At 47.4% G+C, this 104,430-nt stretch overlaps 2 protein-coding genes, 2 long non-coding RNA genes and 2 pseudogenes across 13 annotated transcripts; 5 read left to right on the top strand and 1 right to left on the bottom strand.

Annotated features, from left to right (window-relative positions):
* The first annotated feature begins 44,984 nt into the window (after window positions 1-44,984).
* Window positions 44,985-59,220, top strand: LOC120650845 (ABC transporter G family member 51-like). 2 transcript variants are annotated; one of them, XM_039928131.1, is made up of 24 exons: window positions 44,985-45,544; window positions 45,647-45,767; window positions 46,403-46,491; window positions 47,072-47,156; window positions 47,314-47,476; window positions 48,742-48,818; window positions 48,894-49,038; window positions 49,466-49,767; window positions 49,846-50,124; window positions 51,167-51,483; window positions 51,562-51,722; window positions 51,903-52,006; window positions 52,285-52,444; window positions 52,541-52,633; window positions 53,589-53,716; window positions 53,798-54,130; window positions 54,215-54,505; window positions 54,593-54,676; window positions 56,016-56,149; window positions 56,295-56,522; window positions 57,751-57,922; window positions 58,002-58,089; window positions 58,187-58,353; window positions 58,777-59,220. In XM_039928131.1, exons 1-24 carry the CDS (start codon window positions 45,072-45,074, stop codon window positions 59,041-59,043), a joined length of 4,461 nt encoding a protein of 1,486 aa, XP_039784065.1. In that variant the 5' UTR covers window positions 44,985-45,071; the 3' UTR covers window positions 59,044-59,220. The 2 variants fall into 2 exon arrangements, with proteins under 2 accessions (XP_039784065.1, XP_039784066.1); XM_039928132.1 differs by lacking the exon at window positions 58,777-59,220 and having other exon boundaries at window positions 58,012-58,089; window positions 58,187-58,320.
* A 5,723-nt stretch (window positions 59,221-64,943) lies between these two features.
* On the top strand, window positions 64,944-65,581 carry LOC120648595. The gene is made up of 2 exons (XM_039925324.1): window positions 64,944-65,293; window positions 65,374-65,581. The coding sequence occupies exons 1-2, from the start codon at window positions 64,990-64,992 to the stop codon at window positions 65,532-65,534; spliced, it is 465 nt and encodes a 154-aa protein (XP_039781258.1). The 5' UTR covers window positions 64,944-64,989; the 3' UTR covers window positions 65,535-65,581.
* A 2,056-nt stretch (window positions 65,582-67,637) lies between these two features.
* LOC120647842 lies at window positions 67,638-69,631 on the top strand (annotated as a pseudogene).
* Window positions 69,632-71,376: 1,745 nt separating this feature from the next.
* On the top strand, window positions 71,377-76,732 carry LOC120650844. Of its 9 annotated transcripts, none has more exons than XR_005665824.1 (7): window positions 71,386-72,042; window positions 73,396-73,500; window positions 73,876-73,926; window positions 74,661-74,971; window positions 75,233-75,600; window positions 75,716-76,078; window positions 76,249-76,732. It is a non-coding gene; the product is annotated as an uncharacterized LOC120650844 (long non-coding RNA). The 9 variants fall into 9 exon arrangements; XR_005665825.1 differs by having other exon boundaries at window positions 71,389-72,042; window positions 74,812-74,971; XR_005665822.1 differs by having other exon boundaries at window positions 71,384-72,042; window positions 73,396-73,926.
* A 1,008-nt stretch (window positions 76,733-77,740) lies between these two features.
* On the bottom strand, window positions 77,741-78,815 carry LOC120650843 (annotated as a pseudogene).
* Window positions 78,816-80,242: 1,427 nt separating this feature from the next.
* Window positions 80,243-81,189, top strand: LOC120648594. Its single transcript, XR_005665011.1, has 3 exons — window positions 80,243-80,446; window positions 80,512-80,655; window positions 80,728-81,189. It is a non-coding gene; the product is annotated as an uncharacterized LOC120648594 (long non-coding RNA).
* Window positions 81,190-104,430: the final 23,241 nt, after the last annotated feature.

Raw genomic sequence — 104,430 nt, 5'->3', positions numbered from 1 at the left:
CGCCCGCACTCCCACCAGGGGGTCCGGGACCACCACGCAGCCTGCGGGACACTGCAGGACGACCGGCGCGATCTTCACAGGACCAAGGACAATGTCCAGGACGACTGCGACGCGCGCCGCCTTCCCACAGTGTACCTCCTACAGTGTTCGACCAATGTACCCGCGATTCAGGGGAAAACGACGTCTTCCGCGCCCCTACACTCGTGTACGCCGCCCCCTCCTTGCGACTATAAAAGGAGGAGGCGGACCCCCTTTAAGCCTCTCTGTCTCTAACTGGACTCTAGGCTGCTGGCTAGTTAGTCTCTCTCTCTCTCTGGTTTCTATCTCCCAAGAGAACTCTCAGCACTACTGAGCACTCATCTCAACCGACTCCACTCCTAGCAGAGACTTGGGAGCTTCCCTCCCTCTCTCGCCTCGCTTGTATCCCCTACTACAAGCACTCCGGGTGCAAGATAATACAGGCCCTCGCACACCCCCTTTGCTGGACGTACGGCCCCGCGGCCGGAACCAGGATAAACCGTGCGTTACTGTGATTGCCTCTTGCATCATCATCTGGGACGAGGAAACACGCAGTATTTACTAGTTGGGATCCAGGCCCCCAGGTCGGGACACCGACAGTTGGCGCGCCAGGTAGGGGCCCGCTGCGTGACTTTTTTCTCTCTTTTTCCCATTTGATCTTCAGGGATGGCGAGCAGATCCAACCCATACCCTATGGGTGTTTCGGATCTGTTCCCGGCGAGACGCGTGATCTCGTTCGGGAGTCTCGAGTTCAGGGCAACCGGCAATGGTTACCTCATGCAGCTCCTCTCTCCCGGACGCAACCCCATCGCTCCGACTTCGCCAGTCCGGCGCAACAGGCGCTTGGGTCAGCGTTCGCGACAAGCACGCGCGGAGCGGCGTCGTGCGGCACGCCACAGCTCCCCCACGTGGGTTGAGGCTGGCATGTCACAACTCAGCATCACGGCCAACGGGGCCGCCGTTTCGTCATCGCGTGCCTCGGCGTCATCTGCGTCGGCACCATCGCCTGCGGCAGCACTAGTGCCACCCGGGGGGGACTCGACTTCGGCGTCGCCCTTCCCCTTCGGGATAGGCAACGCTGCCGCCCACGCCTCGTCAACCAGCGCTAACTTCATCAAGCATGAGGATCTGCGAGGTCATCATCTTCGGTCGATTCGCAGCCTCATCGCGTCGTCCCCTGACGAATCCTACCCCGAGATGGCGAGCTCGATCGCCGACGACATCGACTTCTTCATGAACAACTTCGCGGCCGAGGAGGCCGAGGACTACTCCGGGGTCCGCGACCCCGACGCTCTCCGCACGTTCCAGCTGGCGACGGCTTACTGCCTCACCTGCTTCGAAGACTCCAGCGATGGGGATTTCGATCCTTCCAGGGAATGCTTCATGGCGGACCTCGCGGACGAGCAGGACGACAATGCTCCAGCCAACGACGGGGACGGCGGGGCGGACGTGCGGGCAAAGCAACCGGTGGTCCCGCCTGCAGCCCCTTCCTTGTCAAGTTCAGCGGCGCGACAAGCTCAACTGGCGCAGCTCAATGAGCTTCAAGCCAAGCTCGACGAGCGGCGTCAACAAACCCAGGAGCTACGCGCCGCACTCGAGCAGCAACGTGCCGTGCATGGTGCACACGCCCAGGCGGCGGGACGTGTTGCCTGGGAGCGCATCCTGGCCGACGACAACGTCGACAAACCTGCGGAACTGCAAACGGCCGGCGAAAAACTCGTCGCTGCGGCCTATCTACTTCAAGCCATGCCCGAGCCATCAACGCCTTCGGGCCACAACCTGCGCCGCGAGGCACAGGAGCTCATCGAGCAGGCTGCCGTGCAGCAGGCCGAGAGTTCTGCGTCTCGAATGCGCTCGAAGGCCCCGGAGCAGCCTGGTGGGACTGCGCACCAGGACCGCGAAGTTTCTGTGCACACACCACCAGCACGGAAGGGCAAGGCAGCCGTAGCGCCCAACGCGAGGGCACCCTCGGTGCACGAGCGCATCGGAAGAGTTCCCGTAAGGGAGTGAATCCGTGATACTCGCGGGCATGCTGGCGACGGCGACGCCCGCAACGTCATCAATGGCAGGAGGTACACCCCTCGACGGGGTGGACGCTTCGACCCTGAGCACGACAGGGGTGAGTCACCGGAGCCTCCGGGCACCCGGGTGTTCAGCCGGGAGATTCGAACTGCATCTTTTCCCCCGCGCTTTCGACAACCCAACACCCTCGTCAAATACTCGGGCGAGACTGATCCTGCAGTCTGGCTCAACGACTACTGCCTAGCGTGCCAGCTAGGCAGTGCGATGGAGGACGCGGTCATCATCCGCAACCTTCCTCTTCATCTTGCTGACGCCACACGAACTTGGCTCGAGCACCTGCCTGCGGATCAGATCCACAACTGGGCCGACTTGGTCCATATCTTCGTGGGCAATTTCCAGGGCACGTACGTGCGCCCTGGGAACTCCTGGGACCTCAAAGGGTGTCGCCAGAAGCCCCGCGAGTCCCTACGCGACTACATGCGACGCTTCTCCAAGCAGTGCACCGAGCTCCCCAGCGTCACCCATGTCGAGGTCATCAACACTTTCCTCGAGGGTACGACGTGCAGGAACCTGGTGCACGAGCTTGCGAGAAGCCGACCCGACAGCACCAATGAGTTGTTCGACGCTGCCACCAACTACGCCGCCGGCGAGGAGACTGTTGGTGCCATCTTCGATGACAAATCGAGTAAGCGCAAGGACGATGCGCCCGCGGAGGGCGGCAGCGTCAAGCCCAACGCCCCCGCCAAGAAACTGAAGCGGGGAAGGAAGGGAAAGAAGCCAGTCCCACCAAACCAGCATGAGTCGGGGCAGGCAGAGGACTCCGAGGAGGCCTTCGCTGCCGCCCCAGACCGCAAAGGGCCTCGAGGCCCTCCTCGAGGTGGTGGTGGCCAATTCGACGACATGCTCAAGAAGCCGTGCCCTTACCACAAGGGCCCGATCAACCATACCCTCGAGCAGTGCGAAATGCTCAAGAAGTATTACAACCGCGTCGCCCATCGCGAGGAAGACAAGAAGAAGGACGCGGGCGACAAAGGTGGAGATGACGAGTTCCCCCCAGTGGAGAACGCCTTCTTCATCTTTGGAGGAGCAACGACGAATATGACTTCTCGGCAGCGCAAGCGTGAGCGCCGCGAAGTCTTTTCCATCACCAAAGCCACGCCATCCTACCTCGATTGGTCGAAGGACACCATCGCCTTTGGCCGCGAGGACCACCCCGACTACGTCCCGCATCCGGGACGGTATCCACTCGTTGTCGACCCCATCATCGGTAACACCCGCTTCTCCAAGGTGCTCATGGACGGAGGCAGCAGCCTCAACATCATGTACGCCCCCACCTTGGAGCTCATGGGGATCGGACTGGACAAGCTTCGCCCTAGCAAGACACCATTCCACGGCGTCGCGCCAGGGAAGCGGGTCCAACCCCTCGGCCAGATCGATCTGCCTGTGTGCTTCGGCACAGCAGCCAACTTCCGCAAGGAGGTACTCACTTTCGAGGTGGTGGGATTTCGAGGGTCCTATCATGCCATCCTTGGTCGTCCTTGCTACGCCAAGTTTATGGCCGTCCCCAACTACACCTACCTCAAGCTCAAAATGTCGGGTCCGAAGGGCGTCATTACCATCGGCTCTTCGTTCGAGCACGCCTACGAGTGTGACGTCGAGTGCGTTGAGCGCGCGGAAGCTCAAGCGGAGGACGAGGCCCTCGCAGCCACCCTCGACAAAATGGCGAGCGAGGCCTTGGACTCCACGCACCGACACGCCGGGAGCTTCGAACCCGCCGAGGGTATCAAGAAGGTGCCCCTCGACCCGAGCCACTCCGACGACAAGGCGTTGCAGATCAGCGCCACCCTCGACGACAAATAGGAAGTGGTGCTCGTCGATTTCCTCTGCGCCAACGCAGATATCTTTGCGTGGAGCCCCTCGGACATGCCTGGCATACCGAGGGAGGTCGCCGAGCACTCTCTTGATGTCCGACCCAATTCCAAGCCGGTGAAGCAGCGCCTAAGATGCTTCGACGAGCTCAAGCGCCGGGCGATCGGCGAGGAGTTGCAGAAACTTCTGGCGGCTGGATTCATCAAAGAGGTATTCCATCCCGAGTGGCTAGCTAATCCAGTATTAGTGAAGAAAAAGAGTGGAAACTGGAGGATGTGTGTAGACTACACTAGTTTAAATAAGACATGTCCGAAGGTTCCCTTTCCTTTGCCACGAATCGATCAGATTGTAGACACTACCGCGGGATGCGAACTCTTATCCTTTCTTGATGCTTATTCCGGTTACCACCAAATCAAGATGAAAGAGTCCGACCAGCTTGCAACTTCTTTTATCACACCCTTCGGCATGTACTGCTACGTCACGATGCCCTTTGGCCTCAGAAACGCCGGAGCCACATACCAGAGGTGTATGCTCCACGTTTTCGGAGACCATCTAGGGCGCAGCGTAGAGGCATACGTCGATGACATCGTTGTGAAATCCAGGAAGGCGGACGACCTGGTTGCTGATCTCAGGATCGCATTCGATTGCCTACGAGTCAAAGGGGTAAAACTTAACCCCGAGAAGTGCGTGTTCGGGGTGCCTCGAGGCATGCTCTTGGGCTTCATCGTCTCCCAGCGGGGCATCGAACCCAACCCTGACAAAGTCTCGGCCATCACTCGGATGGGACCGATCCAAGACCTAAAGGGGGTACAGAGGGTCATGGGATGCCTGGCGTCCCTTAGTCGGTTCATCTCGCATCTCGGCGAGAAAGGCTTACCCCTGTATCGACTCTTGAGGAAAACCGAGCACTTCGCGTGGACCCCCGAAGCTCAAGGAGCCCTCGAAAGGCTGAAGGCATCGTTCACTCGCGCCCCCATTCTCACACCACCCACGGACAGCGAGCCCCTCTACCTGTACGTAGCCGCGACGACCCAAGTGGTCAGCGCGGTGATCGTAGTCGAGAGACAAGAGGAGGGCCATGCATTGCCCGTCCAGCGGCCAGTGTACTACATTAGCGAGGTGTTGTCTGAAACTAAGACACGCTATCCGCAGATTCAGAAGCTGCTCTACGCAGTGGTTTTGGCTCGGCGCAAGCTGCGCCACTACTTCGAGGCTCACCCCGTCACCGTGGTCTCATCTTTCCCCTTGGGAGAGATAGCCCGCAACCGGAAAGCCGAGGGTAGAATTGCCAAATGGTCTGTGGAGCTGATGGGAGAAACACTCACCTACGCCCCCCGCAAGGCGATCAAGTCCCAAATCTTGGCCGACTTCGTGGCTGAGTGGACGGACACTCAGCTACCTCCACCGCAAATCCAGGGCGAATGCTGGACAGTGTACTTTGACGGGTCGGTGATGAAAACCGGCGCTGGAGCCGGCCTACTCTTCATCTCACCCCTCGGAGAACACATACGGTACGTGATACGTTTGCATTTCCCCGCCTCCAACAACATGGCGGAGTACGAGGCCCTTCTCAGTGGCCTTCGCATCGCCATCGAGCTCGGCGTCAAACGCCTCGACGTACGCGGTGACTCTCAGCTTGTCGTGGACCAAGTAATGAAGGAGTCTAGCTGTCGCGACCCGAAGATGGAGGGGTACTGCAATGCAGTGTGCCGCCTCGAAGATAAATTCGATGGCCTAGAGCTCAATCATGTCCCACGTAAGTACAACGAGGACACCGACGAACTAGCAAAGATCGCGTCGGGACGGACTACTGTCCGCCCGAACATCTTCGCTCGAGACATCATGAAGCCCTCCGTCGAGTTCATGGACCCGATGGAGTCAGGCCCCTCGCCCGCTGGGCCCTCCGGCGGGAACTCCCCGGCGGACGAGGTCGAGCCCATGGACATTGACTTCGAGACCACCTCCGCGGACGAGGCCGAAGCAATGGAAGTCGACGAGGCCCCCGCTTCGCGAGACTGGCGTGTCCAGTATCTAGACTGGATGATTCGAGGGGACCTACCCTCGAACCGCGCTCAGGCGCGGTGCCTCGCCAGGCGGGCCAAGTCCTTCGTTCTGATCGACAACGAGCTACACAAGCGCAGCCCCTCGGGCGTCCTGCAGCGATGCATCCCCATCCCCGAGGGCAAGGAGCTGATCCGCGACATCCATGCTGGCATCTGCGGCCATCACGCCGCGCCACGTACCCTCGTGGGTAACGCGTTTCGGCAAGGATTTTACTGGCCCACCGCGGTCGCCGACGCCACCGACGTCGTGCGGACCTGCGAGGGTTGCCAGTTCTATGCTCGAAAAACACACCTCCCGGCCCATGCTCTGCAGTCCATCCCCATCACGTGGCTGTTTGCCATGTGGGGACTGGACCTCGTCGGTCCACTGAAGAAGGCGCCCGGGAGCTTCACCCACTTGCTGGTGGCGGTCGACAAGTTTTCCAAGTGGATCGAGGCTCGACCCATCGGCAAGATCAAATCCGAGCAAGCAGTTCTGTTCTTCACCGACATCAGTCTTCAGGTTTGGGGTCCCAAACTCGATCATCACTGACAACGGCACCCAGTTCACAGGCAAGAAATTCTTGGCGTTCTGCGACAGCTTCCACATACGTGTGGACTGGTCGGCTGTGGCTCACCCACAGACGAACGGGCAAGTAGAGCGTGCCAATGACATGATCCTCCAAGGACTAAAGCCAAGAATCTTCAACAAGCTGAACAGGTTCGGCCGGAGGTGGCTCACAGAGCTACCCTCGGTCATTTGGAGCCTAAGGACAACCCCGAGCAGAGCCACAGGCTTTTCTCCGTTCTTCCTCGTCTACGGCGCCGAGGCTATACTCCCCACTGACTTGGAGTACGGATCGCCGAGGCTCAAGACATACCAAGAGCAACGAAACCAGCGAACTCGCGAAGACTCGCTGGACCAAGTGGACGAGGCTCGAGACATGGCGCTCCTCCACTCTGCGCGCTACCAACAGTCCTTGCGAAGGTACCAAGCACAGAGGGTCCGGCGCCGAGACCTCAACGAAGGGGACTTGGTGCTGAGGCTTCGACAGGACAATAGAGGCCGCCACAAGCTCTCACCTCCATGGGAAGGACCGTACATAATCGCCGAGGTGCTCAAGCCCGGCACCTACAAGCTGGCAAACGAAAAAGGCGAAGTCCTCACCAACGCTTGGAATATACAACAGCTACGTCGCTTCTATCCCTAGAACTTCAAGTTTTTTGTACATTTGCTCGTACTCACATTTTCAATTTCCCGAAGTAATAAAGTATGCTTTACTGGTTTATTTTTGGGAACCGTCCGGGCCCTCGAAGGCTAGGATGCGCGCTAACTCTGAGGTATGCTCGGCTTTACCCTCGGCAAAGCCGAGCCTCCCTCGGGGGCTGCTACGGGGGGAACCCCCGAACGTCCCCAAAAAGTCGCCAATGTTTTTCGAAATATTTCCGTCTCGACCCTAAGTTTCTCGTATCCTTGGAAAAAACGAACGCGAGGCGTAAGCAACTACGGTACGGGGCCGGCCGAGTCGTGGGGCTGCCTACGCCTCCGGGATATGTCACCCCCTCACCACCCTACGCCTACGTTGCTTATGAACGCGAACCCCCTCGCAGACGTTCGTCCAAGTCACATACAAGAACACGGGAATAAAGTAAAGCAGGCTCGAACACGCAAGGCCTCGAAGGACCACACATTCAAATTATGAGACAAAATCTTTTATAATCATAGGATGCGATTACAAAGCGCGACTATGATAAACACTGATCTATTTACAATGGGCTTCGAGGCCCAACTTTCCTACAGGCTATCATCCCCCCTTGCGGGCCCTCAGGGGCGTCGAATTCGGCGATGGGAGGGATGTCCGCTTCTAGCTTCTCGGCAAGGACGGTGGCGAACTCCTCCGCGGCTGCGTCAGCTTCATCCATGATGACCGACGCGGCGTCCGCATCCGCATCATCAGGAACGACGTACCCCGACGACACCCTCTAGAGATCCATGAGGTAGTGCGTCGAGGCCACCGCGAGAGCCCGCAGGACACCAAGGCGGAAGGTGCTCTTGGCATGTTCGGCAATCCGACCGCCTAGCGCGCGCAGGCGGCTGATCACCGAACTGCCCGAGACGGCACCCTCCCCCTCGAGTTCTTGACACACGCTCACGGCGGTCTGCTCCAGCTCAGCAAACTCCATCTGTGCCGCCGTGAGCGCGGTGTGGACCGCTTCCTTCGCCGCGGTCTCGTCCGCCACCTTTTGCCTCAGCTCTGAGCAAAGGAAATTTACATTAGCCACGAAAGAAAGCAAATCGACGAAAAATCAAAGGTACTCACCCGTCATGTTCTTTTGCGCTTCCTCCCTCTGGGTACGGGCGGCCTCTTCGAGCGTGGACAAGGAGGCTTCCTTCTCTCTAAGGGCGGCCCCCATATTCTGGAGGGCCACCTCCTTCCCCTCGAGGGCCTCGCCCTTTTCTCGGAGGGTCCCGGTGAGCGCGACCACGGCCACCTCTTTATGGAGGAGCTCGGCCTTCTGCTGCTCGAGCGTCGTGCTGAGGCGCTGCAGCTCAGCGCTCTGCACCTCCGCCTCGCGAGCCCTCTCCTCGAGCGCCGTCCGAAGGCGCTGCAGCTCAGCAGCTTGTGCCTCGGCCTCCTGGGCCTTCTCCTCCGCTGCCGCCCTCTGGACGTCTCGCTCACCAGCTACCCGCACCAGCTCCTCCTCCAGCGCCTGCTGACGCGCTCCCAGATCCGCCATCTTCGCGTTGGCGTCAATGTTCTTGAGTACCAGCTCGGCGTTGTGCTGCCCGAGCTGGCTCAGCTGGGAGTACAGCTGGTTCATCTCGACGCTCTTCTCGCGCGAGATTTCCCTCAGCTGCTGCAAAGGGGGAGGGCGTGGGTGAAGACGCGTAAAAGCTAAAACCGAATCCGAACAATTCCCGGGGGTAAATACTTACCTGGCTGACCTGGTAATCCGCATTCTGATGGAGCTGATAGGCGCAGTCGAGGGCCTGCAAGATCTCCCGACCAACGCCCATCTGCTTGTTCCAGGCCTCCTCCTCCTGCTCCTTGCGGAGGAACTCCGAGGGGACCCTGGACGGGACGATCGCCCCGAGGTGGCTCCCCTTGGACGCCCCCGCTTCGAGCACGCCCGCGCTGGCCGACGCGAACTCGGTGATGTGTGCGGCAGCGCTCGCCGCAGCAGCGGGGTCGATGTCCATCGAATCCCCGTACTCCTCGCTGCTGTCCGGCAGCTCCACCACCGCTGTGACACCCCCTTGCGCCGTTGGCTGAGGCACTACCGCAACGGTACCCTCGTCTAGGGCCTCCGCGGGCCCCGGCGCAGGGGCTCCTTCCACCGCCGGCGCCTCTTGCGCCGTACCCTCCTCCTCGACGCCCCCGCCCTCGGCCCTCGAGGGCTCGAAGACGAGGGTCTCCTCCACACGGTCGGCAGGGCGCTCTTGCGCGCCCCCACCGATCTCTCCCTCCGTATCCGGTCGGGCGGCGCTAGCCGCGTCGCCCTGACCGGCCTCAACTTCGATGGCCGCCTGGGCAGCGCCGCCGACACGGCCCTGGCCAGCCTCTTCACCGGCATCAGCCGCCTGAGCAGCCGCTTCGGCACCACGCTGGCCGTTGTCGCTCTGACCGGCGTCACCCTCCTCCTGTGCCCGAGCTTGCTGCGCTGCCTGGGCCCCTCGCGCCATGGCCTCCCGTAGCCTAGCTGCCGCCGCCTCGAGATCCACGGCGGGCTGGGGCTACGGCGCCGTGTGCGGAGTGCTTCGTGCCCCGGTCTTGAGAGCCTTGGCCGGGGCAAGCCGCACTGCATCCTTGGGAACGGCCCTGGGGCTGGAAATCAAGAGACGCGAGTTGAGCAGGATCGAGAAATCCACCAAATACATAACAAAAAACGAAATCCAAAATACTTACCCAGATCGAGCACTCATGCTCCGCTTCCTCGTGGCGCTCCTTCGGGCCCGGGGCATCGAGCTGTCCCTCGAAGACTGCCCCGAAGGCGCCCCCCTCGTGTCGGCCCGGTGGCTCGAGGCTGCCAGCACGGACGACTCCTCTCCCGCCGTAGCCTCGTCGCCACAGATCAGCACCTGGGGCGCGGGCGTCTCCTCGACGGCCACCGGCGGGATGACTCCCGCGCCGCACCCTCGAGTGAGGGATTCGCCGATGACCCCGCTGCGGCCCCAGGCTCCTCTGGCGCCACGGTCGCTCGCTCTTCTTCGTCCCACAGGTAGAACGGTGGGGGGCTCGCGCCCTCCCCGTCCCTCCTCGGAGCGTGGTCCTCGGCGTCCGAGGCCTCCTCCTCGTCCTCCTCTGAGGACTCGGGTGTGGCGGGTTGCGGCTTCCCCTCCACGCGAGCGAGCTTGCACGCCTTATCATGCCTCGCCTTCCTCGTCCTTTTCCTCTCGTCCTTTGTCTCTGCCGCGTCCTTCCGCCTCTTCATCTTCTCCGCGTGGAGGTGATTGATCAGGCACTGTTCTGGGACCGGGGGCCTCGAGGTGCCGCACCTCAACCCCTGTAAAACACACCGGAGATAGGGTCAGGAAAGGTGAACCACACAACGAGTTCGAAGCCAAAACTTACCAGGGAAATATACCCCGGCTCGGGGCGCATCTTGATCCTCCAAAGATCTGCAGGATTTTGGGGGAACTCTGCCACCGCGTACTTCGCCCTCTGGGCGGCATTGGTGTGGGAGAGAAGCTTGCTCGACGTCCTCGAGCCTTCAACCTTGCTCCCGGGGGTGAGCTCGAAAATCGGCAGGGGCCCCGGACCACCCCGAGGCGGGGTGACGATTCCTTTCCTTGGAGAGGGGTCCGGTTACTATACAGGGGGCCCCGGACCCTATGGGGTCCGGACTCCATGGGAGGTCCGGGATTCCCTGGGGATCCGGTCCTCTTCGGGAGGTCCGGAGCTTCCGGGCCGTTCGGGCTGACCGCCAGCTTTTCTCGGGACACGTGGCGCTCCCAGGCCTTTCCCAACCAGGGACGGGTCCGGGACCGCTGGGTGAGCAGGCTCCGGACCGCAGGGGTCCGGCTGCTGGACGTAGTTAAGGATAACTACAGGGCTCTTGCCTAGACGCAGCAAGAGGGGGTACCCCAGTCCTGGGGTACCAACAGTGGCCCCGGGCCCACCTCGGGAGAGGCACGAACCCGCAGGTGGGGCCACTAACGAGATGTGTTCCACACAAACTTGATTGCGTCGGTGTGCTCATACAAAGAGCGGGTGCTCCGGACCCCTGAGGCCGGTACACCGGTTGCCAGGTTCAGGCTCTAGAGTGCTCTCCACAGGGCGACGAAGGTGTAGGCTTAGGGTGCGGAACCAAGCTAAGCGCTACACAGACCTCGGACCGCTCAGGGAGCAATCACCACCTCCCGGACCTGGCTCTAGGCGACCGTGGCGAGCAGTCTCCGCCGGAGCGGGCCACCGGGGTGGACTTGAGGCGACCGTGGCGAGCGGTCTCCGTCGGAGCGAGCCACCGGGGTGGACTTGAGGCGACCGTGGCGAGCGGTCTCCGCCGAAGCGGGCCACCGGAGTGGACTTGGCGACCGTGGCGAGCGGTCTCCGCCGGGCGGGCCACCGGGGTGGACTTGTGTCTTCAATCCGAAGGGGAATGTGGGAGCGAAAGCTCTGGACGGCTAAGGTGCTTTTTTCTCCCTTCCCTTCTCTCTCTCTCTTTCTCCTTTCTCTTCTTCCTTCCGCTCTTGGCTGCGGGCTCAGGATGCAGGGAGGCGGAGAAGGCGAAGCAGAATGAAGGCAAATGGCCAGGTGAACCGGAACCTCCCCTTTCTGTTCACATTTATTCACCATGACGGGCGCATCCGCAGCCATGGCCCAAATCTACCGCATTGAATGCGGTAGATTTTGCTATCGCTGACGGATGGGCCCCACGACCGTGGAGTCTCCCACGCGCGCATGCAACAATAAATACAGCACGGTAACCGGCGGGCGCGGCGCGACTGTTGCGCTATCCCATCCGTCAGCCGCCGCCCACGCCGCTTCGTCTGCCCGAGGCGGACGCCTGAAAAGGCGCGCCCACGTCGCCCGCTACCGGCAGAAGACCCGCACGTGCGTGGCTCACGGCTCTGCGACGTTTTCAGATCACGACGGAATATTCCTTCATAGGGTCTCTTCACCCTCGAAGGAATCGCATTTCGTGGCCTTACTGATCAGGGGGTCGAAGCCTGGCCCTTCAGGGGGTTCGACAGGCGCCCCAGATCACCAGAGTCAGGGACTGCAGGGATGTGCCGTACAAGCTACCCTCGAACGCGGAGTTCGAGACATCCTACGCAGTGTTCAAGGCCAGTCGAGGGTGCCTAGAAGGGGGATCCCATCGAGGGAGAGCATCGAGCCCTCGGACCCTATCGAATGGGTCTGAGCCCCGCCTAACGAACCCTCGCGAGCGCTTTATAGGACATGTCTATGGACCACGAGCCGACCCCTATCTAACGGGGCACGGACGTCCGCTTGAACAACCCGCTAATAGCTCACTGAAGCAGCCATAGCTCGCGGCCCGGGCATGGGTAGCATGGTGCGCTTCACCCCTCCTCCATGCGGAAGGGCGACGAGGGTCGTAATCGAAGTTGAGGGTTCCCCTGAACGCCTTCACACGGCCCTGGGCTCGGGGGCTCCCCGCACACCATGGTTCAAAACCACACCCTCGAATAAATCGACAACCGTCACTTATGAAGCTCCACGTGTAAACCGAACCCCCCGCTATTAGCGTACGTTCCCCTAACGGCTAAGCTGAACGCCGGGTCGCTGTACCAGCACTGAGAGTGCCGAGGCCGGCTGAAAAAGTGCCGATGCCGGCTGAAAAAGACGCTGGACGGCCATCCCAGTAAAGCTACCCAGCGGGACAACGTTTATAGCCCTTGGACGAGCACAAACTCTCCTCCAAGGCCTCGGGGGCTACACCCGCGGGTGTGCTGACGCGCCCCCGCGAAGGTGACTTCACACATATTCGAGGGTCATGACTCTATGTACACCCATATACCCTCAGTGATCCTCCCCGCAGAGGGGGAAGGGAACTTTATTGCTCAATGCAAATAAAGATTACAAAGAGTCACTGGTGCGAAGCCATCGAAAGATACAAACACGTTGCCACCTACGTGTCAATTTTCCCTGTCTTGGAGAGGAGCGAGTGACGAAGAAAGACACCGAGCCCCTAGCTGACACAACAGCGAGGCTGCTAGGGATGCGAGAAGTGGCCCCCAGTCCTCACGGGTCCAGCGGGACGCTCTCCTCGCAAGCCTTCTTCTAGCGTCTCCTCCACCGAAGACCACGCGGGGGGTCGAGCTGGCGAACAGCGCCCTCCACACCATCTCCCCGAGAGCAACCTTGTCGCCGGGGGGGGACGATGCGAAAAACAGCCGCCGGACCTGGCGCCAGCGCCCCGGTCAGGCGTCTCCATCCCCCTTCAGGCTAGGGGACATCACAGAAGCATGACCCCACGGGCCCAATGCTCTTCTGCTGATCCCACTGAGCCTGGGGGATGGAGCGCACGCCCTCTACGGTCTTCCCCTACCGCTCGCAAGCATTCTTCTAGCGCCAAAAGCCTAAAAAAGCCGGGCCACCCCATCCGGGGGCCGGTCACAAAAAGGCAAAGGAAACATTACAAGATTTAAGCAATGCTGGAAGAAAGAGTTGGGAGGTTGGAGAGGAAAGGGAACCCCACGACCCCTATTTATAGCTGCGCCGGGCACAAAGCTTCAAGCTTGTCAAAGAGCGGAGGCTTGTATCACCCGTGACGAAGCGGCGCTCCACGAGCAAAGGATGTCCTCGGTCCCCGCGCCGAGACATGACCAAGCAAAATAAAGCGGAGCTGATCCCCTGGACGCTAAGCGGTGCAGCATCGGCTCTGGCCGGATGCCCTCGAACGACGCATCGTAAAGCGACCAGGAACGCCGGGGCTAAGGCCCTACGTGCGGGACAGCGCGATGGCAGCACCAGCTGCCAAGCAGCGGGCGCTACCATCACCCTGGCCCCCCCTCAGTGCGCGGACACGTCTTGTCCTTCAAAACAAACAAACAAACAAAGAGGCGCGCGCCTCGAAGCACTCCTCCCACGGGCGTACTACCCCGACCGGTGAGTTGTCACATCCGCCGGGCTGGCGCTCTGGCGCGTCTGGCGGGTGCACGACATTGACTGATCACGTCAAAAGGGAAATCCCCGAATTACCCTTTGGCCGAACCCACTGATTCAACCAAAGCCTCGGGGGCTACTGTCGGGTATCACAATTAGGGACACCCTAATCGGGGTACTAAGATCGCTCCAAAAACACAAAACACCTGTTAAAATAACTGGGCCCACAAAGGCCCACGACCTGCCTCCCATTCGTAAGAACGGAAGGGACTCAAAGAAGTCGAGCGTGCGGCCCATTCACATCCCCCTCGAACCCGCGGAACGATCTCCGCCTCGCTCGAGGGTCCCTCTCGGGCCCGCCGGACAACCTCCGCCTCACTCGAGGGTAGCGGATCTGCCCTCGAGCAGGTGACTCACCTCCGCCTCGCTCGAGGGTAGCGGATCTACCCTCGAGCAGGTAACTTATCTCCGCTTCGCTCGAGGCCGTCTCTCGGCACAAGGGACAAACGGCCCCGCCGCCCAACCGACCGCCGTACGAAGGCATTAAAGGCCAGCCACTCCGCCACGGCTCAAAGGACGGGCGACGTCAGACTGCCACTCCCATAGTGGATGTGACCGGGGTCCCCATCCGCTGACTCCGGTCACCATTCCGCCATCCCGGATGCTGTAGCAGTGCCTGGGGACCTGCACGCGGAACAAGATGTTCGGCACTGCTCCCATCACTGTTCTGCCGACGCCGACCATCCGGACTCGCCTCCCACTGGGGAAGGGGACCGGGACTTCCACGTGTCCCCCGGACCTTCTAGTGTGCACGCCCGCACTCCCACCAGGGGGTCCGGGACCACCACGCCGCCTGCGGGACGCTGCAGGACGACCAGCGCGATCTTCACACGACCAAGGACAATGTCCAGGACGACTGCGACGCGCGCCGCCTTCCCACAGTGTACCTCCTACAGTGTTCGACCACTGTACCCGCGATTTAGGGGAAAATGACGACTTCCGCGCCCCTACACTCGTGTACGCCGCCCCCTCCTTGCGACTATAAAAGGAGGAGGCGGACCCCCTTTAAGCCTCTCTGGCTCTAACTGGACTCTAGGCTGCTGGCTAGTTAGTCTCTCTCTCTGGTTTCTATCTCCCAAGAGAACTCTCAGCACTACTGAGCACTCATCTCAACCGACTCCACTCCTAGCAGAGACTTGGGAGCTTCCCTCCCTCTCTCGCCTCGCTTGTATCCCCTACTACAAGCACTCTGGGTGCAAGATAGTACAGGCCCTCGCACACCCCCTTTGCTGGACGTACGGCCCCGCGGCCGGAACCAGGATAAACCGTGCGTTATTGTGATTGCCTCTTGCATCATCATCTGGGACGAGGAAACACGCAGTATTTACTAGTTGGGATCCAGGCTCCCAGGTCGGGACACCGACAAATTCACAAAGCCACTCAGCCGTCAACTGTGGCATTATCTAATGTTGTGAGTTCTGCTTCTATTGTTGACCTCGTTAAGATGGTCTGCTTGCAAGACTTCCATGAAATAGCGCCACCTCCAAGTGAGAATACATATCCACTTGTGGCGTAAATCTCATCAGCATCAGATATCCAATTCGCATCACAGTAACCCTCCAGTACCCTCGAATACCCGGTATAGTGAATGCCATAGCTCATAGTTCCTTTCAGATAGCGCAATACCCTCTCAAGATCATGCCAATGATCATCTCCAAGATTTAAAACAAACCAACCGAGTTTGCTCACAACAAATGATATGTCAAGCCTTATTGCACTAGCCAAATACATAAGAGAGCCAATGATATGTGAATATCTCAATTGATCTCGTGCTATTTTTCAATTTTTGCTCAATAGCACGCTCGGATCATAAGAAATTGGAGCAGATGTGCAATCATTGTATCCAAAGCGATTCGACATCTTTTTCACTAGTGGGATTGCACCAGAGTAACCCCACCATTTCCCTCTCTCAATAGCTTTGTCACGGGATTTCTAGGGTACCCACAGCCGGGTGGCGGAACGCACCCGCCTATTCCCAGAGAGGGAGTGCTCGGGAAGGTACTAGGCGATTGGGCAGATCTAGCTCTGAGATAAGCACACAAGAACACGCGATCTAGAGTGGTTCGGGCCGCCGTAGCGTAATACCCTACATCCACTGGGAGAAGTTTTGATCTCTGTTGTGTATGAATCTATCCTCTGCCGGGCCTTGGCTCTCCCCCAGCCTGAGTTTTCCTTCTAGCGGGCGCCCCCTTTTATAGACCAAGGGGGCGGATACATAGGACGTTGGGGCCCCGACAAGTGGGCCCAACGTGACTGCGCAGCATACTGCGCAGAGTATTTAAATGGCTACAGTGGTTACAAATCTTTCCTCCGATACGCTCCCACGTCCTGCTAGCGCTATGACGAAAGGTGGTCTTCTCTTGTCCCGTCAGCAAGGTGTCCGTTGGGGGAGCGTAGCTTGCGGCGTGGCCTGTGGAGGCTATTATGTAGGTGTCATAATGGGTGAAGCCGAGCCGTCATATCCATCTGTTATGGCAGACTGGCAGGCGCGGCGTGGGCGGCGCTAGCAGCTCCACTATCTTAGTAATACGCGATCAATAGTGTCCCCTGGTCAAAGTATCGCCTTGGCTTCCGCTACATCAATGCGGACGTCCTCCTGTCGTAATGAATGCAGCGGTAGGTGAGCCTTGATAAGGAGACCAAGCGGCCTTATATACGTGTCTGGGCCTATTGACACGTGGTGGCCCCGGACCACCCCGAGGCGGGGTGACGATTCCTTTCCTTGGAGAGGTGTCCGGTTACTATACAGGGGGCCCCGGACCCTATGGGGGGTCCCGGACTCCATGGGAGGTCCGGGATTCCCTAGGGATCCGGTCCTCTTCGGGAGGTCCGGAGCTTCCGGCCGTTCGGGCTGACCGCCAGCTTTTCCCGGGACACGTGGCGCTCCCAGGCCTTTCCCAACCAGGGGACGGGTCCGGGACCGCTGTTGGGTGAGCAGGGCTCCGGACCACAGGGGTCCGGCTGCTGGACGTAGTTAAGGATAACTACAGGGCTCTTGCCTAGACGCAGCAAGAGGGGGTACCCCAGTCCTGGGGTACCAACAGTGGCCCCCGGGCCCACCTCGGGAGAGGCACGAACCCGCAGGTGGGGCCACTAACGAGATGTGTTTCCACACAAACTTGATTGCGTCGGTGTGCTCATACAAAGAGCGGGTGCTCCGGACCCCTGAGGCCGGTACACCGGTTGCCAGGTTCAGGCTCTAGAGTACTCTCCATAGGGCGACGAAGGTGTAGGCTTAGGGTGCGGAACCAAGCTAAGCGGCTACACAGACCTCGGATCGCTCAGGGAGCAATCACCACCTCCCGGACCTGGCTCTAGGCGACCGTGGCGAGCGGTCTCCGCTGGAGCGGGCCACCGGGGTGGACTTGAGGCGACCGTGGCGAGCGGTCTCCGCCGGAGCGGGCCACCGGGGTGGACTTGAGTCGACCGTGGTGAGCGATCTCCGCCGGAGCGGGCCACCGGGGTGGACTTGAGTCGACCGTGGCGAGCGGTCTCCGCCGGAGCGGGCCACCGGGGTGGACTTGAGGCGACCGTGGCGAGCGGTCTCCGCCGGAGCGGGCCACCGGGGTGGACTTGAGTCGACCGTGGCGAGCGGTCTCCGCCGGAGCGGGCCACCGGGGTGGACTTGAGGCGACCGTGGCGAGCGGTCTCCGCCGGAGCGGGCCACCGGAGTGGACTTGAGGCGACCGTGGCGAGCGGTCTCCGCCGGAGCGGGCCACCGGAGTGGACTTGAGTCGTTGCTGATGATCCGATGAAATATATCACCGGATCTAAGAGTAAGGTGCGAGAAACCAAGCCTTATACTAGAAGAGAGCTCGGGACCTCTAAAGACAGCAGTTCTCGGATACTAAAGTACTTATAACAGGGTAGTGAAGTACGTAAACTTAGGGTACATTACCAGGCTAAGCCACGCGGAGCTTCTCTACCCCAGGATACGAGTACTACTTCTCCAGACCAGGTCCTTAGGGGTCCGAACTGCCTTCCAGCTTGAAGGGGTGTCCCCACCTGGCCACAAGCCAGCAACTTATCTTGGATTGTTAGCAATAATAGGAAGATTCCGTTTTAGAGGAAAGAATAGCTAAACCAAGGCGAACAAATGTATTCAAGGTGGAGCCTAGATAAAACTGAGAAAGATCTCCTTTATTATTGTGGTTGTTACGGTATACATCAGAGGTCGGGATTACGAGGTCGGACCTCTACCGCTCCGGACCGTAGCTTGCCTGTTTGTGCGATAGGGCCAGAGGTCGGGTTACAAGGTCGGACCTTGACCACTCTGGGCTCACACGTAGGCACCACGTTATTACAAAGGAGGAATTTCCCCAGCCTTATTTTAGGAGTAACCTTCGGCTGCATTCTATACAGCATGTTCTTCTCTTGATTGGGAGTGGTATCACTACTCCGGGGTTCTTCATGGTCGTCGGAGGTGAAGGCGCCCTGGATGTGCCTGAACTGCATCATCCAGTATCACCTCGGGAGCTCGGGGGGCCACTCCTTGCCTAAGAGCTGTCATATGCTTAGGTAGCATGAGACAAATTCTTTGGCTTTGAATGGGAGAGGCCCCCTGCCGCCGCCGTCGTCTGCCGATGGAAGCCTGACGCCCTTGCACAGCAGAAGGACCGGTGCGAAGCGCGGAGAATGCAGCGGCCTTATATACGTGTCTGGGCCTGTTGACACGTGGTGGCCCCGGACCACCCCGAGGCGGGGTGACGATTCCTTTCCTTGGAGAGGGGTCCGGTTACTATACAGGGGGTCCCGGACCCTATGGGGGGACCGGACTCCATGGGAGGTCCGGAGCTTCCGGCCGTTCGGGCTGACCGCTAGCTTTTCCCGGGACACGTGGCGCTCCCAGGCCTTTCCCTACCAGGGGACGGGTCCGGGACCGCTGTTGGGTGAGCAGGGCTCCGGACCGCAGGGGTCCGGCTACTGGACGTAGTTAAGGATAACTATAGGGCTCTTGCCTAGACGCAGCAAGAGGGGGTACCCCAGTCCTGGGGTACCGACAAGCTTTATGTTAAGAATAACACAAGCCTCTCCCATATCTTTAGTTACTTGACAACAAGACTTTTCACCTCCTTGATCACATTAATATTATTTCCAAATATTAATATGTCATTTACATATAAACACATGATCACACCTTCTCCCCCACCATATCGATAGTAAACACATTTATCAGCTTCATTCACAACAAAGCCAGCTGATGTCAAAGTCTTATCAAACTTTTCATGCTACTGCTTTGGCGCTTGCTTGAGATCATACAAAGATTTCAATAACTTACACACCTTTTCTTCTTGACCATTTGCTACAAAACCATCAGGCTGATCCATATAGATCTCTTCCTCAAGCTCTCCATTTAGTAAAGTTATCTTAACATCCATATGATGAACGAGAAGATCATGTGAGGCAGCCAAGAAAATTAACACTCGTATGGTTGTCATGCGGGCAACTGGTGAATAAGTATCAAAATAATCTTCGCCTTCTTTCTGGGTGTAACTCTTGGCCACAAGCCTCGCCTTGTACTTCTTAATAGTACCATCAGGCCTAAGCTTTTTCTTAAATACCCATTTACATCCAACAGGTTTGCACCCGAAAGGACGATCAACAACTTCCCAAGTTCCATTAGACATAATTGAATCAATCTCACTTTGCACCGCTTCCTTCCAATAGTCAGCGTCAAGAGAGGAGTATGCCTCTTCAATAATTCTTGGTGTGTCATCTACAAGGTACACAATGAAATCATCACCAAAAGACTTTGCAGTCTTTTGCCTCTTGCTCCTCCTAGGAGCTTCATTGTCATCCGCCTCTGGATTTTCCACATGGGTTTTAATATCAGCATGTGTTACCAGTTCATGTGTCTCAGAGAATAAAATAGATTCATGACTGGAAGTGCTAGGTGTATTTTTCATTGAAAACTCAGTCTCAAATAATGTAGCATCTCTGGACTCCATAGTTGTACCAACATGCATGTTAGGTACTCCAGATTTTATTATTAAGTATCTATACCCAACGCTATGAGAAGTGTAGCCTAGACAGATGCAATCAACTATTTTCGGTCCAAGTTTGCATTTCTTGGCACTTAGTATGTTTACCTTTGCTAAACAGCCCCATGTACGCAAATATGAGAGTGTCAAAATTTTATTCTCCCATTTCTCGAATGGTGTCTTCTCTTTGTTTTTCATAGGAACTCTATTAAGAGTATGGCAAGCTGACAGAATAGCCTCACCCCACCATTCCCGAGACATTTTCGTTGTACATGGCGTTAACCATCTCAGTTAGAGTACGGTTCTTCCTTTTAGCCACTTTATTTGACTCAGGAGAATAGGATGGTGTCCTCTCATCAAAAAAGCCATGTTCCTCACCAAACAAATTGAATGCATTTGAGAAATACTCTCCACCTCGATCTAATCTAATATGTTTTATCTTTCTCTCAAGTTGATTGTCAACCTCAGCTTTATAGACCTTAAAATAATGTAAGGCTTCATCTTTTGATTTTAACAAGTGTGGATAGCGAAATCTAGTGCAATCATCTATAAGCGTCATAAAATATCTTTTGCCACCTTTGGTCAACTCGCCATTCATTTCGCACAAATCGAAATGAATTAGTTCTAATGGTGCCAAGTTTCTCACTGCAGCAGCCTTGTGAAGCTTGCGAGGTTGCTTTGATTGCACACATACATGACATTTAGAACCTTTGACCAAATCAAATTTCGGAATTAAATTCATACCAGCTAAGCGTGTCATAGAACCAAAATTTATATGACATAAGCGCGAATGCCAAATATTTGTGTCAATGTCATGGCTCACATGATTCACATAATTAAAACAAAGCATTCGATAAAGACAAACAGAACAAGCCTCCGCTCTCATAGTCTTTACGTATAAAAGTTTCTTACTTAGATAGAATACACTTATTGGACTCAAACACAAGTTTATAGCCATCTCGACACAGCAAGGAACCACTAATTAAATTCTTCCTTATTGAGGGGACATGCTGCACATTTTTCAGCTACACGGTCTTTCCCGAAGTAAGTTTCAGATCGACCATACCAACACCATGAACAGACGCACGCGCCCCATTCGCCATTAACAAGAGGAAGTCCTCCCGACCTGATAAGAAGAAAACAAAAAAATATCAGCACACATAAATATTGGCGCCTGTATCAATTCACCAATCAGGTTCCATTTGGGTACCACGAAAGGGAGGTGCTCTTTATGATACTACGGGCGGCTGTCCAAAGTGCATGCAATGACGGGCTCAGATAGGATAGGATTGTGCGCGCCAAACCCTTCGGGTGTCCATATTTTGGCTGATCTTAGCGTAGGCCCCTATGTTATGCGGCCTGTATGACAAACTGAAAGAACTGTAAGCAATAAATTACCATTCCCCGATGTTCGTCCATCAGCCTCAATCATGTTTGCAGATTTCATGGGTCTATACATGCTCTTCTCGCATTCTGCGGCATAGTGTTCCTCGACACCACAAGTATAGCACTTGCCCTTTCTTTTCTTCTTCTTCTCCTTTATCATCATCATCATCATCATCATCATCATCATCTTAAAAGGATATGTTCTTTTGTTTGAGCTCTTGCTTGAATTTCATTTTGTGAGAATTTTGAGGACCTTTGCTGTACCACATGGGCACTAGAATTTGCCTCAACAGTTTTCTTGCCGCAGACATCTTTAGCTCTCGCTTTCTCTTCAACATCTAAAGAGTTAATGAGATCGGTAATGCCAAACTCTTGTCTCTTATGTTTCATAGAAGTAGCAAAATCAGTCCAAGTTTGTGGCAACTTGGCAATGATGCAGCCCACCACAAACTTTTCCGGCATCACACAACCAAAATTCTCAAGTTCTTTCACTAGTGTTTGTATATCTGAAAGAGCATCTAAGCCCCTAGTGGGTTTTGGTGAATTGATTGACAACACGATTAAAGGACTAACTTGTTTTGCATGAGATTATGAGCAGGCATTTGATTCATGTACTGATGTAAATTGAGATAGCTCATATATTGCAAACAAATATATATGTCCCATTGACAATCATTATATAAGACAAGCTAGAATGAGAAAGAAATGTAGACCAAGGTATTCATGGTTGATATGAAAGGCTCTAATATTTTGTTGAAGCTTGTTAATTTATGTGGGATTCAAAATGACAAGCAAAGATTATGAGAATGAGACATGATATGTTGTTGTATAGTCTCAAATTGGGAAGACTTGTCATATGAGATGAATATTGTTGTACAAGGGAAGCAAATAAGAGAAAAGTGAATGAGGCATAAGTTGATGTGCATATGATTGTCTCAAATTGGAAAGCTTGCATGAGAAATTGAATTGAGAATTTAAATTGATAAGGAAGATTTCATGCATGACGCAAATCAATGTGAAGTTCAAAATGGACGGCTAGAATGAAGGTAGAGAGGACCGAGAGGCGTATTTCAAGAGGCTACGCAAGCGTCGGCTTGGGGGGAGCAAGGAAACCGATACGGGTCAAAAACACGAGATCCTAGTCATGGAGAGCTCTATGTTGAAGAGTGTTATTATTTGAAAAATGGAAGTGACTTGTGAATCAAAGATGGATTTCATTATTATATGAAGGAAGATTCAAAGTCACTAGCTCAAGCAGGCATGCTCACTGAATTAAGGATGTTGACAACCTCAAAGATATTGATTGAAGAAAGTCCGGCTTGATCAAGATACAAAACTCAAGTGTTGTGTATGTGTCATTTTATGTGAACTTGAGTAAGGATGCCATACTATCAAGGGGGATGCAACATCAGTGGTTTGACATTACCAAGAGTGCTCATAGCGATTCCATGTGAGAAAAATTAGAGAGAGACACTTGGGAGCAGAAAACCATCTGGGACCGGTTTGCCCGGTCCAGCCGATCGGTCTGACCGGTCAGGGTCCAACGGCTAGTTTATTTGAACCGACCGGTCTGGGGGACCGGTCTGACTCTGATAGAGCAACGGCTAGTTTTTGAAAGAGGGGTATTTATACCCCACATCTCACCATTTCGGGGGTGCTGATGCCATTACATTCCATAGCCATATCTGAGCCGTGACAGCACTTGAGAAGTCCTCCCCAACCTCTCTTTGTGAGATTTGAGTGATTAGAGTTGAATCCTTGTGTTGGGTTGAGTGAAACCTTCATTGGAGAGCATTTGAGCAGTGAGAGCATAACCCCTAGCTTGAGCACTTGCAGTTGCGTCGGCCAAATCGATTGAAGCATTTGTTACTCTTGGAGGTGAAGCCTCCTAGATGGCTAGGCGTCGCCGGCTAGCTCCCAAGCTTGTGGTGAGCAGCGGCAAGTTTGTTGCATTAGTGATTGTATGCCACGAGGGCACATGGTCATATAGTGGAAAGGAGATAGCTTGACTTTGTGGTCGTGATAAGCTTCCTCAACGGAGTGTAGGATTCATACGTGGTGAATCCGAACTTCGGTGAAACAAATCTCTGAGTCTCTTTTGCATAATCTTTATTTGGTTTGCCTCACACTTTGTGCTCTAACTTTACTTGTGCTTCCGCTTCGATCTACTTGGTTTTGTTGTTTCTTTGTGTGCAAGATTAAGAAATATATTTGTGAGCACCTACAGAAGCACCACACCAAGTTGCATTTGTGCTAGAGCTCATAAAGGGGAGAAATAATCTTTTTGTGCAGGTTCTGTGTATGACCAGTCTAACCGGTCTGCTCAACCGGTCTGACCGGTTGGTGTGTTGGTTTCCTATTTATAAGTCTAAGACCGGTCTGACCGGTCTGCCTGACCGGTCAGTGACTGATAATTGTGTTAAGTGTTTTAATCTGCAGGATTTGTTTTAAACGACTATTCACCCCTCTCTAAGCGACATCACGCGATTAAGGTCCTTACAATATCATGAGCTTGTTCTACTACAGAACAGTCCCCAACCATTCTGTAGTCATGAAACTACTCCATGACATACAACTCACTACCGGCATCCGAAGCTCCATTTTATGGAATGCAATTACACATGCTTAATTAATGCTAATGATCCATTTTATACAGATGATTAACACACAAGTGGTGTTAGGCCAGTCTCAATGAGAATTTTATGAAAAATTTCATGACATTAAATTCTATGCCACATCATCAATTTTGCTGATATGACAAGGAGAGAGAAAAAGAGAGTTTCATCATTATGAAACTCATCTGGCACTGTCAACGTAGTGGGATCGGGGGGTCCCACTCGCTAGGAAAAAGCGCACGATGGGAAGGTGAATATCCTGTCCACACCCCCACGACCGCAATTAGGCCAGACAGGTCTTCCAGGCGGACCCCACGTCCGTTCGGGCTGGATCGGGCCCGAGCCCCTCGTGGCAGCCCGGGAAGATCCCTTTCCTTCTCGACAAAGACACCCACCCGATAGAAAGTCTTTTACCGTGCGCCCTCCTCCCCCCGGATTACTGCACCGCACTGCCGTAGCCTACATGAGGCCCGGAGGAGGGCGCGACTTCTCCGTAAAAACATCATGATTACGGAGGAGCCGTGCAGTGGTGAGCTGGGTGGATAAGCTTATCTCTGAGCTATGTCACATCAGGGGTAAGTGGATGGTGGCTGGGGCCCGCCCCCATTTACTGCGCGTCTCGTCGTGGTAACTCCTCGCCCGACCCCGGCCGCCTGCCCAGGGTTGACTCAGGTCACCCCGGGCGAAAGGCGGGCCCAGCAGGTCAGAAGAAGGCCACCCCGAGATGCCCCATGGCTCCTCGGGCCGCACCTCGGGGCTCCCGGGGTGTCGCGTCCCTCCGGGGTACACCCCGGACGGCTCCGGGTGGGCCCAACAGGCTGGCCTCCCAGCTGACAAGAAGCAGAACAAGTTGGTGGGCGGCGCCCGTTCCAGGCATGGAGCGTTCACACCCAAGGGAGAATATTCCCAGTACCGGTTGTATTCTATAAATAAGAAGGTCCCAGGACATGTAAAGGGATCGGCTCTTGATCCCAGATAATGAACACATAGGAGCAAGAATAGTAATCCCAAGAACTCAAGAACACAGGACGTAGGGTATTACGCCTTGAACGGCGGCCTGAACCTGTCTAAACCACCGTCTCACAGACCTTCCCACTGGAAGATCTCGCTGTGTGTTACACCCCTGGCCGAATCTCTAAACGGGGGTTCCTGGGAATCCCTGCAGGCGGTACTCACCCACCGTCAGGCACGGTTACCTAATTTATAGTTTTGGTAACTGCATCATGAAACTGTGCATTGAGACTTACACGGGTGGAGTTGCATGCAGGCCGGCTTAGAAGAGGGGGAGGGGGGCATCCAAGGCGACGGCCCGGGGCCCACGGATTTAGGGGGCCCAAGATCTAGTAAGATAGTAATACTTGGCCCAGCTCAGAGCATACAAGCAGGCAATCAGACATGCAACCAGTCACTCAGGTCTTCCAAACTTCAGCATGAATTACAAATATTTTTATTAGAATTTCTATCTTCATTTTAATTACAGCCTTAAATAGTCCATGATCTAGTATGTAGTAAGCTAGTAATACTTGGCCCAACTTGGAGTATACGAGCAGGCAGTAAGGCACACATGTCTTCTAGACTTCCACATAAATTACATATATTATTAGAATTTTTATCTTTCTTTTAATTATAGTCCTAAATTTAAAAAATAGTTGGCTTAAGACTCTCTACAATGTGAAGCTTGAGTAATGCTAAAGAGGAGAGAGGAACGGGGCATTACTCTAGACACTGTGAAAGGCGATACTTATTTTAAGCTATGCCAAGAAAATATGGAGCGGGGCAAGAACTTGCGCCGGTGCCAATTCCATTATAAATTGTTTCATTGTCCTTGTTAGCTCTCCTCGCTAACTGTCGCTCACAGCTTGTCTCAGGTCTAGGAAGAGAGAAACTAAAAGCAATGCTATATTATTTGATGTGGGTTGCAAGCATATTTGATAGCTTCGATTCTCATTCATCTGTACACTGCATCTCTGGAAGGTCGATGCCTGTTCACTCACTTCGAGACTTTTTTTCAAGCATCATTACTGAAAGGACCTTAAGATGCCTAGAGGGGGGTGAATAGGCAATCTGCAACTCAAAAACACTTTAAAAATATGTCAGTCACAGACGAGCCCGGAAACTCCGGGTTTTGTGATCCGGAGTCTCCGGAGTTTCTACCCAGAAACTCCGGGGATGAAATTGTTGTAAGTAAACTGCTATGAACTGTGCGACAAAAGTAGATCGAGCAAATTTACAAGTACCAGGGGTTCCTAGAGAAGAAGTTCCAAGAGTTGGTTGACACTAGAAACTTTTAAATGAGTAGATCAAGCTCAAACCCTAGAAATGAAGTCCCATAAGCAAATAGCTATGAAATCAAGTAAAACAAGACAAGAGAGACAACAATTTGTTTCCCGAAGTTCACACCCGAAAGTGCTACATCTCCGTTGAGGAAGGATTCAGGAGACGGAGCTCAAGAACCCCTATGTTCCTCCCCAAGGGCGAGATCACCTCTCAAGCCCAAGGTTACTTACTATGGATTCCTCGGTGAGGAATAAAGCTTACAAACTTCTTGTGCAGCTCACAATCGAGGTCGAGCAATCACAAGCATGCCTAGCCGTCTAGGAGCACAAGGCTCCAAGAGTAACAAATTTGAATCCGCAGGCTTGACCAAAACCAAGTGCTCAAGAGGTGGGAATGAGGCTCACTAACACGAATCTTTGCTCTTGCTTGCTTCCAACTCAAATCCCTCAAAGAAATCACTCAAGAATGAAGGAAAGGGAGTGATGGAGCTCTTTCTTGGCTTAGGTTTGAGTTCAGCTCGTCAAAGTGGCAAGAGAGAGTGGCTGAAGGGGTATGGAGGGGTATTTATACCCCTCAACCAAAAACTAGCTGTTGGACCAAAGGTTACCCGGAGACTCCGGGTATATGCCCGGAAACTCCGGGCCAGGAGCATTCGGAGAATCCGGCCTCACACCCGGAGTATCCGGATTTGGCAGCATTTCTCACATGGGTAAAGTCTTGGAGTTGTTTTCAAGGCTCACAAAGTTTTGTCTAGGTTCTCTTGAGCACTAGCTTCAAAACAAAACCCTTGAAACAAGTCCCTCTTGATAGTACGACGTTCCTATACTCAAATTTCAAATATAAAATCTAATATCTTGAGTATACTTGAACTCCACTTTTTCATTTCCTTTTTGAGGAGTCATACGGCGTCACTTGATTCACCTGTATAAACTCATCACCTGCACACATGCTCAATTACACAATTAAATATACATGTATTTTGTCATTATTCACCAAAACCCACTTAGGGGTCTAGATCACTTTCAATTACACACATAATCGAGGGCCAAAAGGGCCCATAGTATCTGCCTCGCCCTGGGGCCCTTAAAAAACCATGACCCGGTCTTGGTTGCATGCAACTTCATTTATTCAAATATATAAATACATGCAAGTTCATTTGTTCAAAATAATGCAAAATCGTTCTTGTATGGTTATGACAATATGAATCAAGTAGCTAGTGCATGCTTCAATACATCAAGTTCAAAATAATATACTGAGTAAATTGCACTCCAGGTCCCCAAACTTGTCCCGAAGTTCCGCATAGGTCCCTAAACTCTCAAATCATGTATCTGGGTCCCTAAACTCTATTAAGTGGTTCATCGGAGGTCCCAAACGTGCCACGTGAGCTTCCCACATTGATCTGGCATGCCACGTGTCACCACGCTAGACAATATTTACAAAAAGAACCTCTCTATTAATTATCTTCTACTATTTGATCATTTCCCTCTCTCCCCTTCACTAATCTCTCTCTCCATCTCCAAGATCTCGCGGTGGCTGAGTTGCCACTGCCGGCCTCTCTCTCTCTGGCCTATGTGGTGGCTGCCGTCGGGGAGGTACAATGGCGGTGGCCTGCATGAGATGTGGACAAGGCGTAGCGGCGGCCTTGCGGCGGAGATCCGCGCGGCAGCTATGGAGGCCATGGCGCGGAGACAGCCATGGCGTGGCGGCGATGGAGGCTATGGTGTGGCGCCGAAGGCCACCGGCGTCCTCGTCCTTCCTCCTCCCTCACGCTCCGGCGGCCGGATCCGGTCGAGCTCGGCTCGGCGCCCCTCCTTCCTTCCTCTCCAGCGCCCCTCCTCCATCCTCCCTCATGCTCTGGCGGCCAGATCCGGTCGAGCTTGGCTCGACGCCCCTCCTTCATCCCTCTCCAGCGCCCCTCCATCCTCCCTCGCGGCTATGGCGACAGCCGGACCAGCGCCGCCCTTGCACCCTCCGTCGCGCCTCCCTCCCGTCTCGTGCATACCAGCGATCATGAAGGATCCATGGCAGCCCTTGTAGGCGAGGGCGAGCGTCTCTCCTCCCTCGCGGCGGCTTCACTTCGCCCCGCTGGGCCATGGCCGCGAGGGCCTGCGTGGGCGGCGGCAGCGAGGGCCTCCTCCTCCCTCGCGGCGTCGAGGGACTGTGCGCGATGCGGCCACCGCTAGGGAGGCCCGGCGGTGGCCCAAGGGAGATGCGGGTGAGGCGCGGCGGGGCCGGCGGGCGATGCAGGCGAGGGGCTGCGGCGACGGCATACACAAGCTACATCAGGAGCAGAACCAGGGGAGAGAGAGATTAGTGAAAGAGGGCAGAGAAAAAGGATCAAATAGCATAAGATAATAAATGTAGGAGTTCTTTTTGTAAATATTGTCCAGCGTGGTGCCACATGGCATGCCATGTCAACGTGGGAAGCTCATGTGGCGAGTTTGTGACCTCCGATGAACTATTTAACAGAGTTTAGGGACCCAGATGCACGATTTGAGAGTTTAGGGACCTATGCGGAACTTTGGAACAAGTTTGAGGACCTGGAGTGCAATTTACTCTAATGTACCTGGAGGGTCGGGATAGGTCAATTGTAAACATTGGTGCGCAATCTATCTTTGAACTCACTATGACACAATTGTACGTGCATTGCTGTGCACACGAGAAAAGAAGTTGTGTCTGTGTGCCCCAGGATCGGAGATCGGTGCCAACTGCGTACGTAGCAGCTCGATCAGCTGATCACAGCACTGGAAGGTTCCAATCTCAAAAGGCGCTCGTAGCTCGCTCCTCTATCCACGCCACCCAGCCACTCCGGCCCCTCCGGCACGGCAGCCGTAACAAAGCAAGTCCGGCTCCGAGCCAGCAGCAGCGCTGCCGCCGCCCATGCCTCCACTGGCAATGACTGACCACCAGGCACCAGCTCACGCAGAGCGCATCCCAGCCGGGGACGACAGACGCCCGCGCACACGCGATGTTCGAGGGAATGCGCCATAGAACGGCCTTCCTTTAGAGCATGGCTTATAATTCAGCCCGTTGCCGGCTAAATGGGTACGCCATGTCATATAAAGTCATCACATAGCCATCACAAGTATTATAAACTGGCTATTAAAATGGTTGCATGAAAACATCAAATATTTAATGCTGCCATGTATCCACGATCTACTGTGAAGTATATCTCTGTAAACATGAAACATGGATGCCAGAAACAAGATGAGGTGACACAAAAGATCCCAAGATTGAATAAAACGCTAGCTTTCTCGCCGGCAGCAGGCTGGGAGCAGGCTTCTTTTTCTCGTGTCCCGTGTTTCAGCCCGGCGGTGTGCAAAACGCCCGTTCCCTCTTCTCTCTCCTTTTCTCTCTCTGCTAGCAAGGAAATTTATGACGTGTACATGTATTCAGCCTGCTGAGGTGGCGTTATAATACTTGCTCTTATACTGATGCGGGAGTCTCGGAAACGGGGCGCATCTCCGAGCTGCCAGCTGGAGTTTCTAGAAGGGAGGGACACGTGTTAAAGGAGATACAACCGCCTCCGCTGGTGCGTGGTATGGTGCCTGCCTGTCTGGCCGTCTCTCTCCTCCATTTCTTCCCCAGCCTCCTTTATATATACTCTTGGCGCAGGATCTGGTTCGCGGCGGCCGGACCTAGGCTTGCGCGACCAGATCTGGTGCCGGGAGAAGCGGCGGCGCCCCGGGGTGACGATCCAGCGGAAGCTGGCGGGCTCTGCACCCTGGCGAGGCGGTGGAGACGGTCCCAGCAGACCCAGCAGACCCCACACGGAAGCGAGGCGCTGCCTGTAGGGCGCAAAGGCAGGGAGAGCGCCGAATCCACGTCTCGCGTCGGTTTTCTTCTGCCAGGGCACGTGTCGATCGGGGAAAACTCGGTCACTGTGAGGGCACCCTCTCCACGGTGTATAGTATCTAGAGTACTAGAACATAACGCGCACCTTCGCGCGCCCTATCTACAGTTTTCTTTTATTATCTATAAAAAGTAAGTACGGTGCAATTGAAAAATACTAAAATAGATATTATAAATGATAAATTTATAACAACTTTTTATGCAAATATCTCAACAACATTTCCACTGCTGACTTCATGATATGTGGAGACAATAGATTTTGTCAAATCATATATTACGTTTAATGATCAGTATAGGTAGCTACTAAGTATTTTAGTAGATAGTTTAGAATACCTGCTCAAATAAGAGTGGAGTACCAAGATACTAAAGAGGAAGTAGGAGATAACATAGATTGCAGTCATGAGGTATCCAAAAGAGAGTTAATTGATGGAGAGAACATTAGGTTACAAAAAGGGCTGAATAGATAGCATAAAGCAGCAAGTCTTCACATGTAACTCGAGGTGTGGCTGCAACTATTTAAACACAAAATGAGCTAGAGCGAAGAAAATATTTAAACGCACTTCTACAACAAGGAAGCATGTCAAGTTTAAAGCAAAGTAGTTTATTTCGAACATGCCAAATTCTAGGAACATAATATTCCATACTGCTTAATGTCAAGTTTCTTTTCATGAGAAAACAACACAATTTCAAGCTATACTTCATAAAATAGAGAGAAAATACTTTGTTGTAGTTATTATAAGATCCCCCAACACTCTTACTCGTAATTATCTTGTTGAACTACATCAATCTAGTTATGCGTGTTTAGAAGTTGCTTACTCGTCTTTGGTTTCCATATGTATAGGCAACTGATCCGGAATGAATGCCTGATATATGGGCAAAGTATGCGCTATGAGTAAGCTGCCTACCGGATAAGTATGCCATACACCAAAGGCAGGATGAAAAATAGGCGCAGAAATGAATTGTGCTGTGCCTAATGATGAAGCTAGAATAAATAGGAGGGGGTGCACTTGCTTTATGGGTGCATAGAGTTGGGTCATGGGAGGGTGCAAATATGGTGAAAACTAGGTGACTTGAGACATAGAAGAAATATTATTTTAGCTAAATAAAAGATTGATGACAAAATAGCACTCGTAAGTATGAGACAATTTTTTTCTTTTTATTTGTTTATATTTTTTCTTTGTCTCTCTCATTTTATTTTTTCCTGATTATTTTCTCTGCCTTTTCCTTTTCTCCTTTCTTTTTTTCTTCTTTTTCTTTTTATCCCTTTTAATCCTTATCCTTTTATTCTTATTATTACATTATTCTTTGCCCACCTCTTTTGCTTCCCATCATAAAACCATAAAAAAGGATATTGAAAACCAAACACCTTGAAGATGAGCGTAAACACCACCAAAGACCTTTCATCTCTTTTTTTCTAGATGCTGCTATGGTTGGGGAGCGGACGGCGGGCATGGAGGTTGTAGCCCTACAGCATGACAGCGGCATTACCGAAGATGAAGTTGACAGTGCCCTTAGCTACAGCCGTGCCGAGTAGGGCACGACATGCCGGAGGTGGAGTGAAGTTATTTAAACTCGATTGCAAGGACGATCTTTGGGTTTCTTCGTATTGCAGTGACGGCTTTTGGTTTTCTTTAGCTCCTTTCAGGTGTGTTTTGTTGTGGTGGAGGAATCATTTGCGCTAGAATTGATGGCTTGCAATAGTGACTTGCGGTTGTGCACAGAAAATCGGTAGAAGACATAAATAGAAGGTCCTAATGGATGATGACGTGGATAGTTTGCATGTTGAGAGAAATAGAGTTAATGACTCTTAGTGGGGACTAACTTTATAGGTTTTATAGATTTGGACATAATTATTTTTTTCCCATTTTAGGGGTTGCATTAGCACCCCTAATCACCCTCCATCCAACTATCCAAGCCCCTTTTGTTGAGGACTAAAAAACCAAGGAGAAATTAACAAAGCAAATCGGCATTTTGTCTTTCCTTGTTAATCACCATACGTCGTTAAGTCCTCATTAATTGGTTAGTCTCCACAGATCTGCTGTGCACACGCCATCGCTAAAAAAAAGTGTGGTAACCATCTGAAAATCGCGCGCCATCATCATCGCCAAAAAAACGACCGCCATGGCCATCGCCCAAAAAACGCCCGTTTCCACCCCGAAAGTCAGACGGATTGTTCCATCCCCGCCATGGCCATCGCCTATTGCTGAAACTGGTGGGCAGTTTCTCTGTGCTAACAAGGCAAGAGATTGAACCGAGTTTAATGCATGCTATGACCAGCTGCTCCACGCGCCGCTCCTCGTCACCGGCACGTTGCTCCTCGTTGCCGGCACATTGCTTCTCGTTGATGTCACGCGGAACCTCGAGAGCGGACTGCTCCTCGGCACGCTGCTTGCCGTCGCCGTCACGCGGAACCTCGAGAGCGGGCTGCTCCACGGCTTGCCGCTCGCCATCGCCGTCGCGCGGCACATCGATGGAGCGCTCATCGACGATCATTGTCAAATGAACAAGGATGGGTGGGAACTAAGGATGTGCACGAGCGATAGATGCACATGGGAATATGAGGCGAGGGTCGGGAGCATCGGATCAACAAGAAAGAAAGTCCAAGGCACGCGTGGGTGGGAGTAACTGCACCATCAATCACCGAAGCGTCGCCCCGCATGCCGTTTGGAGCAGTATATAGCTTCGCTCCTGGTTGTGCCGCACCACCAGCGCTTGTTCCGTGAGATGGAATGCTCTGGTGCAGTAGAGGAGAGTCTAGTGACGGGCCCTGCCTATTGAGAGACTCCATGACCCTATAGCCTGTCCATAGGAGGTGTCTACACGTAGCGCATGCATCTGTAGCCATCGTCCAATTCACTACTACAGAATAGGTCTTTGTTCCAGGCCATTTATCCCAACAGTCTTTGGGCCCGGGACAATAGGTGACTTTTGTCCCGGGTCCAACAGCTAGCCGGGCCAGGGGGGCAGGGGCCTTTTGTCCCGGTTGGAGGCACCAACCGGGACAAAAGGGTGGCCTTTTATCCCGGTTGGTGGCTCCAACCGGGACAAAACTCGTTGGCCCCGTTATCCCCTTCCCTCTCCCCCCGCCCGAGCCATTCAGCTCACTTGTTTCTTGCTGTTATTGGCTCGGGAGAGAGGAGTTCTTGCTCATTTCTTCATCACATTTGTGAAGATCTTTGATTTCCCGTCCATCCATCGGCGCTAAAGGTTTGTGGCTTGTTTTTCTCTTCTTCCTTGACTTGTATAGCTCATTTCATGCTTTAGAAATAGAGAAAATGTGTAGCTAGCTCATTTCTTGGACATTTAGCTAGATTGCATATGTAGGTGTGATTTTCTTTTAGATTTAGATGAGTATGTGGATAGTAGAAATTTTTAGAATAAGTGTAGACACTTCATGTGATGTACTTGTATATATGACCATATTGTGGATAGTTGATTTTTGTATTCATGAATGAATTAATGAAATGAGTATATTAGAATTTTTTGTATTATGAATGGATTATTTTGACACTCTAGTGATGTATTTATTCAGGCTCACACTGAAACCATCTAGAAGCTAAAAAATATTTATTTCGAAACAAGTATACGTTGTTAATCTCCATCCAACGGTGATGGCACTACCTTTCAGGGATACACGATGCGCTATAAGGACGTCGCGAATCGGTTAGTCGCATCACCAGCACTTCCGATTGATAAGAAGACAATATTTGACACAGTCAGCATGGCCGTTGTTGTACTGAGAGCATATCAATGAGCACACTGTCTGTGCCAAGTGCTGTGCCTATTAATCGTAAATGTTGGTGCTGCGACTGGCCGATTGGTGACATCCTTGTACCGCACTGTGTCCCCCGAAAGACAGTGTCATCACCGCAGGGTTGAGGTTACTGACATATACATTTTCAAAAATAAAGGTTTATTTTTCTTCTAGAGGGTTTCTGGATATTGAAAAGAGTGTACTCCTGGAACTGAAGGGTGTCAAAGTAATTAGAAGTTATAGAGATTTCTTTCAATTAATTAGAGATTTCTTTCCATTAATGATACATTTCGTCTTTTTTTATATGAATTCATTGTTATTTGCAAGAGTTATTAATCTGATCATTGTAATTGTAATAGTAAATAATATTTGCATTGTAATGGTAAGAATTTATAATTTTGTGGAAAATAAAGGTATTTTTCAGTAAAATATGGCTTCAGCAGCTGGAGGGAGTGGCGCCGGTGGGGGTGATTGTTGTTCTTCTGGAGAGAAGGGCACAACTCGAGTAGGTCGTCGGTCCAAAAAAAACCTAATGCTTTTCATAGGGCAGTGCTCCGTTATTTGGAAAAAGAATATAGAGAATGCATGGCAAGGGGCGAGGAACCTCCGTTTGATCTTGAGGATTTATTGCGGCCTTACGGTTCGTCACCACCAAACTCGGAGGTTTCAGCTCCGCCATCTTCTTCTGCGCCAGCAAGAAATTCGTTAGAGCATTCTGCGTTCCAACGCAAGGACGGTTGAAAACATATGTGTTGTTGTCCGAATTTTTAAGTTTCATGTATAATACTCCTTTATTAAGTTCTATAATGGATTAAGTATTCCTTTTAATTAATCAAGATATATGATGGATATTGCAGATCTTTTAATTATTCATGTTATGTTACATTTTGTTTAATTTAGGTTTGATATATTTTATTTATTCGATACATGTAAAGAATTCAAATCGATTTATTTAAAATGCAGATGGACCGGCAATGGATGTACAATGCTGACCGACGTTCGAAAGAATTCATTGATGGTCTGCATTATTTTTTGTCTGTGGCTGAGGCAAACAAGCAGAATGGTTTTATGTGCTGCCCGTGTGTTCATTGCAACAATAATAAGGATTACTCATCTTCAAGAATCATATACAGCCACATTTTCGCAAATGATTTCATGGAGAAGTATGTTTGTTGGACGAAGCACGGAGAACAGGGGGTTACCATGAAAGACAATGAAGAAGAAGATTTTGACGACCACTTTCCCGAGAATGTTGGAATCGGTGCATTCGATGACGATATTCCCATGGAAGAGCCCGAAGTAGATGTAGCAGAAAATGATCCCAGCGACGATCTGGGGCAAGCATTGCACAATGTGCAGGCAGACTGCGAGAGTGAAACGGAGAGGTTGAAGTTCCAGAAGTTGTTAGAGGACCACCGTAAGTTGTTGTACCCAGATTATCAAAATGGATTGAAGAAACTTGGCACCACCTTGGAGTTGCTGCAATGGAAGGCGACAAATGCTGTATCCGATAAGGGATTTGGTGAATTACTCAAACTTGTTAAAAAATGCTTCCTAAGGACAACAAATTGCCTGCCACAACGTATGAAGCCAAACAACTTGTTTGTCCTTTAGGATTGGAAGTGCAAAAGATACATGCATGCCCCAATGACTGCATCCTCTACCGAGGCGAGTACGAGAATTTGGATGCATGTCCCGTATGCAGCGCATTGCATTATAAGATTAGAAAAGATGATCCTGGAGATGTCGAGGGGGAGCCTCCCTGGAAGAGAGTTCCTGCGAAGGTCATGTGGTATTCACCTATAATACCACGTTTGAAGCGTCTGTTTAGAAATAAAGATAATGCTAAGTTGATGCGATGGCACAAAGAGGAACGCAAGAAATACTCGATGTTGAGACACCCCGCTGATAGGTCGCAGTGGAGAAAAATAGATAGAACGTACCCTGAATTTGATTTGGATGCGAGAAACATAAGATTCGGTTTGAGTACGGATGGCATGAATCTTTTTGGTGAGATGAGCAGTGGTCATAGCACTTGGCCTGTGACTCTTTGTATGTACAATCTTCCACCATGGCTCTGCATGAAACGAAAGTTCATCATGATGCCAGTGCTTATCCCGGGTCTAAAGCAGCCCGGAAATGACATTGATGTGTACCTAAGACCATTGGTCGAAGAACTCTTATTGCTTTGGGGCGATGAAGGTGTACGGATGTGGGATGAATACAAACAGGAAAACTTCAACCTACGAGCATTGCTGTTCGTAACGATCAATGACTGGCCTGCTCTTAGTAACTTGTCAGGACATTCGAACAAGGGATACAAAGCATGCACACATTGTTTAGATGATACCGATAATATATGGTTGACTCACTGTAAGAAGGTTGTATACATGGGTCATCGTCGGTTTCTTCCCATCAGGCATGCGGTACGAAAGAAGGGCAAGCATTTTAAACGCCAAGCGGACCACCGAACAAAACCGATGCACCGTAGTGGCAAAGACGTCTTCAATATGGTAAAAGATCTAGAAGTTATTTTTGGAAAGGGATCTGGTAGCCAACCTGTTCCGAACGAAAACGGAATGACACCCATGTGGAAGAAGAAATCTATATTTTGGGAGCTACCATATTGGGAAGTCTTAGATGTTCGCCATGCAATTGATGTGATGCACCTCACGAAGAATTTTTGCGTCAACCTGATAGCATTCTTGGGAGTGTACGGAAAGACAAAAGATACAGTAGAAGCACATCAATAATTGCAACGTATGGAAGAACGAGATGCCTTACATCCACAACAGCGAGATAATGGACGACAATACATAAATCCCGCCAGCTATACTCTTAGCAAGGAAGAGAAAGAAATCATGTTTGACTGCTTGAGCAGTATAAAGGTTCCATCTGGATACTCATCCAATATAAAAGGAATCTTAAATTTGGCAGAGAAGAAATTTACAAATCTCAAGTCCCATGACTGTCATGTGCTTATGACCGAACTTCTTCCGGTTGTGCTGCGGGGGATTCTGCCTGATAACGTTCGGTTAACCATCGTGAAGCTATGTGCCTTCCTCAACGCAGTTTCTCAGAAGATAATTGACCCGGAGAATTTGATAAAGCTGCAAAATGATGTGGTGCAATGTCTTGTTGGCTTTGAGCTGATATTTCCACCATCTTTCTTCAACATCATGACACATCTTCTAGTGCACCTTGTGAAAGAGATTGATATCCTTGGACCAGTATTTCTACACAACATGTTCCCATTCGAAAGGTTCATGGGGGTACTCAAGAAATGTGTTCGTAATCGAACTCGTCCAGAAGGAAGCATCGCTAGTGCCTACGGAACTGAGGAGGTCATTGACTTTTGTGTTGACTTTATTGATCACCTTAAACCGATTGGAGTCCCTGAATCGCGATATGAGGGGAGACTAACTGGAAAGGGTACATTAGGAAAGAAATCTTATGTCTGCACAGATGATTTCTCATTCAAGAAAGCGCATTATACGGTTCTTCAATAATCATCCTTGGTTGACCCATATATCGAGGAACACAAGAAAATTCTGCTCTCCAATTTCCCAGAAAAGTCTGAGGCATGGATTACACGTGAGCACATGAACACTTTTTGCAGCTGGTTGCGGAAGCATCTAATACATAACATGGATATAAGTGAACAACTGTTCTTATTGGCTAGGGGACCATCTTGGAATATCTTAACATACCAAGGGTACGAGATAAATGGAAACACATTTTATACGATAGCCCAAGATAAAAAGAGTACCAACCAAAACAGCGGTATTCGTATGGATGCCACGGACAATAATGGAAAAAAGGACACATATTACGGCTACATTGAAGAGATATAGGAGCTGGATTACGGTCCCAATTTCAAGGTGCCTCTATTTCGTTGCCAATGGGTTAAGCTATCTGGAGGAGGGGTAACAAAAGATGAGTATGGGATGATAATAGTTGATCTCAACAATCTTGGGTATAGAGACGAGCCATTTGTCCTAGCCTAGGATGTCGCTCAGGTTTTCTACATTAAGGACATGTCCAGCAAGCCAAAGAACAGGATAAACAAGCAAAAGGATGAGCCTAAGCGACACATAGTTCTATCAGGAAAGAGAAACATCATTGGAGTGGAGGACAAGACAGACTTGTCAGAAGAATATAATAATTTTGTTGCCATTCCACCTTTGGAAGTGGACATTTGTGCTCCATACTTGCATCCTGCTAGCCAATAATGATGCTCCATACTTGCGCCGTGATCATAATCAAGGGATATTTGTGAAGAGAAAGTCTGTTACCGCTAATCCTTCATGTACTTGAATCATTTTATATTATTGTATAAAAACGTAATCGCAATTCGAATACTTTTATTATATATGTACTGTACAATTATACTTTATGTGTTATATATATCATTTTTTATATTTTTCACTTAATTACCCGACTCAATTATAATTTTCATTCAATAATGGATTACTCAACTAATTTTATTTATTTCATGAAATTACATTCACACTAACACACTATACTCTATCACTAACACACACAATCTCACTAACACACACTATCTCTCAAACTCACACACTACTTATTAATATCATGAAATTTCTTAATTTTATCTAAAATTCACTTTTTAAACGTTAATATCGTGATAGAATCCACTTTCTGTCGAAAAGCAACAGTTTGAAAAAAATTGTTCACCTAATATATTTTTGCATGATCAAAATAACAAATATGATTTCAAAAAAGTTAGATATTTCGTTGACCCAATCACTTGAATGAAAATTAATTATTTTTATTGCGTGTATCAAGTTTATATAGAGATAAGAAATTTTGTTCCATAATTTTTGGAATCATAATTTTATTAACTGAATTAACAAATGAAAGCCAATTTTAAAAGGGAAGTAAAAAGAAACAAAAACAAATATAAGATTTGGCGGAAATAAGGGAAAACGGGCCCCTTTTGTCCCGGGTGGTAGATCCACCCGGGACTAAAGGTGGGCCGCGGGCTGGGAATTTTCCCGGCCTGCCCAAAAACACCTTTTGTCTCGGGTGGAGCCACGACCCGGGACAAAAGGGTCTTTTGTCCCGGGTGGTGGCTCCACCCGGGACAAAAGGCCCCCATCCTATATATGTGTGCGCCTTGTTCCTCTTCTCCCAACACTTGGTTTCTTGATCTTCGCTGCTTCTCCGCCGCCGCGTCCGCCATCTCCGCTGCTCCTCCGTCGCCGCGTCCGCCATCGCCGGCCGCCCAGATCACTGGAACGGTCGTCGCACGCCCTCGCGTCGTCGCTCGCCCTCACTCGCGCCGCGCTGTCGCTCACCCTCGCGCTCGCGCCGCGCCGTCGCTCCCCCTCGCGCTCGCGCCGCGCCGTCGCTCCCATCTCACTCTCCTCCTTCCACCGCAGGTCCACAGCCGGAGTCCGCCGCCGCAACTCACCGGAGCGCCGTCGCCGCAGGACGCCATTGCCACCGCCACTCGAGCCACAGCGAGGACCCCCTTCCCGGCCATCCCCGCCCCAACCGAAGGCACCCTCGACCCCGCCATCGCCGCTCCCCCTCGACGGAGCATGAACGCCGCCGACCTAGCTAGGGTTTGGCTCTACGTACCTCTGTTTCTGGCCAAGGGCCGAAATGCAATATCAAAATTGTTTCTAGGGGCTTTGCTGCAAATACCAAGGACCCTTACGCAATATCTAGATTTGTTTTTAAATTTTTGCAGTGAACTTGTAAATTCATTTAAAAATCGTAGAAAAATTATAAAAATGCAAATAAGGACTTTTTGGAATCCTTGTGAGTAGATCTATTCTGTCAAGTCATAATATGGGCTAGGCCAGTAGAAAGTTCATATTATTTAGAGTGAATGTGCATCCATGTGTGTAAATTTGTAAATTAGGGTTTTAATTTAATATGTATGCATGTGTGTATGTATATGTGTGTGTGTATGCATGTGTGTATGTATATATATGTATGTGTACATTTTACAAACTTACGCCAATCCATGTAAATGTAGTTCGATCAAATCCTCGTCCATCTATATGTCCATGTAAACATAGTCCGATCCAAACGTAGTCCCCTTCTCGACCTCGTATGTCCATCTAAACGAAGTCCGATCCAATCCTCCTCGCAAATATGTCAAAAGTTTATAATATTTCTTGAATATTTCATGTATATTACTTAGCGACTACAAAATATTGTAGAAAATTGCATTTTGACTTTGTGAAATACTTAGAGAATGACTTAGTGAATTACTTGGAGAATGACTTAGTAAATTACTTGGAGAATGACTTAGTGAATTACTTAGTGAAATACTGTGTGAATTAATAAGTGAATATTTCATTAAATTACTTAGTGACATACTTGGAGAATTACTTACTCAATATTGATGTGAATTATTTAGAGAATTTTTTTAAGGGTTTTATTTGTATTCATATTTTAGTTACGATGGACCCGCGACACACAGACGCGGAAGACGAACAGTTCCTGTTGAATATGATTGGCGAAGGTCAAGGAGATGTCGCTGAACAAGCTGATGATGGCAGCAATACCGACATATATTTGAATATGTCCGGTGATGGAATTAAGCCACCATCTATTCAGGATGACGCTGCTGCTGAACAAAGTGCTAATGTACATATCACAACTATACTTATTTGTAGTGACAATCATATTTTCATCTGAATCTATATGAATACTATGAATATTTTTTATAGCCGTCTGGATCATCGTCGCAGCAGAAAAAGACGAAGCGAGGCCCAACAAAAAAACTAGAAGGGCGGTTCATTATAACGAAAGTTGGTCCAGATGGCGAACAGATCGCTCCAGAAGCTGCCGCCAAAAAAATTCATAAGACAATCCGGATGTATTGTCAGGGACCACATCCCGATCAGCTTCAGGCTCTGGAAAGCTTCCAATCCAAGCGAGGAACGGGATGCGGTACCCGAAAGAGAAAAAGAATGGTGCTGGCGGGAGCTTAAGAAAAACTTCACGGTTCCAGCTGAATCCGAAGAGATATGCAAGCGCTGGACCCTGAGTAAGATGGCCGAACAGCTGCAATCATTCAAGAAAATTTTGACGAAGAAATATATCAAGACTGGGACCACACCCGTATTTACTGGCGAGCTCGAAAAACTCAGGGGTCACTGGGATGCATTTGTGGAATACAAGTCTTCAGAGCTTGGGCTTCAGAAGGTGCAAAAGGTCAAAGACAATGCCTCGAAGAAAGTGTACCATCACACTCTAGGCCAAGGAGGCTACAAGCTTGCAATACCCAAATGGGAGAAGATGGAGCAGGATCTGCTTGACAGAGGCATCCAACCTGCGACCATGAACTGGCCTGAAAGGTCAAGGACCTGGTTTTATGGTCACGGGGGAAGCTTGGACCCATTGACTGGTGACTGCATCTATGGGCCAAACATCCAGCGAGCAGCCCAGAGACTACAGGAGGCCGTACAAGCAGCGGCCGAGGGAACATTCCAGCCAGATAGAGAGAGGGACGAGCTGACTTACGCCCTTGGGAATCCAGAGCATCCGGGCCGCACAAGAGGCAAAGGCGTGGTTCCGTGGAAGTATGGGTTCAGAGATTACATTGAATCATATAGAAGCCAGCAAAGAAGAAAGAATGATGAGCGGGAGCACTTGCGAAGGCTAGAGGAACGACTCATGTCACACGATCAAAGACTGGAGGAAGAGGTTCAATGCCAAATGGCTATAGCAATGAGCCAGCAACAGCAAGCGCAAACGGTGCCTCCAGAGCCTAATGTCGCAGCCGATCATCTGTCTCAGCGAAAAAGCAGCTGCGCTTCCACAGACGTCGCCGTCGCCGAGCCAACGGGGATCCATGCCGCAGTTGAAGCGACGGCCCCGCAGCGATTTCCAGTGGATGAGATCACCCAGCGGACACCTTGTGACCTCCAGACGGCCATTAAGAACTTAATGTTCACCATTGCGTACGGTACTGCCATGCCAACCCAACCAGGCGACGTGTACCACGGGCAGCAAATTCTGTCAGGATACACAAGAGTTGGCGTGGAGCAGGTGTGCCAGGGTTGGGAGACGCTCGAGCTTGATATTCTTGGAGGCGATGGGGAGAGGACACTAGCAGAAGCCATTCATGGCTACATCCTATGGGATAAGCGCTATATTGTCCTAAAGTCGGATGATCAAACACCAAGACCGGCATCTCAGCATGCCTCTCCAAGGCCGGCATCTCCACAAAACTCCCCAAGGGCAGCACTGTCTCGGCAAGGTTCACCGGCACATTCTCCATCACCATCATCTCATGTGCCGATGAACACTCAAGCGTCACCGTCGCCTCCATGGTCACCCCCTCCGCCGCCGGTAAAGAAGCAGAAACAGCCGCCGACAAAGATGGTAGCTGCACTGGCTAAGGAGCCTCCAAAGAAGAAGGAAAAGGAGAAGAAAACCAAGGAGGCTCCTATTAAACCCTGGGACATGAGCCTTGAAGAATGCGATCGGATAACTCAAGAAAGAGTTAAAGAGCACTTCAAGCCGAAGCCGAAGCCCGAGAAAGTGATAAATCCGATAGATTTGAAATTTTTTAAGGGAATACGCGAAGCAAATAAGAGAAAATTCATTCCGAGAGATCCTCATTCAGACTACGAACGCATAATTATCAAAACTACTGAGAAAAAGAAGAGACAATCAAAGTCATCGTCGTCCGACGTTCCACAGCTCGGAGCGCAAAAGAAACAATCAATAGAGCCTCTCGTAGTGGGACAGACGACGCAACAACAAGACTTTGTTATATTTTTGAAAGAATCAAACCTGACGGCAACTCAGATTGCAGGGGGAGAAGATATTCCAAAAGCCATCTGGTCGTCAAATAGACGTATGAGCTGGGCAAAACTCTTGTACCCCCCGAAGTAGTGTCCGTGCTTCCAACGCAAATGTATAAGCTGCACCAGCACTACATGCGTGCGATGGCCAATTGCATCTTCATGCAGGGCGCAAAGATTAAAGATGACGATTTCTTACGGGGGGAGGCCATTATATGGATAAACTAGGAAGAAATTTACCAACTATTCCATCACGAGGACCTCGACATCTCTATGGTCGGCTTGTGGGTTCTGTAAGTATTTTGCTCTCCTTACATATTGTTTTGCATGATCTCAACATACTGATCCCTTGATTTATTCGGTATCATGTAGAATGGAGATACAAACTTGCAGGAGAAAGGGATACTCTCACCTCGGCTTCATCGACCCAATTACTTGTAATTGGAGGATTCTACGCGACACTGCCGATGAGCTATACCAAAACTTGTTCAAGTACATAAGTGTTCATCACAACAAGCAAATGATATTGTTCTCTTACAACTTTGTGTGAGTGATTCCTTCCGTCTAACTCTTTATATTCTGTAATCGGATTGTTTAAATCTTAACTACCAAGAACTGCCTCAGTATAATCTTGCAGTGAACACTGAGTCCTAATTGCCATAATTCCCGAGAAGAGCCTACTCGTGGTTATGGACTCATTGAGGAGAAATCCAGAATAATACGAAAATCTTCTTAACATGATGAAAAAGTAATTCTACCACTACTCCGTCGATGACCGATAATTTGAATCACTTTGTTACTTGACTATAATTGTTCTAATCATGCACAGGATTTGGAAACAATTCGCTAAAAATCATCCAGGCAAATTTGACAAGGAATTGAAGATCAAGACAGATTTTGTGGTACACACTTGGATGATTCGTTGCACGATTCATTAGTTTTATTATATATTCATGTAAATACCTGATAATTTCTTCTCTCTTAAAGTGTATGAGGCAGAAACAAGGCACTAATTTATGCGCATACTATGTATGCGAGAACATCCATGGTCTGGTAGGTCCTCCAAGGGCTTGGACAGATTGGGAGGAGGAAGTAAGTAAAAAACTTATTAATATTTGAACTCGTATTATAATTAGTCGAAATTAATTATCCCATTTTTCCATAGGTCGAGGAGATGCGCGATAAACTCATACCGGAGGAAAGGATTATGGCATTTCAAGAATAATTGTCCGGATTTATTGTTGAGCAAGTACTCGATCCAAAAGGCGAATTCTACTATGATGGACTATTTAATATTGACAATCGCAGCAAATATGATAATATACGCGTATATATGTAATTAAGAACGAATATACCTATGTAAATATATATGTGTGTGTATGTATTAAATTTCTATTTATGAGTATGTATGTATTATATATATAAGCACTCCAATAATATGTGTGTGTGTCTATATATATATAATATTGGTCCTAGACATTTTCATATGTAAAGGAATTCACATGTATAGATATGTGTATACATATATATAAGTGAATTAATTTATATATGAAAACTATCTAGGATAAATATTATATAAGTAAATATATATATGTATATATTAGTGGAGATCATACACACTAAATTCCAATATATAAGTTTAATTGAAATGCAAAAGTATAATTGAAATAGAAAAAGAATTGAGAAAAAGAAAACAGAAAAAATGGACCTTTTGTCCCGATTGGGCACATTTTGTCCCAGTTGCCAGACCTGGGACAAAAGGACCCCTTCTTTTGTCCCGGCCTGGCATTCTCGTTTGGGTAATCGGGACAATAAGAATTTCCTAACCGGGACAAATTAGCCTTTCTGTAGTAGTGATTGCTCGACTGTGTGCATACGCCGCCATGAAAGTACACGAGAGAGATTGTTACGAATATAAAACAAAAATATTACAAAAAAATAAATGTTCTAAGAATAAAGAAAAGTGTTCTATAAAAATATTTAAATATTTTTAATGTAGACAAGTGTGATCTAGTTTCGAAGATCTCAATGCAAGTATCCTTATGGTGTAATCAAAATTTAATTTGGATAAATGATTTGTAAATTATAGATTTTTTAAATTGAATACATACATTACACGAAACCCGAGACATGTCTGGTTGATCACCCACCCACGCGAATAAAAATTTCCTATCCATCACCGACCTCTCCTTTTTTTTTTTTTTTTTTTGCTCTCTGAAGCAACAGCTGCATGACCAGGCCGGCGAACTGCCCTGCCACCATGAGCGGAGAGTCTCTTCGGTGACGTGGCATGCTGCCCATGACCTGCAGTACGCGTGAAATACTCTCATGCGTCGGGATGGAACCGGTCGAAACCCGATATACCCCGCTCGCACAGTCGCACGACCCTTCCGTATTCCTCTCCACCGAAACCAAAACCCCACACACTTCTCTAGATCGCGGCGGCGACGGCGGCGGGCGATGTCATTTGCGGCGAGAGGCGTCCAGCACCACGTGGCGGTGGATGTGGAGGCCGGGGACGAGGAGAGGAGGAGAGCGCGGGAGGAGGACGAGGCCAACCTGCTCTGGGCGGCCATCGAGGAGCGTCCCTTCGCCAAGCGGCGCAACCTCGCCATCGTCCTCCCCGACCCTGACAGCGCCGGCGCCCGCACCAGCGGAGGAGGCGGTGCGGGAGAGGGCAAGGTGGTGGACGTTCGGAGGCTCGACCGGCCTGGGGTCCAACGCGTGCTCCGCAGGGCTCTTGCCACCGCCGATCTCGACAACGCCAACCTCCTCCACGGCATCAAGGCCCGCTTCGACGCGTACGAAAATTCTGCGCTCAATTTGTTTACATACTAGATCGATTCGTTCGTATCCTATAGACTCGCCTACTAACTACGAAGCCCAACTGCTTGGTCGTGCAGGGTGGGCTTGGAGGTGCCGCAGGTGGAGGTGAGGTTCCGCAACCTCACTGTATCCACGGAGGTCCACGTCGGCAGACGGGCGTTGCCAACGCTCGTCAACTACGTCCACGATGTTGCCGAGGTACTACATACACTTACCCACCATGTAAGGTTTTTGTGGTTCATGTGGTGCCTGGTTGGTCGAAGAGGGGAGGGTATTGGGTAAAGTTAGCAGATCTCATTGATCGGACGTGCTTCATGTGAATGAACGTCCATGTCTGGACTTTAAGCTGGGCACTAGTTTTCAGATGTTTCCACTTTGCTTTGCTATGGGATTCTTAAATCTTGTCACGTGTACTTACTGCTGCCAGACGCAACCAAATTGGAAAACTCATTGTTAGCTCCGCATTATTTACAGTAGGCATCAGGATGTTATTGATTTTGAACAAGTATGACCAGGACCCTTAATAGATGAGGCTGTGTTTAATTTTCAACAATTCAAATTGGTCATTTCGTGCTGATACAGTCATTCTATTAAATAGATGATGGTTACTTGATGACATCAGTACATCACACAATTGTTAGCAGCACTGAACCCTATACATTGGTAAAATATGCTCTTTCTTGTATCATTTTCAATTATGACTATATTATTATACATAGGGTTTTTTAATACCTTTAGTTTACTTGACTGTTATGTACCCATGTTTTTGGTCATTAATTGTTATAGCTTTAGCCCTTGTTGATACGTATGTTGTACCTTGTGCGTGCATTCAGAGACTTCTAATCTCCTGCCACCTTTTACGTCCTAAAAAGCGCAAGCTCACTATTTTGGATGATGTTAGCGGCATTGTCAGACCTGGGAGGTAAGAAAGAATACTTCTTACTGCATGATTCTATATGAATGTAAACACATTCCATGCTGGGACTTCGATTTTGGTACATATGTTTAGGCACACAAAGATAGCAATTGTATTTGATGCCTAATGTGTTTAGACTTGTTTTCTATGGAACGTAGAAATGTAATCTCATTTAATGATAGTTGATAGGTAATCATTCATTATTTATTCGTTCTCAATATCCATATATATGAATATCAGAAGGATGGAGTTCAAATCTTCCACATTCACAACAGTGCTTCACACAACTCATATTGATTATGTGGTCTCCACCATCGGTAATGCCACCGCTTTCGATTTTTGTTGTTGCGAAATAGCCTTAATCTCTTGCATTAGAAACTTGTAACCCATTTCGTGTGCCTGAATAATTGTATTCCATGATATGTTTAGTTTTTTCTCGAATGCGCAGGAGAACTGCGCATCAATATATTAAGAAGAATCCATGATATGTTTAGTGACACAGATTGCATGCGCAATACTCTTATTATGAAGTTTGTAATATCAAATTGTTGATTCTGTACTCTTGTTTTAATTTTTGTGGTGGAAGAATGACATTATTGCTGGGACCACCTTCATCTGGGAAATCAACGCTCTTGTTGGCTCTAGCCGGTAAACTGGATCCTCAGCTAAAGGTGACCTTGCCATCTTTCTATCATTGTGTTTGCGACTACGTTGTTTTTGGGGGATTGTAGGAGGCGTTGCTCTTTCGCCAAGCACACCAGTTGCCTAATCAATCTAATTATTCCCTGTATGTTTTGTTGTTCCATTATCCCTCTCATATTCTGACAGAAAAATGGAGAAGTGATCTACAATGGAATTTCTCTCATGGAATTTTGTGTACAACGAACTTCTGCTTATATTAGTCAGACAGACAATCATATTGGAGAGTTGACAGTGAGAGAAACTTTAGACTTTGCTGCAAGATGCCAGGGTGCAAGTGAAAACTGGCAAGGTTAAGTTCCCTTTTCTTATATTTTGGAATACCTTGTTTAGTTCTATTGTGAATAGCTAAGGTTATGAACAAAATTTCATTTAGACTTTTCATGCCACAGGTAGTGTTTGGTTCAAGATTTGCAATAAGACGCAAATGGAATCAGATACTGCCGGTAACGCAAAAGAAGTAACCGTTAACAGAGTTTGTTTGGTTCAACCACGTAAACCAATCCTCAAACTACTGCCCGCGCTTCCAAGTCAACAAGAGCAAAGCCATTCAGTGCTGCTGCTGCTGCGCATAAGCAAAGCTGCTGCATGCATGCATTCATATATACTATGCACAGAGTACAGACTTGCTAGTGCAAAGATGCTGCACGCATGCATCAGATAACGCTTGGGTGGTGGCGGTATCAATTTTATGAAGGCCCGTATCTGATAATAGTGTGACCCGATTACTAGAAAATAAACCAAACCAAATAGTAGGTAACGAGATCTATTACCCTCTGTAAACAAATCATGTTACAATCTGCCTAACCAAACAGGCAAACACTACCTTAGTTTAGTTAGTAATTCACATTCGAATGACTTGTCTCTCTCCATAAATGCATTCTACTTTAGTTATAAAGTGTTAATTGTAATTAGCATACTACAGGTCAGGTTCTTATAGTCGACCCAAACTAGCATGAGTGCATGTTCTTTTTGATAGGATGAACCTTTCCAGAAATTAAGCAACTTAAGGGGAAATCAACAAGATAAGCCAGCTTCCTGGTTGTTATTTCAAGACCAGCTGAAGCTTGCAGATTCTGTAGGATACAGGCATCTACATGATGAAGTCCAACAATACACACATGTTTTAAGCTTTTGCCTATCACAATTCTCACAGATGGTGGCCAAGGAGCTCATGGTGCAGTGGCAAAGGCCACTGGCTGGGAGGCTCCCGCCCAGGGTTCGAACCCTGGGTGTGGCACCTTAAACTTCAGGGGTCTCCCTTGGGGTATCTCTTTCAAAAAAAAAAGTCTCACAGATGGTGAACTGTCCTTAACAATGCAGAATCTAGTACTGTCTGCTTGCAGATATATGTTTGTCATGAATGTTCACTGATAAAAAAGCTTTAAGCTCACTTGAAGTTAGTTTGCAATCTTTTATGTTATTAGGCTCCTGTAACAGTTTGTTGCTAAAATCTGTCTTGATGCTTCTTATAGAAGCACATATTTTGTTAACATGTAGCAGCTTTGATGCCACTTTAAGAGTTCTTTGTCTTATGCACATTTTTGACATGTGTAGAGTGCTTGAAGGATCTACTAGATCTTGAAAACAAGAGAGGCATAAGACCGTCTCCAGAAATAGATGCCTTTATGAAGGTTCTGATCTAATTCACGTGTCAACTTCTCATATTTCATTTTTTATTTGCGTAATGTTTTCTTCTGCATGGTCAGACAGCATCTGTTGGAGGACAAAAACACAATCTTGTTACAGACTATGTGCTGAGAGTGCTTGGATTGGATGTGTGTGCTGGTACTCCTGTTGGTACTGACATGGCAAGAGGTGTCTCTGGTGGTCAGAAAAAACGAGTCACTACGGGTTTGTATTATTTCAGCCTGTTGTGTCTCCTTCGACGTTTCCCACTGATTTTCTTCCAAATAATTCCTCTTAGTTCATGGGTAAAAGAGAACTGGCTCATCTTAGAGAGGATAAAATGTCTAATTATTCCATTTACATTATTAATCCAATGACTCACTGAGGCCCATAAACAAATGCAGCCCTGACTAAAAACACACTTATTAGCACCCTCCATGATGTTAGTTAACCCGGAGGTATATGCCTGCCCCAAGCTATCTCGATCCTCCCATTACAACACTGCATAAGGCGATAAGGGTCATATGTAGTGCCATAATTGAAGTGATAACTCTGCAACTTAAACAGCTTCTGCAGGAAACTGATCAGAATATGATATCATATTCTAGAAATTATATGGTACATTTGTAATAAAAATTTTGTACTTTTGCAGGTGAAATGGTTGTTGGACCTAGAAAAACCCTTCTCATGGATGAAATATCAACAGGTCTTGACAGCTCAACAACTTTTCAAATAGTTAAGTGCATGAGGAACTTTGTTCATGAGATGGAGGCTACTGTGCTTATGTCACTTCTTCAGCCTGCACCAGAGACATTTGATCTATTCGATGATCTAATTCTTCTCTCAGAAGGGCAGATCATTTATCAAGGCCCCATTGTGCATGTTGTGGACTATTTCAAATCATTAGGATTTTCTCTGCCTCCTCGTAAGGGAATTGCAGATTTCCTCCAAGAGGTATTGCATAGTGCCTGTTAATTCTAACATAAAGCCTAGAACATGCAAGGATTTACATTCAATTAATTTTATTATTAGGTGACATCAAGGAAAGACCAAGCTCAGTACTGGTCTGACAAGTCAAAACAGTATACTTTTATTTCTGCGTCGACAATGGCTTCTGCATTTAAGCAATCCCAGTATGGCAGATCTCTGGTTTCGACTTTAAGCGATCCATATGTTGGCACAAATTCTCCTCAGGCGCTTGCCAGATCAAAGTTTGCAGTATCAAAGCTTAGCCTTGTTAAAGCATGCTTTGCCAGGGAGCTTATTTTAATAAGTCGCAACCGTTTTCTCTACACTTTCAGGACATGCCAAGTATGTTCATGTGCCTGTTTACTAAACTTTTGATAATTTCTTAGAAATGTAACTCAGAGGAATCCAAGCCATATCCAGTATCACTGTATATAAAGTTACATAATTTTCTGTTGGCTGTGTTATTGATCTAAACAATATTATCATCCATCAAACATAATATGGGAATTTTTTTCATGTAAACTGTCCATTTTCATTGGGTCCAAGCCTTGCAATGTTCAAGCAGATTATATAGCTCCATGATCCATCTCATTCTTGCAATGGTAAATGGATCAAAGATACATTATAAGCAGTTGATAATATAGAGCTGATGTGTGAATGATAATTTTTGTGACCTAGTCAAAATGAAAATTATTGATAGCTCAAGCAAGAATTTTTCTTTATCTTTTCTTTTACATTGGTTAGCCACATATTTCTTATCCAGCTGTAACATTTTAAAATGCTCCCTCCATCCCAAATTATTAGTCGTTTTGGTTTTCTTGATTCATAGGCTTTGTTCTGCACCTAGAAAAAGTATATATGTAGATGCATAGCAAAATCTACGATTCTAGAAAAGCCAAAATGTCTAATAATTTGGGACAGAGGGAGTAAGTACTATCTGTTTATTACATATTCTACTTCTTTTAACTGTGGAAGAAATGTGCCCTAGTTTGAAGTACGCTTTCATACCTCCATTCCAAATTATAAGTCGCTTTGGTTTTTTTCCTAAATTCATAGTTTTTATTATGTATTTAGACATAGTGTATGTCTAGGTGCATAACAAAAGCTATTTATCTAAAAAAGCTAACATGACCTATAACTTGGAACGGAGCAGTAGCAGATAATGGCAAAGATGCAATAATATTGTCTGTGCATCATTTCAATGCAAAATTATCCAACATTCTTTGGATCGAACTTGAGGAAATCATCTATTTTGCAAACAAGAGAACAAAAGGATTTACTTTTTCATTAATTATGTTGGATTGGATATTTTGTCAGGTTGCTTTTGTGCAGCTCATTACTCTCCTCACTTGAATGTGACAAATGATGGCATAATCTTGTGCAGGTTGCTTTTGTCGGTGTAATCACATGCACAATATTTCTTCGTACAAGATTACACCCTGTTGATGAGCAAAATGGGAATCTTTATCTGTCTTGTCTGTTTTATGGACTTGTTCATATGATGTTCAATGGTTTTACTGAGCTGCCCATTACTATTTCACGGCTTCCAGTGTTCTATAAGCACAGAGACAATTACTTTCATCCTGCATGGGCTTTCTCAATCCCCAATTGGATACTAAGAATTCCGTATTCTCTTATTGAAGCGGTAGTTTGGTCATGTGTTGTTTACTACACAGTAGGCTTTGCGCCTACTGCTGATAGGTACCGACTACCACTCACCTGTAGGCTGAATTCTACTTTGGCAATTGGACATGTCAGAATAATACAAATTTTCTGCAGATTCTTTCGCTTTATGCTATTGTTGTTCTCTGTACATCAAATGGCTCTGGGCCTTTTCCGGATGATGGGAGCTGTAGCACGAGACATGACTATTGCTAATACTTTTGGATCGGCTGCCTTATTGGCAATTTTTCTCTTAGGAGGGTTTATTGTTCCTAAAGGTCAGTGTTTATATGTTTATTTCCTGTGATATGCTTAATTCTGCTGGAAACCTTACCTGTCCGTGACATGATAGTTAGTACTGAGAAGAGCTCGCAGGTTTATCTCCCTAATGATCAAGAATGATTTTTTATTTTGAATGTGACATATTATAATTTTGTTACTACTATTATGCATAACAGAGGCTATAAAACCATGGTGGCAGTGGGCTTATTGGGTTTCCCCCTTAATGTATGGACAACGTGCTATTTCAGTTAATGAATTCTCAGCATCCAGATGGTCAAAGGTCTGTTTGAATGAATCACCTTTTCTTTCTCCTGGTTTTGACTTTTGCAAGTATGTTGAAGAAAGGTCCTAATAGCAATTTTTTATATATTTTCTGCATGGTGGAACTATGTATTATTCAATTTACTCATTTTGAGTGTCAAACATAATATGGTCCAACTGCATGCATATTCTATTGAGTCTTTCTCTTTTATATTACCAGAAGGATCATTTTACATTCTTTATATTATATTTATAGATTTTGGTTTCCATATTTTGTTCTGTCATGTTTCATTACAGGTATCAGTTGCTGGCAGCAATAGTACAGTTGGAACGAATGTTCTTATTTCACACAATCTCCCTACACAAGATTATTGGTACTGGATTGGAGTTGGTGCTTTATTGGCTTATGCCGTCTTGTTCAATGGTCTATTTACTCTTGCTTTGGCATTCCTTAATCGTAAGTGTAGAAATGAAATTTGAATCCTAATTTCTAAAAATTTTCTTCAGCACAAGCTGATTGGATTTTCAACAAAAAAATTGTAATTTTTTTAAGCTCTACGGAAGGCCCAAGCGACGATGCCATCTGATTCTGAGGAAATAGATGATGCAGGAATTGATAATCTATCCAATGGACAAGTTATTATAGGTAATTTCTCATTTTTACAAGAATGTTGTATATTCTCATTTTAAACACTTGTGAAGTTAAATATTACTCCCTCTGATCAATGGTGCAAGGCATATATTATATTTTATATAAGCCAGAATTTGTACATTTTGACCAACTATTAAACAATATTCAAGAATGTGTTAGCACAGTAAAATTGTACAATAGATTATTTCAAAATTCTTTCACATGATATAGTATTGGTAGCTATAGATTCAAGTTATGTGAGAAAAAAATGGTTAAAAGTTTAACTTTGATGAACCTGTTGAAATAAAATATTTTTTTTGAATGTGGGGAGTAATTGTTTAGAGTTAATGGATGGTACTGTTTATGATTGAGTGGTCTATTGATTTTTCAAACCTTCATTGTACCTTTGTACTCCCCTCTGTTCCATAATGTAAGAAATTTTAGTTTTGTCAAAATTCAAACTTCTCTAACTTATTATGAAAAAAAGCTTCGCTAACTTTGACCAAGTTTACTGAAACAGATGCAATGATATCAACAATATCAAATTAGTTTCTATTAAATACACCATGTAACGTCTTGACAGTGCATTTATTTTGCATTGTACATGTCAATGTATTTTCTATAAAATTGCTCAGTGTTAGAGAACTTTGGCTTTGGACAAAACTAAAATCTCTTACATTTTTTAATGGAGAGTGTACATGGAGCGAAGGAGTTCAGGAATCTAATTTTAGGAATAGGCTAGGTGTGTTTTGCTTAGTCTTTCTCTTGGTCAGATTGATTCTTAAGACTCTGGCGTGAAAGATGCAAATGTTTTGCAAGGCTCTGGCCTTGTACAATTTTCTCTTCTGCTTTTATGAAATGTTAAGCAACTCTCTTCTGTGTTTGAGAAGTTCAATTATTCACACCGTATGTATGATTTCTGTACTTTGGTAGTAACAATGAACAACCTCTACCCTGAAATGAATTGCAGAAAATAATGGCAGAAATTATGAGTTTAAAGGACAGACTGAAGGAGAACTTAACAAGGGAATGATACTACCATTTCTACCTCTAACAATGACATTTCACAATGTGAACTATTTTGTTGATATGCCCAAGGTTATTCTTCTTATACTTTTTATTCGTTTATATATATTTATTATAGATGTTCCTCTGCTAAGACAATATTTAAATAAATAGGAAATACAAGCAAGGGGTGTAGCCGAGAAAAGACTACAGTTGCTGTCTCAAGTAAGCGGGGTATTTAGGCCCAGTGTCCTAACAGCACTGGTCGGCTCAAGTGGTGCTGGAAAGACAACCCTTCTTGATGTTTTAGCTGGCAGAAAAACAGGCGGATATATCGAAGGTGATATCAGGATCTCTGGACATAAGAAAGAACAAAGAACCTTTGCCAGGGTAGCAGGATATGTTGAGCAAAATGATATCCACTCACCACAAGTGACAGTTGAAGAGTCCTTGTGGTTTTCGTCAATCTTACGGCTTCCAAAAGATATAAGTAGAGAAACAAGACATGTATGTTTTAATACTTGCGCAAACTCATTTTACTCTGGAACGCATAGTTATTTGAGTTGATGCACACTTCCAATTTTCCTGCAGGAATTTGTCGAGGAAGTTATGGCTTTGGTAGAGCTTGATCAACTGAGACATGCATTAGTAGGGAGACAGGGTTCTACTGGATTGTCAACAGAGCAAAGGAAACGCCTTACAATAGCTGTTGAACTAGTTGCAAATCCATCAATTATTTTCATGGATGAACCTACTTCTGGTTTGGATGCAAGAGCAGCTGCCATTGTGATGCGTACTGTCCGAAATACTGTTGATACTGGGAGAACTGTAGTTTGCACTATACACCAGCCCAGTATTGATATCTTTGAAGCCTTTGATGAGGTAGGCATACATTTTTTGTGTTTTTGTATCTGTTGGCAGTTGCTTACCATTTTGGTACCCCTTTGTTGACTACTCATCTGATTCCAGCTCCTCCTCCTGAAACGTGGAGGCCGTGTTATATATGGTGGTTCTCTGGGTGTCAACTCAATTGACATGATTGGTTATTTTCAGGTTGCTCTTTTTGTCTCCATTTACTTCACTAAGGATTTTAAACAACAATTTTTCTAATAAAGGTTTAAGTTATCTAGATAATGTTAAATAGCAGTGTTTCTTGTATTAATAATAATAATATACTTTGCAGGTACCGTAGTTTAAAATTATACCACTTAAATCAGGGTACAAATATTTCTTACATACTGATGACATACATGGACTAAAATCTAGATCTAGGTCTTGGAATTATTTGCTGCTGTACTGGCATATTTATGGTCAGGAAATAAGACACCATTGCAACTGAGCGTACACAGAAGCCACACTAACTGTTTGTATCAGTACATCTTAGAGGTGTAGATTATCTGAAGTAGCCTAGGAATAAAGGACTGTTTGTTGCCCTCGAGATTATATTATCTTGTATAATCTAGCATGTGTAAGCACATGGACAACAAACACCCAGATTATTCTTCAGATTTAAATAATCTATCTATATATCCAGATTATCATAATCCCATAAGCTGTCCGAGGTATGCTTATTTCAAATTATATAATCTAGCATGTGTAAGCTGGATTATATAATCTGAGCAGGAAACAAACAGGGCCTATGACTATATCGTAGATAATCAGATAACCAGATCAGAATACTTGCTTACATTGCACTGCAAGACTTTTTAAAAAGGATTGATAGCCTTTTGTTAGGAGCTGAACTCTTTGAAGAGAAAAAAAAAAACTAGGTGCACCTAGGACATATAAGCAAAAAACAGGCACCCATATTCACCTCAATAAGGGCTCGAACACCCAATTAAGCTAGGCTCAGTTCATATCTATAGAAAGATAAGGATTAGCTTTTTCGATCTTGAAAATAAGATGAATTAATTGTTCTCATATCTTTCAAGTTCATCTCTCTATAGACGAATTCCTCCCCACGTACATCCCATCGTAGATCATCTCTCTGTAGAGTTTTGATCACATTACAAAGAAAGATTAGTTGCAGCATTGACTTCAAGATCTTTAGCACTAATATACGGCCCCTTTGAATCAGTTAACACCAATTGTTGAGGCAAGCATCTCACATATATGATAACTAGTGTATGTGAATATGCATAGCTTTTTATATTGCCTCATGCAAATTAATGTTTTTGGTTAAATACTTTGCCTCATAGAAAGGTATGCAGAAAACTTCAGGTAATAGAAGTTAGTGCCCTTCTACATAATCAATTTTTTTGAGAAAAAATCCACAAACATGGATTGTAAGGAAATAAAATCTTGATCTTTGAACTTGTTTGCATCTGTTTTTTCTTCACATTTATAATTATATAATCATAAGTTCACAATGTGTTAAATATTGTCAACACAGTCTATTCCCGGGGTTCGTCGTATCCCTGAAGGCTACAATCCAGCAACCTGGATGCTTGAGGTCAGCACACAGGCATGTGAAGAGAGCCTTGGGTTAGATTTTACAACATTGTACAAGAACTCAGATCAGTTCAGGTGATTCCTATTAGACTTCAAATAATGCTCTTGTTGTGGTTTTTCTGACCTAACTCGTTTTCTTTCAAATAATTTTTTGTAAAGGCATACAGTATTTATGCAACTTTTGAGAACTAGTTTAACAAACTTGACCACTATAATTTAGGAATGTGGAAGGGATAATTGAAGCATTAAGTGCTCCAGCTGATGGCATGAAGCCTTTGGAATTCTCATCGGAGTTTTCACAGAACTTTCTAATGCAGTTCAAAGCATGCTTGCGTAAGCAAAGCCTTATTTACTGGAGAAGTCCAGAGTACAATGTTGTGCGATTATTTTTCACAACCATTGCTGCTGTCATATTCGGATCAATATTTTGGAACGTTGGAATGAAAAGGTATATCTTTCTCTTAGGCCTATTCCATTTTTCTGTTCATTCTTCAAATTCACATTTTTTACTTAAATCATAATGTTTACAATGCAATGGCCCAAAAAGACTAGTGTAATCAGAAAACTGAACAAACTGTTTCATTGTTATGACAAGTATCAGGTATACAACAAGCATTGCAACTTCGCCTTATTTCATGGTCAGTGTTATTGATGGCCCCATACCAAATGATTTTCCCTTCCATATCTTTGTCTCAGACCGTATAACATCCTAGCAGTCATATATAATAGTGTTTGCTGAGGCCATAAGGATGCCATAGCTAATATATTTCTAATGGCTGTCCTACAATGTAGGACTTATGTAAGATGGGATGTGTATTGTATCTACTACGTCTGATATCAATATACTTCCATGCCTAGCTTATCACTTGAATAAAAATTAAAAACCATAAAATTTTCTTTCTTGGGCCTCTGTTATTTGTATCCTGTGCTAAAGTTCTACTTATTAACTTAGTTTTTCTCCAATCATCCATGTTGAATAAACAATTTAAGCCTTGAAAATTTAGCAAACAACAAATGCGGTAGAATCTCACTCCTCGATATAATGACATTAAGATGACACTTTTCATACCATAAGCTAAAAAACAATGAAGAAAGATCAGTGATAATTTTGTTAATTAGGATCATGTAAATAAAAATGTTCGGTTAGCTACGTGATAAGACATACCTACTTTTTTTTGGTTTATTCTATTTGATCCAAAATGTAAGTTGTTTAAAAGTTGTCAAAAAATTTCAGTTTAACCATAATCAGTGTATAAAGAATCAATCAATAAATGGACAGCATAAGGTCAGCGTTACTATATCCATCATGACAACTATTTTTGTAATATATATAACTCTTTTTATTTAAAAATTCATTAATTTACTGAAATCACTAGTGGATGTGTGTCACTTTGAGGCCACGCCAAGGCCCTAAATAGCTTATATTTGGGTGAAGTATTTCTTAACTGTTTCAAGTTTGATTAATGAAGAGTTGAGAGGATGTTCGAATAGGTTAGTCATTGGAAATGTGAACTCAAGAACTTTTTGTTGAGAAATGCGGTGAGCTTAGACATGGCATTGTTGACTGTTAAGAATGTCAGCTCCATGTCCTGTTTGAAATGTATGCTAGTATATTTTACAAATAAAGACAGCGTTCAGAGAACATGGTTCATATGCTAATGCCAATAATTATGCAGAGGAACAACAGAAGATTTGATGCTTGTAATGGGAGCTCTTTATGCGGCATGCCTTTTTCTTGGTGTAAATAATGCATCATCTGTGCAGCCTGTGGTGTCCACTGAGATGATAGTCTACTACAGGGAACGGGCTGCTAGAATGTACTCATCGTTCCCATACGCAGCTGCACAGGTTCGTTGGCTTTTGCTCACGTCAATTTTGGTTGTTGTCCCTATAGATCCCAGTGTCTAACAATGCTTGAAATCAAAAGGGTCTTGTAGAGATTCCTTACATTGCAGTTCAGACACTTATATTTGGCCTCATCACTTACTTCATGATCAATTATGAGAGGAACATAGGCAAGTTACTTGTCATCCAGGAAACCATTCTTCATTGAAGGACCTGTTGTGTGTTTTGTACTGTTTGTAACCTAATATACTCAATCTTTAATTGCAGGAAAATTGCTTTTATATCTTGTTTTCATGTTCCTTACTTTCACCTACTTTACATTCTACGGAATGGTGGCAGTAGGGTTGACCCCAACCCAACAAATGGCAGCAGTAGTATCGTCAGCATTTTACTCCTTGTGGAATCTTCTTTCTGGGTTCCTCATCCCCCAATCTGTAAGTTACTGAAGTATTAACATCATTATGCTTTGAATTATTACCTAGTACTCTCCAAGATTGTTGGAATGTCTTATAATTTGGAACGGAGAGAGTATTTAAACTTTTTTTTTCTCGAACACGCAGGAGAGCTGCGCATCTTTATATTAAGAGAGGGAAAGTAAACTATTAAAATCTGACTCAATAAATTTCTGCATTCCTAAGAGACTTTGAACAAACTAAGAATTTGTTTGTAGAACAAAATCTAAGATTTCTGACCCCGCAAACACTGCTTGTATTGAAAGTTACTAGGTAGCCTGTTTTTTCAATGTTAGTTTGTTTGGTGCATCCATCTCCATTGGTCAATGCAATAAATTGATGGTTTAACATAAGAGAACCCTTCACTTCAATGTTTATCGGTTCCTCTTTTCTCTTGACATGCAGAGAATCCCAGGTTGGTGGATCTGGTTCTATTACATCTGCCCAGTTGCATGGACCCTGCGAGGTATTATTACATCGCAGTTGGGCGATGTGCAAACAAGGATAGTTGGCCCTGGTTTCGATGGGACCGTGCAGGAATTCTTGGAGGAAAGCTTGGGATTCAAACAGGGGACGGCTGGTGTCACAGTTGCAGTGCTTGCTTGCTTCTCCCTTTTCTTCTTTGCCATATATGCGACTTCCATCAAGGTTATAAACTTCCAGAGAAGATAATCTTCATATATATTGCGGCATTTGCAACTCAGTTATGCGCCCTGCATCACGTGATGGTGCCAACACTAAAGATGGGTGAAGCACCCACGTGTTGACTGAAGGACAAGTTTTTGCAACGGTCTGAGAGGATTGTAAACAGCCAACATTGAAATCGTATTGTTTGGTATATTCTTGTCATAAGCTGCACTATTTGTATATACTGCACTAAATCCTATATCAGTGTGCACTAAAAGGCCCACAATGACCAAGGTGTGGCAAAAAAACAACAACTAAGCGTCTCCATGAGACCATGACAGCGACTCTCTGGCTGGACTAAGTCGCAACTCGCACCACACGTGCTAATTTGTAACACGTACTAATTTGCAGGGATGTATGTGATCGAGTCGTGGATAGAGGAAATTGATCTGACTCGCATACGAGATGGACTAAGATCCACCTGTTAATAACACAAGCAGACCAAATCAACATATCAAATAAAAAATTTAAATAAAAATCTTACTCGCTTTAGAGCATCTCCAAAAGTTTCTAATATTTTCTCTCCAAAATTTGTTGTTTGCCAACTCCCCAATTAGGTATGGGAAGGCAAAATAGAATCTATCTCCAACAGTTCCCTATTTTTTCTCCCAAAAAGGAGTTGTGGCCCCACAAGGATAATTTCACGAGAAACTTTCATGGCTGGCGGACATGGCTAGAAGCTTTCTGGCAAGTCAGATTGCCGGTGATTTATGACACGACAGGGCTTGAAATTTGGGGAAAAAAGAAAGAGAACGACGAGAGGGTTCTGTTTTATCTCTTACTTGTGCCGGTGACGCACTGTGGCGGCTGAAATCGGTGCGGGAAGAAGTGGCGGCGGGCGAAATCCATAGCGGGTAGGCCAATGACGGCGGCGACAGCCGCATAAACTAAACCCTAAATCCTAGAATGTGGGGAAACCAAAAAAATAGACTAGATGCATGGCACGAAGGAAGGATGGCGGGAGGAAGAAGACGGTGCCAAAAAAAAAAGTCACAAGGGAGGGGCAATGGGGAGAGACGGAGACGTGTGTATTTCTACGCACAAGAGAATCCAATTTGCCAATTGTTAGGAGATAGTGAATTAGAATGGAAAATTATTGGAGAGTATTTTTTTTGTATTTTTCTAAAACTAAGGGGTACGATGGGCCTAATTTTGGTGAGAAAGAATTTCAATTATTTTAACTTTTTATAGATAGAAAAAATAAGAATGAGAAAAAAAATAAGGTACTCTTGAAAATGCTATTAGTAATAGGTATCTCTTCTCTACTCCTAAAAAGTGTGAATGCCGGTCTGTCTCGCGCCTCCCCGTGGAGGCAATTCCATTAAAGCAATTATAAAAATTCTCAATTTACTATGTACCACTGAAAAAATTATAATTCCTACCCAGCCATCAACTCAACTTTAGCCCTGTTTAGTTCCCACCCCGTAAACGCAAAAACGCAAAAATTTTGCGATGGAATCTTGCTAATTTGAAGTACTAAATGAAGTCTATTTACAAAACTTTTTGCATAGATGGGCTGTAAATCACGAGACGGATCTAATGAGCCTACTTAATTCATGATTTGCAACAGTGATGCTACAGTAACCATCCGTTAATTATTGATTAATCATGGATTAATTAGCATCGTTAGATTCGTCTCGCGATTTACAACCCATCTGTGTAAAAAGTTTTGTAAATAGACTTCATTTAGTACTTCAAATTAACAAGATTCCATCGCAAAATAATTTTGTGTTTATAGGGCGACGAACTAAACACAGCCTTTACTTGGACTCCGGTGCCCTTGCCGTTACAATCTGTCACGTTGACTCCTTGTTGGACTGAATGTTAACATTAAGGGTTAGTTGGATCCATGCCACTACAACTTCTTGAAGTTGGATTTCATGTTGAAATCCATGCCATTGAGTGGCATGATTTTCAACGTGAAACCCAAATTCACGGAGTTGTGGTGGCATGAATCGTATTTTCCCTAACATTAAAAGGATGAGAAATTGTCCATTTTACCCCTTTGTGTTCCGTGGAGCCTTTGAACAGACCTTTTGACCAAATCCAACTCCATTCCCCAACTCTTCCTCTTCTCTCCTCCGGCCAGGCCTCTTCTACCGCACGCCAGCTGCCCTCCCCCATGCTCCTCCTCTTCTTCAACAGCAAACCGCCCCCTCTATCCTCTCTTCCCCGTGCTCCTCTGTTCTTCGTGCTGCTTCCATCGCAAAACAAGCACCAGCGAGCCCCCTCCATTCTCAAATCATCCAGCCGCACCAGCCATTTCCTCTGCCTTTTCTCCCTTCTGCTATTCACGCTAGAAGCTAGCACCATCGCTTCCTCTTTTTTCCACTCCAAGCCAACAGCGAGAGCACCAACTATTCCCCCTCTCTGCTCCTCTTGCTCGAGCAGAGCAACATGATTCTGGCGGCCATGAGCCGGACGAGAAGAAGCACGGCGTCAACGCCGGAGCTGTACTGTCTATACAGGACCTGCTTGGCACGCACACACGTCCACGTGGCAGCCGAGGAAGCACATCTTGCTATCCCTCCGTGTCGGGCGGCGATGCGCGGCTGTGCCGCGGCAGACGAGGCCCAGACGCATATGCGCCGGCACGCGCACGGCATCACGGCGGTGCGGGACCGGCCGGTCGTCGCGTCTCCCGTGTGGAAGGCTGTGGACCAGCTGCGGCCGTGCATGGCGCCGCTGCCGAGGCTGCGCGACGGCGGACCTCCCCCTTCCCGCACCACCACGGAGCGCAGCGCGGCGCGGCGCGGCTCCAAGCCGGGGTGGGGGAAGGCTGGGTGACGGGGTCAGGGACGACGCGAGGCGGGAAAGGCATAGGCCAGCAGACGACGTCGCGGTAGGAGGGAGAGGGGGCCGCCGTAGGTCCGGCCGGGGTCGGGGATGGCGAAGGAGAGGTTGCCGCCAAGCTAGCCGGGACGGGAAGGGAGAGCCTGTCGCCGTAGGACAAGCCGAGAGGGATTCCGAGACCGACTAGATCTGGAACAAGAAGTCGTCCTCATCGGGGTTATTCACATATTTAAGAAAGGTCACTCGCTGCATTAGCATTCTTAAACGAGTTTCTACAGATTTAATACAACTGTAGTTATAAATCTTACGTTTTTACCACTTTTGCCTACGTGGCAGGACACGGCGGCAGGCCACATTGGCGCCCGGTCCGCAAGGCGAGGCGAAATGTCCTTTGTGCCCCGCCCCTTTGTTCATGTGCCCGTGACCCCGGTCTAGCCCGTTGACCGCTCCCACTCTCCTCACCCCCCCTCTCGCTATCCCGCCGCCGCCGACGCGCCTTTCTTCCCCACTGCGCCGCCGCCGCCGCCGCCTCTCCCGTCCCGCCTCCCCAGCGCAACGGCGGCCAGGGCTATGGCGCAGAGGGCCGACTAAGGGCAAGGTACGTGGGCTTGTTTCCTCATGGCCACCCACAGCGATTAGGGTTAGGTTTTGCGGGATCTCAGGTTTTGAGGCTTTTGATTTTTTGTTTCTCGGTTCAGGCGTGTGATGTAATAGGTCGCCATCTCCCGTGGCCGCAATGGATCCTGGTGATTGTCCTCCCTGGTGAGTTCTTAAGCTCCACCCGATGAATGTTTGTACTATGCATAGCAAGAGCGTGTGTGGGTCCTCATTTGTTGTCATTATTTATGATGATGCCAGGATCGATCCTGGCAGTGCGTTTAGGCTAGTTGTTAAGGTTTCTCCATATGTTGCTGATGGTGAATATGAGCTAGTGGAAATGGCAGAGCAGCAGCATAACATATGGTTTCATAGGAACAGTCAGTACTCTCTGGCTCAATTCAGTGAGGATTTGGCCTCAAAGATTATATGGGGGCCTAGTCAAACACTGGCAGTTTGGGTTCTTGACCAAGATACTGGGTCTGAGTGGAAGCTAAGGAGGGATGAACATATGCAGCAGATGATTAAGGACAGATGGGATGAGAGGCAGGCTATTCTTGTAGTAGATGTTGTGAGCAATGACTCTATGAAGGGAAAATATTCATCAGATGCTTCAAAAGGTAGATGTGTCTCTGGTGTGACTAATGGAACCAATGCAGAGGCTACTGATGTTGAAGGATGTGGTGATACCCACAGTTCCCCGCAAGCAGCACCTGCTCAACAGCCACCAGCAATTGATTGGAGCACTCTGACCATTTTAGAGAACCCAGATGATGATGGTATAGCTGCACAGCTTGTTGATGAGGACCTTGTATTTGAGTCAATGGGATTCAAGGTTGCTGTGGAACCAGAAGAAGCTGGTCATGGACAAGATGTGCCATTTCCAGCTATGTCAGCAGAGATGCAGGAAGAAATCAATGAAGCAGCTGTAAATGTTGATGACACAGCTGATGAGGAGCCACTGTATGAATGGGACAGGGACCATCCTGATCTGAGTGTAGGCATCTGCTACCCCAGCATGCCAGAGTTGAGGCTTGCAGCTAAGCAGCATGCTATTGTTCACGAGTTTGAGCTTCAAACTGAGCACTCTGACAAAGAAAGGTACAGGGTTTGCTGTGCAGCTCGAGGGTGTCCCTGGAAACTTAGAGCTAGAACACAACATGATTGGCAGTGTCAGGGTATAACTTCTGAAATTTGTTCATAATGTGATTATTACTTACTTGTCTTTGTTTGCATACTCTGATTTATTTAATTATAATTGAACCTAGCTTAATTTCTATTTTGTAAATGCAGATACAAATAAATGAGGGACAACATCAGTGTGCATCTACACAAAGCGTTCTGAGCAAGATGGCATCAATAAACTGGGTGGCAGAGAGAGCTATTCCATTGCTCAAGATGAACCCAACAATGGGGGCTTCAGAAATGCAAAAGCAGTTGAGATTCAAATACAACATTGAAATCCCCTACCAGACAGTGTACAATGGGACAAAGAGAGCATCTGAGAGAATTTTTGGTAAGTGGACTGATTCCTTTGATTGGTTGTACAGGTTTAAGGCAGAGATAGAACTGAGATCTCCAGGCAGTGTGGTAGAGATAGACACTGTCACTGATGAGGATGGCAAAGTTAGGTTTAGCAAATTTTTCTGTGCCTTCAAAGCTAGTATAGATGGTTTCTTGAATGGCTGCAGGCCTTACCTTAGTATAGATGCCACTCATCTAAATGGCATGTGGTGTGGCCATATGCCTGCAGCATTAGCTTTGGATGGGCACAATTGGATGTTTCCAGTGGCCTTTGGGTTTTTTGAGGGAGAGAGCAAAGAAAATTGGATTTGGTTCATGCAACAACTTAAGAAATCAATAGGCCCCATGCAGCATTTAGCTATCTGTACAGATGCTTGCAAAGGATTAGAGTCGTCTGTCAAAGATGTGTTTCCAGATGCAGAGTGGAGAGAATGTTTCAGGCATTTAATGGATAACCTAAAGAACCAGTACACTGGTGATGTATATGCCAAAAACATGTGGCCTGCAGCTAGAGCATATTCTCCCCATAAATTCAAATACTTCTTTGACAAGGTGCTGTCAGCTAGTCCAGACATCCAGAAATGGTTAGATGAGCATCATCCTTTTCTTTGGGCAAGAAGCAAGTTCTCTCCAGACATCAAGTGTGACTATATAAACAATAATTTAGCTGAATGTTGGAATGCATGGATCAAAGAGATGAAAGACCTGCCTCTGTATTGCATGGCAGATGCTATTAGAGAGAAGGTAATGATCTTGTTTGCCAAAAGGAGGAAGATTTCCACATCATTGCCTCATGGTATATTGTCTGCTGTGATACATCAGCTCAATGCTGCATCTAGGGGACTAAGACACTTGAAGATTTCCAAAGGTCACCCAAATGAAGCTGAAGTCACAGAGGTGTACAAAGATGAAGAAGTTAGAAGACATGTGGTGTACTTGTCTCAAAAAATTTGCACATGCAGACGGTGGCAAGTGACTGGTAAACCATGTCCACATGCATTGACTGTGATAACTAGCATGAGGCAGCCTGACATGGGTTCTTTTGTGGACAACTACTATTCAGTGGCCAAGTTTCAAGCAGCTTATGCAGGCATTATTCCTAGCATCACTGACAGGAATCAATGGCCTGAAGTTGACAAGGGGTTTACACTGCACCCTCCTATCCAGAAAAAGAAAGAGCCAGGAAGGATGAGGAAAAATAGGATCAAACCAGCCAGTGAGAGATCAGGCAAAGCAACTAGGCAAGTCAGGTGCCCTAACTGTCTTGAGTATGGTCACAGAGCTACTAGCTGGAAGTGTCACCTGACTGGAACAAAAAAAGGTGCATAACTACTTTATTTTTCCTAGTGTCTTCATATAATTTCTTATTTTGTAACCATGATCCATTATACTTTTTTACAGGAAGAAACCTAAGAAGAAGAATCCTGCCAAGCCTGGGAGGAAAAAGAAGTCCAAGCCAATTGCTGCTGATGCTACTGAACAGCCAACTCCAAGGACTAGAGGAGCACTGGCAAGGGAAGCTGCTGCAAAAGCAAAGAGAGATGCAGAAGAAGCAGAATTGAAGGCAGCAGCAGCAAGGGAAGCAGCAGAAGCAGCAGCAAGGGAAGAGGTTGAAGCTACCAAGAATGAATTTGCATCATTTGTCCCTGAGCCAAGTGAAGAAGCAACCCTTGAACCTATGGCTTTGGCAGTGATTAATGCCCCAGAACCAATTCAGACAACCCCCCGAGCAAAAAGGTCATTGTCTGCAACATCTTTTTCCAAATATTAACTCATTTGTTCAATGTGTGTACTTGTTTTCATGGCAGGGCACTATTCTCAGATGGTGAACATGGCAAGAAACTTACACCAAAGAGGAAGGTCTTGGCAACTAAAGTGAAAAAAACACCACCTAAGAAGAAAGCACGCAAGAGCAAGTGAGGAGTGAGCAGTGAGAAGTGAGCAGTGACGCTAGTGTCTTTTGTGGTGTATGATTGGCCAAATTACTGTATTTTGCATGGCCTTTGTCAACTTCTGTGTTGTAAAGTGAACTCCATGTATTCTCTGTTGGGAACTCCATGTAGTTGGGAACATTCTCTGTTGGTCATCTTTTCTGTTCGTCATTCAAATTACCTCATTTCATTTGCTCAATTCAATTTGCATTCAAAAGCAGTAGAGCACTTTACAAACTAGACATGAACACACTCTACATCAGTTCATTGCAACAGATTTTACCACAAACGCTAATACAACTACTGCAATACAACCAATGAAAATGTTCATTTTCCACATTAGTCTCTCCATCTTGTTCTCCAGTTGTTTCATCCCCTCATCTACAGCAGGTGCTTCATCCTCTCCATGTTCATCAATCTGCTGACAGCATATCCTGACGATCTTCTTCTCCACCAGCTCATCCAAATACTCCCTCTGAAACCTATAGAAGCCACATAGCTTCGGATTCTGCCAAAAAACGATGAACATTGAAACCCTACGTTTCATTGAAAATGGAGAAAAACTCACAACTTACCCCATTTCTCGGGCATTTGAAGAAGATGCGCCCCTTGTTCTGACTTTCCAGCTTCACCACGCGAAGCTCAATCACCCGGGCAAGATCGCAATCGGGGCACACGATCAAAGGCAGCCCAGTCTCTTTACCGACCGGATGCTGCTCGCACACGGAGCTCACTCCTCTCCCCTGCCTCCTAGTTGCCCTACTCGCGCTGGAGCTGGAGGAGTCGGCCCTCTACGCCATAGCCCTGGCCGCCGTTGCGCTGGGGGAGGCGGGACGGGAGAGGCGGCGGCGGCGCAGTGGGGAAGAAAGGCGCGTCGGCGGCGGCGCAGTGGGGAAGAAAGGCGCGTCGGCGGCGGCGGGATAGCGAGAGGGGGGTGAGGAGAGTAGGAGCGGTCAATGGGCTGGACCGGGGTCACGGGCACATGAACAAAGGGGCGGGGGCACAAAGGACATTTCGCCTTGCCTTGCGGACCGGGCGCCAACGTGGCCTGCCGCCGTGTCCTGCCACGTAGGCAAAAGTGGTAAAAACGTAAGATTTACGACTACAGTTGTGCTAAATCTGTAGGAGCCCGTTTAAGAGTGCTAATCTAGCGAGTGACCTTTCTTATAATGGTAAATATGTAAATAACCCTCCTCATCGTCGGAGGGGACAACCTCCGCCCAGCGCAGCGTGCCTTGGACCGGCCGGTCGATGGGAAGAAAGGGGTCGCCATGGGGAGAGGGGCGTACAACTGAACTGATGGGCGAAACAGTCATTTCGCCTGGCCATTTGCCGCCGTTAAGCCAAATATAGACGGAAGGGGCGCCGGAGTCCAAACAAAATTAAGTTGATGGTTGAGTAGGAGCTATAACTTTTTTAGTGGTACGTAGAGAATTGAGCTCTTGCATCCAAAATTCCAAAATTTTATAAGATTTCTCATCACATCGAATTTTTAAATGTATGTATGAAGTATTAAATGTAGCTAAACAAAATAACTAATTACACAATTTGTCTGTAATTTGCGAGACAAATCTTTTAAACCTAATTAATTCATGATCGGATAATAATTACCAAATACAAATGAAAGTGCTACAGTACTAAAATTCAAAAAAAATTTACAACTAAACAAGGCCTGAAATTTTTTTTTATAATGGCTGGAGAGGAATGGCCTCTTTAAGCTGCCTCCAATAGGCCATGTATTTGGACAGGCAAAGCTAATTTAGCTGGCCGAGTGGTACTGTAGCGGCTTCAATGGGCCAGCTATCCACAGCATGTAAATTACATGGGAAGAGAGAGAACCGGCAATATGCCTGGCTAGAGGCTCCCGAGGCATTTGCTCTGCACACAACCGTCGGCTCGGACGTCGCGAGGGAATCGGTGGGCAGTGGACGTAGCTCGGCAAGATCTGCGGCGGCGCGGCTCCGTCGACGACCAGGTACGTCCCCGGTTTCCTTCCTCCTCTTTCCCCATGGATCTGGCGCCATCAGAGCCGGGTCAGGCCGAGGGCGTCCAGGAGGAGCACGTCGGCGGCGGACTCCTTGAACAAATCCAGCGTTCGCCATCGATTCAACTGTGTGCAGTGGCGGATCTAGAAAAAAATATATAGGGGGGCTGGTACATCAAAAGGAGAAACAAGAAAAGGCTCTCCGCCGTGCGCAGGCTGCAGCAGTACGCGCCCGCTCGCCGGCCGCCGCCGCAGCCGCAGTCCGCACGGCCACCGCGCGGCGCACCCGCTCCGCCGCAGATCTTGCCGAGCTACGCCCTGCGTCATGACTAATTGCACTGATTCCTTTGTTGCATTCCATTTTGCTTGCTATGTCCTGTGGCAAAATAGACCTGAAACCTTGTCTACTTGCTTGCAGTTCTGAAGTTTGAGAGTTGTTTAAGAAACAAAAACTTGTTTAACAAATTTTACACTCATTATTTCAGGATGGACAACCAATTCAACTCCCAAGAGTGGTCGCTCCCTATGTCCTGAACCATGAAGGAACTTGAGAAGGTATGTTTCCTTTTTTATTTTGGGTTATGCTTACTGTACTTTTTATGCTTCATTAATCAAATTTTAATTTATTTCAGTACAACCTTACCGGTGCATTTACTGGATCAATGCATAACATGGGTGTACCAATTCAGCCTGTGTGCCCTGCTGTTACTGCATCGTGTCATCATCGTCCCACTGAGGACCCGGAGGTTCAAGAAGTCGACAGGAGTCAAGGTTCAAACAATAAGTGCAAGAAGAAGGTTGCCCAGCGAGGAAGGTCATTCACCAAGGAGGAAGATAGAGCAATTTGCTCAGCGTTTCTGCATGTTAGCACGGATGCTATTATAGGTAAGTTGTGGCCCATAACTTAAGTACTCCACTTTTCAATTTTCAAACCCGTCTGAGACATGCTTTCATGTTACGACTGCAGGAATCAACCAATCTGCTGCTGGGTATTATACAAGAATGCATCAACACTTCATGGAGAACATTGAAGTGAGTAGTAATAGGACTAAGATTTCGATAGAAAACCGGTGGACCACAATTCAGAGGGCCGTCAACAAATTTTGTGGTTTCTATGCTGCAATTGAAAGGATGAATGAAAGCGGCAAGAATGAGCAGGATAGGGTACACCATTTTATACATGACTCCAACCTTTACACATTTTTGCTATGTTGATTTTTGCTGCAATGAATGTTTGTTTGGCTTGGACAGATTAATGATGCCATCCGGATGTACGAGGAAATCGAGCCATTGCAATTCCATCACTGTTGGGTGATTCTTCGAGGAGAGCCGAAGTGGCATGTGAAGATGGCGGAATGTAACACGGGTCAAAGAGTTAATCGAAAGCATTCCTTGAAAGGCTCTGAAATAGACATAAATTATATGCAGACTGACAGTGCACTCCCTGAACGACCTGAAGGAAGGGATAGCGCCAAGAAGAGATCCCGGGTAATGACGGATACCTCATCGTCAAGTACAGCTGTGGAAATGCTACAGAAGATGAATGAAAGAGGAGAGAAGAATGATGACAAGGAAGATCAGTTGAGGCAGGAAATGTTCCAGATGGAGAGAGAGGCTCGAGCTGCAGAAGCTGAACTGGGAGAAGAAGTGGGCTGCCTGGGAGAAGAAATGGACAATAATGAAGTCCAATGCCAAGTTGCGACAGAATGAGAATGAGTATGAGTTTGTGGTCTCTGTCCAGCAGCGAGGTCGACAAACACTGGAGACCTATGGAGCACATTGATGTCGTTATGGGACCCAGGCAATCCGAAAAATGCATGCCATATGCGTAGGTCCTGCGTAGCAACAGCCTCCAAGATTATGGTCGGTTTGCCTTTGTGCCCCTTGTACTGACCATGCCATGCAGTCGGGCAATTAGACCATTCCCAATGCATACAGTCAATGCTGCCGATCATCCTAGGAAAACCTCTAGCCTCATTGACTTGTAAAATGGTTTCAAGCTCACTTGCTGTCGGTGGCCGCAAAAATTCAGACTCATAAACAGAAATGATGGTTCTTGCAAATTGCTTCACAGTCTCTAGAACTGTTGACTCAGGCATGCGATATGTGTTGTCGAACGAATCAGCTGGGCTGCCATATGCAAGCATCCTCATAGCCACAACGCATTTATGAATGGGATGGAAACCCTTGCGCCCGCAAGCATTCTCACGTTGAAGAAAATAAGAATTCTTCTGGGTAATCTTGCGGACCATGTCAAGGAATAAGGACTTCCTCATTCTAAATCTATGCATGAGAAGACAATATGTTAGCAATTACTTTATAGAATTTTTACACATTGAAAGAGGCAACGGCAAAGAGTGCATACCGTCGCCGAAAGTCCTCTTCACTGTACAAAGGATTATCAACAAAGTAATCCATCATGATTTGTGCAAAAGCTGCTTCTCTATTGCGACGCTTAAATTTATGTCCTGGAACCAAACCACCCCTCCTACGTTTAGAAGGTTCCAAAGCCGCGATAATCGAAGCTACCATGAAGTGTTCATCTTTCTTCCGTTTATTCTGCCTAACATGTGAGTCCTTCAGGCAGGACCAAGCTGTCATGTTCGAGAAGTCTGAACAACATAGATTACACAAAGTTTTAGTACACAGATAATACAAATGCTTTTGTGAAATCATAAGCAATTGGGGACATGTTCAAAGCATGAGCACAAATATAGCAAATGTGTAAAGAATCCGACCTTGAGGGAAACCAAGGCTTTGCTAGGATTGAGAAATTTGCAAGGATTGAGCAATATGTGTAACCATACTTAGCTCTTGACTTGGGTTGATGGCCTGACCCAGAGATTCTGTGTGCGAGCGATGGAACCCAAGGCCATGCCCCAAAATCAGAGCCAAATGTCAGCGCCGAGGCAACCACATTGCCGGAGTTGAAGGCCGTGCAACGAACCGTGGGCTTGAGGCTGCGAATCTCTTCTTTCACTGGCCGGGCGCTGCGTGGGGGCTGCCGATGCGTGGGAGGCGGCGGCGGCACTAGCCGGGCGCTGTGTCGGGGCTGCCGATGCGTGGGAGGCGGCGGCGGTAGGCGGCGGTAGCACTGGCGGGGCGCTGCGTCGGGGCTGCCGATGCGTGGGAAGCGGCGGCGGCACTGGACGGGTCCTGCGTCGGGGCTGCCGATGCGTGGGAAGTGGCGGCGGCAGCAAGGAAGACGCAGGTACACGGTTCCGTGCGAAACTGGCATCGAAGCGAGGGAAAATGAGGAAGAATTCGTTTGTTGGCGCGAAACCATATTGGCCCAACGGCTCTAGTTATTTTAGCTGCTCTGTTGCAAACAAGAGACGCATGGATAGCCAGGCAAAATCTCAGGGGCAGCTAAAAGGTGAAATGGCTGCCGAATATAGCTGCCCGTTGTTGGAGGCGGCCTTTTAGTCAGTCTTCCTCTCGCGAACAACAGTCATCCGATTGATGTTTGGGTCATTTTTCGTCGCTGCGAGCGGTAGTCCGCAAGCAACGCGATCCACCCGTCGTCGGCCCCCTACCCTATGCCCATCGCCAGTCTGCCGCAAGCGAGCGGCATCCATCCGATCGACGGATTCGTCGATTTAGTGGTAGTCCGCAACACTCGCGAATTCCCAGTCGTCCCGCAACGCCGCCGCCCTCGCAATCCCCCAACCATCCCACGGCGCCTTCCCACCGCGCCGCCGCTGCGGTCGACCCGCAGCCGCGCCACCGCCGTAGCGCCGTCCCACTCCTCCGCGCCGTCCCCGCCCCATCACGCCATCATCCCACCGTCCCGCCGCCGCGAGGTTCCCCATTTGCCTCCGCAAGGGGTCCCGGTGGGTCCTCGATGGCGATTGGCGACAACGTCGAGCAAGAGGACGGGCACACCTCCCACCTAAGGAAGGAGCCCCTGCAGCCGTCTACCAGCGCCAACGATGTCCACCCGTCCGCTGCCGCCGCCGCTGCCCTCCACCTTGAGGGGTGCCCCTGTTCGCCGCCGCGAGGGGGTCCCGTCCGCCCGCGCGAGGAAGCAGGTCCGGCCGCGGCTTGTAGTCTTGTGGAGGACGGGCACACCTCTATGGCTCTATCTCGAGCAAGGAGGCCCTGCCGCCATCCACCTACACCAAAGGTCGCCGCGTTTCAAGCCGAGTTTTGCAGGTAGATTGTTTCGTTGGCCGCTGCTTACCCACACATTGTATCTCACAAACGAGCGAGTGATACTTTTGCATCTGCGCAGCATCACTCGCAATTTTTCTATTTGAGCATGTAAGGACTCGATTTCGAGCATTAGTGATACGTCTTCTCCATAGCTTCATCTCGCTGCTGCAATTGTTGCGAACATTGATCTATAACTCATTATTTAAAGAATTTAGTTCCATCTCTTCGTGGCTTATACGAGTGTCTGATGTAGAGGCATCGTTAGCTGTCTTCATATCTTCCAATAAACATCTCTCATCAAAATTGTCTTCAGTGGACTTGGACAAAAGAGTAAGTTTCCAAAAAAAATTATCCAAGCACAAAACAGCAGAACTGATACTGGATAAAATTTCATAATTTCTGCCATTCTGCAACGTGTTTTCCACCAAATTCAGCAGCTTGTGTATCACTTTGTCCTTTTCATGACATTGCCTGCTAGATTTAGGACTTGACAGATCTAATAAATTCAGTTCTAAAAAAACAATTTTTCATTGCTAGCTCTCCCGCTTTTGAGAACCAGGTGCCCTATTATCTGTTGGTTAGTATACACTGCTATACCAGTCGTTTGATGCAAAAATAAAAGGAGCTATACAGCTAGGGTGGGATTTTAACTGTTGATATAGGTTATATTCTTCCATATGCTGCATAGCTGATGACATGAGCTTTCTGGGAAAGTGGTCTTGTGCTAAAATAGACTCATTTAAAACAGCCATCTCTTCAGAGATAATAGATGGGCATGGGGGTGGTTCACTTAAAACAGTGGGCTTAGCAATAAAAAAGTTTGAGTTCCTAATTTTATTATTACTTCTGCTATCTTGTGGCTTATCTGTCAGAATGCTTTATGGAAATAAATTTTTTTAGATTCCTTTATTGAATGTGATATGTTATGGAACATCTAATATTGTTGAATTCTACTACCTATCATGATTTATAACTTAAAATTTCCTTCACCTATATGTGCAATTCAGGCTTCTACTTGATAACCACACACAGCCACCTTTTTGATCAGTTCACTGCTAAAAAATAGGAATCAATTGGGTTTAGAATTTGCTCCATGCTTGCTATGTTTCGCACTCTCAAAATGTAGGCTCTATAGAAAGAAGATGCAGAGGGAGAAAATTCGGAACGCCTCCATGACTAACGACTAGAGAAATGAACGGAACAAGAAAAGGCGTGAGGCTTATAAGAGGAAGAAAGCGGACACATCCAACAAATAAAACACGACATGTGGATATGTTTTATGCGCACTTCACTGGGTTTACCATCTTTTTATAAATATCACTTATTGTTCATTCATGTTCATTGTGCCGGCAGGAGCTGTAGTTGAGCATCCTCTGTCAGACGACGTGTGTATCCATGTGGCATGCATGGAGCAAACTCAAATTACCACCAGCTCTGTCCAGACGAGCTTTGCATCAGGTTAGTGTGGAATGTATAAATTTTTGGGCTCTGGAATTTATGTACATCCTTTATGCCTTCGTGGACCACGTGGTGGGGCTTGATGTGAAAAAAAACATCTAATCTGTTTCACCTGAGCAGTCAGCTTTTCGCATTGGTTGTTTACATACTGAGCATTTGGAGCTATGAGATAACTTTGTAATTTAAGCACACTTTTTCAATCTAACCTATAAACCACAGTAGTGTACTGCATGTTTGTGAATAGTAATTGCCTCATCGGTGCTTGATTAATATTACCATGTTTCATATCCAATGTCATTTGAAAACATTGTGGTTGTGAATTGTTGGGGGCCTGGTGTGATTATCTAATATGTGATTATACCTTTGATTGCTGAGGTATTGAGCTTCGGAGCTAGCAGTTGGAGGCTGCTCAAATTTTGTTGCCAGGTATGATGACATTGATGAACTTTTATGATTTCTAGCAATAGATACTTTTAGTCATGCTATTTTTGGGGAGTAAAAAATTAAAGTTGTAGTTGGTTGTCTGGTTCATGTCATGGTGATAAGAGATTGTAGTTGCTGTACTGTCTGATGATTTCAGTGAATCATGACAAATTTGGTCTTTTTACTGATTTTAATTGTAAAAAAAAATGATGTGTAAAACCCTGATGCATTGAACTTGGAATGCATGTTCTAATAGTTTTGAAGTTGACATTGGCTGGGACATGTTGCAACACAAATTCGGAAAGCATGTATTATTTGGTGGCTTGTAGGGTGGGCAATATGCTATGCTCATACTCACAAGTCCAAATTAGTTAGATCTAAACTGATGTATAATATGAATATTTTGTTGGACACAATATTTTTGAATATGAGATTTGGACCCAAACCTAGATTCTCTTATCTGCAGTTATGTCGATCGGTTTATGTACCTAACAAAACTCCTGGTGTTGCCATTAAACTAAGTTTGCACGGACATATAAACATCAAAATAATTAATGCTCATCGATTAGTAAATAAACCATGCTGCGCAATGAGACACGTTAGTATTTTATAAAAGAACCATGCTGAGCAATTCGGGAACTACGTCTTTGAATCAAGCATTCTAGATTGTTAGTGTTCAGATTGGAATCTTTTTGCACTATGAGTGCTATTTGTAATGCATTATAAATTTTTTTCAGCCCGCAGCAACGCACAGGCACGAACCTAGTAGATATAGATTCTCTGTTATACTACTAAAAAGAGGCTAAGTAAGACTTTTTTTTTCGTTCGTCATTTGCCGCTCCCAACCTTCGTTTCGTCTGCCCAATCGGCACCCCTTCGTTTTGTAAGCCCCTCCCTCACGCGATGTCCCGCTGTCGACAAAACCAATCGCGCGATCTTTCCGTTGTGGTAGAGGTGGCTGCATTGGCGGTGGGGGGCTAGGCTTCTCGTCCTCGATCTGCATCGGTGGTGGGGTGCTCGGCTTCTTGTCCTCGATCTGCTGGTGATGGTGAGTCACTGGATTGATTTCTCGTTAAGCCCATTCTTGATCACAGAGATCTGTTTGTGCTCATGATTTATGGCCGCTTCCATGATGTTGATTTTGGGTTGTTTTATGCTTCGATTTGGGTGCTGGATCGATAGATCATGAGCATGAGCTGCTGTGATGTGCAAATCTGCTTCTCAGTTAATTTAACCTGTGTGCTATTGGTATTCCTATTGATGCAATAGTAGGTAGCAGCAGCTAATGTTATCAAAATTATTTTTGCAGGCGCTTTTTCATCATCACCAATTCGCCATCTTATAACGACACGAGCTGCAAGTAACCACGGGGCATCCTTTGTGGCTCTGCAGCTTCACGTTGCAATACAGTAGATTGGTGGTGGAAGAGTAGAGGCTTAATCTAACTAAACTGCATAGTTGAACCTTTTTGTTCAGGCTGGTAGAGAGGGCACATTGCACTTGTGTTGAGTAAGTAGAAGCTATTTGCACACCATAAATTCTGAAGACCACAAATGAATTCTGAATTCTGGTGGTTCTTCTATCCCGCCGTTATCTTCACCGAGCGGTGTGTCTCGGTACTCTTCATATGGTGGATATCAGGGTACAAGCAAAAAGATTGAAATATGAAATGGAAGGGTAAGCTGTGTTCAATTTGTTTTCAATCACTAAATTTATAGTCGTGTTAGAAAGTGTCACCTAAAGTGTGAAGTTAGTAGTCATGTTAACTGGCACTGTTGTTGATTTGCTGTAGGTTGGTGTTATTATCGGAAAAGCTGGGGAAACTATCAGGTATCTCCAACTTCAGTCAGGAGAAAAGATTCAAGTAACAAGAGACAATGAAGCTGAACCAGGTGCACAGACAAGACCAGTTGAGCTTTCAGGCACTCGTGAGCAGATAAGCAAAGCTGAGCAGCTGATCAAAGAAGTTCTGGCAGAGGTATTACTTGTTACAACCACATCTTTTGTTCTGCATTTCTTTTTGCATATATGCTGTTGATCTTGCAATCTTCTGCGGGCTGATGCTGGGCCATCTGGTACTGGATCTGGTGGCCGGAAATATAATGCACCACAGCCAGGTGCCGACATGTTCTAGATGAAAATTGCTAATAACAAGGTTAGTACACATGCTGTTTTTTCTTGATAAGCTTAACTTTAGGATGAGAAGACTACAATTTATCGCAGTTTTTGAAATAATCACAAGTGCCCATTTCTCAGTATATAGTTAATAAGTATTGCTCCAACATGTTTTTTCTTTCTTTCTGCTTATGATTTGTTCCTTTTTAGGTGGGTCTGGTTATTGGTAAGGGTGGTGAGACTATAAAGTCCATGCAAGCCAAATCTGGAGCTCGTATTCAGATTTGTTATCTTGTTCTACAGCATATTGGCAGCTGGTGATTGAGGTTACCAATGTCTGAAGCATATTGGCCGTGGGTACAGCCTCGGCATGGCTATGGCATGGAAGGAGATTTTCATGTGCCTTTCCTGTTTCTGAACATAACTTCATAATAGGTTTTGGGCAAGGTTTAAGACTTAAATATACCATAACATGAATAAACGTATTTCCAAACTGCTTCATTCTTCATATATTAGCAACTTTGTTCAGCCCATTGTATGGCTCTTCACAGAACAGCAGTTCAAGCTTTGAGAAGTCATTCTTTGTAATTCATATCGTTCATTTCACATGAGGTGATGTTCTTGTTTCGGGCAACATCTGTAAAAAGTGACTACTCCATGTTGTCACCTGTTCTATTCAGTGGGTGTTTATTTATTTATTGCTTCACATATAAACAAATTAGTGTCCATAGCTTGCCAGGAGGACTGCAAATTTTTCTGGAGAGTAGGTTTGTCACTGTTTAATATCAAGATGTCCTGCTGAATAAAACATGACATTTCGACTGAACATGGTTATGGATTATATGAGCTGACATGCTGTATACGGTATTTGTACCGTTTAAAATTTGTCATATCCTCCTGAACCTCCGGATACAATGGATACATTGCTTTACGCAGGGCTTGTCTGGAAGGAATAATTGCTCTAACCAGGCCCAGGTCCTCGTGTGTTCAGTTTGTAATGGCGGGCTTGCACTCCAGTTTAGATCCTTCATACTAGCCAAATACGTAACGTGTGTAGGGCATCTTTACGCTTATACTGAAATGATATATTGTTCTCGGTACAGCATGTTTAGTCGCATTACATCTGTATCGTTGGAACCAAACCTGTTGTACTGAGATCAACATCATGGTTTTCCATGCTTGGTGTATGTGTTAAGTTTTTTTTGGGTTGCATGAATATCAACGAGCCAGAAAATAGCATGCATCAGCACATGCACATGCATTGTGCATTGGTATGAAGCTTTTTCTCGCTCCCCGTAGCAACGCACAGGCGTAGACCTAGTTGGCTACTAATTGAGTACGATGGAACCTAAGTGAAACTAACATTGTGAAGGAAATTCTAGTACAATACATCGGGCTGCACATGCAGACATCTGTGCTTCACTATTTTGCATCAGTTTTCACAGGAGGGGACGCGCGTGCCTGGAATAGATGGAAGAATCAAATTCCGTGCCGGAGGTGAGTTTTTTTTTGGATTTTTCGGAGATATGACCTGCGCTCACTCTGACGGTGTCGTTGCTTCTGGTCAGAGTTTGAGCTGGCAATGTAATATGATGACATGATAATTGAAGCGGGTATTCAGTTAGCTCAGGTTCAGAAATTCACTACGAATGGGCGTGGTCAATGAACGTGGCAATGTAATAGGAAGAGGAACAAGAAGAAATTGAATAAGGAAGAACAGAAGTAGCCATGACCCTTCAGTCGCTGCTACGACAAGAACGAATGGGGATTACAAATCCTTGACAGGCCAATGCGTCCCATGCAAGATCAACAACCGCAAAACGATGCGAGCTCCACAATTTCTGACAGTAGCACAGACTTAGAGTATTCACAAACAAGTCTCCCAAAACCAAACAAGTTTGTTTCATGAAAGTACTCACTACTCAGGACGCACCAATGCAAGGTGACAAACAACAGTCGTCGTCATCGGTCAGTGGGTGAAGGTGTAGAAGACGGTGCCCACGTAGACGGCAAGCGCCGTGGTGACGAGCCCCACGAGCCCCGCGGCGGCGCGGTTGCTGGCGCAGCCCAGCGTGCCGAGCCGGATCTGCACGACCATCACCATGGACACCATCAGGAACACGCACCCGACCACGGACCCCACGGCGGAGGCCAACATCCCGAGCCGGAGCACGCGGGCGTCGATGTGGGCGCGTGTTGCGTCGTGCGGGTCCTTGGAGTTGATGAGGTTCAGCGCCAGCTTCAGGCCCTGCGCCACCAGGCTGGAGAAGAGGAAAGACGAGAAGGCTACCACCTCCAGCACCAGCAGGGACCGGGCCATCCCGGGCCCGGCGTCGCAGGACGGATCGCCGGCGAGGCTCTGCAGCTGCCCCGGGGTCGCCAGGGAGCGGCCCACGAACACGGCCACCGTGAAGAGCGAGTTCACGTTCACCACGCCGTCACGTGCACGCTCGTCGTGTTCGCCGACAGCGCCGCCGGGAACTTCCACTCGTAACCGTGGTGGTGGCCGCCGCTGCCGCCATTGCCGTTGCTGTGCTCATCAGATCTGAGACGGAGACAACAAAATATTTTCTTGATCCATGGCAAGGCTACGACATTTGCATCAGACACCGCGAGAGAGGAGACTTACTCATCCATGGCAGTGGCACGAGGGGAGGGGATTGGATAGGCACCTCGCGGTTCTTGGAATGCGTATTTTGCAAATCGAGCTGCAGGACGGGAGAATGGGGATGGCCGGATAGGAGCACAAGGTTTGGGGGAAGACGTGGGCGGCGGGTCAAAAAGCTGAAGCGACAATGTGGGCCCGGAGTTGCTTTGGGTCCATTTGGTCTTTCCAAGCACATTTAACGCTATAAGGGAATTTTACATATATAAAATACTAAACAAAATTTATTTTTAAATTTTTTTCACGATAAATACAACTTTGTGCGATGTATCGCAGATCCGGCCCGGAAGAAGTATTGAACCAGGTCGCTCGTATGATGCAGGGCGTGATCCGGGGCAAGGGGTGCCTGAAGGCACACTGCCTGTAGCGCCCGACAAGCACCGGGAGTATTCTTGACCTTTCTGAGTTGTTTTCCTCAGTTTTGGTGTTCCTTCATTTTCCTGACGCATCCATTGGGTTGTGGGCAACTCGGAAAACCTGCAGGCCAAGGTGCTGGAGTTTTGGTCCCCCGCTCCACTGCTGGAGGGGGACCCTGGGAAGAGTGCAATGCCGCTCGCCGAGCTGAAGGAGCCAGAGGGCTGCGAGCTGGAGTGTTCCTCCGACTCCTTCGTGCGCAGTGAGTCGGAGGTGGAGATCACTGGTGTGTCTGGCCCGCCAACCGCCGGCGGGCTTGTGAAGAAGAGGCGGTGCGTCATCCGCAAGATCCCGATCTCGAAGGCTGGGCTGGACGTGGTGCCGGGAGGATGACCCGCGGCGCGACACCGCAGTCGGGGAGCGAGAACTGAGGGGTGGTGGCCGTCGAGAAGGCTGCCCCCCCCCCAGCTGGAGAGAGCGAGCTAGCCCTGGGGCTGTCTCGGCTGCGGGAGGAGAAGACACCCCAGCGTGTCGGCCGGTCTCTGGAGATGGCTGTGCTATTAAAGCCGAGCTTCAACGTGCGCCGGAGTGGGGGGTAAGTGCATCTGACCCCTTTCAGATTTCTTAATGTTCAAGTGCGTTGAAAGCTTGTTGCTCGTTTTGTAGGAGGGTGTCGCTCAGCGGTGCCAAGAGGAAGGCAGAGGAGTCAGCCAAGGAGGCCAGCTCCATGGGGGCGATGGTGTCGCCGGCGGGGTGAGCCCGCCAAGGTCCCGCACAGTGGCGGAGCTTGAGTAGCTAATGAGGGGGGCCCAGCTATGGTAATCTTTCCTGAAAATCATTGAATAGTATCCGATTTACTGTTCATTTAGCTGTAATTTGCATTAATCAGGGGGGCCACCCGCCTGGACGAGGCGGGGCAGGACGAAGAGCAGCCTAGTGACGACGACCCGGGCCGCGGAAGATGGAAGGGGCGCGGTCGCCACCCGTTGCGCCGGAAGACGGCGACGTCGTGGCGATGGAGGTGGCCACCCTGGAGGTAGGGCAGCGCCACCCAGGAGCGTCGGGGGCGGGCGCTGGCCGCGGCAAGGAGGTTGTGACTGCGGAAGACCTGGAGGCCACCGTTTGTCTCGCCATGGAGTCTCTTCAGGTTAATTGAATGTTGAAATTTTATTACCTGGGGACCCATTTGGGTGTAGATTTTGATTTGCCATACTGTATAGGAGCTGGCTGGCATGAGCCGTCGGGCTTCAGAGAAGCTTCAGGTGGCCGAAGGGCTAGCCTCCGGTCGGTAGCAGCTAGAGGCGCGGGTAGCGGAGCTGGAGGCGCGCAACCGGGAGCTGGAGAGGCGGCGCTCCGAGTCGTCGAAGAAGTTCGCCAAGGAGAAGCGCGGTAAGTGGTGCGCCAAGTGCTTTGTCATTTTCCACTTGCTGTGGGCCTGACATATGTGTTTACAGAGCTCCAGAAGGCAAACTTCGACATGGCGCGCAACCTGAAGGCCTGTACCAAGGCCAACGAGGACCACACCCTGCGCAACGCGGCGGAGAAGAGGGAGGCCCTGACGGAGGGCAAGCTCAAGCTAGAGCAGGATGCACATTGAGGTATGGTCCAGAGACCTTGTCCAGTTACTTGTGTCGTTTCGAGGTTGCTGAAACCATTTTTGCCGTTCGTAGGCTCGGAGGCTCAGCTGGCTGAGGCGAGGAGGTTGCTGGATCGCCTGACCGACAAGTTGCACGCCGTCTTGGCCGCGTTCTGAGCCGAGCGGGGTTGCTATGGCCGAGGACCTGGCAGCCCGACTGGAGGCGGCGCGGGTCCGGCTCAGGACCTTCATGAAAAAGGTGGCTGGGGATGCAATCCAGTACACCATGGGACTTGTGAAGTCCCACCTCGCGGAGGCAGACCTGGAGCCGGTTGGTGACGGGATCCCACCCGGGATCCCGCCCGAGTGCTCCAACGAGGAGTGGGAGGCCTACCTCGCCAGCGCGAAGCCCCTGGCTGACCGCATCACCACCGACCTTGACCTTTATTTTGTTTTTATCTGCACTGAGGACAAGTGGTTAGGATGTCACAAGAACAATATTTGTTTTGTTTTGTAAATAAGTTGTCATGATTTTTAGTTTTATTCGTTTGCTTGATCCGAGTGGTTTTTGGGGTTAGCCGAGTAGTTAGAAAGTGGACGCAACGGTGTGCCTTGTTTGTTGTGTTGAGAGCTGATCATCAAGCACGCGATAAGTTAGGGTGACGCGGGGTAGTTCAAGGACTAATAGGGTTGTGCACCAAAAACATCAGTCAAGTTAGCGTACTGGCTACCTGGGTAGGGAGGTACGAGGTGGACTGGTCCGAGTGGTATCCCCCGAGTGTCGGAACAACTCGGAGGTATGCGATTTTTAGAGAAAGGATTATGGAGACAAGGTAACAATTATTTATAAATAACAGTGGATGGGTACATGTTGTTTGTTCATTTGCTCCTACGGGTAGAAGCGTCGTAGGTGCTCTATGTTCCATGGGTTGCCGACATCTGTCCCATCCTTGCGCTGCAAGCGGTAGGTACCTGGAACAACCATACTACTGACTATGAAGGGTCCTTCCCAAGGGGAGGATAACTTATAAGAGCCGACTGTGGACTGGATTCGGCGGAGAACCAAGTCGTCGATGTGGAAGTATCTCTCCTGCATGTTCCGATCATGGTAGCGCCTGAGCTGCTGCTCGTATCGGGCATGCTGGAGGGTAGCCGTCAGGTTGTGCTCTTCCACCAAGTCAATCTCGGTTTGCCGAGTGGTTCCAGCTTCATCTTGGCTGTAAGTTTGGGTGCGCGGAGCACCGAAGGTTATGTCCATTGGGAGAACATCCTTTGATCCATAGACCATGAAGAATGGGGAATAGCCGGTGGTCCGACTCCATTGAGTTTGGAGTCCCTAGAGTACCTTGGGTAGTTCCTGAAGCCACTTCGAGCCATATTTCTCTACTGGATCGTAGATTCTGGCTTTGAGCCCCTGGATGATCATGCCATTGGCTGTTTCAACCTGGCCACTACACTGGGGTGAGCCACGGAGGCATAATATACGTCAATGCAGCTTATCTGGTAGTAGTCCCAAAATTCTGAGCCTGTGAAGGAGGTGCCTAAGTCTATGATGATTCGATTCGGCACCCCGAAATGGTGAGATATCTCCTGGATGAACTCGGGCGCTTTGGAAGCTGTTGTTGCTGTGACCGGTTTGACCTCGATCCACTAAGTAAACTTGTCTATGGCAACAAAAATGTGGGTGATACCACCAGGAGCAGCTTTGAGGGGACATACCGAGTTGAGTCCCCAGCATGCAAACGGCCAGGAGGGTGGTATCGTCAGTAGGGCCTGAGCCGGGACGTGTTGTTGCTTAGAGAAGAACTGACATCTGGGACATCGCCGGATGAGTTCCCGGGAGTTGTCTAGGGCGGTTGGCCAGTTAAAACCCGATCTAAATGCTTTGCCGACCAGAGTAGAGGCCCCGGCATGATTTGCGCAGATGCTAGAGTGGATCTCATTGAGGAGGCGGATTCCATCTTGTTGGGATATGCACTTTGACAGGGAGCCGGACGTTGCTGAGTGCCTCAAAAAGGCCGGAGCCGATGACGATGTAGTTAGCAGCTCGACGGGCGAGCTTCTCATGTTCTTTGCCCTTGGGATAGGACTTGTTTTTCTTGATGAAATCGAGGATGGGCGCGTGCCAATCTGGGTCGGCAACGAAGACCTCCTGCCCTAGGGCAGGTACCAAGTCGGGCTTGGTTGGCGGTTCCTCCTCGATTTTCACTATGGGGCTCGTGAGAGCTTGAACGAAGACTCTCGTCGGGACGAGAGCTCGCTTGGAGCCTAGCTTGGATAGGACGTCGGCGGCGATGTTGTAGTCACGGAGGACATGGTGGAACTCGAGCCCGTAGAACTTGAATTCGAGCTTACATATCTCCCTAGAAGGCCATCTGCATCAACACCTTCCTCGTCGCTTTCGTGGGCATTAGAAGCCAGCCCCCTTGGGTCTGCTGGATGCTGATTTTCTGCACTCCGTCGACTGCTCCATCAACATCCTTGGTTCGTCGGAGTTTTTCTTCGTCAACAACCTCCACACCCTGTTCAGCCTCTGCTTGGTGAGGCCCTTCCACACTGGCATCATGCGCCCGTGGCGTCTCTGTTGCCCCCGCTCAACGGCGACCATTGCTCCAGCAACGATGAGGTCGGCAACTTCTCCATGGCTACTCAAAACGTGTACCTAGGCATCGTCTCTAGTGTCAAGGGTGCAGTTGTAATTTGGCCTTCTTCTGAGAGCTGGTCTATTAAGCACCCCGGGTGTTGAATAATATTCAACACCCACGGCGGAGCGCCGCCTCTCCTCCGGCGAGAGATAATTACGGTGCTTTGTTAAGATGGGAGTAAAATGTAGTATTAAAGGCTAAAAGTCATTTAGTATCCTAATTACGATTCCGTTTTAATGAATGGAGCACAAGCAAGGTATAAAGGCAGGGTATCCTTGAGTTGCTCCAATTAATTACTTGCGGAGTTGATTAGCTCCTTGATTTGCACCGACTTTAGCTTGTTTGTCCTCCAGCGATAGAGGTAGTAAAAGGTGTGAGTGCCTTGTTTCTCGTTGGTCCTACATTAATGCTCCCTTTGAGGCTTTGACCAGGCAGCTGTACCTCTGCATGAGTTAATTGTAACACCCAGGTGTTAATTTCATGTTTACTCGCTAATCTCAAACATAAACTTGTCATTAGTGTTAACTAAGTTTGCATAGTATATTCCACTTTAGCTGAGTTCAATAGTGTTTTTCTCCCTAATCCAAGCCTCAAATTAACTTTCGCCCAAAACAAAAGTTGTAGTTCTTCTCTTCCTCTATAACTTCTATTTCGGTCAAATTTCAAGTTCCTATATGAAATTTTGAATTTTGGACGGTCAAAACCGAGTCAAAAATAGTCAAACATGTTACTGTGCTCCACTGTGGCCGTATCGACGCCCATACCGTGACCGACCGCCGGCGACTCCACGCGTCGGCCGCTGGCGATCCTCGCTCTCCGCGCGGACGCGTCCTTATCCTCTTCCCGAGGCCACGTTGCTCTTTCGCCTTTCCTCTTCTCCTTCCTCGAGCTTGAGACGAGCAGAGCCGAGCGGAGCGCCGTCGACGTCGTGCCGACCGCCCCTCGCCATCCCTCCCGATTTCGATGCCCCAGAGCCGATTCGCCTCGCCCCAAAGCTCCTCCGCCCATCCCCGAGCCCGGCCGCGCCCTAACCCAGCCGAAATCAACACCTCGTACCACCGGCATCCATTAAAGTTTCGTCAAAACTCAGGCCGCCGTCGAACTCCACCTCCCGGCCACCGTTTCCACCAACCAACAGCTGAAATCGACTCCCTAAAGCTCATGCTCTCCTCGTTCTTGCGTGTTCCCGTTGTTTCTGTGCTCATTCTCCAGCCAGGCCAACGCCGGCATGCTGCTGCTCGCCGCGAGCCGCGCGCACGAGCCCCTGCGCCACACCACCGAGCACCCCAGTCTGCCCGGCCCTGTCGAACCCTCCCATGGCCGCCCCATCACCAACTTGCCTCGCCGCAGGCGAGGGCGAGGGCGCCACCGCCATCGCCGCCCGTGCTGCTGCACCGCCGACGCCCCTCCTCCAACAATCCCCGACTCCAACTCTTGCTTCGATCCGGCCCTAGGTGAGCCCCTTGTGCTTCCCCACCAGTCCCCGACCGCCGGCACGGCTTTCCCCCACCGAAATTGAGCTCCCTGAGCACTCCTCTGTTCCAAATCCACGTGAGGGACCTCGGGCAAGAATTGAAACAAGTTCAGGGGGTTATCTGCATAGCTATAGACTCAAATGAATAGTGCTGCAAAGGGTCTTTTTGCAGAAAACTGTCTGAAACTTTGGAAAATCATAGTAAATCGTAGGAAAATCAGAAAAATGCAAACTAAAATTTTTTGGATTCCTTATTCTAAGATCTACAACTTTCCTTACAGGTTGATCTTTATTTTCTAAATAGTTGTTGCTCTAGTTTAAATGTTAGTTTAAGTGGTTGCAAGCTTTGAAAATGCATAGTAAATAGTAGAAAAATGAAAAAAAATATAAAACCAGTTGGGTTAGTTTTTGGCATGTAGAACTTAGGAAAAATATTTAACCTGCTGGTTGTTTAATGTTTTTATGATGTTTTGATTTAATCATGAGTAATGCTTGTTTTAGCTTGTTTATTTAATATCTGCAGTTCGGGAAGTCGAAAAATTATGGTATTTATGCAGTAGCTTACTCTTTGCATATTTAGTTCACTGTAAAAATTTCAGAACAGAAGCTATTTGCTTATTTGTAAATCTGTTTTTGTTCAGTTTGTCTTGTTGAGGCTAATTTAAATGCTATTTGTTATAAACAAAGGTTGGTAAGTTTTTGTTGCACCCTTTACCAATCTTATGTCATGCCAGTTAATTTGTGTGCTAATTTATGGTTGCCAGTAAGTGCTGTTTTTGTTTAGTTGCTAGTTATAGCTCTCCCTTTGGTGTTGTTGCTAAAGAAATCCATTTCGGTATGTGTATGCTGTCAGCGAGGCGCTGGTTTCCAATTGTTTTTCGTGTTCTTGCATTAGGATTGGAACATGGTTGGTTTTTGCTAAGCTTGTTTCTGGTTGCTTGTTAGTTAATTAATTCTTTGGTTACTTACTTTGCTTTATGCATAAGTTTGGTCTTTTCTAAACAAGCTTAATAATACTTCTTGTAGGAAACACTTCAGGCTAAAATATTTGAATACACTCTCGTTTGTAGCACCAACTCATTATGCCTTTGAGCTTGTTTGCAGTGCTTACTCGATAAATGATTGCCCAGTCAGGTCTTTCTTGTAATTGCGTTGCATCATGAGCACTAATACATCATGTGTTGTTTTCTTTATGATCATGCACTCACCTGGTTACATATCATTTAGGTACACTAGACATGCAACGTGTGGACGTGGAGCACGTGCTGACGGAACAGAACCACAAGACGGTGTTGGGTGGACGCATCCTGAAGAGAGAAGGACCCGCTGGAGCAACCGAAGACCCGGCTCAAAGTCAGAAGGGCCCAAGGCCTTGTTAGTACTAACACTGACTCAGTGTTATCCCAGGCAAGCCCCGGAGCATAACCCTTACATTCAGTATTCAATGTTTATCTAAGTATTTGTGCATTTAAGTTTATAGGAGTTGTATGAAACCTTAGTATGCATGTTTCTCCATAGGTACCTGTGAGTCTCTACTAGTGTGCAGGTCATTAGTACTGCAATGTTTAATTAGGATTCGGTAGAAGTCGAGTGATTTCTGTCACTCGCGAGTTATAGGTCCTTGTTTCTAATGGCAAAGTTACTTGAGAATGAACGAATGAGAAAAAGAGAAATGGAGACCGGGCGGGAATGAGTTGAATTATGGATATGGAAAGGATGAAAAGAAAATCTCCGCATGTATCGATTGAGGACCGTACCGTTGTTGGCATTGTTGATTGAGGATTGAACAGTACTAACCACATGCCGGAAGTAGGAGGTAGTCGAAACCGGTAAGCTAATTACCTGATTTGCAACGATACTTTGAATCACGACCCGCTACTCTAGGAGTGGAATGATGGCGGGTGTTGGATGGTATGTCGCCTCCGGGTTCTCCGGGAGTTTGCCGTGAGGGACCCTTCACCCGGGTTTTGGCAGGCGTGATTCAGACGTCGGGGTGATGATGGGAACAATTGACGTGTGTGGCCCGACGGGGCTTACATATGTCGTGTTGGTTAGGTCCACCTTGCAAAGTTAAATCGGATCGATTCGCCGTGACTCGCGGATATGAGAGCCTTGGTCACTGTGTCGCATCGTAGTAAAGAAGTGGAATGAGAACAGAATGGAATGTTTGGTCTGTGTGTTGCTAAAGGATAATCTGATCCACCATGTGTGCTCTAGATACTTAGGCGAATTTAGTTAATACTCGCTATACTAAATGAAGCTAAAATATTGGAAGTGAGGATCCAGTATTAGTAGCTTTTCAGCAAAACAAATCCCAGAGCAAAAAGCATGCATGTCTAGGAGTCGGCTAAGTATATACCATAGTCGGGTAAGCCTTGCTGAGTATTAGTATACTCAGGGTTTGTTTGTATCCTGTTTTTAGGTATTTGTTGCTGGTTGGAGTTAACTAGGATTCATATCAGTGGGCTCGATGTGACGCCCTCACGTCTTCATAGTTATCGTTGTTTTTAAACTAAACTTCTATTTAAATTTCGCTGCATGTTGAACTCTGATAATTTGTTTAAAACTCATTTTGTAAAGCTCTGCTCTGTAAATTAAATTTGAGAATTTTTGTCTGCTTGTAATCATCTGTGCTCGTCTTCGTGCGAGACTTCCAGTGTTTTTCGATCCTTAATCCGACAGACGACCGGATAACACCGTTTTAAGTGCGTGGTAACTTGATTAACCATTAAGATGATAGTTAGCGCACTTAAGCTGGTTTAATTTGGGCGGTTCTGCTACAGCTGTTATCAGAGCCGAAATGCACTGGGGATGATTAATTGCATGCTTAATTAAGTTTAAAACTAACTTTTAGTTTGCAAAATTTTCGGTTTTGAAAATCTGATGCTAGTTGCGCTAAGGAATAAAATAGATAGCTCGTATGCTCTATTTAGGTTATATTAGTTAGGTGGCATCTATGTATCTATTTCATTCCAGCACTTCTGTACCTTACTTTCTGTTAAAACTTACTTTCTAGCACAACCGATATTTAATATTTTGTAACGACGCACCTACGCTAAGGTAAGCAAGGTAAGCATTCTTGGTAGTCCTTTAGAATAGCCCACGTATTTTATACATGCGCGGGTCCCGTATGATGAGCATACGAGGAGGTGATAAGGCTCCATTCAAATGAGCCTGTCGCTATCTGCCGCCTGATATGGAGCGCGGACTTCCTACCGTGTGATTGCAACTGCGGCCATCTCGTAAGGCAATGTTACGAGATGTAGATCTATTATGCGATTGGCCATGATCGTGTACCTTGGGACACGTTTACCCTTGGGTGTCCCGTAAGGCAATTTGTACGGGAAGTGAATACGTTATTATGACGTATGCAGCGCTGCCCATTCATCGTCGAATGTTTGGGTGCCATCTCTATAGTGGATGGTAATGTATGTGTGAATATGTGAGAAACTACATATGCGTTACCCGTGTGGCGTAGGACACATAGGGGCCGTTCGTGTGTGCTGGCACGAAGGGTCCAGACGTGGATATGTCTTGTGTTCTTCTGCATGTACACTAACCACGTTACGTAAGTTATGAGCGTAAGAACGACTAGTATATATAGGGAGAGTATGTATTGTGCCACCGGTTGTCCCCGTATGCCAAGTTATTGGCAATTGTTTGGGTGAGAAACGAATAGAACGTGCATGCATCATGTCATCTTGGTTTGGGTGATCACCTTGCTTGTTGCATTGTTTTACTAAAATGTGTTGCTTTTACCTGAATATCCGCCTAGATTTTGTGTTGTAGTAGTGGAGCCAACGTAATCTGCTAGCCTAATCGTGGGTTGAGAAGATCTTTCGGAAATCAGAGCCTTTGGATCATGTGCGAACCTTACTGTAAACCTTATCTTGCCATTTGAATGAAACCCTCGTTGAATGCTTTGAACTTGTTCCGGCAAAAGCTTGGTACTTTTTCCTTTAATGATTAAACCTTGATATTTGTCAGCAAACCCTTCAATCCATCGTTAAGGGATGTTGTACCTTATATTGCTGGCTATTCTGTTTCCAACACCTGAAGCTTGTACCTTCATTCTTGCTCAGTTAATATTTGGTTAACTTAAAAGGTTCATGACAGTCATAACTTTTTGAATGCATTCATTGCTACAATAGTTATGCACCACATCGTTTCATGTCATTGCTCAATGCATGGTGTCGCATCATCATCGGTAAAATGTCAGCTAACTAACGGGTGTGCTCTGAGTAGAACTTCCGATTGTCTTCGATTTCCTAAATCTATCTTGTCGCTGCTGGCACTACTGGGTTGTTATTCCTCTTTTTCTTGTGGTGGTGTTTAATCACATGATCATGATGCCGTGTCGGAACCTAGGGCCTCATGTGCGCTGCAGCCACATGATTGAGCCACTAGGAGCGCACTGGTGCCTAGGTATATGTGACTTAACTCACTGCAATCCCCTTTTATGCAACCTTACTTGTGTCCTAACTTCGTGGCCTCGTTCCAGGTTATAGGATTCACGAGGTGTCAGTCTCGAGAGAGCGGGTACGGGGTACGTATCATGTGCATCAACTCATATGTGTGTGCATCATACTTATGCATCTCATGGTGAGCATCACTCAGAAGCATTGTTATTTTGCATCATGGTGTATGCATCATTGGACCAGTATCATGGCAAATGCATCGTGTCATATGCACCATTTCAGTTGTGCATGGAACACTCCATCCTCGTATTGCACCATCATTGCAATCACACATCTCCATAGTGCATCATTGTCATAGTTATATATCGAGCATTTGTACTCTGAGTTGGAGCATTTTGTCATTATCCCTTGATTGCATCGGCATAAATGGGCATGTTTTGCAACTAGCATCGTGCAAATCATTCAGATAATAAATCCTGAGCAAGGATGTTCCAGAAGATCCTTTTAACCAATCTTCCGTGCTATCCTCACCTACTATCTCTAAGCCTTGTGATGAATCTCACCGACATTGTTTGTTTTTCGTCATGTTCTGATCTCAGCTATGTGTGACCTTTACCACCTTGTTTCATCACCATTCCTTGTTTAGTTTAACTTTTCTTCTTGGTCTGAAAACTTTACAAGACTCAATTATCCTATCTAGTTGAAGGGCCGTGTACGAATCGAGTTCGGTGTTTTCTTAAAAGCATTGTCGTCAGCAAGAGCCGTCCCTGGCTGCATGCAAGGAGGAAGTTCCTTTCGCCTTAGTGGCAAAATCCTAGTTCTAGAATGCGTTCGAAATCTTTTGAGTTCCATAAATGACCCTGATCAAGGTTTGGAGCTAGAAAATCTTATATGCAGTGCTAGTTACGGTGGTTTGTGCTACAAAAATCCAGTATCTATGCATCGTGTAGACCTTTTGATGACTCACCAACCCCGTTAAGTTTTCTCAGATACTTGTCTATATCTGAAGTAGGCTCATGTGCCTGCTAGTCAAATCCTACCAAACAATCATGGTTGAACCTCTCTGTCGCTTATTCTAAAGAGGATCTGGTGCAAGGTTAATCTCTTTTTATGCCTTGGCCTCAGAATCTTTCCCTCGTAAATCATGTCATTGCTTTATTAGCCAGGTCTCTAGATGGTATATCGGTTTTGTTCCACATGTTCTGCCTATTTCATCTCTACTTTTCTCAGGCATCTGAATGGTTATTGGGCTTGATCTCGTATTGCGGGCCAACCGGACCGAATCTCATATTGATTGTCAATATGGCGATCTCTTGGTGGACATAGCTGTATGTGAAGCTAATGCAAGAGTCTTATGTCTTGTAGCCTTTGGTGTTTAAAATCTCTATTGTTATTATGTCATATTTGGATCACCTCTTTGCTATCCCTGTTTTCCGTAAAGCCCGTCCATGCATGATCTATTGATGCTACATAGGAATTCTCATCGGTGGTATCTCTGTAATGGTGTTATGATGGACAAATGATGGTGCCGTGATGAAACCAAGGGCCCCCTGTGGGTGATCGACACATGGTTGTGTTACTCGACACACACTAGTATCGAGGTTGCTAGTCATGATCCATTAGGCCACTACTTCGGTGTGTTAGCTCCTCGTGAGCCTTGTCCAAGTCTATCTCCTATTGTTCTGTCTGGAGCTCTCTATACCGGATCTAAATCTAGTGAGTCTTCCTTTCGAAGTTACCAAAGTGATGATCTTGAAAGAGCTCCTAATGGACGAAAATGTTAGAAGACTGCAAGAGGTGGTAGACAAAGAATCTTACCACGATGATCAAGCAACCTATGCCATTATTGTTGGCATCGGAGGGCATAAAACATGTAAAGTTGGATAAGCTACCCATCGGACAAAATCATAGGAGATGTCGTGTTACTTATACCTTGCTTCTTAAATTCTCTCTAAGTTCTCCATCCGTATCTGCAACGGCTCCTAACATCCATATCAATCTCCTCTGGTGTGACCGTTCCTGCCATTTTTTATGGTAATCTGCTCCTCTCTCCTTGAAAGATTTTCGTTCTGAATCTCGGGACGAGATTCTTTTAAGGGGGTAGGATTGTAACACCCCAGGTGTTAATTTCAAGTTTACTTGCTAATCTCGAGCCTAAACTTGACATTAGCGTTAACTGAGTTTGCATAGTATATTCCACTTTAGCTGAGTTTGATAGTGTTTTTCTCCCTAATCTAAGCCTCAAATTAACTTTCAGCCAAAACAAAAATTGTAGATATTCTCTTCCTCTACAACTTCTATTTTGGTCAAATTTCAAGTTCCTATATGAAATTTTGAATTTTGGATGGTCAAAATCGAGTCAAAAATAGTCAAACGTGTTACTGTGCTCCACTGTGGCCGTATCGACGCCCATACCGCAACCGACCGCCGGCGACTCCACGCGTCGGCCGCCGGCAATCCTTGCTCTCCGCGCGGACGCGTCCTTATACTCTTCCCGAGGCCATGTTGCTCTTTCGCCTTTCCTCTTCTCCTTCCTCGAGCTCGAGACGAGCAGAGCCGAGAGGAGCGCTGTCGACGTCGCGCCATCCGCCCCTCGCCATCCCGCCCGATTTTCACACCCCTAGAGCCGATTCGCCTCGCCCCAAAGCTCCTCCGTCCACCCCGAGCCCGGCCACGCCCTACCCCAGCCGGAATCGACACCTCGTACCACCGGCATCCATTAAAGTTTCGTCGAAACTCAGGCCACAGTTGAACTCCACCTCCTGGCCACCGTTTCCACCAACCAACGGCTGAAATCGACTCCCCTCGACTCCCTAAAGCTCATGCTCTCCTCGTTCTTGCACGTTCCCATTGTTTCCGTGCTCGTTCTCCAGCCATGCCATCGCCGGCATGCTGCTGCTCGCCGCGAGCCGCGGGCACGCGCCCCTGCGCTGCACCGCCGAGCACCCCAGTCCCCCCGGCCCTGTCGAACCCTCCCGTGGCCGCCCCATCACCAACTTGCCTCTCCGCAGGAGAGGGCGAGGGCGCCGCCGCCATCGCCGCCCATGCCGCTGCACCGTCGACGCCCCTCCTCCAACCATCCCCGGCTCCAACTCTTGCTTCGATCCGGCCCTAGGTGAGCCCCTCGTGCTTCCCCACCACTCCCCGACCGCCGGCACGGCTTTCCCCACCGGAATCGAGCTCCCTGAGCACTCCTCTGTTCCGAATCCACGTGAGGGACCTCAGGCAAGAATTGAAACAAGTTCAGGGGGTTATCTGCATAGCTATAGACTCAAATGAATAGTGCTGCAAAGGGTCTTTTTGCAGAAAACTGTCTGAAACTTTGGAAAATCATAGTAAATTGTAGGAAAATCAAAAAAAAATGCAAACTTTGAAAATGCATAGTAAATAGTAAAAAAATGAGAGAAATATAAAACCAGTTGGGTTAGATTTTTTTTGGCATGTAGAACTTAGGAAAAATATTTAACCTGCTGGTTGTTTAATATTTTTATGATGTTTTGATTTAATCATGAGTAATGCTTGTTTTAGCTTGTTTATTTAATATCTGCAGTTCAGGAAGTCAAAAAATTATGGAATTTATGCAGTAGCTTACTCTTTGCATGTTTAGTTCACTGTAAAAATTTCAGAACTAGAAGCTATCTGCATGTTTGTAAATATGTTTTTGTTAGGTTTGTCTTGTTGAGGCTAATTTAAATGTTGTTTGTTATAAACAAAGATTGGTAAGTTTTTGTTGCACCCTTTACCAACCTTATGTCATGCCAGTTAATTTGTGTGCTAATTTATGGTTGCCAGTAAGTGCTATTTTTGTTTAATTGCTAGTTATAGCTCTCCGGCTCTCCCTTTGGTGTTGTTGCTAAAGAAATCCATTTCTGTATGTGTATGCTCTCAGCGAGGCGCTGGTTTCCAATTGTTTTTCGTGTTCTTGCATTAGGATTGGAACGTGGTTGGCTTTTGCTAAGCTTGTTTCTGGTTGCTTGTTAGTTAATTAATTCTTTGGTTACTTACTTTGCTTTATGCATAAGTTTGGTCTTTTCTAAACAAGCTTAATAATACTTCTTGTAGGAAACACTTCAGGCTAAAATACATGAATAAACTCTCGTTTGTAGCACCAACTCATTTTGCCTTTTGAGCTTGTTTGCAGTGCTTACTCGATAAATGATTGCCCGGTCAGGTCTTTCTTGTAATTGCGTTGCATCATGAGCACTAATACATCATGTGTTGTTTTCTTTATGATCATGCACTCGCCTCGTTGCATATCATTTAGGTACGCTAGACGTGCAACATGTGGACGTGGAGCACGTGTTGACGGAACCGAACCACAAGACGGTGTTGGGTGGACGCATCCTGAAGAGAGAAGGACCCGCTGGAGCAACCGAAGACCCGACTCAAGTCAGAAGGGCCCAAGGACTTGTTAGTACTAACACTGACTCAGTGTTATCCCAGGCAAGCCCCGGAGCATAACCCTTACTTTCAGTATTCAATGTTTATCTAAGTATTTGTGCATTTATGTTTATAGGAGTTGTATGAAACCTTAGTATGCATGTTTCTCCATAGGTACCTATGAGTCTCTATTAGTGTGCAGGTCGTTAGTACTGCAATGCTTAATTAGGATTCGGTAGAAGTCGAGTGATTTCTGTCACTCGCGAGTTATAGGTCCTTATTTCTAATGGCAAAGTTACTTGAGAATGAATGAATGAGAAAAAGAGAAATGGAGACCGGGCGGGAATGAGTTGAATTATGGATATGGAAAGGATGAAAAGAAAATCTCCGCCTGTGTCGATTGAGGACCGTACCGTTGTTAGCATTGTTGATCGAGGATTGAAAAGTACTAACCACATGCTGAAAGTAGGAGGTAGTCGAAACTGGTAAGCTAATTACCTGGTTTGTAATGATACTTTGAATCACGACCCGCTACTCTGGGAGTGGAATGATGGCGGGTGTTGAATGGTATGTCGCCTTCGGGTTCTCTGGGAGTTTGCCATGAGGGACCCTTCACCCGGGTTTTGGCAGGCGTGATTCAGACGTCGGGGTGATGATGGGAACAATTGACGTGTGTGGCCCGACGGGGCTTACATATGTCGTGTTGGTTAAGTCCACCTTGCAAGGTTAAATCGGATCGATTCGCCGTGACTCGCGGATATGAGAGCCTTGGTCACTGTGTCACATCGTAGTAAAGAAGTGAATGAGAACAGAATGGAATGTTTGGTCTGTGAGTTGCTGAAGGATAATCTGATCCATCATGTGTGCTCTAGATACTTAGGAGAATTTAGTTAATACTTGCTATACTAAATGGAGCTAAAATATTGAAAGTGAGGATCCAGTATTAGTAGCTTTTCGGCAAAACAAACCCCAGAGCCAAAAGTCTGCATGTCTAGGAGTCGGCTAAGTATATACCATAGTCGGGTAAGCCTTGCGGAGTATTAGTATACTCAGGGTTTGTTGTTATCCCGTTTTTAGGTATTTGTTGCTGGTTGGAGCTAATCAGGATTCGCATCAGTGGGCTCGATGTGACGCCCTCACGTATTCATAGTTATCGTTGTTTTTAAACTAAACTTCTATTTAAATTCCGCTGCATGTTGAACTCTAATAATTTGTTTAAAACTCATTTTGTAAAGCTCTGCTCTGTCAATTAAATTTGAGAATTTTTGTCGGCTTGTAATCATCTATGCTCGTCTTCGTGCGAGACTTCCAGTGTTTTTCGATCCTTAACCTTAACCTGATAGACAACTGGATTACACCGTTTTAAGTGCGTGGTAACTTGATTAACCATTAAGATGATAGTTAGCGCACTTAAGCCGGTTTAATTTGGGCGGTTCTGCTACATTAATACTCGTTTGAGCTGGCAACATGCAACTCTCCATGTTGGTTTTGGCATGATTTCAGCGGGCCGGTTTACGATCTTGGCTTGGATGGGAGTAAAAAAGTGTTATAATGCATCTTTATTTAGTTTGGTTGGGGAGTAAAAAATTACTACTATATGTAGCTAATAAGTAAACTTATATCGCTCAACCAAAACGTGGCCTCCGGAGGCCTTAGCGCTATGTCGGCCAATTCCCTGCCTGCATGTGTCGCTTTGGATTGTTTGCTTCTTACGATGCTGGTGCATGGCAGGTTTTGGTGGAGTTTGATGGACCTCACGTGGTTGTCCCTTTGGTTTGCATGGGGTGCTTTTCGTTGGCCCAGTTTGGTTTTCTGTGCTGGCTCTTCTGTTTCTCGTGTATGGCCATCATTTTGGCCTTTTCTGGTCTGTTCCATTCATCTTGCTCGGCGGCCCGCTGGGGCTGCGTCCATCCCACGCCACATCGCCTCTGTCAGCTTCCCTGGTGGCATCGCCTTCATCTTCCACCTGTACCTGGTTTTTTTAGGCTGCGCCGCCGCTGGCTGCTCCAGTTCGGCGTCTGCAGTTCCTTTCCTTCTTCGGTAAGCTCTTGTCCCTGTTCTTTTTCTTTGGTTCCTTTCGGCGAGCTCTTGGATTTCCAAGCTCTATACTGCTTTTTGGCCTTGCTTTTCGTTTCAGTGCTGTACCAGTTTAAGGTCCTCCCTCGCCTTCCTTGTGATTCCCCTTTTTTTGGCTTCCTCTTGTTTTTTCTTGGTCTTAGTAGCGTTGCACCATTCATTTTCTTCAACTGCATTTTTCTTCCTATTATGGATGACAGCCTCATGGCTTATTCTCTTTTTTTTTACTAGGAATCATCCGCCTCCTTTGTGCTGCACCCCTGGAGGTTCGAGGGCCTCTGGTACTTCAGGTGAGATTACTTAGTGCTAATTCTAGACTCTATCGCTCTTTATTATTTAGTCGCATTTCGTTGATGTACCTGATCTTAGTTATCGCTCTTTCTTTTCTTCTTTGATTGTGCCTGATACATCCTTTTGGGCATGTGCTATCAAAGAGATTTTGTTATTTCCATTATTTGTGTTGTATGCATGTTAATCCTATGCACGCCTTTATACTCTGTTTAGTTGCATGTTCTGGATTGCAAACTCTTTCAAATAACATTTCATTACTGTTGTGCTCATTTGTGGCCTGCAATAGCTGTCAATTTGGTATGTTGTTTTGCTGTGCTCTGCTTTTCATGTGATTAGGTTCCCAGTTTACTGTCACAGAGGTTTCCTGCTACTTATAATGTCGTTGGCCTGCAGTGGCTTTTTTTTAGGGGTTCCCATTTTTGGTATTTTGCCTAAGGATTTTGTCTGCCCCTGATGTTCATTTTATCTATGGCCCTGTCTTCCTAAATTGTTGTTTATTTCCCTTTTTCAGTGTATCTATTTGTTTGCGTGAGTTGCGTACCTGTCTTGGAGTCAGTTTCCATGCATTCTAAAAGGCGAAAAAAACTTGGTCGGCTGCATGCGCTTCATCTTCTACGTCAGCTCATTCTGGGTTGTCTGTTTGTCGTGTGCGTGATAGTGATCCAGTAAGTTTTCGTGACCTTAGGGAAGGCCGCCCAGCTGCATTCTTGTGTGCAGGTCTGTGGTTCATTTGGGGTCATCTTGCTTCAGTGTGATTCATTTTTTGCTCGGTTGCTTCCTGTTCATGTCCTTGCTCGGTGTGTGCTATTATTCATTTGTTCATGTGTGATTTATCTATAGTTTTGCTGACACGAATAGTTGTTCTTATGAGTGTTCATGCTCTATTAAGTGCAGCCTCCTCGGCTGTTCCTCCATGGGTCATCATCGTCAGTTAGTGACTTCTCTTCAATATGTTATATATTGTTACGCATATAGAATTTTATTCCATTATTGAGTTGGTCTGTGGTGGTATATTATTCATATAGGGGACCATTACTATCCTTTGGTGGCACCTGCTGATTCAAATGAGAATTGTGCTAAAAGAATGAGTTGTAATAGAGTCAAGGTGGCAGTGAGGCAAGGTCTATGTGTTTCCTCATTGCCTGACTGCTCTATTTGTTTCTCTATTTAATGCCTGCAATTTTGTGGCCGATATTGTTTGTAGATCGACTTTATCGTGCCCCTTTTGCTGAGCCTGTATTTTCATTTCCTAAGGAGTATATTGAAAGCAGGGCAAGCCTCCGATGGAGCATGAATGAACACAGCAGGAAAGTACTTTGAAAGATTACCATACTACTGGAAATAACACCCAAATCTTCATGTGCAGTAGCGTGAATAAAAATCCACAGTGAAGAACTGAAAGAAACACTGCAAGATACACATTGCAATACCCAACAGAATACCTGCCGAGCATTCTTGCCATAACGTTGAGCCAGATCCCATTCAGCAGCCCTCTTCACACATGTCATCCCCTCTCTCACTTCCTTTGCTGAACCTGCCGCCATCAATGCCTCCAAGAAATGTCTGCTAGCTTCAGAAACCCCCACAGCCCCACTTGCATTGGCGCACTACATAACAGCCTTGTGGCCTCTCTAGCTGACAGAATGGGCATAGGTGGCAGCCATACTGCAACGCCACCTCAGCCAGTCAGGCACACCCCTCACCCAAAACCGTCCACGACTGCGCTCCATCCAGCCCACCCTTTCTTGCCCTCTGTCATCAGCAACTATAAATGGGCCAACATCATCCTTGCGGCACCTTTTGCACTACAGCCAAGGAGCCCAAACAGGCCACATTAGCATACACACACAACACATATAGACGCAGCGATAGCGCCTATAGTGCGCCAATTTTCCTAGTATATATCCATACACGAGTCATTTTTTTCAGCTCCAAGCATGAGTTGGGTTGAAGTTTTGTGACTCAACTGTAAAAATTAATAGCAGCCAGCTCTTGGAGATCCGATGACATCATGTGAGTGTAATTCATCAGCAAATCCATCCTCAACGAGTAATGTTCAGCAATACATTGCTGGGGGAGCAGCAGCGCATGTTGAACATTCTACTCGCAGGGTGTTGAATATAATTCAACACACCGGTGGCGCCACCCAACTCCGACGAGGAAAAACACATCTGATATTTACTACTACACCAGCACACACCACATTCAACGCAATTAAAATCAACGCATGCAAACCAAAACTTTTACGATCTAAAAAACAACCTTTTACTAGCCATTGATTGCTATTTATTGGTGGCACATAAAACAGGCAATAATGCCGTATCTATTATGGTCATTTTGCTCTATAATTGGTGGCCATTAGTTAGCCGTTATTAATTTTGTTTACCTTAATACCCTCCTCCACAGTCAAAACTGCTAAGCAACAATGCATAGATTATAATAGCAACCATAAAAACTTCAGCTGGACCATAAAATACCAATGGTGCAAGGTATATAAACAAAGGATAATCAACCTGTGTTTCATTCAGCTTTCACCACCACCATCCATCACCTTGTGGATACAGTAGGTTTCATCAGCTTTCACGAATCCGGTAGGCGACAGTCATCGGCCGGCGAAGCCACATTTTGTGGATACAGTAGGTAAGTCAGGCTACCATATTTCATCATCCTACTCCTAATTTCGTTGAATCGTTGCCTCCTAGATGGAAGCCGCATCGAGGTCCGAACCTCTCTTCAGGGCGGGCACCAATCTCACCACCGACGTCCACCACTTTGGTAGCAACACGGAGCGCCCATCAGTGACGGTAGCAGGTTAGTTCGTATGCGCCCTCAAATGCTTTCAATTGGTAGTTCATCTGCTGCTGTACACCCCACATATATGAAGTTCTGCTGCCCCTGTGTGTTCGAGCAGAGGGCAACTGAGTAGTATTTTCACACTTTTGAGTAGTATTGTTTTATAAATGAATGATAAATATTGTAGTAGTAATTTTTTTCCAATGGTTAAATCAATTGGGGCAATATCCAAAATAGTAGTACATCAAAAAATATCATTGTGTTTCCACGTTGCAAGGCAAATGCATGCTAGAATAGTATTTTTTTTATAATTCAGAGTAGAATTTGGTTCTTATTCAAGTAGTATTTTCACAATTTTGAGTAGTATATTGTTTTTATAAATGAGAGTAGTATTTTTTTCTTACTGAAATAGTATTTTCCACAATTTAGAGAAGTACTTTCATAATTTTGAGTAGTATCTTTTTATAATATTGAGTAGTATTTTTGTTCTCTATAGTACTTCATAACTTGCGAATCATGCAACCATTAGGTCATGCTTACCACGCAACTAATTTCTAGTTGCTTATTGGAGCCAATCGAAACTAATATGGAAATCACAAGACATAAGTATCGCTTAGGAGTAATTTACAACTTTATTAGTATGTCAATTGCTAATATTTTCTGTTGGCCAAAGTATCTTCATAGCAAAAGCATCTTGACCTCTTGTTTCTAATGTTGTGCAGATAACCTTGTATGCCTTTTGTTGGAGAAGCTGAAAGCTAGAAGGATGCAGGGACAGATACATGCATGGATGTTTATTGGCTTTCTTTTATTCTTAGAATGAGTGTAGTCAAATTTTGTTCATCTGTGTATATGGAGATATCTAGGGGTAATTATTAGTTGATTGTATAAATATTACTTATCAGTGCATTTAAAATTACTCCCTTAGGTGAAAAGGAGTAAGTACTCTTTGTATTGCATCCTTCGCTTACAAACTAATTCTTATTCCGACGATTAATTACTCCTCTCCTTTGGCTATGTAGTCCATTCACTTTACAAATAATTTATTTCAAAAGAAAACTTTGGAAAATAAAATTGAGTCAGGTTATGTCTAACTACTTTTTTGTATGAATAATTACTCTGGGCATCTTTCCCAAATTCACTCCTTTATTCCCATGACTAACTTTTGCAAATTACTCCATGTCATTTTGGTGGAGAAATTGGCCATTGGGGTGAAAAATAACTGCACCCGTGCGCAAGCAAGCCTTAACTGCACCTGAAATCCCTTTATCAACTGGAATGAACCTTCATGGAGAACTCACTCACCGCATGAAAAAAAATCATGCATGCACCACTAAGGTTTAATCAGTCTTAAATCCTTGGGGCGATTATGATAACGGCCCAATGGTCAGGTGACCGCGTCGTTGATGGCATTGACAACCTAGCATTCAAATGAGTAATAAACCGGAATCATAACTAAAATGCTGCACAATTTTTACTACTCGCAATGAACAATAGTAAAAAGTCATCTAGAGGGCTTGTTGGAGCTCCGCTAAAAGCGGTAGTACGCGTAGAATGTTACAAACTCATTTTGGATTTTGTGTGATGGATTTCCTGACAAATTACGGTCACATGATCTCACTGGAGCTCCAAGAGCTAGCTGCTGTCAATTTCTACGGCTGCGGCACAAAAATAATGGATTTTACGATCGCAGAGGCTTGCTAGACCTCTGGCTGCAAGCGTCACTGGAGCGCTTAAATCAAAAAGGCATATACTCTTTGTCAATTGGGAAAATACTTGTTACATTTTGAAAGAATACTCCTATTGTCAATTGAAAAATACTCCTGTTATTTGCAAAAATAACTTCGTGTCACTCCAGTAAAAAAAACTCTACTCATACAAATTTTCATGCATGCATGGATTGGCGTGCACATATAAGGAGGCGACAAACAGAAAAGAAAGAATGAATGCAATTCTCCGCTAATCACGCTAGTTTGTTGCCATGCAAATCTGCCTTGCTTTTGCCGTCGTTGAACCTGGACTGCATGGTGAGTGCATTAAAGATCTATTAAAGATCTAGTAATTGATGGTAGAGACCAGCACATTAAAAACGAATCTGCTATAACGCCTGGAGACGATTTTTATGGCCCGGGATCAAAAACTTTACTCCGTTTTAACAAAGCACCATAATTATCTCTCGCTGGAGGAAGGGCGGCGCTCCGCCGTGGGTGTTTATTAAAAAAAAAACCTCTAGTCACGCCACCACTATCTTTTTGAGCCTCAAAACCTAGGGTTTGGGTTCTTGTGGTTTGCGCGTGCTAGGATGCGATTCCGCGTGCACTCCCCCTTGCCTGATAGTGAGAAGAGAGTAGTAATGCATGTCTGCCCGATCAGCCGCGGAAACCAGTGTGCGGTGTGGTTGGGCTGGCTCAAAAGGAAGCCGCAAGGCCGTCAATGCCAAAGACGAAGAGAGCTGTTATTGTAACGAACATGGCACCATTTATGCCATTTCGAGTGATTTTGGTGATCGAATGACAACACAACACTTGGACTAATATGATTGTTAAGATGATCATTCTCAGACTTTTAGGTTCAAGTGATGACAAAGAGAAAGAGAAAATAGGCGTAGCAAGGCCCGAAGGGCAGCCCCTACGGGGGTTCCGCTACCCGGTTAGCGGACGGGGGTCGAGGGGGAGCCGCCCCTCGCGGGTCTCAGGGCAGCGCCCTGAAAGCTCTTCGATTCAGGAGCACCGGAAGAACCGACGCCAGGGCATCGGAGCATCCGGTGGTAGTCGGAAGAACCGACGCCATAATACCTTGGTGCAGAAGGGAATCGAAGCCAAGTCAGCCTATAGGCACCGGTTGAACCGACGGTCCAAAATAGGGCATCGGTGCATTGGGCGTCCTATGTACCAGAGACGATGTCAAGCGCCCAGGAGAAGTTTCTTCAGCACCGGTTCAACCGACGGTGCATCGGAGCATACCGTCGGTGCATTGGCCGTCCTTTGTACCAGAGACGATGTCAAGTGCCCAGGAGAAGTTTCTTCAGCACCGGTTCAACCGATGGGGCATCGGTGCATACCACCGGTGTAATGACGTCAGCGTCCAGGAGAAGATTCCTTCAGCACCGGTTGAACCGGTGAGGCATCGGTGCAAAGCATCGGTTCAACCGGTGGTCTCTGCGTCAGCCATCAGGAGTCCAACGGCTACTTCGTGTTATGAGTGACCGGATGAACCGACGCTACCCTGCCAAGAGGCATCGGTTCTTCCGGTGGTACGCAGATTTTCAGCTAACCGTTGGAGCAACGGCTACAAGACTTGGTGGCCTATATATACGCCTCACCCCGGCCATTTGAAGATTGCTGGAGTTGCTGGACATCCCACACACACCCAAGAACATCTCCAAGCCATACAAAAGCATCAAGATCATATCCTTAGCCCTTAGCACACTTTGAGAGTGTTGTGTAAAGGATTAGCTCTTAGTGAGTGAGTTTGCAAGGCTTAGAGCCTTTGTGCTGTGGTTCATTAGTGAACCAAAACAAGAGCTTGGTGCGCCGGCACCTTGGAGCGTGGAGCTCGCCGGCAACGTCATCGACCCTCCGACTTGGTGTGGAGCGGCGACGACACCTTTGTGCGGGGGACGTGGAGACCCCCATCCTTGGTGGAGAAGCTCCTTAGTGGAACACGGGGCCAAGGTGACCGTGATTGTGTTCACGGAAGAGACTTGGTGGCCGAGTAGCAATACTCTTAGTGAGTGCTACAACAACGTGGATGTAGGTGTGCCTTTGTGGCTAACCGAACCACGGGATAAACACCCGCGTCAAGAGTTTGCTATCTCCTATCCCGCTCTTTAAGCTTCCGCATTTCTTTCTAGTAATTTGTATGCCTTTACTTTCATAGAATAGTTTCTTGGTAGGAAAGGCTATAGGTTGCTAAACTCTTTTGGGATAGGGGTTTTTCACTAGAACAACCTAGTTGCACTTTTTGATAGCATGTTTTAGTTTAAGTTTTGTGCAAACTAGTTGGAGCCATAGGTCTGAGTTTTTATTAGAGCCTAATTCACCCCCTCCCCCTCTTAGGCTAGAGCACCCGATCACTTTCAGTTATGCCTCTCAACAAGTATGTCCGCCCCATATGCCGTGGAAACCAGTGTGCGGTGTGGTTGGGCTGGCTCAAAAATGGAGCCACACGGCCGTCAATGTCGGGGGAGCTGCCCAAGGAAGATGACGCGCCGGCCGTCGCGCAGCTACCCCAGGAAGATGGTGCGCTAGCCGTCGGGGAGCTGTCCCATGAAGATGATGAGCAAACCATCAGGGAGCTGCCCCAGGAAGCACTACTACAGAAACAGGCTTTGATCCTTCAAATTTGTCCCGGTTAATATTAGACCCGGGAACAATAGAGCCTTTAGTCCCGGGTGCAAAGGCTAGGACAACTAGAGAGCAGAGAGACACATTTTATCCCGGTTGGTAACTTTATTTAATCCCGGTTGGAGCCACCAACCGGGACTAAATCTCCAACCGAGACTAAAACATTTTGACCGGGATATTTGATGGTGCGGACTCCGATCTGCGCGATTCTTTTATTTTCTACCGTTCCTCTGTCCTCCCCTTTATCTCTTCTCCTCCCCCGACATCTCTCTCCCCTTATCTCTCCCTCCCTCCCTCAGCATCTCCTCCCTTCCTCCATCCCTCAGCACCCTCCTCCCTCCCCAGGAACGGGCCGGGGCCGGCGAGCCACCGCCGCCTGGCGCCGGCGCAAGCGCGAGTCGCCGCCGTCGCGGCCAGGCTCTAGCGGGGCACGTCGGCGAGCCAGCGAGCCGCTGTGTGCGGCCAGGCGCAAGGGGCGGGGGCCGGCGAGCCACCGCCGCCCGGCGCCGGCGCGAGCGCGAGCCCCCGCTGCCGCGTAGCACGGCAAGCCGCGCCCAGGCTCTAGCGGGGCGCGTCGGCGGGCCGGCGAGCCGCTGTGCGCGTCCAGGTGCAAGGGGCGGGGGCGCTCGCCGCCGTGCGGCCCTGCGCGAGCGAGGCCGGCGAGCCGAAGCCCGGCGCGGGGGCTGGGACGATCGCCGCCGTGCGCGACCTGGAGCAAGGGCCGGGGGCTCCCGCCGCCGTGCGGCTCTGCGCGAGTGAGGCCTGCGAGCCGAAGCCAGAGGCGGGGGCTGGGAAGCTCGCCGCCGTGCGCGGCCAGGCGCAAAGGGCGGAGGCGGCCGCCGCTGTGCGGCCCTACGCGAGCGAGGCCAGTGAACCGAAGACAGGCGCGGGGGCTGGGACGCTCGCCGCCATGGCTGGGAGGGCGAGCAACGGAGTAGGTCGACGAGTATTTGTTTGTGAATTTTTATTTCGTGCGATTGTGCTGGTGAATTTTTGTGTGATGTGAATCAAATCAATTTCTCGTGTTGTGAATTAGATTTGTGCTTTTGCTTTTGCTTGTGTGATGTGTGATGGATATGTTAGATGAACATATTTCTGGATTCAATCTAAAGATTCTTGTAAGTTGATTGCATTTTGTTAGCGAGTTGAAGTAGTTTTGTGATGGAGTTGGAGCTCGGACTCCAGGAAGGAGGTGGCGTGGGCGTCGAGGCGGAGCTACCGCGGATGATCAGAAATAGCTTTTTTTGTTTTTTTAAATCTTTTGTCCCGGTTCCAAAGCTTAATCGGGATATATAGCTATCATTTATCCCGGTTGCATCACCCGGGACAAATGCTTGAGACCATTTGTCCCGGAGTCATGATCCCGGTTGGGAA

This window comes from Panicum virgatum, chromosome 9K (assembly GCF_016808335.1).
Source record: "Panicum virgatum strain AP13 chromosome 9K, P.virgatum_v5, whole genome shotgun sequence".
Lineage (NCBI taxonomy): Eukaryota > Viridiplantae > Streptophyta > Magnoliopsida > Poales > Poaceae > Panicum > Panicum virgatum.
Note: the sequence above shows the minus strand (reverse complement) of the source record. Positions and strands in the feature narration are given on the sequence as shown.

Bases quoted from the DNA above. Each gene is read 5' to 3' on its own strand.
- LOC120650845 (XM_039928131.1), top strand. From the start codon at position 45,072: ATGCGTCGGGATGGAACCGGTCGAAACCCGATATACCCCGCTCGCACA. The intron at 52,007-52,284 runs GTCTGTTTGAAT...GTTTCATTACAG, and splicing joins CAGCATCCAGATGGTCAAAG to GTATCAGTTGCTGGCAGCAA. The intron at 56,523-57,750 runs GTATATCTTTCT...ATAATTATGCAG, and splicing joins TGGAACGTTGGAATGAAAAG to AGGAACAACAGAAGATTTGA.
- LOC120648595 (XM_039925324.1), top strand. From the start codon at position 64,990: ATGAGGCAGCCTGACATGGGTTCTTTTGTGGACAACTACTATTCAGTG. The intron at 65,294-65,373 runs GTGCATAACTAC...ACTTTTTTACAG, and splicing joins CCTGACTGGAACAAAAAAAG to GAAGAAACCTAAGAAGAAGA.